The sequence below is a fragment of the Antedon mediterranea genome, chromosome 2 (assembly GCF_964355755.1).
Source record: "Antedon mediterranea chromosome 2, ecAntMedi1.1, whole genome shotgun sequence".
NCBI lineage: Eukaryota > Metazoa > Echinodermata > Crinoidea > Comatulida > Antedonidae > Antedon > Antedon mediterranea.
Window position 1 is genome coordinate 16,351,420 of NC_092671.1, and position 121,896 is coordinate 16,473,315.

The 121,896-nt window shown below is 31.7% G+C and overlaps 7 protein-coding genes across 15 annotated transcripts; 3 read left to right on the plus strand and 4 right to left on the minus strand.

Annotated features, from left to right (window-relative positions):
* Positions 1 to 29,874: 29,874 nt before the first annotated feature.
* Positions 29,875 to 45,376, minus strand: LOC140039724 (uncharacterized). The gene is made up of 4 exons (XM_072085339.1): positions 45,150 to 45,376; positions 40,065 to 40,225; positions 37,765 to 37,915; positions 29,875 to 30,744 (listed from the first exon to the last, which is right to left on the minus strand). Exons 2-4 carry the CDS (start codon positions 40,216 to 40,218, stop codon positions 30,678 to 30,680), a joined length of 372 nt encoding a protein of 123 aa, XP_071941440.1. The 5' UTR covers positions 40,219 to 40,225; positions 45,150 to 45,376; the 3' UTR covers positions 29,875 to 30,677.
* Positions 45,377 to 46,494: 1,118 nt separating this feature from the next.
* LOC140040578 (immunoglobulin-binding protein 1-like) lies at positions 46,495 to 49,887 on the plus strand. Its single transcript, XM_072086620.1, has 8 exons — positions 46,495 to 46,674; positions 47,012 to 47,124; positions 47,227 to 47,365; positions 47,556 to 47,753; positions 48,164 to 48,325; positions 48,716 to 48,855; positions 49,445 to 49,569; positions 49,678 to 49,887. The coding sequence occupies exons 1-8, from the start codon at positions 46,546 to 46,548 to the stop codon at positions 49,716 to 49,718; spliced, it is 1,047 nt and encodes a 348-aa protein (XP_071942721.1). The 5' UTR covers positions 46,495 to 46,545; the 3' UTR covers positions 49,719 to 49,887.
* Positions 49,888 to 49,925: 38 nt separating this feature from the next.
* On the minus strand, positions 49,926 to 92,561 carry LOC140040577 (arf-GAP with GTPase, ANK repeat and PH domain-containing protein 1-like). Of its 5 annotated transcripts, XM_072086616.1 has the most exons (18): positions 92,291 to 92,561; positions 74,533 to 74,591; positions 74,029 to 74,116; positions 71,313 to 71,540; positions 70,991 to 71,125; positions 70,463 to 70,848; positions 61,908 to 61,979; positions 61,449 to 61,553; positions 60,042 to 60,201; positions 59,325 to 59,471; positions 58,895 to 58,927; positions 56,198 to 56,296; positions 55,573 to 55,646; positions 55,314 to 55,482; positions 55,083 to 55,200; positions 54,629 to 54,821; positions 52,974 to 53,141; positions 49,926 to 52,512 (listed from the first exon to the last, which is right to left on the minus strand). In XM_072086616.1, the coding sequence occupies exons 1-18, from the start codon at positions 92,454 to 92,456 to the stop codon at positions 52,303 to 52,305; spliced, it is 2,610 nt and encodes an 869-aa protein (XP_071942717.1). In that variant the 5' UTR covers positions 92,457 to 92,561; the 3' UTR covers positions 49,926 to 52,302. The 5 variants fall into 5 exon arrangements, with proteins under 5 accessions (XP_071942717.1, XP_071942718.1, XP_071942716.1 ...); XM_072086617.1 differs by lacking the exon at positions 58,895 to 58,927; XM_072086615.1 differs by lacking the exon at positions 58,895 to 58,927 and having other exon boundaries at positions 56,198 to 56,332.
* LOC140041155 (uncharacterized) lies at positions 64,686 to 65,801 on the minus strand. The gene has a single exon (XM_072087582.1). It carries the CDS (start codon positions 65,709 to 65,711, stop codon positions 64,686 to 64,688), a length of 1,026 nt encoding a protein of 341 aa, XP_071943683.1. The 5' UTR covers positions 65,712 to 65,801.
* A 79-nt stretch (positions 92,562 to 92,640) lies between the features above and the next one.
* On the plus strand, positions 92,641 to 93,921 carry LOC140040581 (costars family protein ABRACL-like). Its single transcript, XM_072086626.1, has 3 exons — positions 92,641 to 92,714; positions 92,988 to 93,071; positions 93,408 to 93,921. The coding sequence occupies exons 2-3, from the start codon at positions 93,011 to 93,013 to the stop codon at positions 93,593 to 93,595; spliced, it is 249 nt and encodes an 82-aa protein (XP_071942727.1). The 5' UTR covers positions 92,641 to 92,714; positions 92,988 to 93,010; the 3' UTR covers positions 93,596 to 93,921.
* A 362-nt stretch (positions 93,922 to 94,283) lies between these two features.
* On the minus strand, positions 94,284 to 98,726 carry LOC140040579 (NAD(P) transhydrogenase, mitochondrial-like). Of its 5 annotated transcripts, none has more exons than XM_072086623.1 (3): positions 98,579 to 98,726; positions 98,255 to 98,296; positions 94,284 to 98,081 (listed from the first exon to the last, which is right to left on the minus strand). In XM_072086623.1, the coding sequence occupies exon 3, from the start codon at positions 98,068 to 98,070 to the stop codon at positions 94,882 to 94,884; it is 3,189 nt and encodes a 1,062-aa protein (XP_071942724.1). In that variant the 5' UTR covers positions 98,071 to 98,081; positions 98,255 to 98,296; positions 98,579 to 98,726; the 3' UTR covers positions 94,284 to 94,881. The 5 variants fall into 5 exon arrangements, with proteins under 5 accessions (XP_071942724.1, XP_071942722.1, XP_071942725.1 ...); XM_072086621.1 differs by having other exon boundaries at positions 98,220 to 98,296; XM_072086624.1 differs by having other exon boundaries at positions 98,603 to 98,721.
* Positions 98,727 to 111,599: 12,873 nt separating this feature from the next.
* On the plus strand, positions 111,600 to 119,683 carry LOC140040582 (isocitrate dehydrogenase [NADP], mitochondrial-like). Its single transcript, XM_072086628.1, has 9 exons — positions 111,600 to 111,731; positions 112,603 to 112,697; positions 112,816 to 112,981; positions 113,397 to 113,557; positions 113,958 to 114,241; positions 115,488 to 115,639; positions 117,255 to 117,367; positions 117,789 to 117,979; positions 118,427 to 119,683. Exons 1-9 carry the CDS (start codon positions 111,626 to 111,628, stop codon positions 118,503 to 118,505), a joined length of 1,347 nt encoding a protein of 448 aa, XP_071942729.1. The 5' UTR covers positions 111,600 to 111,625; the 3' UTR covers positions 118,506 to 119,683.
* Positions 119,684 to 121,896: the final 2,213 nt, after the last annotated feature.

Here is a 121,896-nt window from a genome sequence, read left to right on the forward strand (position 1 = left end):
AATCGCAGCTTACCTGTCTACACTATCAATCTTATTTGACAAAAAAAGTGTGATGTGCCCACATATGGTAGTGATATGGTAAAATATGGTAGTGATGTGACATCATGTCCATATATGGGCACATCACATATGTGAAAATTACCACGTGCTTATTTAACTTCCCATTAACGATTGTGACACATAGGTAATCTAATTACTTTGACACTGATAATAAGCAATTAATGTGTTTAAAATGTATTTCAAAGTGATAGATATGACTTCTTAAAAGACCAGCATTGGAATATCAGGCAATCTAACCACATTTGAGAGAAGACACAATTGGTATGTTAATTTTAGTTAAGACAGAGAGTCAATGTATGCACATTTCTATGGGACAATCGGTTTCTGATCTGAAAAAAACTTATTCACTATCATTTTATTGTAGTCATGGAAACAGTTTGTAGTATACGTTTTATTCCATTTTGTCGATCGTGACTACGATTTTCTGAGAATTATATGAGTTTTTAAATTTGGTACTTCCGGTTCATTTAATCAAATCATTTCGAATACTTGACGCTTACTAATACTGCGTCACATTCTTTGTGTTCCCACCCACCCAATTTCAATGTTTCCGGTACACATCAAAAAATCGATCGTAACACCAGCAACTAATTGGGCTGCATAGATAATCCCCTGAGGCAAACGTCTCCAGAGTGTACCTACAAATATCTTCCATTAAAAATGACCTAAGCTGATCGATTTGCTTTCGATTCGAAGTAATTACCAGTGATTGATTGACGAAAACGACTATTATGGTATCAAAGTAAAAAAAAAGGAAGAATATTTCTGAAGCTTATAATGAACACTGACTAGGAATCTCTATTAACTGTAGCTTCAAAATAGCTTCAAGGCTCTTAGAGTTTCGATTACTTACTTGCTTTCTTAATAGAATTACATTTTTCTATAAAACGGGATGCATTGAACTGTTTCAATTACTTGTATCTTTTGTGTACGGAAGAAGCCATGATAAGATACGAAATTCTATACCTCAAATACTAAAGAGAAATTGTTACCAATTATAGAATAGTATCTAGAAGTCATAGTGCTTATTATACTTCAAAAATGAAATACGTGCCATAGAATGGTATCAATCACAGGAACACTTTTCCACTGTGACTTTTATAAATCAGCTTGGGGAAGATACACGAAAGCTATATTCAGTGTATGAATCAATCTATCTTTCCCACATACAGTTACCAGGTTGTAAATAAATACACAAGTAAAATCAATTTATACTATTATACGGTCGGACACAGTCAAATCAATTTTGTATGTCCATAGGCTACTAAGAAGACTAGTTTTTGTCTGTATGTCAATGCTGAATAACTCATTTGAATACTTTCTATTCTCAATATATTATTTGCCAAATTATAGTAAAATTAGATTAAATTAAAAATAAAATGCATACCAGTTATAGTTTTCATCACATTAGTTAGAACAAGGTGACAGAATTTAAATTAAAACCATTAAATTTGTTGAAAGAGTATTGAGAATATATAATAAGAGCATTTTGACCAACTAGAAACAAATGGAAGATCTGAAGTAAAGAAAGCATACTACTATTTGGAAAAAACTACACAACAACGAAGTTAAAATTTTAACATTCGTGTTTTTAATCGAAATACAATACATATGACGATAACATAATGATTGTTTATGAGTGGAATGGTACAAATAATGGCATGAGATGGATGACGAAAGGTTATTATTTAAACGAGGGGAAGCCAAGTAGAAATAAAACCTTTCATCATTCACCAAATGCCATTTTGTTTTATATAACATCTAAATAGATTCTTGTCATTTGAATCAGATTTAATAAAATGTAGGCCTAGTTCTACATTTGATTTGGATCTTTTTTTATAGTAGTATTGAACGACCGTTCAATAGTGCGTACTATTGTATTAACTACCGTATTAAATGACAGGAATTAATTTAGGTGTTATATAATAGGTTTTATTTGTACCATTCCACTCATAAACATTCATTATTTATGTAATAGTAAACAACAAAAAAAGAAACTGGATAAAAATCCTCCAGCGTTGCAATAATACTCATGAAACTAAGTGGAAGTGTATGTAAACATTTCGCAAAAAATTCATACTCAGTTTGTTTCCTTATTAAAATGTAGAAAACTATATCGGTAAAACACTTAGTTGGTTCCAGCTTGGTTTGATGTCAATTCTTTTCACCAGTGCAATACAAATTAATATCTTGTCTTAAAGACGTGTGTTACATCTTAAGTGACAAATGTTTCCTGAAATTAGCAACTTATTTCCATCTCTGTATACAATTGCATGACACCCATACATTACAATCGTCATTAAAAACGTCCAATTCTGACGCTTCTAGATAGTTTACAGTTAAAACCCACTTTATAATTAGGCCTAGCGGAGGATACTTTATGTTATGTCAAAAACAAACTTTATAATAAACTAAATAGACTATTCTGAATCAATGGATTCTTTGAAGATAATAGTTTTATGAGACTACGAAGCATATACAACGTATCACTCTTTCTATTTTTACATACTTTAGGAAGAAAGAAGACATGAATGCTGATTTCATTTGAGTAATGTAAGTTTACCTAATTTAAATCAATCCATTTATCTTCAACTTTTGATCTATGCCTATAACAGCGTCTGAATGAAGACCTATTGATACACTAAGGGTTTTAACCGAAATATAGTTTAATTTATTTTGTTTTGATATTCTGATTACATCACGTGAAATTGACGCATTTGATCAACTTTTGATATATATCACAACATTGATCCTTTCCTAATGCGTCTAATATGCACTTAATATCTATTGCAGGCCACATTTTATAAGTGTGATGACATGGAAGTGTTCGGGTTCGGGTAAAAATAGGGTTCTAACGCACCGCATGCGTCTTTTCGAGGTAATCACCTAAAACAATGCTTTTTAATAGACTGGTCTAGTTATAGCGTGAATCTATATTTAAAGCCAGCCCGCAGTACTCCCTAGGCTGACATACTGATACATTTTAGATTAGTTTAATAAAACATCAATTTGGACAGATGTGAATAAAATATTTAGAAATAACGTTGATTAATATTGAATGGACTGTTTATTTCTTGTCGTAATTGATAAAGTCCTTACTATAAAATCAATCATTTGTAATGGGGAATTGCATTATGTCTTTCTTGAGTTAAACGCCTCTAAAGACAATCTACATTTTTTGGGTAAATTAAAAGCCAATATCCTACACAGTCTGTTGTAATACTACTCTTCTTTAAAATATGACTTTTTATGTTCAAGTATTCAATTTTTAAAACATGAAATTTAATATTATTGTTTTCCTTCCTAATAATACATGGTTAAAGCAAGTAATGTATCTTAAATTCCATAAGTTAATAATATGAGTTAGTACAATATTGACGAGATTTTGCCTAATATCAATAAGAATTCATGGTAACACGCAATCAAATATATTTGATGTTATCTAATGTTCATTTCAAAACATATAACATATAAGAATCTTTGTATTTTGACTTAAGTAGATTCACTAATTCACTTACCTCTACTGTCTGCCTTTAGATATAATATATTATTGTTTATGGTTCCCATCTTGTGAATTTAAGCTGAAGATAAAGGCGTACAGATTTTATTTCTGCTGCGATAGGCCTACATTCAAGAACCGTTAACATTGGTGAGTTAAGCTGTTTTCAGTTCTACAAAGCAGAAGACAAACATTTGAGTATAGTTTAAACGATCTCTTCTCAACATTTTTCTAGAATTCAACACATATTTTTACTGAAAGTTTCCATCTGCGGCTTTTTTAATGTATTAGATTACCGAGATTTTATATTATGTGTTTGAAAAACCTAATTACTATTGTCTTTTTAGTCAGTCTCTTTATTTTCCCCATGAAAATTATCATATGCATATTATTTGATTCTTTAATTCACTTATGTTCTCCTTGTAATATATTCTTACTGCAAAGGCCTTGATAGTTAGCCTGTGGCATATACGTATTCTTACTGGCGCAAAAGGTTAGGAATAATTAATCAACAACGTTCTCGCAGTATAAGTAACAATTATTTTGTCCTAAATTAAGTCTTGGGGATAGATAAAATAATAGGACGCTTTCGATTTTCGAATATAGGACTTATATAAATTATGCATCCAAGTCGTCGTTAAAATCGATTTCACCCAAAAGGTTGAAATGCGCATGTTTGTTAGACAGAATCGTCCCCTGGACCTAAAATCTGCGAAATTGGGTCCGGCGACTTTACGAAAATTGCCAAACCAAGTGGTCAACATTAACATGATGTCATACTGTACGTCATATAGGTTGCATGCCGTCGCAAATCGAAAGCTTCCTAATATTGTCATGTGATGTTTAACATTTGGAATGCAAGAAATCAGTGAAATAAATATGTTTGATCGTCAGAACAGGGATCAGAGTGAGCGATATTTTCAAGAATAACGTTTAATGATCACCATAGGCGGCGCTTTAGGGTCAACACTCCAAGAGTAGTCAAAACCCCCACTATGAATATAGTAGCCATCAAATTGCGTCATCAAATTGATTGAGTTTGTAAGTTTATAACGATGATCACTAAACATAACATTGAGTACATAATAAATTAAAGGAAAACGAGTAGAGAGGTTTATGGCACGGGGTAGAAACGAGTGTCAAAACACTTTGGGTGAATGGTATTACACTTTTAAAAAACCATCATATACTTAACGATCACATACGTTATGATTAGTTATGGGTTAGACGGTGTTAATTAACCCTCCAGGGAACATACAGATGTTTACATGTACTTCAGTTTTCCTCCGTGAATGACATTAAACCCACAATACCAGAGCACATTTCTGAGGATGAATTGATTTGATATCTTCCCATTCGTTTGGGAATGGCGTCTCTCAATTTACATGTACTTCGAGTCGATATAGCAAACACACTAAAAGCGTGCTTAAATTACAACTCTATAAAATTGTTCAGAATGCATGAGCGATTACGCTGAGATTATCTCCAAGATATACTCTATGTAGTTTACACTTTATGTGTAAGTCTTGAAAAATATTGAGATTCACCCATGGCACATCGTTATAAAAAATCAGAAAATGTAGAACACATTGTGGGAACAATACAAAAGGACGTTCTTAATGATCTATATTATGCTGTGATATAAAAAGTAACTTTTTTTTTAAATCTTTTATGGGTCTCTCCCATCTTTATTCATTCTTTAATGTATATACAAAAATTCATTATCATATAATATAATAAAATAATATTATAGAACAAGTTGTTAATATAAGACACCACACAAACAATCTTTTTATAGTACTGTATACAAATATTTCACTTACATTAAAATAAAATTTATAATATTACATCTTATCGATAGTGTTTAAAAAAACATACATTTTTTTTTATTTATACAGTTTATCAGGTAAGTAATACGTTTCATTATTGTTCTACATAATTGTTGTTTATAGCATTGATAATATGTATTTTCTTATATTTTTTTCATTTATAAAGAGATGATGAAGTGAGGCATAAAAAGTAACTTTACAACATAAACATGACTAAAAATTGTGATAATATATTTTACGTTTGTTGCTAAATAGCAACTTTAAGAATATCATGTGGCCATTTTAAAACAGAACCAAGAGAAGTCGCTTTGAAATGCTGATATATTATATATGAAATTTTGTGCGTGGCCAATTAATTTTGTAGTTCATTTTTTCAAACTATTTATCTTAAGGGTATAACGGGGGTTTTACCTACTGTCCTTCACGGCGTGATTCAGGTTTTACCTTTAATTATAATATCGACTTAAGCTATCAATGCACTTGCCCGTTGAAATCAAATACCACGCCGGTACATATTATAACATTTTGCCAGTATGGAATGAACCTTAAATTTAAGTTAAAAAGATTATTATTATAAATATTATTACTATACTATACATGCTATACTTTTTCTAATATTATAGATTACACTGGAGGAGTGAACTTAAACTCTTCCATTTTCAATATTACGGAGATTTTGAATTGCGACGATCTAAACCTACGCATTTTATTGATGGTGATGCCTAAATCTACAATCTACAAAAGCCGTGTCGAGGAATCGTGGAAGAAAGCAAGTCATAATGTGCCGCATGCGCTCAATGAATTACCATGACGTATCTTCATGTTGCGAAAGATAATGAATATTAAATTAACAGATTGAGTAACGCGAAAATATACAAAATAACAAAACAAGAAAGGAGTAAAAGAATCAAACGAAGAAGATTAAAATGGACACATAATTAGACTACCAGATGATACACCAATTAAACAAACAATGAATGAAACTAAAAAGAAAGCAAAAAGACCATCAGGAAGCCCAAAAGAAAACTAGACAATCAAATAAAAAAGATTGTAAGGAAAGAATGTAGACAATAATAAACCATCCTGCCAAAAACAGAAAAATGGAAAAAAAAAACCCGTGGAAAGCGTATGAATGACGGGAAAAGAGAAAGAAGTAATAGTTACATAGGTCATCGCATCGCTTTTTTACAATTGCTATCCATATTATTGTTACGATAACAATAATATGAATAACTGATAATAATGATAAAAACCAATAACCAGAGAACAACATGTTATGATGTATCCAGTACAAATTACGTCAGAGTTTGGAAAAACATCTTTCAAAATGAATTATACTCTATGGTACAGTATAGAAAATTACTGAGAAAATGACATGATATAGATCAATGGCTGGATCTCAAAACGGTAAAATGAAACAGCCAAGAAGAGGAAATAATATAGTGCTGATATAATAGTTAATATAATTGAACGTAAAAAACATTAACTTATTTAGATATGAACTATTTCAGTGATACAGACACTTACAAATACAAACTATTAATAAAATAATTAATAATAAAATGTGATTTATATTAGAAAGTAATAATGGTTTTAAGAAACTGAATTAATCATTGAATAAGAGTGCAGTCTGTTCATATTAGCATAGCCGGCCTACAGCTTTCTATAAACATTCTCGTTTAAAGGTCTGGTTTTATTCAAATGATATTGGTTTGAAAGGTTATCTTTATCCTGGTAAACATTAACAGTGATTGAAATCGATCCTACATTAGTAGTTAATTTAATATGAAACATACTTAAACACTTATGTTCAACCTTTGGTAATATAATAACAGATAAACTACTGTGCAATATTTGTATATTGTCATAATGAAATCAAAAGCGTACAAAGATGTATTAGAAAACTTCTATTCAAATACGAGAATTGTGGAAATGAAATATCTGTCTAAATGAAATAATTATCTAAGTATCAGGTATCATATAGAAAGTGGCATTAAACAATTCCGAACAAGAATTCAAGGCCTGTAATTAGCAATCATATACAAATACATCTATTCAGAAAGCATGGCTTAACAACTATATCAGATATATTTTATTATACCAACGTCTAACCATTTCCACGGTTTCCATGGTATAAAAAACAATTATTGACTACAAAATAATTTGAATTTAATTTTAAATTATTTAATTTCCATGATTGTTGGATGCTTGTATACGAGAGAAAAACATAAATAATTATCTATACTTAATTTACAATTATGATTAAATATTTATACTATAGTATTCAGATTCTTAAATGTTGTGCAACAAACATGTGTTTTTAAGAATGTTGATTTTTGTTCCATGTTTATTATTGAACGGCTGGATCTTAATAGAGATACAAAATAAAATAAGCACTGGAAATGACTATGCTGTGGGTATCAGTGGCTGGATCTTAATAGAGATAGAAAATAAAATAAGCACTGAAAAATTGACAATGCTGTGGGTATCAGTGGCTGGATCTTAATAGAGATAGAAAACAAAATAAGCACTGAAAATGACAATGCTGTGGGTATCAGTGGCTGGATCTCAATAGAGATACAAAATAAAAAAAGCAAAAAAGCTAAATCAAAATGATAAAGTAAAACAGCCAGAAAAATTAACAGGGCAACACTAGTATAGCCCTTCATCAGTGCAAGTCATATACTTGATAATTTTTTTTTTCTGGTGGTGTTAAAGCTCTTTGAGCTTATTTAGTCTCCATACACAATGGCGAATATATTTACTGCATTATGTGTACCATACTTATGAATATTGCTTTTTAGGAATAAAAGGAACTTGAACTTGAACATAAAGAAAATAAATAAAAGATTCGGATCATAACAGTGTTAAATAAACAAACTATATTGAATAATAGGTCTATTTGAATTACAGAATTCAAGATAAGTCAAGTCATACAAGATAAAATAAACAGTAACAACTATAATTAAATTGACATTGTATAGGCCTACTTGGAAAACAGTAATATTATTTGAAAAATTGTTTACTTCAATTATATTGAGCTTTATTTATCCACGGACACTTAAATCAACTCAACTCGTATTAATACAATACTAAGTTCATACAATAATACAAAATCAACTTTACTATACCAAAGATTAAACTTACAAACCGATTGCACACACTTTGTATTAATACGCTTTTGAAACTGAAAGATAAGTCATTGCACTATGTATTATTTATTTATCTATAAATGAAAATGTATATCTTGTAAAACTAGGCGCCAGCCAAGCAAGCTGCTCGCGTTAATATCTAATCTCATTAGATTTATGGATTAGATTTGGTGTGTCAGAAGATTTGAACCTATACCTTGGGATTGGAAGGTGAATTTTACTTAGAATTAAGGCTGTTCAACTCTACTTGGCACACTTAATTCATATAATATTCTGTGAATGCTTTGAGTTTAGTTTTATGAATACTTCTATAATTGAAAATGAGGCCTAAGGTGATCTATAATTACCATTGAAATATGCAAGTCTGTCGATCTGTTGGTTTAACATATTATTATTATATTACTAAATACAAATATACATATTTATTAATACATTATTAGGGAACTTTCGCTTTGCGACAACCGACAACCAAACTACGTCATGTTATTTCATTGTGCGCATTATGGGGAGATATTGGGACGTCCTCGTTTCCCACCTCGACACTGGTGTGATGGTGTCTATGTCCAGGCGACAATTGACGACACATCAATTGACCTGACCTACGTTGGTCGTCGATCATTGTAAATCAAAAGCTTCCATATTTATTCTATAACTTTTAACAGTTTATTGGACTTCGTTCTGATTGAAGACTGTATGGGTCTTCATAGACACTGTATTGCTAGTCAGATGTTTGTAACAAGTAATGTTCCATTTCTATGTATATTATAGAAAAACCTGTTATAAATAGAGTTACAAATAGTAACAACTCTCTCGTAATAATGGTTGTTGCACAATCCAATGTTTGGATCAAAGGTTTATGCCACTTTAACAACTAGTGTTTCAGTTGGCTTTTTCGAACTGCCTATTATTTTATATGATATTTATATATATATAGTTTTAATGTTTTGCTTGCTTTTTATATTTGTATGTCCTGTAGAAATCTGAAATAATAGAAATAGAATATACCAGGGAAGAGTTAAATTTAATTTTTATGTAATTTAACTTTTCCCTGGAATATACCAACATTACGTTTTTATCACAATGTTCCGAACCATGTACGATTCCTACCAATTCGATTAAATTACTTTATATGGCGAAACTTCTCAATTTGCCGTTTGTCACATATATAACAAAAATAATAAATACATACAAATGTATAAAAATCATAAAATGGGTAAACATACAGTATACTGGTAATACTGAATCATAAAAGAATATACAAATACAACACATTAACATAAAATCAATTCAATATTATAAGACTGAGACGGTAAACCTTCAATAACAAAGTTATCATTCGGTTATTTCTCAAAATTCATCGAAAGTATCGATCGTGTTTTCAATATTTAATAATTTAGATTTGTATTGTACATGTTACCATAGTCTTCCGTGAGATCAATTCGTATCTTACTTTAAGCTCCGCCTACACTAACAAACTAGTTTGACAAAAAAAAGTGTGATGTGCCGAAATATGTTAGTGATGACAAATTATAGTGATATGACATCATCATATCCATAAATGGGCACATCACATTTTGATGTCAAAAAAAGTTTGATAGTGTAGACAGAGCTTTACAGATATCCCGTGGATGTCCATATTATTGGTCGACATAATTATATTTCGGTGTTATTTTATTCAGTTTATAGGACAAACTTGCCACGAAGTGTTTTTTGTGTAAGGGGGTATAAAGCTCTGTCAACACTATCAAACTTCATGTGACAAGAAATGTGCATATATATGGACACGATGACGTCATATCACAACCACATTTTGGTACATCACACTTTTTTGTCAAACTAGTTTGATAGTGTAGACAGAGCTTAAGACCTACTCTTGCATGCAGTTGCGTAGGCTTATCTTTGTTCTCAAAACAAATAATAATTACTCAAACACTGACTAACGTTACGTTATTGTTTGTTATTGGTATTTGACAATTTCAACACAATACTTAGAACAAACATTTGCAAGATCAATGTATACTTTTATTTACTTTTTATTTAATTAAAATAATAACTAGTGTAAATTAAATGTGACGTATTTCTCAACCATCTCAAGACGTTAATTAAAGAATCTTATGGTCCAAAGTAACCCAATATAATTCACTTGCAAAACTAATAACTATGCTTATATTAGTTAAGCTCTGTCTACACTATCAACATTTTTTTATGGGACACAAAATTGTGATGTGCCCATGGACATGATAATGTTATATCACTACCATATTTGGGCCTATCACTACCATATTCGGACATATCACTACCATATATGGGCACATCACCCCTTTTTGTCAAAATAGTTTGATTTCAAAAGCCCATTTTGTAATAAATGAAAAAAGAAATTCCAATTTCAAATAAAGATTTTCTGATTTAAAAATTACGATGAAACATACTGGTTGGGTTGTTTCCTATTACTTATTCAATTAGGCCTACAAACAAATTTAAGAGTTGTTTTGATATTATTCATCATATTATTATTATATTACTGTTAGGCATATAATTGAATATTTTGAAGAAGTAGTATGTTAACTAACGTTAATTGAGTTTATGAATTATGCACACTATCAGCCTCAAATTTGAATAGTAAAATAGATGAATAGAAAACAATATGTTAATATAATAATAAGTTGATCAAGTTTGATTGAGAATCATGTTTATGCTAAGCCTCTTATAATATTGCGCGTGATAATCTGTAGGCCTGTGTTATAACTGAATTCTAAAAATGAGAAATGTTTTTGATTATTACTGGTCGTTAAGACATTCAAGAATATTAGAACACTGCGCTATAATGTCTTTTCACATGGTACAGATTTAACCGGAACTATCACTCAGCACTTATTGCGCCACATTAAAATTAACATCTTAAAATTATAAATTACATTTTAATTGAAATATAGCTTTATATTGATTTATTATATATTAATAATATTATTTTTTAGGAACACGATGAGATATATATTTCTTCTTTATTTTCTCAATGCAGTTAAATTGCAACCCTGTTTTTTAAATATTACATGTTACCTGTTTAAGCAATCTAATTTATGCACTTTATAATGATTCCTTTTGTTGTATTGTGGAACGGAAAGCGATAATGGTTTTCATTATAGCGCCGAATATGCCTATAATTGCAGAAATAACCATCACCTTTATAGCTGACCCATTATTTCAATATTAAATCCAAATTATTCTTTTACATCGGTGTCTAATCAATGATCGACATACTTCATACCACGTGTATCATAATGACGACATAATAGCAATATGTTCGGGTTCTATTTTAACGTTTGCGGAGTGATAGCAACATTGCTCTTGACAACTGCATTTCGCAATTTCTTTCTCTCTCTTCTTTTCCTACGCGTTGCTATGGGCTATAAGGTATATAGTTCTGTTACTGCGTTCAAAATCATCAGAGTAGAGAATACATTGAGAAGCATCGGAGTGGAGCAGGCGACTTGGACCAACCTCTATATTTATAGTATATAAAGGTAAAATATACGTTCAAATAATATTATCCGTAACTTAAGTTGAGTGTGAATAGTGATTATACGTGTATCGGTAAAAGATACATTAGTATCGAAAGGCAATGTACATCTTTTAAGTTTCTTTCATCAATATTTATCTCAAATGTCAATACTTAATATGTCTAAGTACCGTAATAATATAAGTAATACACTGCATGTCTATAAACTTAGTTATTCTTTGGTTGCGTAAACCATATATCGAATGTTTAGCCTTTGTATTATTCTGGTATGTTATATTATTTACGGCATTTGTATTTACCTTGTTTATATCAACTCAATAGTGTAACGTCTGGGCATCATTACATGTCCAACAAAATATTGTCTGTATTTCGAAACGATATTTGAAAGTTTCTAGAATAATGTGTTTACTTAAGCCATGAACAGGCACACATCATGCGCGCGTCCGATATGTATCAGTATTTAATTAAAAGCGCATGTCAATGATGTCTCCATTTGTGATTCGTTATAAAATCGAAAAAAATATATTTGGAGAATAGAAGGTGAATGTTTTAAACGTTAAAACAAATAATTTTCAATCAATTTCATGCGCTTACTGTTTATAATGAAGTTTCTTTTTACGGAATTTATTTTTTTATGCGTTTACTCATCGTTATCGACAGCAGCGTATACGCACAAGTTAACGCACGTGCAATGCGTTCTATCTTTTGTGTGTCGACCGTACAGTACCTGAAGGTTATTCCACCCTAATTCAAATTCTCTAGCACATATTAATCTTCCTAGCTCGTTGTAATCTCTCCTACTTTGCCACTTATTAAAATCATCATCCTCTACAATGGTTCTTATTCCGACACTTATCAATGTTTATAATCATTCACTTTTCACTATTTTTATGATAACATTTCACAATGTCGGCTTATGTTGTGTACAATATTGTACGTTACATAAATCAATATAGATTGAAAGTACTTGGAGAGGCAACGCCACTAGAAATGTTTTTACTATTTTCAATTATTTTTACTAGGCTTATTTATTATTTTGAAGGGAAAAAATACTTTAGTAATGGAAATTTGTGGAATTATAAACGCGTTTTGATATGTTAAAAACGTTTATTAAAAACGCATTGCAAACGCATTTAGAACTGTTGATAATATCCATTTTATTTCAATTTATGCAAGGTATAAAAATAGAGTAGTCTAATATTGTAAAAATCTGAGGTTGAATCAACATATAAAATCCATAAAAAGTAATTATTAATGCATTATTCATAAACTCACTTTAACTGGAAACTTAATAGATTTTGATTAGTGATGAAAATAATATGTGCAATTTATAAACGCGTTTTAGTATGTTCAAAACGTTATTTACGTTTAACGTTATGTTATTTTAAACGAATTTTAAACGCATTTAAAATTGTTGATTTTATTTTATTCCAATTAAAATCCATAAATGTAGCCTAAATTAATAATACATCATTATTCATAGACTCACTTTAACTGGAATGGAAAGATTAATAAATTTGATAACTTTGATTAGTTTGGCTGTTCCTAAGCTGTAATAATAATGACACAGATGATAATTGCTCTCATGCACTTAACACTGTTTTGAATCTTTTTAAACAACCGAATAATCACATTAACGGCTCAACGTTTTGCGGTACGTCATACCTTACCTAGCCAATCGACTATTATGAATAATTGAATCAATCAAGACATTAAATCTAATTCCGTTCTCTATAAACTAATAGACAATTTGATTTCACTTATACATTCCGTCACACACTCATACATTCCGTCACACACTCATTAAATCAAAACGATCGGTAAGACCATTTTCCTTAATAAAAATGTTTTATAAATACATTTTGCGATTTATGACAACCAAATTGTAAACAATTAAAAGTGAATTGTAAAATTTAATTTGGGCCGTTTAAACATAAACTTAACACTTTTTAAATATATATATATATATATATATTGACCGTATATAACACATAATAATTGTAAAACAATTGGTTGTATCCTTATGTGTGCGCAGCCCAAAGAAAGAAAACTAGTTGAATTAGGTCTCTGTGGTACGGTAAATTTGAATTGTTGAATAAGTTGCATGCTGAATAACTGTAAGCTTGAAGAAGAAAAAAAGAAAGATGGATCTAAGAACAATAACTTGTCTTTCATATATTTAGTGAAGGCAACTTGTTTGTAGTGAATGTCCATTATTTAGATTACAAGTATTTACATATAGGCATCAAGTATTCTAATTTCAACAAATTTGAACTAGAATCAAAGCGATTACAATAAGATTATAATGAGTATTAATAACCGTAATTTTCTACATATTGATGTTGATAAGTTGTTTTTAGAAACACGCAAGTCACTAGATGGGATTTGATTTATGATTTTTTCATTTTGTAAAGTTATTTATTAGTTATTTATGAGCTAGTCATTATTCTTAAATCATATTTCCGATTAGGCAACTAAGTATTATAAATTTCTTTTCAATTACGAATGCTGAAATATAGGTAAACTCCACATTCAGCGGACGCTTTCTAATAATATGGCCAGAGTGAGATTACACTCCCAATAATATGAATAACGTTTATAAAAGGAATGGTTTATATCTAATATTTCTTCAGAATTGGTGAGTTTGAACCTGATTAAAAGAGCAATAGCTGAATAAAAAATGATTATTATGCGCTCAATAAAACATGAGTAATAATGATTATTATATTTTATTATTGCGCATATGCACCCAGAGCCCAAGGCACTCAAAGTATTGGCAATAAAACAAATCAAAGATACGAATGTCACAATTCTCAAGTTAATAGGTATATTCAATTATTTACCAAGAACAAGTTGTTCAATGGAATCAAATCAATTATGTATACTATATACAAAAAAATCTTCTGGCAAACTTTGACATGACAGCAGGAGATGAACACGTAACAAACCCGATATTATTTTGTTTGGTACAAGCGCTGTAATACAAATATTCATGGTACGCCTTTTTGTACTATGTGTAGTATACTACCTATTCAATTCTATGCGTATTTTTTACGAGCGCGTTCACTTCCAATTTTCTAGGTACGCCTTTTGTACTAGCGTGTAATACTACCAATATTGTACGATTGTGTAGTACATCGATATTAAATCAATGTACGCCTTTATGGAACTAGCACGTGCACTACCGATACGCAAGGTACACGTACCTATTCGATACGAGAGCGTATCGCACCAATATTCAAGTATCTGTTTTTTTGTATAAGAGTGCGTCAAATATTTGAATCTAATGATTTAATACCAGTAATAATGTCCATCTTGGTGATTAATTGAATACTATACAACTCAAGAATCTGACAAGCGCATTACGTATTTGATGTAATACCGTATGTATTTAGTATACCTATCAGAAGCGCTATAAATAAAGATCAAATGTTTTATGCGTGCGTTACGTATGTGTTATTTCATTTATAATCAGCGAATTTGATTATTCAAACTTGGCATGAAACCAGAACAAAAAATTGAATTTCATAGTAAGCTGACAAGGCGGTCGAATGAATGGATAGAGGCGACATTATCAAAATAGTATTACTTACTGAAAAAAAATGATTGTTGTAGGAAATGAAAACTTGTTTTGATAGAAGCAGATTTCAACATAACATCAAGTTCCTAAAGTGATGTGCCCATGGACACGATGACGTCATATTACTAACCATATTTGGGCACATCACACCTTTTTTTGGTCAAACGAGTAACTAAAAACCACTAAAAAAACATATCTTAAAATTGTCCGGTTTTATACGTCACATGTAGACCTACTTTTATTTGTTTTTTTTTTTAAATAATTTAATTGATTTGTTTCTTTTGGGTTATTCCCACGTTCACATGATTTAGCTTTTTTTTATTATTTATGTTTTAGTTTTTAGGCTAGTTAGGGACGTAGGGGGACACAATTCATCAAGCTCTTTTGAGTTTTTATGTGTTTCCTTTTCATCTTTATTTTATGTTCTCATATATTGTTGTATATTTTCATGATTGATGATGAATAAAGAATTTTTGAATTGAATTGACTACAGTACATTGTTCTAGCAAATGGCCTTTCGTTCGGCTTAGTATATTCACATGAGTTCAATGTACCCCTAAAAAGAAACAACCAAAAAATACCAGAATGTAAACGATTTATGTTTACATTCATGTACATTTCATTGTACGCGTAAAACGATTTTGAAACAAATAATTAAACTAAAGAGTGAATCATTCACAAGAAGGAGGTATCGTTCACAGCGATAAATTAATGTCCATTGATTGCAATTCAAACAATTAACAATACTTGATATCCATTTGAACTCAACTTGTTGAGTATTAAATATTTCCTTTGTAAATTTCTCGCTATTGTTACATCGTATTTTATAATACACAAGAAATATTTCTTACAAAAATCGCCGCTCATACCGTCTACATGCATCTCAATAATTTATCAGCAAATGCGTTCATAGACTCTCTTTTCCCAGACGTGCTTTGGGGTGTGCGCATGCCCAGTCTGAGTTTTCAAATACCTATTTTTTCAGCCGTAGTAAGTAAACTATAAGCTACCGCATGGTAACTGTTTCCTAGTGCTTCCGTTCTCTTGACCTTAAATTAGATCTAAACAACGTAGTCATCAAAATGACTTATGACCCAGAATCTCAACGGAGGTTTGATCCTTCGAGTAGTTCAAACTTTTAATTTGAACCTGGAATCCAACCATTGCAAAATAAATGTATACCTATTATACCAAACTCATTCAATAGTTGGTAATGGTAGTGCAATTATTTTAAAATCACCAACAAAGTATTAAAACACACACAAAAAAACATTTTTCGAAGAAAGCTATTTTATGTACGAAAATTACTGTTTAGGTGGAGGTATGAATTTCGCTAAAAGTTAACCCAATAAAAATGTTATATCCTTAAACAATTAAATTAGAAGTATAAATATTATTTAGATTAAATGTTCACGTTTAAGTGTGAACTGCATATTTAAGGTTATATGTACATTATTTCTATTCGTTCTCCGTAAACGGGAAAATGGCAACTTTATCGTCCTCAAAAAGTTAAGACGACGGAATTTCACGCTAATCTCCGCCCACTTTGTTAAAGCTCATGCATATAATTATATGAGCACCGTCCTGTGGCTTCCCGTCGTGTTTCGTAAAGTCCCTAGTGACTGAATAATAAACCCCGATGTTGTGTATCCAGTGACGACAGGTAGATGGAAACTTTTTAGACATTTCTGCTACGTACAATTCATTATATATATTAGGCCTACCTGTGAACATTAACGCAGAAATTATCTACGCTTAAAACTGTTTCATTATTTCTATTTGTTAACCGATAAACCATTGCTTATGCATGACTATAAATATAGTGAAATTCGTTATGACGGTGAAATTCGTGTGATGGTAAATCTCATAACTTACGAGAGTTAACCGCACTGAGTACTGTAATGCTTCCTTCATCATTAGTCTGATGACGGCAGATAAATTATAAACTTACATGTTCAATTTTTGTTCCATTTGTAACAAAATTCTGAAACGACTATTAACGTTTAAATTGATTTTGTACTTATGCCTACACCTCATTTGTTTCTATTTAGCGTTTGTATGACAGAAGTCAACGTTTGTGTGCCAGAAGTCACCAGATGCCAGAAGTCATTAAACATTTTTAGCCCTAGAGCACAAGCCCTATAACTAAAACGTAGAAATGTTATGTACTAGTTGCTTTTACCGTCGCTGTATACAATTCCCAGCCCGACATCGACTTTTGTACGCGCACCACAGCCTGTAATGTTACGTTGCAACGCGTGGTGCGTCACTGACAAGTCACCGTGCTTTCACTATCAAAGTGGAGTCAACATGTACCGTACTTCTTTATTCTATTTATTCTATACTTATGAACAAACATTAAACAAACTTCATATCACTTTATGATGCAGACAACACTCTTTACGAGCGTTTACGTAATTGTATTTTCACGCTTACCATCCTATTATGAAAATTGTATTCATTTTACGCGCGTATCAATATATTAATAGTAACCAATTTGGTTAAGTTAAGTCAGTTTTACACAGGCCCTTAAAACAATATATGACATGCATGATGGGAAATGTATATATGCATTACGTTAACTCGTCAAATCTACTTAAAGAACGTCAAAATTAAATCAAAATATCTTTGACGAGAACATCACTGTTACCTACTTACTGTATGTTGTACAGCCTTTTGAAGAATCAGGTTACGGGTTTAGTTACGTTTTCTCGTATGAACGTTACAGTTTATGATATCGCGCTAACATATGGCGCACATAAATCATTTGTTCACTTAAATAGATACCGACTACTTTATTGCTCATTTCAAAAGTCTACTTAACAGAAATCGTTCCATAATTTACTCCCAATGTTTGTTAATGATATTTATCATAATCATAATTGTTATTTTCGATAATCCGTACACTATTTTTCAAAACCATTATATCCGTTATTTAGACTACAAAATTATTAGCTACTAATAATGTTATTGTTGTTATAGTAGGTTTATTAAACATAACTATGGATTTTAACTGTAATCGTGTTTTAAATGTATTATGACTATAAAACAATTTGCAAAATGGAAACACATTGCATGAAAAGTGGTAAACGTTTAAACTGTCGGCAGCATCGGGCATTCACATTCATTTTGCCAATTTTAATGTCCACCTCTCATAAGACAATATTACAAGTAAAAGATTAGAAATGTTACTCCCGGAGCCCACCTTTAATATTAGAATTATTACTACATATAATAATAATAATTATTATTATTATTATGGAAATTTTGCGTTTTTTGTTTGATGTACCGTATTTTATGTATATTTTTTCTCTTTTCCATCATGATAAATATTTTATAACATTGAATTATTATCAGTAGGCCTACATGTTTCCTATAGGCCTAACTGTAATTTGTAGGCCTAAATGTACTGTTAAATAAAAAGCTTATTTTGATACAGAATATTACTATTAGTAATATTATTATTCCTGTAGTGTTTCTAGGGTTATTTATATTTCAATATGCCAAGCTAAATTATTCCTGGACTGTCTGAAAATCAGACGATTCTTAATGATAAATATTTCTAATTTATTATTCAAATCAACAACTACTGAACAGTAACAAATTGTTTACTGTATTTCATATTGAAACAATTATTTGAAAGTTATGAATAAATATAAGTAGGCCTATAATTGCTTTATTGATAAATTTCATGGTAAATAAGTTTTCCGACATATTCAATTTAAATGAGACCTCAGATGGTTCCATAATGAGGCCGGCTATATTCAAGGATTTTAATTATATAGACCAACATTTCATATTAAATGGTAGGCCTACCCGTTGCTACTATTGATATTCCAATGGTTTCATAATGGTTAATTTAAGGGATTCTAATTGTAGACAACAATTTCATATCAGATGATAGGCCTACCAGTCTATACTAGTAAGTGATATTACAATGGTTTTGATAATGGTTAATAAGGGATTCAAATTTTAGACCAAAACTTCATATCAAATGATAGACCTACCCTTCTATACTAGTAAGTGATATTCTCATGATTTTGATAATGGTTAATAAGGGATTCAAATTTTAGACCAAGACTTCATATCAAATGATAGACCTACCCTTCTATACTAGTAAGTGATATTCTCATGATTTTGATAATGGTTAATAAGGGATTCAAATTTTAGACCAAAACTTCTATCAAATGATATACGAATATAATAATTTAGTTATCCTTCTTGCTTGTCTTCGTTCGGTTGATCAAAACTTACTGGTTGTTCCTAGAATAAACACCAAATCCTATGGACAAAGGTCTTTCATGTTCTCTGCTGCTTCTCTTTGGAATTCTCTCCCTTGACATATTACTGAATCAACATCTATTGCTACTTTTCAAAAAAGAACTGAAAACGCATCTTTTTAACATTCAATACAAGCTTTGATTTTTACTTTTAGTTGATACTGGCGCTATACAAATACCTAAATTATTATTAAAAATTATATACCCATACCTACAAGTGATAATTTTAATAATTCTATTTTGTTTTTCAGTTAAAATGGGCATCAGTAAGATATACATTGGTTTGTTAGTTGTGTTAATATTACAAAGTATATTAACATCTAAAGTATCGTCGAATCCTGTTCGCAAACTGAACGAACCACCTTCACTAAGCAGATGGGGTAAACGTGCAATGAAAAGTAAGCCACCATAAGTCATCTTGTTACCTTTATTAATGTAATTACATCCGTATCAGACACTTTAAGGGGCCTATCATGTTAAGTATACCTAGTCGGAAACTGCATGGTATCCATTGGTTCAAAGAACCCACGTACCACAGGCAGTAAGAATGGTAATATAGACCTAGATCATAATAAAATTCTAAATAAAATCATCAAATGACCTCTGACCAGTATAAGATATTTGCCGAATCGTGGAGATATTTGTCTTTAGGTATGATACGTACGTATTAGCGTATTGTATTAAGCGTGGTTCCCACTAGCGACGCAACACAACGCAAGTGAATTAACCAATCACAAGCAATGGCTTATTCGCTTGTGATTGCTAACTGTCTATAACTTCGCTTGTCATTGGTTAAAACGCTTGCGTTGCGTTTACGTCCTTGCGTTACGTTCTAGTGGGAACCAAGCTTTAGCGTAGTGTTACGTACGCAGTAGGCATTAGCTATTCTAATATTGACTTGATATCTTAATATTGATTGACCTATTTTAGTACATTATGTATTTAGAATCAATTGTAAACTCGTCCAAGGTTATTATGATTTTGAATTTTAAAAGGTCCTCAAGCAAACAAGTTTGAGTTTACATAACTCTCCGAATAATTTTATCTATTTTTGTACTTGTTTGAATTGGCTACTGTAAACTATGATTGGGCCTTTAGTGTTGTATTGCTAATTGTATCATTTGTAATTTGAAACAATTAGGCCTAAAGTAGAAGAGGAAAAACTGATCAATTAAAGAATACGGTAGTTCTATTCGATGACAATATAGCTTTTTCTTTAGTTTTTTCCAATTTGTATTTATTTGTTTATTTTCTTACTTAGTTTCAGAAGAAGAACCACAAGAATTAACCATAAAAATGTTCGGAGATGAAAACGCATTTTGTGTACACATAGCAGCTGGTGGAATATATAGATGTGTTACGACGTAAGTTTCATTTAAAAAAAGAATAATTCGTGGGCTTGGGACTGATATGTCGAACGTCACATCATGGAAAAATAAAGGAGCTCATGGTTAAATCCGCTAAATACAGTTCTGATATTTAAGGAACAGGGTGTAGTATTATACAGTATTGGGTTTACGCATGCGCAGATTAATCTTTTGTCGTTCCTCAATTTTATGTAAATTAAAAGTCGGAATGTCGCTTCATCTCAATCTGGAATTGAAATCGACTAATTATTCAATGTAAAAACTTTTTGTGTGTATGCAAATGTGAAGTTGAAAATATATTGGAAAGCTGATATACATTAATGTAATGTCGGTAACATTATGAAAACATTTGTCTTCTTTTGTCAGTGTACTTAACCTGCCATGATTCTACAAATAATGCGTTTGGAGCTTCATAAGAATAAATTGATCATTGATTGTTATGTTGAATTGTTAGAATAATAGATCTGTAAGTAGTAACTGGGGCATTCGTATTATTTGCAATAAACCTGTCATTCAAAGTACTTTAATCTTGCCGAGATTATTCATAAATTTATATTTCAACAAAAAAGAAGTGACCCACAATTATAGTGATAAAAATATCCATTAATCATTATTTTGGATATTTTTAATGACAATAATAACGGTTTTAACATTCAATCAAAGGGTAATGGTATTTCACTGATGAGTACTGGTACTACAGTATAATAACAGTGATTATTGCGTGGGAATAATAATTTAGCCGTGAGCGTGACCTTTTGTCTTTTGAACAAAAATATTAATTTCTTTTACAAATCGGAAAGGAAAACGCACTTAGTTTATTTTAGCAGTACAACTACAAAAAAACACGAGTTATGTACAAATGCTTAGCAAGTACGTGACTAAGAATACAGTAGCCTTTGAATATTATTTAACTAAAAATATATCAATTTCCTGAGAGCGTTAGTTTACGTGTTCATAAAAAAATCAATTGAAATTCACTTGCAACCACTGCAACCAGTTGTGATCAAATTACAAAAGCAATGTATTGCTATTTAACCAGCTGAACATGGGGATCGTTAAATGAAATCGAACAGCTAATTACGACTAATGATGAGTCTGTGTGACATTTAGTGGTGTGATTATGTGAAAATTATGCAAAGTGGACATACAACTTTCTACGAAGCCTTTGGGCAACTTTGCATGTAATTTGTCTCGGGCACCATTGGCTCGTCGACTGTTGCATGGAAATTGTCCTATATGGACCTGTTCAGACCAATAAATTCTATATATAGTAACAGATAATATAGTACTGTTCAATAATAATTTGTGACGTGTACAAACTATTCATGATTGACAATTCATTTTATTCTCGACAGTTTATGTAATTGATATATTGGGCTGATCTATGCTGTCAGTATTACTAACACTAATGTTTCATTTAAGCACTAACGTCATTCAGAATAAATAACTGACAATAACAATTATAGCAGTTATGTGATAACTTGGTATTGGCAGCAATATCAGTGACAGTCACTGCATTTCCAGTACTTAGACCTATCACGCGATTACAATCGATCAACATTTGGGATTTTTTATGCCTAGATAAATAGGCCCGGATAGAAAGTATAAAAAATACTAAATTAAATGCCAATGACACTGAATGTACAACTTCGGGATAGTTTGTAAAATGTATAAAAGCTAATACTTTTACCATTGTAATTATGTACCGATAACCAAATCATTTTTGAATAGGCCTACATGAATTCATTAACGGCCCACTACGGTATTCATTTGTGGTGTGGTACACATACAGTAGGCCTACCGATCTGTAAACATACAAAAAAGTTAAAATAACACAACTTACCACCGTCAGCATGGCTACAGTAGGCCTACATTCTATCGGTACAAAACGGGGTGTCAAGTCGTTAAATACCTCCTTTTTAGTGTACGGAACATCTCCAAAATTGGCCTGTTTTTTTTCAAAAGTCTATATCTGACTTCCCATCGTTATTTTTTTTTCAAACGTAAATACGTCATTTTCTGATGCGCCCTCAAATTAACTAATTTGCATGCGTAACAATCGTTTTCACGTCTTGAGATAATTGCCACATTAATCAAATTTTTTTCTTTTGTTTTTCACAGTAAAGACGAGCGATACAACAACTACAGAAAATAACGTAAATTAAAGTCAAGTAAGAAGAAGACGTCAACGAGGGGTTATAAAATTATACAACATAATATGTTCCAACTTCCAATACCAATTCTTATGAAGAAAGTTTGACGGTGTCGATCATTGATAAGATATAGCATAGTTATTTTAAGTTGTAGCAGATGTAGCATCCTGCTAATAGAATACACCACTTTTATTATGATTTTGTATATTTTAAAATTTGAAATAATGAAAATGAATTTCTTCGAACCGAATATACAAATTGTATTACTAAAGGGTAAAATATGGAACAGGGAATTATTTTATTACACTGTTTCCATAGCTTCCGATAATTTCAGGAACTTGGTTGGTGACTGGATTTTATTCCCGATTATCATATTTGCTTTACTAGAAATTTAATCAGATTTATTTTTAATCATTTTATATGTTGACATACTTACGCTATGATATCCAAGTTGTAATCATTTGTAAAAATATGATATTACATCGTTGTACATAAATTATATGGAAACCTATTATATTGTTACTAATAGACTATTTTATTTCGTTTTCCTCGTAAGTTCCAGAATCTAAAGTTCTGCAACGTCAGATGAGTGGCAAAATGGAAATAGGCAGTATTATAGATATGCGCACTAACTGTACTATACAGTAGCCGTGGAACCAGGGAAGAGTTAAGGGTCTTTCACACCTGTTCCGGCACGGTTCCAGTCCGGCGCGGGAAAATCCAATCGAACGTCAATGTTTCGATTTTACGCTGCTACGCGCATATCGATTGGCGCATAGCCGCGTGAAAACGAAACATTGATGTTCGATTCGCCGGACCGGAACCGTGCCGGAACAGGTGTGAAAGACCCTTTAAATTGTAATTTAACTCTTCCCTGGTGGAACTAAGAATGTCAACTGTTATGTATTGTTTCTAATGCATCCTATCATTATTAGACTATGTTTGCGAGTTCATGTTACTTTACAGAGGTACAAGCGTTGTAATCATTATTTTTAAAAGCCGGAAGCTTATCTTTTTTCTTGTTCGATTACATGTATATATTAATTTGTTTAATATTGTTTGCAGATAATTAGGACTACGTATAGGCCTATAAAACAATTATAGCTAATAAATGAATGATATGTGGATATACTGCATTGGTATTTCATTAGTTAATCTAACGAAAGTGGTCTAAGGAACACAATTTTCAAGCAGGTCTTGTTGTATCAACACAATAATTGTATTTTTTATCAAAATAAAATATAGCAATTTTAAGTTGGTCGTGTATATTTGTCAATAATTTACTTCGTTTCACTTTACCAGCAAACAATAGTCACTCCTACTGAATGTTATATTGATAATAAAACTGTACCTTTATTAAATAATATCAACTTCTTTGCCGTCGTCATCTTGGTAGTCGTCATCTTGGTCGTCGACAACTCTGCCGTCGTCATCTTTGCCGTCGTCATCTTGACCGTCGTCATATTTGTCGTCGTTATCTTTTTCGTAACGTCATGTGCTTTTTTAGGCATAATTGATACCAAATGATGATTGACCTCAAAGGTAAAGACTTCACTCAATGTAGGCTGTGAACACTAGAATATTTAAAGCTTTGTCTACTATCAAACGTTGTGTTACAAAAAATGTGATTTGCCCATATATGAACACGATGATGTCATATCACCACCAAATTTGGACACATCACATTTCTTTTTGTCAAAATATTTTGATAGTGTAGACAGAGCTTTATGTACGATAGAACATGATTACATTACTGCCGGATGAGATTTCTCAATTAGTGATTTTCACGCCGCGTATTTGGCAGTTATATTCAGGAGGACGAAGGCGCGGCATAAGGAAACTGTATCACGCGCGGAAGCTTATAACTAACGGCTGAAAAAATAGGTATTTCAGACTATATTTACGTCACATAAAATGTTTACTACTGATTTTTAAACAAAAATAATTTATAATATATTATTATTTCTTAAATTATTAAATAGAATATCGATGATAAAAAAAAAGCATCATTTAATGAAGAAAGAACGATAATTAAAACTGTTGCGTCTAAAAGGGGAGAGGCGTTTTTTGTAAGAATATTTCTTGTTTAGGCCAAATGTAGACATATTATTCAAAAATATTCTTATAATAATTGTTTACTAAATAGGCATACTATTCAGAGACGTATACCTATTTGTTGGTGTCTGGAGAGCAGATTGGCAACAACAACGTTCGTACGACAGCAGACCTGTGAAATGTGTGTTTCGAAAGTTCTCCAAAGACCCTATCATTCAAAGTGAAATAATTAAGATAGTCGTCAAACAATTAAAAACGATGCCTTGTCAGTAGCCTACGCCTAGATCATGTAGTCCTGTTTCACGTTTTACGGCATTTACATTCAATTCCATAAAATAATGCATGAATAAGGACTTACATTATTTTGGCTTAGATCATTATTGTGCATATAAAGTATTTGTAATGACATGTTTGTTCATTCATTTCTATACTTACTTTGTTTACCTCCCCAAGGAGGTATATGTAATCGGTAGCGTGTGTTTGTTTGTTACTTTGCAAAAAGAATTTTGCCAAGTATAGTGTATTCACTTTGTTTGTATGTATGTATGTATGTATGTATGTATGTATGTATGTATGTATGTATGTGTGTTTGTATGTATGTTTGTATGTATGTTTGTTTGTTAGCACGATAGCGCCTACAGTTTTCAAGTTATCGTTCTGAATTGTGTTATGTACTTTCAGACCATGCCTATTGAAAATCAACAAAATTGGTTTATTAATAACTTCACAAATAACAAAAATGATATTATTTTCAGACCGGCTAGTGTTAAAAGATAGGAGACAATTTTCAAAAGCCGGTGAGCAGTTTTAAAGTAACACGTAAACTGAAATTACATTTTCTCGAGAACTACTTGTCCAAAAAACCTCATTTTTGGACAAGAGGCAAGGGTTATAATTTGTGATTTGTAATTTTAAAACAAAAATTGATTCAATGTACCGGCTTTTTCATACGAGTAGTTTTAAAAAACCTATTTCTTTTCAAATCACCAGTTTGTTTTTGGCGTTGCTGTTCTATTGTTATTCAAATTAAACTATTGTTAGTTGATAATTAGGTTTGTTAGTACCAGTGTGTGTCCTTCCTTATTTCATTCTGTACATAGGTATATACTTACAGAACATGCCTATTGATTTTCAGGTAAATTTTATTTTATTATTTTTTTTTATTTATTCAATTTCTGCCATATACATAACAAAGAAGACAAAACAATTATAAAAGGAGGCACGGAAAGACCAAACAGGTACTAAACACCTATGCTAGTTGGTCAACCCAAAAAACAACGGGGCTCGTCCGGGAAATGAACCCGGGGCCTCTCGCACCCAAAGCGAGAATCATGATAATTGATATATTGTTTGTCAAAAAAGCTTATCTTCCGTACGATATATTAAACAGCACGCATTCTGTCTTCTTTTAACATGGACATATTCTTTGATATGGACCAAGACATTAGTCGACTGGTCAAGTGGTTAAACTTACTACATGGGTTAAGGCAGAGGCGCCGAAAATCGGCACAGCTTCAAGACACTCCTTGATCATTATTCTGGTCAATCTTGATTTTAGAAAGGTCATTATTGCAATGCCGGAATTGTTTGTATCCAAAAATTATTTAAACAAATTATTAACCCCAGCAATATTTTATCTATGTAAAGCTAATACCTAAGGCAAAAAAAATGTATCTTTCAACATGCTCCGAGTCAGTGGATATATTTTGCCAAGTACTTCACTCAGTTTCTGAGTGCTTTCATTTGTTTGTTAGCACAATAGCGCCTATAGTTTTCAAGTTATTCTTCTGAATTTGTGGGTGTAGATAGCTATATACTTTCAGACCATGCCTATTGAAAATCAACAAAGTTCGTTTATTAACTTCACAAATAACAAAAATGATATTATTTTCAGACCGGCTAGTGTTAAAAAGGAGACAATTTTTAAAAGCCGGCGAGCAATCTTAAAGTAACAAGTGTACTGAAATTGCATTTTCTCGAGAACTACTAGTCCAAAAAACATCATTTTTGTACAAGAGGCGAGAGTTATAAATTGTGATTTGTAATTTTTAAAACATAATTTGATTTAATGTACAGGTTTATTGATACGAGTAGTTTTAAAAAACCTATTTCTTTTCAAATTCACCCGTTTGTTTTTCGCGTTGCTGTTCTATTGTTATTCAAATTAAACTATTGTTAGTTGATAATTAGTCTTTTTAGTAGTGTACTAGCGTGTGTCCTTTCTTATTTCATTCTGTACATAGGTATATACTTACAGATCATGCCTATTGATTTTCAGGAAAACTGATATATTGGTCATGTCTCAAAAGCTTATCTTCCGTAAGATATATTAAATAGCACGCATTCGGTCTTTTTTTAACATGGACATATTCTTTGATATGGATCAAAATATTATTCGAATGGTCAAGCGGTTAAGCTTACTACATGGGTTAAGGCATAGGCGCCGCAAATCGACACAGCTTCAAGACACTCCTCGACCATTATTCTGGTCAATCTTGATTTTAGAAAGGTCATTGTTGCAATGCCGGAATTGTTTGTATTAAAAATTATTTAAACAAATTATTAACCTTAGCAGTATTTTAACCATGTAAAGCTAATACCTAAAGAAAAAATTGTATCTTTCAACATGCTCCCAGTCAGTGGATATATTTTGCCAAGTACTTCACTCAGTTTCTGAGTGCTTTCATTTGTTTGTTTTTTTGTTAGCAGGATTACTCAAAAAATAATTACAAGATCTTTACCAAAATGAATAGACAGATAGATATGTGGTCAAGGACCATGGGACCATTTGGGACCACAGTCCCAATTCTGGACCACTTTTTAGTATACTTTTTCAGACCTGCTAGTATTAAAGGATAGCACAGAATTTTTCAAAAGCCGGCGAGCAGTCTTAAAGTAACAAGTAAACTGAAATTGCATTTTCTCGAGAACTACTTCATTTTTTAACAAGAGGCAAGAGTTATAATTTGTGATTTGTAATTTTAAAACATAATTTGATTTAATGTGCACGTTTTTTGATGCGAGTAGTTTCAGAAACCTATTTCACTCGTTTGATTTTCGCGTTGCTGTTCTATTGTTAGTCAACTGAAGCTATTGTTAATTGAAAGGCTTGTTACATAACCATTACACCAAACTCGCATACACATGCTTGTAATGAAATTAGCCACACACACAAATATATATATATATTTTTTTTACCGGAGAAATCTTATGTAGGAGAATTTTACAGTAGGCGGAGGTATGCACTCTCGGAGTGGCTTTCTAGTTTCATAATGTACCGATACACATTAAATTCACATACACATTATGCTTTGAAGACGTACATTTTCGAGGCTGTTTTGCTAAAGTGTCGTAACAGTGTCATATGCATCTTTACATGATCCACATGACACTGTGTCATAAACTTTTGATTATGATACTGCATCAATTATCAAATTATAGTACTGAGAACATCTAATTCCATGACTTCTACTATTCATAATACTATTTCTACTGTACCAAGGCTACAATAACTAGGCCTACTAACTTCGTTAATTAACGGAAATGAAACATGGGTAGTCTTCATGAACATTATTCCATATACCTTGCATCATCGTTAATTTCAAATTGATATTATTGAACCTCTTGTTAAATGAAGAAGAATACGGTAATAAGGTCAGTGGTAACCAATTACACAAGAAAATAATCTGCTTTGAACTAATTTGGTATGAAAATTCATTTTCATCAATGTGTATATTAGCTTGTGTATAGTATTACACACTAAGCAACATATCGAGGAAGTGGATAACCGTACGTCTATACTGCAAGGTTAGATGTAAATGGAAGATAATTATTGTAATTCAATAAGATATCTAATAATGTTTTCGATCAAATACTTCTATTAGTTGGGAGTTTGCGCGCGGTATATACACCTGATTTAATTAGTGTATATTATTTTAATAAAACAACAATATACATAGAAAGATTGTTCTACTCATTCACGACTATTATACTGATTAAGACCAAGCACTGTACCAATGTATTACTGATGAAGAAGAAGCCTTTAAAGTAGATTTTAAAAGCTTTTAAAAAAATAATGTAATGATCTACGTATCCACTATAACAATCCATTCAATTGAACATATCGTATTATAAAAACTTTTAATCAGCCAGCTAATTATTTACTGGTGTTTGTTCCCTGTTGACAGACTACTTCGATTTAAATTGATCAATAGTATTCCAAGACTTAAGGAATATAGGCCCTATATATTATTATCTACAATATAATACATTACATACCGATAAATCCAATTGCATACAGCTTACTAGATGTAACAGAAATGCCATGATAGAAAACAATATTTTGATATTAATAATACGAAAACAAAATAATATTTAGTTTCGAGCAAAAGTTTATTTTCTTTCTTTGTCCAAAAATAACAAATATCTCACGTTAATACATTTTCAAAATTATAAATATACATGGTACCGTATTCTCTATCATAACGTAATAATTATGTTATTACTCCATGATTCTACCAAATTATAATAACAATTAAAAATCGTCAATTTTGTGTTGACGTGTTCGATTCACAATTTTAGATTGTATGATCGGCGTTATATAAACAGAGACTATTTACCGCCAAAATTGCAATGACAAACATCCGACTGGCGTTCTGGTTTAACGTCAGTGCGTCGACGACGTGGTGTACACGGAGTGGCATCTCGAATCTGCCCTCATCTTGGTACATTTGTTTGTAACTGGAGCATCAAGTTATTATTTTATTGTGTTAAAGGTCTTTCACACCTGTTCCGGTACGGCGCCGGAAAATCCAATCGAACGTCGATGTTTCGTTTTCACGCGGCTACGCGCATATCGATTGGCTCATAGCCGCGTGGAGCGTCATGAAAAAGAAACATTGATGTTCGATTCGCCGGACCGGAAGCGTGCCGGAACAGGTGTGAAAGACCCTTTACTTCTGAATTAATTTCCATATAGAAGCTAAAAAAATAAACTTAGGCCTATTTCCAAAAAAGCAGTAAAGGGAAATATAAATGGGCGCGGCGCTGCAACAGTGGTAATAATAAGGGCCTACTTAAGAATACCAAACATTTTAATGACATTATTGTTTGTCTAATTCTGTTATGAAACAATGAATTACGGAATGACGCCGATGATTTTTAAATATCTAGAACAGACCAGTATTCAAACTTCTTGATTTGAGAGGTCAATAAAATGTGTCTGTGACGTAATATCGTGCGTGTGTCGTGATCTGAAATAAAACAAAAATTATTATGGTAATGTCGAATCATTAATCAAACTGAACTTTTGATCCAAATTATCTGTAAAAGAACAAATTAATCATTCATCTGAGTCAATATATAAAAATGTCAAAATTAAATGAATGAGGGAAAAAAAATTAAAATTCATAGCTTGTCAATCATGATAAAAATGAAATAAAAATATTAATTACACAGCGTATTAAATTATTATTTAAAATTGAAAGTAGAATTATTAGAATACAACAATGGAGATTATTATTTTTGTGACGTACGTGAGCACCAAGCTAAAATGCATAAAAGGCAGTCGCTTGTTCAGCCCCCGTCAGGAATGTTAGAGTAGGTCTTTGTTATTATTATTTATTTCTATTATAAATACTTAAAGATTATTTTCTGAAATGCCAAAGGGGGATAAACAATTAAGACCTTTTTGGCGTGTCATATTTTAATTTTGGTAAAATGTATAAATTAATATTAGGCCTATAACAACAGCGGCACAAACAAATCGCAAACATACATACATATCGAAAAAATACAAGAAAAAATTAAATCATTATAGCAAATACTTCATAATTCATGCCTTTTTTATATATCTTTTACTAAACTTATTAAATACATCATAAAGAGGATTAGGCTAAACTTTGGGTCATTAATAAATTAGTCAGAGTTACCAAAAGTTAACATTAATTTTACACCAGAAATCAAAAGATATCAATGATTAAACTACTCGTGTTAGATCATGGCACTTTCAAGATTAAACAACGTTTTGACTCGCTGATAATACATTTAGGCATAGTAGGCCTATATAAAAAAGAAATGGATTATGAGAATGAAAGGTGAAATAATTGGACTTTAGAGTATTTTACAAATGCGATTGATTGGAGTCAGTGTCCTACAATAAATACAATATTACTTTAATTAGTATTACATAATTTCTAAATTTTATCAATTTCGTGAATAAAAAAATGCAATCTAAAATATATATACTTTATATACATATCAATCATATCCTGCTAGTTTGTTAACTTGAAATAATGGTAATGTTGACGTGGTATTAAAACAATTGCGACATAAAGCGTTTTTAATACGTACAATAAACCAGAATCACTGTGTCATAAAAGTGTCACATCCGATATAAACATCTATAAAAATGACTGTATTTAGCTCTCAGCAGTACTACATTCAAATTCAAACGAGTATATAATATGACGACCGAAAAAAGAAAGCTTCTTGAATCCAATCATTTTACATCGATTGTAATTGTTATAGGTTTTGTTCAGTTGTCTTGGATTGTTGTCAAATTATTATCCTATAATCACAACTAATATTATAGACACCTTAATACTAGTAGAACAATTGCCGTCATCAAGTAAAATTACACCCATCACAATCATATTATTGGATCTAAGGCCGTGTTTCCGCAGCCAAAAAAACATTATCGGTTAATTTTTTAACCAATAAAGTGCGCATGGTTAGTCATTACCAAACAACCAGATGCCCAATCACAACGCAACAATTTGTCCTTCAGGTCAAAGGTTAAAAATTATCACATTTTATCCGATAATTATCCGGTTAAACCCCGTTTCCACAGGCAGTTTATCGGTTAATTATCGGTTAAGTTTTAGCTGCGGACATACGGCCTATACATAAACCGTTATCGTACAACCATGACTATTGGACTAGGTTTTGTTGAGTCAAGAAAAGAGAAAGCCATTCTTATCTACCGACAGAATAGGCATTTCATTTCTAAAACTGCATACGGCTTACTCTACAATCCACACCGTCTGTTGTTCGGTGACGAATCATTCTTCATTACGCTACCAAATCTACGCGAATCTACTTTTACTATGGTGTTAATATAATATAACATAAGTCGTTTCATTAATGTATTATTATATAGTATTCTAACAGTCAAAGGGAAGCTCTAAATTACCAGGCGACAATACTGCACGGAAAGATAATACAAGTGCGCATTGTAAAAATTATGATCAGATCTAATTTGTTTGTGGAATAAGAAAACTGAAATATTCAACATTTATTCTAGTAATTAATTGTAAATCACAGATTCTTTACTAGGCAAACTTAATAATACCGTCTAATCACTGCAGCATCTTATTCCAGTTAAGAAGATAAGTACGCATAATAAATTTAATAGTATATTTCAAATTTGCTTTCAACGTGACGACGATATAACAAAACGATGCAATAGCCAATGTCATCATGTAAAAATTATAATATATTTTTTATTTTTTTAGAAAACAGGTCTGATAATTAGTGTTTCCTTAAGATGCTATTATGAATCTGGACCACGATGGTACCATTATCTACTTGCCTGATTGTTATTATTTTCAAACACTTAGTATCCTAGTTATCGTTAGCAATTTCTCTTTAAATCGAAATCCCGGTTCAAAAGCCTCTACTTAATGAAAGTTCTACAGACTAGTACGTCTTTGTTAAATACATCCACCTACCTCACTAAAGAGCAGTTTTGACTGGTTTAATTTTGATTCATAACGTGCGCTATCAGGGCTATAAACAGATTAATCATAATTCTGTGGATGGCTAATGTCTATTGATTCATAATCCTTCTTAATTCGTTCGCAACTTCCATAACTCATTGATAGAATAGGACATTTGATCTACGAATCTAGGCGGTAAGCTTTCATGTTCTATAGAAATATAATCATGAAATACTCATCTGAAGCCTATGATGATGTAATAGCAATTATATGCAGGCCTATATAAGGAGTGTTTTTAAATAGTAAAATACCAAGAAAACGACTAACATTAGTAATGTTTGAATGATGAATAAACGATGATGGTGATGATGATGATAAAAAATGATGATATTGTTGTTGATGCTGATGAAGAAGAGGATGAAAAATGACGATGTTGTTGTTGATGATGATGATGAAGAAGAAAAATAGGACAAAAAATGATGATGTTGTTGATGATGAAAGAAGAAGATGATGATGATGATGAAGAAGAAGATGAGGATAAAAATTGATGACGTTGATTATGATGATGTTAAAGATGATGATGAAAAATGTTGATAATGAAGAAGAGAATGAAAAATGATGATGATGAAGAGGAAGAAAAATGATGATGTTAATGATAAGGATGATGATGAAGAGGACGAAAAATGATGTTGTTGATGATGACGATGGCTATAGGTAAGGAGGATGATAATGAATAGGATAATTACGACAGGGATGATGAAAAAATTGTTTTTTTAAAATATGTTGATGATGATGATAATGATGGTGACAAGAGTTGATATCGATATACTTAAATAAACATATGATGGCGATAACGGTCAATGATGACGTGTTAAACTGTTTTAAAATTATATTATTACACATACATTACGTTCAATTGCTTTTACTCTAAAGAAAATTAAAAAGCATTCAGAAATGTCACCTAAATTGAATACTTGAAGTTGTTTACGTCTGCTTCAAAGGGATGATGATGTTTGATGTAAACACTTTTTAGTTTTTCTATTTAACTGATTTATATTAGATATATACTCGACTTTTTTTTATGGACAATTGTTATGTAAACCGCCACTTACCGGTGATATGTTGTGTGTAAACCGCCACTTACCGGTGATATGTTGTGTGTAAACCGCCACTTACCGGTGATATGTTGTGTGTAAACCGCCACTTACCGGTGATATGTTGTGTGTAAACCGCCACTTACCGGTGATATGTTGTATGTAAACCGCCACTTACCGGTGATATGTTGTGTGTAAACCGCCACTTACCGGTGATATGTTGTGTGTAAACCGCCACTTACCGGTGATATGTTGTGTGTAAACCGCCACTTACCGGTGATATGTTGTGTGTAAACCGCCACTTACCGGTGATATGTTGTGTGTAAACCGCCACTTACCGGTGATATGTTGTGTGTAAACCGCCACTTACCGGTGATATGTTGTGTGTAAACCGCCACTTACCGGTGATATGTTGTGTGTAAACCGCCACTTACCGGTGATATGTTGTGTGTAAACCGCCACTTACCGGTGATATGTTGTGTGTAAACCGCCACTTACCGGCGATATGTTGTGTGTAAACCTAATCTAAAATGTTCTTCTTTTGTTGTCTTTGTGCAACGACATAAATTTACAAAACAGTTCGAAGTAAACAAGATTCATATGACATTATTATTTTTAGTATTTTTATTCATTAGCATTATCAAGAATTGCCAAAAGCGAAATTAATCCGTTGTCTATGTCTGCAGCAATGATCATACTATTTTTCAAAAACCACAATACAGTGCGTTTTCCCTTTTATTTATTTTATACTTTGTAGATTCGGAGAACTGGCAAAATGTAATTATTCATTCATATTTAATAACATTATATTGATTAGATTATGATAAAATGTCAACATTTTTAGTTAAAGGTATTTACAAATCCTGACCATTATGAATAATATATAAACGTATTTATATATTAATCCAAAGGCAAATTACTGAAAATATGACAATGCTGTGGGTATCAGTGGCTGGATCTCAATGGAGATACAAAAAAAAGCTAAAAGCTAAATCAAAACGATAAAGAAAAACAGCCAGAAAAGTTCGCAGAGCTTTCCAGCAACACTAGCCCTTCATCAGTGCAAGTGAAGGAATTTGGATAACGTCATAGTATAAGAACTGGCAAGTGCTGCCTGGGTGGACAGGAATAAAAGAAATACAACAAAGGGTGACAGGGTGGAGTCTGAATAAGAGTAGAAAACAAAGAAGGTAGCTTGGTAGAGATATAAACAATTTGGGAATTTAACTAAAAAACAGCTTAAATTTATGTATTATTATATATTTAATATTTTTGAAGAACAGAAATGTATTAATATAAATTATGTAAATCATTAGAGGTGTTGATCGATTCGTAGTGGGTTAACTATGCTTAAAAACTAACCTACTGATTGTCTCAATCAATACTGTACACAGCTGCTGTATTCAAAATTAAAACTATAGATCTAAAAAAGAACCACGTGCAACTAAACTAAATATATTTATCTGTTCAAGAAAGTTTCATCAGCGTTTCCAAACAACTAACATTGTTAATTTGCATGGTGCATATATGAAGGCCGATCAATAAACTAAGATTGTTTATTTATTGTTGATAAATTAATTTTAAAAACACCTTATTGAATTAAGGGTAATATTATTTGAAGAATATAGGCCATTTTATCATAATTACTGTATGTTACCGTATTGTTCGTAAATGGAATTTGTTTCCTAATTATTTGGCATAACTGCTTTTTTGGGTATATACATTATCTGAACAATTCAGTACAGTATCCAAGTTCTATAGAAAACAATACCGTGGATATACCATTTATCTACATAATAACTGATATTAAGAAGAGTGTGATACTTTGCAATGTACAATATAAGGAATTCTCCAGAAAACTATGCAATGTACAATATAAGGAATTCTCCAGAAAACTATACATTAAATAAACAAATTATCAGTCCTAAAGCCTGTATTCAGATCTAGTAGATCAGATCAAATAGTTATAACTAAATAAGTCGCCAAGATTGCAGCAAACTGAAAATATATAATGGATAATAGGATGTCTCTGAGAAGGCCAGTCATTATAATGAACCATTACATAGTAATATAGGCGTTATTGAAAAATCTATAGACAATTCTGTACATCAGTAATCCAAGGTTTAGTAACAAAACAATCGAAAAATATCGTTTAAGAAAAATGAACCTCATGCGTACAATATCTATCGGTATGAATGAAGAAAGAATAAATACACGCCTACTCTAAAAGAGAAAACAAAATGATTATACAATGTTCGTTGACTTCAAATCTTGTTAAAAAAAAACCTAAAGATACAAAGTATAAATATACACTATAAATAAATGCACGTCAAACAAATATCTGGTCAATTAATCCTTTTCTGACGATTGTTTGTTTGCATCAAAGCGATTATATCGAACTACTTTGACGACATATCACCTGGGTCGTATTGTAGCATAATTGTGTTTGTCCAATATGATAAATGTATGATATTGCCTAAGTTGCTGTTGATAAATCATTCATTTTTTTCTAACTTGCATCTGAGTAAATCATTCAGCAGCCTAAACAAGTTAAATGTACTACCATTTTCTACTATATTATAGGCGCGGAATCCTTTAAAGCTGACTTTGACTTCCATGGTAGCGTCTTCTGAATAAAACGGTTAGCAGCGCACAACAACTATACAATTCTTTTTACAACAAATACTTTTAAAGAGTTTCTACGACAGAATTGCTTCAAAGACGAAAACAAGTATTGGAATATTAATGTAAATGGTTAGCTGTATATTCATAATATAATATCTTCGCCGTTTTTAGTAAGTCAGTCAACATTACTCTTTAAAACGTCATATTCACATTGAAACTAAAGAACTTAAAGATTATGTTTTCGGGTAGCATTTTCCTTCACAGAACTATGAAACTCGAGAAAAGAGAAACATAGCCAACAGCAGTGAGCGATATCTATCAACAGGAAATGTATATGTCTATATAGGACGTCAAATGTCGTAGTACGACATTGTACGCGCGCTTCCTTCATGTTCAAATATTAGCCTCGTCACGTTTGCATTAATTTTTGGCAATAATCATTTAACATTAAAATTGTGTTTAGGGAATCAACACTTAACACTAGGTAATAGCACTTATATAGTGCCTAGATAAGTGAGTGAATAAATACGACCAAAAAAGGTTGGGAATCAACGTCTAAAATAGTTCTTATATTCATAATAATATAAAACCACTACAATGACAAACTCTTGTCCGTTATTAATATGACAGTATACCGATATCCAATCAAATATAACGTTGCTGAACAACCAAACACGGTTAATAATCCCCCTCTAATCAAATTAGAGGGGGATTTTTTTAATTTTAATAATTAGCTCTTTGTCTACTCTATACGTTTACTAGGCTGATTTCTGAATGTACGTAAGCTTCAAATTCAACAGTTTTACTAAAATAATAAAAAGATCGTTAGTAGTACCTTATAATACACTTTAGTCTCTTTAGAAATGGCCCATCACATACACCAGGTGTGTCTATAAAATCAGTGTTATCTTTATTGAAGAGAGTGCTAAGTGTCGTAGATATGTTTAATAAGTCTTCTTTAATATCAGCCATGTCTTTATTGGATTCTGTAAAGAGATGAGTATACATTGTAATAACAGTATATTGACATACGTCATCATGCACATTTTTATACTTTGATTTTCCAACTTTTATTTACGCGATTTCATTGATAAAAATTGTCTTCCCGTACTATGATTAACAATGCTACACACAAACTTACATTTATTGTCAATACTATCCAATCTTTTACATGTTTTAATGTTTTAGCACATTCAACGTTTAAAGTATACGTTAAATGTGTTAAAACATGAAAAATGTAAAAGATTGTTTTTATTTCTGACTGGGTTTATATTCTATTGGACATTGTGTCTCAATTGTAATTGTGTATGTTCTCGGCTCCAGGGAAAAAACAATCATGAGTTTATCTGGATTTTCGTGGATAAATTGAATTTTAAAAAATGAAGTACAGTGGCATCTTTAGCTCAAATGACAACTGAAGTAAATTGCCCTAGGTTCAATTCCCTATAGTTGCAACCATAGTAATGTAAAAACTGGAATCTATGACCTTTCGCGCGCATATCGTGAATGTTATAGAATTTGTAGCAGGTGTATAAAATTGCGTTATATATGACGTCATTAAAAATCAGAACAAGACACAATTATAAGGCAATTAAGCCGAGTCGTACAGCCCATTGGGACTATTCAACCTGGTTCTTTATTGAGTCTTTGATAGATAAAAAGATGTGATCACTACTCATCTTGACAAGGTATTTAGAGTACAACGTTCTGACGCCGTATTCACATAAATTGTCGGTGACAGAGAGAAAACGATGATACATAAATCGACGCGCGCGTACAAATGATGATAATAATACATCACACACTAGCGTAAACGTTTGTGTCACTATTATTTATTTATTACTCAAGTATATATCTTTGTAAAATTAAAGCCAGTAAATTCCACAAAGCTCAAGAAGAAAGTTTAACTGATTTGATTTGTAGAATAATGATTGTTTTTCTCGGATTTGAGTATAAATTAAAACTAAATCATTCACAAACACAGCTTATGAAAATTTGTTTAAATCCTATTAAGTTATACACATCATAATTAACTAATTATCATTATTGGTAAAGTAGCTTGTTCTTCTCAAACACCCGCCTTTGTTGCGTATAACCTTTTACCGTGATTTTCATTTACAGCCCTGTACTAATACGTAAATACATTTGATTATCGGTGGTTAAAATGTCAATAAACTACAGCAAAACGAGAAATAATAAATAGTTAGTAGGGGGATTATTTACGTTTGGTAAGGCCTGTATACGCAAGTTTAGTACCTTACGGTGATGTATGTAAAGCTCTGTCTACACTATCAAATTAGTTTGACAAATAAAGTGTGATGTGCCCAAATACCTCCCACACACAACCATCAGCTCCAGTTCACCCTCCCCAAAGTCAGGACACAACGCACAAAAAACTTCATTAATTTCCAAGGAGTTTTCAATGATTGGTGAATAATCAGGAACTGAGTTATGATTAGCAAATTGTGAACCCATTTTGGTTTGTTGTACACTATGTTTTTTTTTCTTTGATAAATTTTTTTAAATATTTATGTCAACTTCATCACTGTTTACTTGATGCAATAACAGGAAATAAATAAAATAAATAATAAAATAAATAATAAAATATATGGTAGTAATATGGCCAATTATGGTAGTGATATTACATCATCATGTCCATATATGGGCACATCACATTTTTTTGTCACATATAGTTTGATAGTGTAGACTTAAGGCCAATTGTGGTGGAAACTCATCTTTATGTCCAGCTTGGTACATTTGGTCCGCCTTGTGGTTCAAGGAAAGCTCTTGAGTTTGGGATAAACACCGTAAGAAAAACCTACTGACAACACGTCCTGCCAACGCATCAGTATATGGAAAACAGCCTCAAGTATGGTAACGGATGCTTGAGGAGGAGGGCTAAATTCCGTTAAGCTCTGTCTACACTATCAAACTTTATGCGACAAAAAATGTGATGTGCCCATATATGGACATGGTGATGCCATATCACTACTATTTAAGCATATCACACTTTTTTTTCAAACTAGTTTGATAGTGAAGACAGAGCTTTAGTAAGTATTTACATTTGAAGTAAAACAAATTGTATACAAACAAGAAAATATGTTTATTAAAATAATTAGTATTTGATTTACATACCTGATAATGATGTGTACGTTCGTTTTCCCCATCTACTGTGTTTTGGAGGGTGATTGAGGCGGCGTACTGCTTCGATCGGCGTTACAGTGGATAGAATTAAAACATACACAAGAGTCATACATAATATCGACGTCACCGGACTGTTGTTAACCATCTTAAAACTGTAATCGAAACAGAGTGAACTTACTGAGAGATGTGTGTTTACTGAACAAGTTGAACGTTTTGTGAAGCCTTCAAACAATAATTACGGATAACGTCACTAACATGTACAACTGAAACGCAACTCGATATTGGCATAGAAACAAAACATAGACATAAGCTATGATTATTATTTTCTAATTTTTACAATAAATTGTTATATTTATATGCAAATGAGAGCTACCAACAAAATAAGCGGATTAAAGTATTATATTTAGTTAATAATAATGTTTAAAGTATCGTAAGCCAAAACTGCCTTAGATGTTCGACCTATTTGTTGTTAAGTTATAACCAATCAAAAGAAAGAACGAACGCTATTTTTCATTTGTTAAAAATGAACCCAAAGACAAAATGTATACGGTATGCTGTTTGTATCTTTGGTGTAGTTTTCCAAATTTGAGTGTACTGTAAATGGTGAGTATTTAGTGTGGTCGCACTCTCCTACACCTCAATAGAAATGCTTAGCCTCAGTATCAACTTCTATGAAGTAAAACGTCATGCCAAGATATCGCAATATTATTTTTAAAAATGGCAAAAGCAATTAGTATGTTCATTTTGAATGTTATAATATATCGAGCCTAAGTTATCAACGAAACATTCTCGGGGGATTCGAACCCGCAAAGGGCGAGTATCATAATAATCGTTACCACAATATCACCATACATATACAATATAATTTTTCTAATTACTGAAACGTTATAGCTTACTTTCTATACATTGCATCTATTCTATTATGACATTGATATTCAATTAGATATCAGTATGGCCCAGGTTCAAATTTTCTGAATTAATCAAACAATTTTTCTTGGAATTTAACCAAAATATACATTATAGGCCTATACACGATTCCAACGTGAAATAATAAAACAAGAAATAACATTATTTACTGTAATTTAGGTTGATACCTTTAGATTTAAAACAAGAACAAAACGATGCTCATTATACGACTCTAATTTAATATGTCTCACAATGCATGGTAGGCCCTTTAAAATGACGAATTTAAAGTACTTCAAAAAGTATTCAGGAATCTTCACACAGCTAGGTCTTGAGTAAATAGAAAAATAAATATATTCATAAACTCTAGCTAGATTTTCATAATACATTTTGATAGGTGAAAACAATACAACGGTAAATAAATATGTGATTATCTTACATTCCTCATTGTGAAATATCAGAGGTTCTTCCTACACAACACAACATAGCCTATTGAACATCATTGTCCTTCAAACCTTATAATACTGTATAATCACACCTATAATTAGCAACCATCAATTTCATATTAATCATTAATTACGGACAATTTCAATTCGGCACTTTGTCAAAATACGTAAATGACACGGCAAACGAGATTAATGACGTCACAAGATTGTATAAACCGAAGTAAAGCGAGAAAACATTGCATATTCATACAGTAGTATACTCGCGAGCATTCCACTCGCGTGTACTTTATTAAATGAACTTTAAAAACTACATTTTCGCAATTTTAAATTCGAAAATAGGTGTAGAGTTTCAGCATTTTGTCTGATACGTAAATGACGGTATAACCAGGAATGATGTCATCATAGATACGAAAGAAGGACGTTACGTTACATATTTTAACTACACCGGCGTAGTGCACTCGTACTCGCGATTATATATAATATCGCGAGTTTTGTTTATAAACATAGCTAATTACTCCTGATTTTTTAAATATAGATATTTATCATAATCATAGTACTAAGTACAAATAGTTGAACTGTAAAATCAACAATTCAAAAATCGTGAAAAATGGGTGTAGAGAGTTGAATTAAATCTGTCTAGATGAACACTGCTTTATTCCCAGTCTGGCAATACGTTAAATAGACCAGAGAAGTAATATCGCTTCCCTGAACACACTATATCACAATCCTAGACAATCGCAATAAGAGTTCGCACAGGATTAATCACAAATCCACACAGAAAGGCTCGACACGCTACAGAGAGAAATTACTCTTTTAATCTAATTTTGATATGACAAGCATTTTACTTTCAGAACGGCAAAGAAAAACAACATATTATATCACAACATGTACATAACAAATATTCTTATGATTAACTTTCTTGGCAAGGTGAATCAGTAGTAAGATCGTATTGACAGTGAGCATTATGTAGTAGGATAGACGACGTTAATGCCGTTAGTATTAGATATTGACTATGACAAACTAATCATGTGATGAGACTGAGCTGTTAGTTATCTGGGTGAACTGGCATATTCATGAACGTAGTAATTTACCAGTGGCATAACGGCTAAAGCGCACACTGGCTAAGCCCCTGAGGGATTAAAATATGTCGAAAACGGCTAAAAACGCCCGAAGGCGTTGGAGGGTCACGGGCCTCAGGCCTTTGCGTTACGCCACTGTAATTTACCCGCTTGTTACCTACCCACCAAAGTTAGTAAATTCGTCCAAGCATCTAACTTAGTGGGTAAATTAACTAAGCTCGAACGGGCCAAATAATTTGGGATCAATTCTGGGGTTTATTTCTACAAAATTTTAAAGAAATGTAAATATGATATGGGCCTACACTTTTGATTTATAGAAAATCGAATATAGGCCTATAGATATCTTTAAATGGTAGGCCTATAACTTGATATGTTTATTTCAGCCAAAACGGTTAATAAAAGTAGGCCTACAGTAATATAAAAAACAGATTTATGTATGGCTGATAACAAAATGTAAAAAAAATTTAAATGAGCGATATACATGTCACTAAAATTTGAATAAATCAATTTATCATAATCATTCAACAATGACCTTAATTTATACATATTTAAATACTATTCATTAAGTTTAGTAATAGTCATCGGAACAATTTTGACATTTCATAATTATTTCTCTGATGTGAAATTAATTAAACAAAAAGTCAATCGTTCTCAATCCGTTCACGCAAAAATCTGATCGCACAGTCGTAATAAAAACGAACGTAGTAACAACTCAGCATTCGATAAATAGGTAAATGTTGATGGAATACTTTTCATAAATTGAATTTAACAGAACACCCGACAGTCATACACAGTCTACGACTTATTATACTTACTGACGATTATATATAAATTCGAGGTGTCCAATACACATTATACGAATCGTGTTACTTCACTGCGATACCGACAGCATATTCGTTAGATGTGATGTGAATGCGAACAGCACTAAGTGATATATATTTTGAATAATGCAAACTTTCTAACTATCCAGATATAATTCGATAATCAGTGTAACACAACCAGTCATAATGTTGACGCGCGCGTACAAATTAGTTAGTATCAGTATTAACAAGTGCGCGTGATGTTATTGACGATATGTTCAATGACACCAAGGACACGGATAATACAGGAAGAATTCAAAAAGTCATATACGCTTCTATCCATGTTTCATTTTTAACAATTTAAGTTGTTGATGCTTTCGAAATAATATTTGCAATTCATTAAGGGAACATTTATCACTTAGTCTCAATAAGATAAAACGGATTATGTTTCCCGATACGTGATTAAATTTGCTTGTTGTTAAGGGTATCTTTCTACCAATCAACGTTATACTGAATATATTCATCTATAAATATAATACTGCTTGAATTCTACATAGGGAGCGTACAAAGTGCGTTTTAGACGCCTTACTATGATTGAAGATTAAAAGAGCGAAAGATGACAGTGGGATAGCTACTTCACTGTCAACATTTTGAATCACACAACTTCCATAAGTATATTACGAGTTAAAAACCCTGTAACTTTAAATTGAAATCGACAATAATATTAATAATTCAGATAAGTTACAACGATATTAACAATAATGATGACGATATTGATAATAATACTGATAAATATGATGGTATATTTATAGTCATAGGCCTAATCATTTAATTAAACAAGAATTTCACAGCACGACAATTGTTGAACGCGCGCGCACAGGACTTTCGATATTATCAACGTTGCATCATGCACAAGGTACGTTGACATATTATTTTTCTATTCGTGGTAATAATAATAATAGTAATAATAATAATATTTTAACACGAATCACGATAAACATGAGGATTATGAGAGCTAGCTAGGACAGTGGGTTGCAACTCACAGCTCTTTCAACTCCACTCCCTAAGCCTCAAATGAGACTTATTTTATAAGCACGATGAATTATAAAATAGTTTATCCATCTTGTAATTGGCGAGTTGGATGCGTATAAAATAAACACAATTCGATAAAAAAAACTTCAAAATTAGGCGTTATTATAATAACACACAACACACAAGTGATATCTTTTTTAACGATAATCAAACAGATAAACCCTTTTTTATATACACATTTACAAAAAACTAACAAAATTATATTTTAATTTTGTTTCTAAAAATAAACAATAACGTCACTACGTAGTTGTTTGATTGATGACCAATGAAACGGTTAATTCGTTTTACTATTAATTTATAAAAAAGAACAACAAATTATACATCAGAGCTTTTATCTGAAAATGTGGAGCAATTTAACATGGTTATACGTGAGAACCCATTGTCAGTATAGTAATGTTTAATTGAAGACTGACCCGGCCCAGATCATGTTTTAAATAATACACCGTTTACTCATTCGCATTGGATCTAATTAATTTACGTGAGAAAATAAAATAAAAATAATTTACATTTCACATTCATTTGTTTAGCAGGCAAAAATAAAGTTATATGCATCTTAGTTTTTGAATAAAGACAAGTTGAAAATTAAACAAAGGAGAGAGAAAACAGTTACTAGGGAAGAGTTTCCCACTAGCTAATTACAAAATCTATGTTAGAGCAATATCACCTTTTATTTAAATCAGGTTCTTACCAGTAAGCATCCTTTGATATTATAACAGCAATGAAAATACAATTATGTTCAGTCTAGACTATACATACCGTTTGAGATCTCTAAGTAGATTATTGAATGCGTTTGGTTTCAAATAAAACACCGATGAATGAATTCGTTGCTCGCTATTCTTAATAAAACTACAATAAAAAGGCAATTGCACTTAAGACTATAGTGTTATTCTTGTTTAACGAGGTAACCCATCAGTCTCAGATTTAATAAAAGTGTAAACTTGTTTCAGCTCAGCTGGCGGATTTATAACGCAACTGAGCTAGACTTTCAATCGTTTGGGGGCAGTATAGAAAAAAGGAATGCAATGGGAGTCCCCCGGCGATGAATAAAAAAAAACACGCCCACCAGTTAAGAATGACAACTTAAGATACCACGAAATAGCCTACTTTTATAGTTGATACAAGCTTATTTGTTGTCAATCAGTCTACAACTTACAAAATATCGTAATATAATAACGCGTGTACAGTAAGGTACTAAATATATTTCAATTTCCGGTTAAGAAAGTCTGAATGAGGGGTCTGTGGGTACCCAGTACAGCCAGACACACAACCGTTGTGTGTCTGGCTGCACTGTTACAGTGTGTGAAGGCACACGTTCAAAAAGAGTTGAAAATCAACTTGTGTCGTTAGATCACTAAATTTTAAAAAAAATGTGTTTATGTAGGCAGGGCTTAGTGTAGGCAAGAAAGAGTATTGGCATTTTAAATGATACAATACACAATTAGTAAGCCTCAAATCATCTCTATGCTCAAATTAAGTCTTTTTGTTAAATGAAAACATACATTTTTTTTGCAATCATGCAAACAAAGAATACAATGCATTGCTGAACTCACCTGGTACGAGACGTGTAGTACAACACCGTCAATTAGAACTTGTTGTTTGTAGCTGACGTTCAGCCATTAATGCATTAATTAAGCTATATCCATTAGATAATATACACATAGAACAGCCAAAATATTATGACACGGTGTCCTCCCACGTTAAAGTTATTATATTACTATTACTATCGGTCCCCTAACGGGGTTTTATTTATGTTTAGGCCTCTGGCCCTTATATCTTACATACAAATCATACAATAATATTTTCTGGTATATAAAATGTATACTGTACATCTTTATGTGGATCTACAGTATTTCACAATAACAGTGTCCATGATGTAAACAAAGTTTGTGTTTGCACTTTTTATTATCAAATAATTAATCAGTATAAGTATACTCATTCAGCGCGCCAAAGTTGTAAAAAAAAATTACCAACGTTATTACACTTAATTGATAGATTACAACATTTTAAAAGAATTTTAGTCTCCTCTCCTAAATATTGTAGAGGAATGATCTGGTCTGTAAAATGTCCACTTGCAATATCGATTGAGGGCGCTAAACTAAACTTCTGGTTTTATATTGTTTGTTTATTTTCTGTATTTTCGTGTGCCGTCATTATGTCAAATAAATCAACCTCAGAAAATGAACAACAGCAATATACACTTTCAGAAACATTTGATCATGCCTGGAAACATTTTGAGGACATTAAAGTATGTGAGGAAGCCACAAATTCTGTTAATTATCAGGTTCGTATGGCTCTTCACTAGCTAGGCCTGGTTAGTTGGAGACTGTCCATTTATAGTTAGTTACCGCGCCCGCTTGAATAGCATGGAGTCTGTGGGGCATGTAGCGGGTTTACCTACTTAAAAAGCTAGGCCTACAATAGGCTTATTTATTTCGTTTGATATATATATCGTATGAATGGCTCATATCTGACGAATATCCATGGCCACACACAAGGATTTAATTAAATGTTTTTGATAGAAGAGTGCTTGCTTGCCACAACAAAAAGTTTACTGTACATACAGACAAGTATTTAATTTATATTAACTTTTATTTATAAACTATCTATTTTCTTTGCAGCAACAAGTATCCAAGGCAATTGCAATTTTAGAGAAAGCTACACATATGGTCAATGATTTGGCCTTATTCAGTAGTAATGAACAAGTAGATGAAATATCAACTCAAGACCTACGGTAATATTTTTTTTATTCTATTTTCTGTGCTAAAAAAAGAAACATTATAATTAATTAGTATTATTATGATGATTAAATAATATATTGTCTTACAATTTATAGGTACTTACTTTTACCAAGCCTTCTAGGTGAACTTACACTTAAAGTAACAAGTGGCGATAGACTAGAGATGCTTGATTTAGGTGAAGCCTACTTCATTGACTACCTTAAACGATGTAAAGACTACAGTATTACAGAAGAGGTACTAAAGAATTATTATAAATGATAAGTGTTTGGATGTTGTTGGTGTATGATGGATAGAAATGGAGGGACATTAATTATCAAATAAGTGATGGTGATAGGCTAAAGAGTATACAATATACTGATATCAATAAAGATGTTTATGAAATTTGTTAATACAGTATTATCAAAAAATATGTTTTAATTTTCAGAAAATTCCCACAACAGACAATTGTGTAGAGAGAAATGTGCAACCTACAGTTTCTGGACCAGGGAGGTTAAATATGAAATCAATGCAAATGGAAAGAGAAGCAAAATTAAAAAAATATAAAGAACAAAAAGAAAGAGAAAAAAAAATTAAAGAAATGGGCACATGGTTACAAATTCGACAAAAAGATGATGAAATTCAGGTACCAATTGATTACATAGTCAAGTTATATAGGTATTGACAGAGGGAGATGACACTAGGTGTAAACAGTTGCATGCAAACTTAGATGAGGCAACCTTTTTCAGATCCTAATATTAGTCAATGCTAAATAATTTCTGATGTATATCTAGTCTTTTACATTAGTACAGTCAACTCTCTCAATACCGGACTCTCTGAAAAGCAGAAACTCTCCCAATGCCAGACTTTTCTTGGAGGACCAAATTCCTTTCTACCATTTATTAAAAACACATTCCAAATACCAGACTTTCCAGAAAACCAGACATATTAGGCTAGCTTACAGGTGGTATTGAGAAAATTGACTAGTACTAAAGACACGAGAACTGATGAAAAAAATAGTTAATAATTTAATTTTTTTTTTCATATATATTTCAGAGAGATTACTATAAATTAATATTAGAAAGTTGTGTTAATGAAGCAATTGACCAAATAAAAAGCATTTCACAAGAAAAAGAAATATTACAACATATGGCAAAATCAAAATCAGCTGGTTCGATAGCAAAGACCGAGCCAAGTCTACCTGCTAAAGAAAGGAAGGTAAATGATCGGCTCTGTGTATAGTCTATGTCATATTTTTGTGACAATTGTTTATTTTGAGCTCTTGAAAAGTTTGAACCCTGTTTTCAAAATACCATCTAAAGATGTATTTTCCCCAAAAACATGAAAAATGAAGATTAAAAATCAGACTTTAAATAGACCATTTTGTAGTTTTATTCACTTGATAAATTCCCATTGTCTGACAGACAATTTGGCTATTTCTTTCTTTTTTTTCAGGTCAATATTTCATTTTTTGATCCAATTTTTGGTTAAACTTAAATAAAAAAATATTTTTTCAGGGGGACAATATACGTTGAATTTTAGGTATCGGACACGGACACCATTCCTATATCATTCTTTTTGTTATACTGTATATTCATTATTTTTCAGCCAATTAAGCCTTTTATAATTACAAGAGATTCAGTTCAAGCCAAAGTATTCGGAGCTGGTTATCCAAGCATACCAACTGTAACATTAGAAGAATTTTTCCAGAAAGAAGTTCGGGAAAGAAAGATACCACAAGAAGCATTGTAAGTATGAAAATCTATTAAATTTGTTCCTGTAAATAACAGGCAAACATTTACTGAAACCCTGTTCTGCAGAAAAAGTTACTATTTGAGACAATGTGGTCACAAATACAACTATATATCTTGGTTTTCTAAATGTAGAAATCTGAGAGATTTCTAGATCTAGAAAACCAAGATATCCGAGTTTCCTAGATCTAGAAAACCAAGATATCTGAGTTTCCTAGATCTAGAAAACCAAGATATCTGAGTTTCCTAGATCTAGAAAACCAAGATATCCGAGTTTCCTAGATCTAGAAAACCAAAATATCTGAGTTTCGTAGATCTAGAAAACCAAGATGTCCGAGTTTCATAGATCTAGAAAACCAAGATGTCCAAGTTTTCTAGATCTAGAAAACCAAGATATCCAAGTTTCTTAGATCTAGAAAACCAAGATATCCAAGTTTCTTAGATCTAGAAAATCAAGATCCAAGTTTCCTAGATCTAGAAAACCAAGATATCCGAGACACCCTTATATTATTTAATCATAATTTAATTGTAAGTTACAGTAATTGTATTTATATAAGTTAATTGTATTCATTTTATCTTATTGAAGAAACCCATCAGCTGTTGTAGTTGAACACGGCCAACAAGATGATGAGCCAGAGGAGAAACCAGAAGTAGATGAGAATGACCCTGAGGAACTTAAAAGAGCAAGGGAGCTTGATGAATGGAAAGATGGTAATTTTTAACTGTACAGTTCTTTTTAAAAAATGCATAGAATTTTTTTTTTAATTGTGTAAAAACATGCCATGTCACTTAATTATATCAACAATTCTTATCTTTCAGACCATAAACGAGGCTGGGGAAATAGGTATAACCGTTCATAATACCTTTTCATACATTTGCATACCGATAGGCTTGTCACCTTTGATGCATCTTAGTCAATTACAGTATTCTAAGAGGGAACTTTGTGGTAGATCACAAAATATCATATAATGGTCTATTGTAAAATAAAGATGTTACAAAACAAAAATGTATATAGATAGGCCTAATGCATTATAAAGAAAATGTACATATAAATGAATTGAAAAACATCTGCGATTGTATTAAAGTGATACGATTTACATTAAAATGTGTCCGACAATTGTTAATAATGGTTCCTAACCGAGGGGCCTCAGGCCCCTGCATTACGCCACTGCAAAGGGGTTGGGCTCCTCTTATCTCAGGTGTTGCTTGCTTCAATCTCGCCACTGCACCTCATTGCTGCAGCCGGACACAAATAAAGAACAAGAAAGAAGCAATACCTTGTTTAAAATAACGTTTTATCATACTTGACCTCAGCAATACATCACACAATGGGCATCTCTGGCAGAAGAATTAGAAATTGAATATAAGTAAACCGCAGTTGCATTAGATTTTTCAAAGAAATTAAACAGTTAATCATCATGGAAGCAAGGAAACGTATGAACACTTAAACAGTTAAAAAGAGAATATCTTTATGTAAGATTAAGCAAAAAAGTTACGGTTTTATGCAGATCAAAATCATACCCATAGGATACCACACCAAACAGATTAGTTTTCCATTTCAAACACACCTTCGCAATTCACACAGACAATTAAACTTTGACCCAAAAAACTGCTTAATCTTATACAAAATTTATTAACACCTACTTATTGAATGAATGCATGAGCAATAAACAATTTAATTGAAATGATAAATTGTAATAAAAATAACATTTACACCTGAAGTTAATGTTTAGTTAATCATGTGGTGTTTAAATATAATTTACATTGAAATTAGTCGAATCATGTTAGTGTTTCATGCATGTAATATACTTTTTATATTTTTAATAGTGTACCGACTGTATGGTTTTCCAGCGTGCACGAGGAACACTATAGTGGGTTCACCTTAGCTCAACATGGATCAATTTACATGAAATTGTTCCAAATTTGGGCATACAATTATATCCTTATTACTGTAGTAAAAACAATTTAATTACATCACAAAAATTGCCAAAAGAATTGTTTTCACGACTGAAAATATAATACTTATTTAATGTTAGGAATATTTTAAATAAAAAAAAAATACTTTTAATTCAATTTTCTAAATGTATAAAATGCGCCATGTGTAACGGCGACAAGTTTCTTCACTAAATGAATGTGCTTAAAATCTATCATATACAATTGTCTCACAAATAAACCACTATCTTACACTACAGTACATACATAATTGTTGTAATAATATGAATTTATGAAACACTTTCTCAATACCTAATAACGATTTTATATACAACAAACACTTGGGCAACATATAAACACTATATACAAGAGTGTTTGAACTGCGGTGCCAGTTCACAGAAATTACACACTAAACACTTTTAAACAGCAAATCTTTGGCTGTATATCCATCTCATCCACAAATTCCCCTTAGAATTTACAGCACATAAATTTATATATTTATAATATATACATAACGAAACAGTAAAAATTCTAAAATGTACACATTTAACTTACAGACGCTACAGTCAATGTTACAATGATTATTGGAAGATCATTATAGCAGACAATATGGACAAACATGGTTTCAACCCAACTATATAGCACATAAACTAATAATTCAAAAAATACTACATTTTAAATGTTTTTGCCTTGCAACACATAATTGTATAGTTTATTTCAGCCTTTTATATTGTCATGTATATAATAATCAACTGGAATATGATGCTTTTTACTATTATCAAAATGTCCATTGCAAATATTTATTTCCCTGTATTCATTGTTTAAAGTTGGCTTTGAAATGTTGGAAGTAATATATATTTTATTTTAAATTACTACTTAACTAGTGTTTAAATGAGGTAATTTTACCATTATTTTGTATCGTAGGGTGTCCATTAAAAAAAAGAGAAAAAATTGAGCTCCATAGTACAAGTAATGTTATGTAATATTGAGAAATTTTGTAATGGCATCATCAAAATGAACATCATTTAATTTGAATACTATGCAGTACCAAAGACTATGCATGCATACCAATCTATATGCAGTGATATATTCCACAACAACCACAATTCTTAAATTTGGCATAGTCACAAAAGCTATCACAACAAAGGTTGATTTGTGATTGGATGTTTTATAAGCTAAATTTACACTGAGTCTGGGTTGCGGTCTTGTGGCACGATAACAATGTTAAATGGGTGTATGTTTAAGAATACAACCGTTCAACATTCTAGAAAAAATGTAACCTAGCCTGGACTTTCCCTATTGGTACCAGACCTAATCCATGTTCAGTGTGGACATGGCTTTATCTTTAACTAGTCTTTGGTATTACAGTGGAAAATACCTGATTACTCATGGTGCAGATCTTATCTGGTATCTACCACTTTATTTCTCCTGCTTTTTAGTCTTAGTAATAATCAACTATTAACATTTGACATTACATCATTAGTTTGACTCCTAACATTGCCCTTTAACTTTTCAAATAACACTTGCTTGTAATTTGTCAATGACCGATTTATTTGGGGAACGACTTCCATGGTGCAGCGAACCGTTACTTGCTGCTTTTGGGAAAGTGTCTGGGCAACCATTGTTTAATAATACTTTAACGCAATCTTCTGCACCAACACTTCGTGCATAGACGAGTGGAGTTCTGCCATCTGCATCGACTGCTGTCACATCGGCGTTGTACTAAAAAAACAAGACAAGGAAATATAAATGTGTTATGCTATGTTAAATTTTTATATTTATTATTTATCAATCCTTACCTTTTTTTAAAATATCATTCAACCACCCACCCATCCTGGATTAAAAAATGTTTATAATGCCAAACATTTCATAATAAATTCATTGCGGTATAAAAAGTTGTGATCAATGCAATTTTTACTATCAACATTAGTTAGCTTCGGCCAACACAAATACTGTACAACAAAGTCCATCCTAAAGCAGATCACTGATTTACAAGTGTATCTTAAGAAAAGTTGATAATGTTATGAAAGAACGCACCCTTTATTTCTTTAGTGATACAATTACCTGATATTTATTCTTAATAAACAGTATGTATGTAAAATTTAATTACAAATGCTTCTACAGATTATTAAAGCATAAAATATTGAAAGAATTTTGTGACAACCCTGTTACCGATCACTCACCCATATGAGAAGTTGCGTTAGTACAACATTTGCCAAAGCACAGCTGAGATGTAGAGCTGACCGACCATCTCCTTCTCCATACCTGTGGTTTACTTCCAAAGGTTTCGCCTGTGCTAATAATAGAATCACTAATCGTATCTCTTCTATTGTGACTGCCTCTAATATTTGCTGAAATATAGGAAATATGATAATATAAATAACTATTTTTTGTTGAAATCAATGATATTAAGTTACTGGTTCTGTGTAAATAAAGCATAATCTTGCATTTTGTTGATAGATCATGCAAGTAAGGGCGTGTGGCGCAGTGTGTTGGACGTTGGATTACTGATTGCGAGATTGTGGTTCAAATCAAACTCTTGTGCATTGCTTGTATCCTTAGGCAAAACACTTTACTTACATATGCCTCTCTCCACCCAGGTGTAAAAAATGGGTACCGGTTAGATCAAGACACAAATTTGCGCTGATTATTATGGAAGTATGTTTCCATATGTGTATGATCCAAAATGACCAGGGTAATAATGTGCAGTGCATTGAGAGCTGGCTTATGTGCAGCGCATTGAGAGCTTGCTTATGTGCAGCGCATTGAGAGCTTGCTTATGTGCAGTGCATTGAGAGCTTGCTTATGTGCAGCGCATTGAGAGCTTGCTTATGTGCAGCGCATTGAGAGCTGGCTTATGTGCAGTGCATTGAGAGCTGGCTTATGTGCAGTGCATTGAGAGCTGGCTTATGTGCAGCGCATTGAGAGCTTGCTAATGTGCAGTGCATTGAGAGCTGGCTTATGTGCAGCGCATTGAGAGCTTGCTTATGTGCAGCGCATTGAGAGCTGGCTTATGTGCAGCGCATTGAGAGCTGGCTTATGTGCAGTGCATTGAGAGCTGGCTTATGTGCAGCGCATTGAGAGCTGGCTTATGTGCAGTGCATTGAGAGCTGGCTTATGTGCAGTGCATTGAGAGCTTGCTTATGTGCAGTGCATTGAGAGCTGGCTTATGTGCAGTGCATTGAGAGCTGGCTTATGTGCAGTGCATTGAGAGCTGGCTTATGTGCAGTGCATTGAGAGCTGGCTTATGTGCAGTGCATTGAGAGCTTGCTTATGTGCAGCGCATTCAGAGCTTGCTTATGTGCAGCGCATTGAGAGCTGGCTTATGTGCAGTGCATTGAGAGCTTGCTTATGTGCAGTGCATTGAGAGCTGGCTTATGTGCAGTGCATTGAGAGCTGGCTTATGTGCAGCGCATTGAGAGCTTGCTTATGTGCAGTGCATTGAGAGCTGGCTTATGTGCAGCGCATTGAGAGCTGGCTTATGTGCAGTGCATTGAGAGCTGGCTTATGTGCAGCGCATTGAGAGCTTGCTTATGTGCAGCGCATTGAGAGCTGGCTTATGTGCAGCGCATTGAGAGCTGGCTTATGTGCAGTGCATTGAGAGCTGGCTTATGTGCAGTGCATTGAGAGCTTGCTTATGTGCAGTGCATTGAGAGCTGGCTTATGTGCAGTGCATTGAGAGCTGGCTTATGTGCAGTGCATTGAGAGCTGGCTTATGTGCAGTGCATTGAGAGCTGGCTTATGTGCAGTGCATTGAGAGCTTGCTATGCGCTATATAAGAATGAACTATTATTATTATTATTAAAGTATACATACACACTGTGCAAACTATACCAACCTGGCCGAGTGGTTTTTCTGGATTTGGTATGGGTGCTAGGTATTCCTTGCGTTCATATTTAGATCTAATCCAACGTTCTTTTTCTTCCCTACTGGAATTAGACGTTGGTTTTGTTCGGCTGTTCAAAGACACTTCCCAGATGTTGTTGACCATTGTGTTACCAATACACATCATTACATACAGCAGTTCCGCCCTGAATAACAAAATAATTTTAAAATGCTATACTATCAAACTATTTTGACAAAAAAAGTGTGATGTGGCCAAATATGGTAGTGATATGATCAAATATGGTAGTGATATGACATCATTATGTCCATATATGGGCACATCACATTTTTTTGTCACATCAAGTTTGATAGAGCTTAAGTTCAGTTCATTCAAGCAATAATAATAATAATAATAATAATAATAATAAAAAATTAAAATGAATAATAGTATTGTACATAATACTTACGGCCAGTCATCAAGGTCTAGTGACCTGACCTTTGACACATGTGTTCCTAAATTCCTATGAATACCAGAGCATTCGATACATATGAGGGCTCCTAAGTTAATGCTAGCCCAATCAGGATCTGTAGGATAAATTATTAACATTTACTGAGATACAAATTCAGTCAATATTGTTGAGGCATGTTATAAAAATAATATAACTATTCATGATTTATATATAACTGTAATTACGTACTATTATCTTCGCAATCTGCACAGAAGCCATTCCCAGGTATTTTCCTGATCTCCTGGATTACAGCGGCTTTTTCTTGAGTCACAAGTTGATCTTTGCACTTTGACGTCATGTTAGCCTGAAGACTTAACATAATCTGGGCCTCAATTGCTTGTACCCACTCATCACGTTCCTGGAAAAATATTTTTAAGATGCAAATAACATGTTTCTAGAAGGTTTTTTTAACCATGTATTTTTACTGTGACGTTTGATTAAAACTTACCTCTGATGATGATGCTGAAAAATACCACTGTTTGTTTACCAGAGATACTATATGGAATTCATATTCTTCAGATTCTGAAAGTCAATTGTACATTTTTTTTGCTTAACATATAACACAATAATAATACCACTATTTCTTTGAGGAGAAAAGTTTATTTTATTGTAATACAGTTGTTTTTCCGCTGAGTTGACCGTAATGTTATTGCTCAATAATGTATTTCACGGTACAGTAAATACCTAGTTTCATAGTTCTTTAAAAAAATACTGTGTTCCTTTACAATTTTAAGATTCTCTCCTTAAGAAAACATTGCAAACCAACTAATATTAAGCATTAGTACTTCAAATATTATTCCTCAAATCAAACCAAATAAACATTTATTTCTTTCTTTAAAATAAAAAAAATTAATACATTATAAATTCTGATGAGATTTTTTTTTTGAGGAAAAAAAATTACAATAAATCATAATGTATAAAACGGTGATTAAATTATATAAAAAATGAAAGAGGCAAAAAAAAAACCAAGAAGTATGAATCAATTGGAAAAAATTTCAATTGAAAAACTATTTTGGGAAGCCACATTAATAATAAATATATATTATTCTCTATATGTTAAATATAATTTGTACCATCATAGTCATTATTTGCAGAGTTTTTAGATCCACCAACACTACGCATTCGTTTATGCTTCTTCTTGTCCTTCGCACTACTTGAACCGAGACCACTTCCTGCTGATCCGCACGATTCCAAGTCATTTGAAATTCCTGATTTTAGAGAAAGCAATCAAAATAATAATGATTTAAATGTATAGAAGGAAACGAATCCTCCTGTGTAAAACTAAAATGTTAAGTCTCTGTTTTGAATCTATAGAAGTTTGTATTCTAGAAGAATTTATATTATTAGTATAATTTATTAATCAAAAAGCAAGCTACTGAAAACGACAATGCCGTGGTTGAATCTCAATTGAGAGAAAGGAAAGGAAAACGATAAATCAAAACGCTAAAGTAAAAGAGCCAGAAATAAATTGCAGAGCTTTCGATTAACACTACCCATTTTTCAGGGTAAGTGGGAGTATTGATACATTTAGTATTTCACTAATGATCTATCGCTACCATAATATAATATAATTTATTTATATGTTTTTATTTCCTAATGGCTACATTTATTCTGGTATAATCCATAGAGACTTAGGTATAACACCAGCACATCAGCTTCAACACAGAAAGTTTGAAAGTGGGAGAGTTGGTCTAATTTATAAGCTAAAAAAAATAAACAAGGTATAACAAAATAAAACATTTCAAAGTGTAGGTGTGTGCAATAAATAGTGTAGCTTATAATTCTATCATGTAGGAATAGATATTAGCAGGTAAAGGTAATAGCAGTTTAGCATTTCAAAGCTAGGTTAAAAAAATGTCTATGTACAAAATAAAAAAAAAAGGTTCCCCCTCCAATTAAAGACATGCCTGCCTCCAATTAGAGACCACTAACTGAAGATCACCAAAGATAACACAGATTACTAAAATTCATAAAATGGTATTTAATTGAAAGGACAACCATACATCTTAAGTACTAATATATTACAGTACAAGGCTTCAAACTATTCTAAGGAAATCTAAAAGTAAAGTCATTAGTTAGAAACACACCTTAACGGTGATATTGCTTTGTCTCTCCTTGGCATTGTATATTTATATATTTTATATTTTTGTATATGCTGACATACAGAGGGCATAGAATGATTAGTACTATTCCGAAAGTTATGTCATCACATGTCCTAATTGAACCTCTATACATCTAAATTGCAAGAAAGCAATAAAAAAATATGTAAAATAATTTTAATAAAACTGAAATATGGTAATTTCAGGATTTAACTTAAAACATTATAATTGTTAATTAACTGAAAGAATAAAACCATTTTAAATAAAAAATATATTTTATGACTTTAAAAAAATGAAAAATGTGTATATACAATAATAAATATGGATTAAATATTAGTATTATTATAATATTTACTATGATATAAATGATAATATGAGGTGGAACATTACTGTATAACTATGTTTCACAAAAATAAAAAACAAAATACATGAAATCTTACATGCTGTAAGTTGGTTACACAAACAATGCAAAGATTTAGTTAAAAATGAATATTTGTTAACATAATCACTAGTAGCTTACCGAGAGAGAGATAGTTGTCGATGATGATTTTGAGGTTGTCAGCACAATAGCAAAAGAAACAGCATACAGTAATGTGTGAGAAAGTTAATAATGACATAAAATAAATGCATTAATCAACAGAAAATAAAACAAAATCTGCACTGTCTGACACATATTTGAGAAAATCAATTTAGCCTATGGCCATTGGAATTATTAATAGTCTTATCTTTGTCACTTTGAAATGATAACTATTTTTATCACATTACAGTAGTTCCACAAACCAATCCAATTTAACAAATATGTGGATTAAAAATACAATGTATTAATGTACAATGCAAAAAAACATTTGGGTTAAGTTTTAAAACAATGTTTAGGTCTTTGGGGGGCTATTTAAAATGTCTAGATTCTCAACTGAATCCCCAGTAATATAGAGGAATGTTTTCATTCCTTTATGGCTCTACTATATTACCTTTCACATTTTATTGGAGAGAAACATCAGGTTTATATCAACTCAAATTTTAAAATGAACATTTATACACAGGACGGACATTTACACAAAATTGAAATAATTTCAAATGATAGAAAGGAAAAATCCAATGTTGTCAAACAATGCAGACTTTGTTGTAAAATAAAATATTAAAAAGCATGCAGGATATCAATATTGACAAATAAATTTCCTTCACCATTATAATGTTCACCATTTAAAAAAAAAACATTAAGCAGTTTAGCTGTTTATGTATTAAGTAGTGTTCAGTTGCTTTAACATTTTAAATTCATATTCATAAGGTCAATAAAGGTTGCTGGACTTTTTATAAACAGTTGTACTGTAGTAATTTATGCTATATTCAGTGTTGTTGTCTAATCCCCAAAGCTCTGTCTACACTATCAAACTTTATGTGACAACAAAATGTGATGTACCCATATATGGACATGATGATTTCATATCACTACCATATTTGAGAATATCACTACCATATTTTGGCATATCACACTTTCTTTGTCAAACTAGTTTGATAGTGTAGACAGAGCGAAAATTGTTTTGTATGTTTATAAGTACATTCAATACCTCAGTTTTGTATTTTAATTAACTAAAAAAGGAAAATATCCAATTCAAATAAAAGACCAAATGTTTATTTAGAAAAATAACTTGAATCCAAAACATTTTTATTTACCCTTTATCGCTTTTAATTGAAAACATTTTGGTTCTTGCATAGTGAAAATAAAAGGTAGTATTAAAATCTGGATTTGTAAAGTAAAGTTTAGGAGTTCAAACAACTTTAGACACATATTGCAAAAAGCATAAGGCTTAGTAAGACAGTGCATTTGGAATTTCTTTACAATCAATTAATAGTGGTAAAATCACACAAAAAATAATCAAAATTAAAATAATTAAATAGGTACAACAAAATTATATTTACGGAAATTTAAATGAAAGAAAACGACGACGTGCAAATGATAAATATGTGAAGTTTGATAGAGTACAGTGATGTTACAGTACATCAGGTATATTATTAATAGTTATATGCAATTTAATATTTCTTTAACATGGGTGTATATAGTATTCCTTAGAATTTAGTAATATAATTAGATACTGTACTGTACCTGGTGTGACGGATGAGTTGGATATAATGACTGCTTCAAAGCCGCCCATATCTCTTGGCAATGAACTGGACTTTTGGTTTGGTGTTAGATCTGGTCTGTGGGAAGACAAGCCGCCTTCTCTGGCAATCGCACTGTGATTTGGGTGAACTGCAAAAAGAAATCATTGTTTTAAATATGATGTTGATTAAGATACACATATATAAAAAAAAATGTTTCCCCTCATTAATGTTAGCAAACATATTGACCCTTGACCCTCATGGAAAAGTGTCTACTAAAGGGGTTCTACATTAATTATGTCATGGAAAAATAGTAACTTGTTTCTCCATGATTATACACAGGTACAAAGTTTTTTAAATGTTCGTGCTTGACTCTTTTCTTGCATATCAAATTTTTCCTTTTTAAAAATTAAATATTATATAAATAATGAATGTTTATATGTGGAATGGTACAAATAATGGCATAAGGTGAATGATGAAAGGTTATATGTCAATGAGGCGAAGCCGAGTTGAAATTGTATCATCGTGGCGGAAGTACAAAAAAGGTGGCGCTGTTGCGTTTCTAAAGTATTGGTCTTAAAATTACTATTTAACAATTGTTAAATAGTGTGTACTATGGCATGCCATGTGACCCACAATCGTCCAATCAAATGACAGGAATTTATTTAGGTGTTATATATATTGTAACAATATAGCATTATAGTAATAAAAATAAACAAACCAAGTGACATATGCTTCATGTCATTAGTGACATCACTTGATGCTTGTTTATTATTATTCGTTGTTGAGGATCCCCTGGCAAGCTGCGGCCTTCTTCCTGGCACTTTAACCGTTGTTTTCATCAAGCGAATTTCTTTACCATGAGAATCACTCATGTAATCCTTGAAGAACAAAACCCAATATGATTTAATGTTCAATATTTAACAATAAAAAATAAATTGATTGTACTTTATCACTAGCATATAAATCAGATGGTATAGTAAAATTCATTACATTATATAAATTTAATATAGCATGTTCCTATTCTAAGTTTCGGTGGCACTTCAGACGTTACAATGTATATATTATTTAAAGATGCATTGTCGCAAAAAAATAAAGATTAATTAATCAAAAGTTTGAAGTTATTTTGTAGTTTTAATAAAAATTGTAATTAAAACAAAATGACAAATACGTGGTTAAATTCAAACAAAACCCATTGACTTTCAGTCATTTTGACTTAAAATTGCTTTAAATTACAGTGGGTTAACTATTGTATTATGTGACATTAAAATGGCATTAAACAAAAAATGTTTAAAGACCCCTTCCCTGCAATTTTGGACGTTTTTTGGAAAATAATACATATATATCACTTCAAAAACATTAAACCATGTCATTCCTTGTCTTAAATGTACGTTTTATGGTAAATTATGATAAAAAGTGAGAAACAATGCACTACCTAAGTAGCTCGCGGCGATCGACCTCTCGTGGACGGTCTTAGGCCTAGCCTGGCGAGGCTTAGTTTTGTAGGCCTAGCTGGTAAACATCGGTAACGTACGAACATCGTACGCTAGCTATATACCTAGCCTGACGTTGTATAGTTGCTGCATTAATTGTCTTTCTATTTTTGCCAGACTCCGTTGATACAAATTGGGGAAAACCCGGTATTTTCGCTGAAAAGTTAGGAGTCTTCCATTTGTTTTGCCCCACGATCGATCGAAAAGTGGGCGAATTACAGGTGAAAAACAAAAATATCAATCCGCGCGCAATGCATTTTGGGATTTATAGCGGGCCGCTATAATTATTAAAATCGACTTATTTTTCACATTTTTAACCGTTTAAAGACGAAAAAAGTTATCGCAATAGGACCATATAGTATTATTTTTACATTAAATATAGTTTGTGATCTTAAATTAGATCTAAAAAACGTAGGGAATGGGGCTTTAAGAATTGTTTTTTCAGGAAGCATCATCAGTACTACATTTTCAGATATTGTAGTTTGATAGATTTCGATCAATGTGGGCCAATGTAGCTAGATGACTGCGCACAAATTTATACCTATCTCTATATTTATACACCTATATCAATTGAAGACCACATTCATACATATCTTTGTATCAATTATTTATAGGCAGCATGTTATAATACTTACGTTTATAGTGGAATGGTACGTCAATTGGCCATTATTATTTAAGGCTACATACTTCTTTTTCCACTCTTTGTTCAACGCCTTATTGCTCCGCTTGTACAACCAGCCCTAAATCCAAACACAGTTTTAAACATTAGTTTACTTTCTTATTGTATAATCAACAGCAGATTTGTTGAGGTCATGGGTCAATCAAAAATATCTTCTTCTTGATCCAGTTATGGGCTTGCCTAAGACTCTGTCTACATTATCAGACTAGTTTGACAAAAAAAGTGTGATATGATATGCCGAAATATAGTAGTGATTTGCTCAAATATGGTAGTGATATGACATCATCATGACCATATGGGCACATCACATTTTTTTTCACATAAAGTTTGATAGTGTAGAGAGAGCTTAAAACTGTAGCAACATGAATTATTGGGCAGTAACCACCACTAGTACGAAAAATATAAGCCCTGTTACCTGTTTTACTGGAATTGCTCTTCCGCTGCCTAACTTATCAGGCTGAGTATGTTTTACATCCCCCCTCTTTGGCTAAAAGAAGAGATAAAAGATAAGTAGAATTTATAATCTATAGTAAACTTCAGTAATGTAAAAGTAAAGGTAAGATGAGTATTTTGTATTAATTCTGAACATAGAATGAGCTGTTAGGCATCAGTATAATATGTGGTAGTGTTGTAGGGGGTGTCTAGAAAACTCAGATCTCAGATATATCTGAGATCTGAGTTTTCTAGATCTGAGTTTTCTAGACACCCATTAAAGGGTGGCTAGTTTTTTTCCACGCTGCCTTAAGCTTGGTTCCCACTTGAACGTAACGCAAGGACGTAAACGCAACGCAAGCGTTTTAACCAATGACAAGCGAAGTTATAGACAGTTAGCAATCACAAGCGAATAAGCCATCGCTTGTGATTGATCAATTCACTTGCGTTGCGTTACGTCCTTGTGTTGCGTCGCTAGTGGGAACCACGTTTTAACCTAGTATTTACTCATCTACAGCTGAGTGGACTGGAAGTTGTTCTTATCAGGAATTGAACCTGTGCCTTTCTGAAAAATGGTCAACCACTTGGCTACCACAACTCCTTTCAGGCTATTTGGTTTAATTGCCATATATATATATATATCAATTAATAAAAAAAAATTAAGAGTTAATTTTAACTTTTTCCGTAACATGAGTGAAAGATTATGTCATAGGAAAACACTTGAATATATTCCATACCATCAGTTTCATGCCATAATACTTTGATTACAAACTATTGTGTAATGTGAGTTACAATAAAATAGTTTTAACTACTTATTCAAAATGAAACATAAACATCGTGGCAAAATCAAAAGATAATCAGTTAATAATTGCATTTAATGTATTAAAACTAGCCTGCACATTTTTTGCATATCTTATAGAATCATCTCGCTATACATTAATTTATTGTGTGCAATTAACAAAAATGTGTATGTTCTACTAATGATATCAATTCACAATTATTAATAACCAATATTAATCAAACTGTATTTAAATAGAAAATGTACAGTAATTTGTAATCGTCACATATTTTTGTTTTCAAAAGATCAAAGAAATATATTTGAATAATCATTACTTATAACGTATTATGAATTCAGAAAATAATGCACTAATAATATAGTATTATTTCCACACTTAATGTATAAATAGGCAATTTCATTTGGCAGATGAGACACAGTGGCTCCTATAGGCTATGGGGCATGAGCCAAAAAGAGGCCTAGAAAACGAATTTCGTGATCTCCTAACGGGGGGGAGGAAGATATTCACACAGTTTATAGTTAATAATTAGGTTAACACAAATTCAGCCGGTCCCGCTTCCAAAAGTTACGCAATAAGTGTAATTTTAGGTGTAAAAAAATCGAATTTCTCAACATAAAGAAATACATAGAAATAGCGCCCTCTATTTGGTATATTTTCTGTCAGCGTTAGTACTGGATAAAATACAATCGTTCCATTGGAATAACTTATACTGTATCTTTCTTTCACATTTAACATGCAATATTGTTATCATAATTTTGAGATTACTTAAATTATGTTAGTCCTTGTAAGAAATGTATCTGTTAGTAAACCTTAATTAATATTTATTTAAGCACACTGAAAAGAAGATGCATTTTCAATCTTTATAATTCATGACTATGCTGTCACAAAATATTTATTAATATTATCTCTCTATATAATTGCAACTTTTTGTTTTCATTGGATGCATAACATAGAATTATAATCAATTAGTAACAAATAAATGAAATTATTACAGCAAAGTTTCTTATAATACTCCTGTGTCTTAATATTGCTTATGATATAAATTTACATGTACACCAAGCTATAGAAAAAAATGTAAACATTAAAGTAGAAAGTTTCTTATAATACTCCTGTGTCTTAATATTGCTTATCATCTCATGGGTTCTTTATTTATACTTTCTCATGGTTCATCCGTTACGTTACAAAATAGTTAAGTTACAAAATAGTTTAATATAAATTTACATATTATAGGCATATTAATGTAAACATCAAAGTAGAAAGTTTCTTATAATACTCCTGTGTCTTAATATTGCTTATCATCTCATGGGTTCTTTATTTATACTTTCTCATGGTTCATCCGTTACGTTACAAAATAGTTAAGTTACAAAATAGTTTAATATAAATTTACATGTACACCAAGCTATAGAAAAAATGTAAACATTAAAGTAGAAAGTTTCTTATAATACTCCTGTGTCTTAATAGATCGCTTATCATCTCATGGGTTCTTTATTTATACTTTCTCATGGTTCATCCGTTACGTTACAAAATAGTTAAGTTACAAAATAGTTTAATCTAAATTCACATATTATAGGCCTATTAATGTAAACATCAAAGTAGAAAGTTTCTTATAATACTCCTGTGTCTTAATATTGCTTATCATCTCATGGGTTCTTTATTTATACTTTCTCATGGTTCATCCGTTACATTACAAAATAGTTAAGTTACAAAATAGTTTAATCTAAATTCACATATTATAGGCCTATTAATGTAAACATCAAAGTAGAAAGTTTCTTATAATACTCCTGTGTCTTAATATTGCTTATCATCTCATGGGTTCTTTATTTATACTTTCTCATGGTTCATCCGTTACGTTACAAAATAGTTAAGTTACAAAATAGTTTAATCTAAATTCACATATTATAGGCCTATTACATTAAAATCACGTAGACCAAGTAAAATGAACATTTGTAAACCATAAATTACACTTAAACTAGACTAAAAAGTTCTTCCTGCTCAAATTCATCTCCCTCTTCCTCATCATCGCTATCATCTCCATCAATTTCAAAAACATCTGATGTATGAAGAAGATTGTTACAGTTTTTGCACGAGCATAATTCTGTACAAGAGAATCCTAAGGATACACAGCATTTTTCATTTGCAACCCCTTCATTGCATTTTGACTTTTTACATGAGCAGGATGACAATTCGAGAATGCTGTGTAGAGCAGGTTGCTTCTCCATCCAGTCAATTACGAGTTTATTATCGGCCATCTTCCACCCATTTCCAACAGGAGATGGAGCATTTTGTTGTTGAATAAAACTAGCTTTGTGAATTGAAGCTTGATAATTGGCACGCTGAATATGTTTATATAAAGCATCTTTATTGGGTGGCATCATATTTTCAGCTCTTACATTCATTGAGAACATTGCATACCTTACTTCATTGACAGATTTGTTCTTGTGACCATACAGCCTACATACAAATGTTTCTAGATCACAAACTAATTCATCTGAAAGTTCGCTGGTAGAGTTGCCCAATGAACAGAATGCTTTGCATAAATTAGAGTTTTCCATTACGAGTTTCATTGCCTTCACTTTACCCTTCCCAAAAAAAGAGCTGACTGAATCGCATCCTGTGAAGCAATGTAGTCCAATTAATGCATTTGAAACTTCATTTCCAATATGTTCCTGAATAGCCTGCAGATGAATTGTTCGGAGATTAGCATCTTTTCCAGTATTGAAATAAAGGTGAGAGCCATGCAGACTTTTGCAAAATGCCAATCCAATAATAAACACATCAGTGTCAGGGCTGATTATAACAATATCTTTACCACCATGGTGTGCAGCATACTTTGCATGCAGAAACATTCTGGTGTCTGCCTCTTCTTGATTAGAGTGTAATGCCTCAATAGAATTAATTAGAACTTTTCCATTTGATTCTGAAATAGAATGGCATAATGTACCATGAGTTATGAATACATTTACTCCCTTGAGGTGATCTGCTTCACACATGCTCCATATCTGAAAGAAGAACTTGATAAGCTGTTCCTTGTTGTAGCTATCAGATAAAAATTTTTTCCACTGTTTTGGAATTTGCTGTTCGGCTTTTGATATTTTAATTTTTTGTGAGCCAGTGGCTGCTCTTCGACTTCGTTCAGCATTTTTTATGCTGATACTTGGGTAAGTGTCTGTTACAAAATGTACAGATGATGATTTATGGTGATGAGCTCTATTTATCAAGTTCTTTAAGATACTGTTTGCAAGATGACCCATATTATGTGGCATATGCTTTGGGCTTAATTGTTGCAGCATGGCCATTCCGTCTATAATTAATATACTTCCTTGTGGTATGTCAACGTGTGGTGAAATTTCAGGCATAGATTCAATATGATGTAATAATTTGGCTTTGTTTGTTTTAACCAAATAGCCATCATGTGAAGAAATGGACAATGGAAATGGTCCAAGACAGTAGGATAGCATATATTTTACATCAACTGTGCGTACTCTACTAATCACCAAAAGCCTGGCCAATAACTCTCTGTCGCTTCTCATTGTTATTTCCTTTCCTTTGGTTTTAACTTTGTCTTTGGTACTGAATGTATTTAGTTTCATTTTTTTCAAAGTGTCGTTAATGTTTAGATTTCCCCCTTGAAGTCTCTCCTTACAAAACTTTGTAAATGCACTGTCTCCCCTGTCATAGGCTGATAGTAAATCTGTACAAGTCTTTGAAGAAGCTAGTGCTCCAGATGAAAGATGTAGTAGGTCAGTTGAACTAGTTTCAGGATCATTTTCAAATGGGTTAGTCATGGCTGAGATCGTATTGATAATACTTTGAACATCTTTGCTATCTTGTATTATGCGGCTTTTTTTCAAATCATGACGTATTCCAATTTTATGTCCCTTTCCTGCCATCTCTTCACATTGCCTGCTTATAGCTGCCCTTTCATGATGAGACATGATCCATCGATTGCTAGCACCTTTATTTGTAGTGAATTTTCTCATTCCGCCTTTTGTTTTGGAATCTCTGTTTACTGTCTGCTCAATAGTCATGTCACAAGCTACTCTGGCAAATCCATGTACAGCTTGACGCTGAACAGCAAAATTTCCTTTCTGCATTTCATTTAAAACATATGGATTGGTCTTTTCCAATACATTCATTTCTAACCAATAGATAGGGAGATAGCGAGAGTAGTTGGTCCGATCATAAGCGAACATCCATGGTAGAAGTGAACGAATAGCTGCAAGATGAACACACCAATTTCCTTCTCTTGAAGCTCGAGTAAATAGTAACACATCGTCAACCATTTTCAGGTAGGAATTCCAGAATCCAAAGGTTGCTTCATGGTTTCTACTTTCAATGTAGCTCTCGTATGCTGCCATTAACTTATGGAATGGTTCCCCTTCTATTATCTTATCATATGTGTCTTGAGGGAAAGCACACTGCAAAGACGATGATATGCCATTGTATATTTCAACTTCATCAGTTGTGGATTCTAGAAAACTGTTCCAACGTAGTTTATGCAGTGCCAAAGCCATTAGTTTATGACACCGCATGCTTCTGTTGTAACTGTGACCATTTAAAACTCCATTTACAGAACCCTGAGCTATTACATTTGCTTCAATCAAAATATCTTGAAGACCTGCATCACCAAACCTTCGTCCAATACATGCTAAGGCAGTCATAGTAGTATGAAATGCCCCGAGCCTCAGAACTAGTCGATCCATATAGTTTGGTGTTTGCCAACGAATGTTCTGGGCTTTTGCATAAATTGCTTGATCCACAACTACAGCAAGGGATGGAAGGTCTAATTGGTCAGCAATTTCTACACTACGATGTAGTATTGTGTTTACAGTGTTTAAGTCGGTGGGGCTTGCGTCTATCATTGGTAGGTAGGCTACTATTGATTTCGGTGGGATATTTCTAGTTAAAAGTTGGTTGAAGCCAGTCCATGATGGGAGTTGTTGTAATCTTGGAAATTTAGCTAAGTAGTATGATGCATCTTTAATCCTTGAATTGACTAGTGCTTTACTATGATGCTGCAGATCTAAAACAACATCTGCAAAACATTCAGCTGGTGAGGACTTCTTTGTACCACTAAATTGAACTATTACTTTTTGAGGTGCCGGTAATGATCGATGTCTGCTTCTTTTTGTACTCTTCAATGGTGTTGAATAAGATGTTGAAGCTTCTTCTTCACTGGGTGTGTGTTGAATTGCTATACCATTTGTGTTGTGTGTTGTACCAGCACCAGACAAGGTTTCCTCCCCAAAGTCATTGTTGTCCCATACTAGAGTGGTATATATACCTTTATGTAGAGATGACGGTAGAGTACTACCTCCCCTATTTATCTCTCGCTCAGCCAGTGCTGTGTCATGTTCCAACACTGATGTTTGTGAAACACAATAACCAAACCCATTGAGAAGTCCTATCAATTGAGCAGATCCACTTAAATGTCTCAAAGCCATAGCCAAAGAGGTATGTTTTGGCATTAACTTCTTCCCTTTACTGGCAAAATAGATAATATCCTGTGCTATGTTCAGTAAACGTCGACTTTCTGCTTCTGTGACAGTAACAAGTTTTTCATCTTCAGGATCGTCAGACACACCAACAATCCATGCAAGAAAATTAAACAATTTTGGTGGTACAATATTTTTCACAGTATCCATAGTTAAATCTGTCGATGTTGGAGGCCATGGCAGTAATTTGGTGGGTACATTATATATTTCTGATCGCATTTCAAGAGCAGTTTTATATCTATCACTTAACGTATTTGTAACATTCATGTGTCGTGTGGATAATTCTGGCAAATCAGAGTCTTCATTATTTGTGGAACTTGTGCTAGAAGAATCTGACATTAATGATTCATTAAGATGTTGTGCCTCTTTCAAAAATGCTTCAGTGGACAAATCCGCAACATATACAATTTCACTCTCACGTTGGTTGTGAGGTTGTACAAAGCACAACTGAGGATAAATACATTTCAACCTCTGTTTCAAATTGTAAGTCTTGTATGTTGTTGAATCAAGACCTTCAATCTGTTTAACTGTTCTGTCAAATATTTTTTTTAGTTTTGTAAGGCGATAAATCTCTTTTTGTTGTAGTATCTTGGCATCAATAACGTTTTCGCAAAAGTTCTTAAATGATTGACCATACAATTTCTCAGTTATATCTTCTACAAGTGATTTTGACATGAATCTTATGTAACTTTTATAACATGTAGCATGGTAGCAAACTTCTATTGCCACACAATCTTGGTTTTCAATATGTGCCAGTATGTTGTCATCCTTTTTCATTCGGGCAGCTGTTATCAGTTTGCCACCATCTATTAGTTCGCACTTTACCAACCTTTCAATTGATCGCTTTCCACGACAAGAAATGTATTTATTTGCTTTACAAATAATGCAGATTTTAGGAAGGACATGGCTGGATCTTGCAGTTTGTGTAATTGCTACATGTGCTCGCAGAATTCTCCTTCGTTTAGGTTCTGCTGTTGACTCTTCTGTTGACTCTAATCCTTGAAGTTCTTCTGTAAAAAAAAGAATACTAATTAATAATAAATATTATTTATGATTCTAAATGTTTCTGTAATAAATATAATAATATAATATATACTTACTTGCCATGGTTTGCATGCATTACCACATTGAATAAAATGCAAATGTTTTTTTCCAAAGATGGAGGTACCATCAAACTAGATCCACTACACAATAATACTGGGGCCTCCACCCCTAGCTAGGCCTAATTCATATTGTAATTATGGGTTCATTTCATGTTGGCCCAGCTATTTTTTTATTTATTATATACCAGGCCTAGCCTACGTAGGCTTAATACATATTTTAAAAAACTTTGGAGACTACCCACCTCCAACCTGCCAGGCTTTTTTAGTAGGCAGATATGAACTAGGCTTACTAGGCCTAGGCCTAATAATAGAATATCACTAAAAAAAATAGGTCTAAAAAATTATAGAAAACAATTTACTTTCTTCATTGTTGGATGAATTAACATCCTCTATTTCATATTTTCTTGCTCGCCTTTGCTTGCTACGATCAGTAAAATATTTGTAGCATCTTTTGTGACATCCAGCGTCGCCAGGAATTGGTAAGCTTTCAATATCATCACAAGGATTTGCGGCTACAAAACTCCTTGCAATATCACCTTGATTGCCGCTTAGATTGCACCAAATTTTTGTAGATATTAAAAACGTTTTCCATTTGGTGTCTGTGAATTTTAATATTGGCCCAGAAATAGATGTATTGTGACAAAAACAATCAGAGGATAACATCTTCATCGGCTCCATTTTAGGCTTAGCTAACATTAACAACACATGTTTGTTTACGGTCGTCTAGTAGCCGTATCCCGCTGTGTAAGGGAATGTGATTGGACAGTTACTGTTGCACAGCTCCATGAGTTCAAAGACAAATTTTTTGATTGGTCAATTGTGCGACCTATACTGACCTACAAAAATCTTCTATATCGCAATAAAATACATATAAAAACAAACATATTTCGTTGACGCGTAAAATTTACAAGCGGGACCGGCCAGTTTAAGGTTATCTATATTTTTGTTATAATTGTCATAGCAATTTTATTCTCCCCCCCGATAGGGGATCACGAAATGAAACGATAGAAGGCCATGCCCCATAGCCTACTACATGTACACATGAATACATTTGCATAGCTTTTTACATTTATACCTTTGAAAAGAGATAGAAAAGATAATCTATATGAACATTGATAATAATTTATTATATTGTAAACTGACCATAACAGTGAAAATCCCACTTGTTTGTTTTCTTCTTGACCTTCTGGTAAAGTTTGGTGTGCTGCTTGGACTTGGAAGTTGCGGATCTCGAGCCATAAAATCCTTTGCTATATCTCGTCTAGTATGTCCAGTTGGTGTCACAGGGAGCTGTGAAGGCTGTGGTTGCTGCTGCTGCTGTTGTATTGGGTACGAGCCTTGTGGTTGTGTTATAGACTGGGTGCTACTTGAACTACTTCCTGGCCCACCCTGGTGTACATGCATCGATCCTGGAATCACAAAATTGTTACTTCTCGTCGCCTGAGGTGTGCTAGGAACAGAGTTGCTGTTATGCGCTAACGCAGTTGGGATATGTGTACAACTTCTTTTATCTGTTATTTTTTGGGCAACTGTAAAGATAGAAATAAACACATTAAAAATGACTCGCTCAAACATTAGCTCTGGGAAGAAAACAATGTAACATTTGAACATTCATTTTATCTTGAAAAATCTATTATTAGGACCAGATCTTTGAAATACAAGTGTACTTACTTTCATTAAAGACTCTATCTACATTTTGGCCATACATTGCACATGTTTCATAAAATGGACATCGTTTGAGGTCATGTGATAATTTCTTTGCTCGATTGTCATCAATAAGTCTAGGACTCTGGTCATTCACAGCATCTAGCAGAAGATAAACAAAAAAAGCATTTTTATTTTTATTTCTTTATTCTGACATAAAATGTGATGTGCCGATATATGGACACAATGACATCATATCATATCTGCCACTTTTTTTGTCTAACTAGTAATAGTGTAGACAGAGCTTAAAGTAATGGAATAATGATTCCAAAATATAATAATACTGTACCTTGTGTGCCAACGAGAATCATAGGTAACTCTGCTGTATTTCTATGATGGGCAATTTTCGCATAGTAATGATACAGCATATTAAAACTAGTTTCATCCTCAACGCTAAACACGAGGATTACAGCGTCTACCCACGAACAGAACTGTAATTCAGGTGGACCTCCTTCATCTCGTATCAGTAGTAGATAACTTTGACCGTCAACAACAATTTCTTTTTTGAACCGACCACCTGTTAAAACAAAACAAAATAATAATTAAATTATTCCAGTTATTTGACTCTCCAATTATTGGAGCTTGTTCTAGAAGTTTTCAAAGTCTTACCAGAATTTCCGGAAACTTAGATTAGGCTCGCCTAAATGTATCTGGTATAGGAGAGTTGACTTGCTACTACTGTACCTACTGTACACAAATAATTTTCTCTAGTGTTGTTCATGTAAAAGCCAATATTAAATAGGGTTTATTTAAATTCACTTTCGAATTAAACCAGCAACTTTTATAAATATGGTAACTGTAGGTACCCTCAAAATAAAAAAGAAATAATATTAGGTCAAAAAATCATACATTATTAATTCAATACCTAAAGCACTATGCATACATTAATAAATTTAGTTTAAATCTGTTTTTTTTTTTCAAATAGTTCCTGCACAGTTATTATTGGTATATTGTTAACAAATATAAACATCTAAACTTTCTATTTAATTCAAAATTACTATACATACTTTTATACTAATTTAAAAATTAATTCAAAGGGCATTTATTTGTATTACAGTATCTGAACACTTATTATTGGTGTATTAACTAGATGATAGGACTACAAAAGGAGTGACGTTTGGGCACAGGGGAAACAATATATCACTATTTTGTCTTATAATACCAAGTAAAGGTTTAAGAATCTTTAAAGGTTAGGTAAAGACATATAGCATTGAAATAATCAAGGTGTAGATGCAAGAGGGTAGTGTGCAAAGCTCTTAATGCATGCAGAATGGTTGTATTATGCAACATCTAAATTCTATTTCTAAGAAGTGTCTAATTTGACCTGTTCCACTGTTTAAATTTTCTTAATTTTATTGTTTACACATTCATTATTCCAAATGAGGGTATATTAATTGTAAATAATTATTTTTAAAATTATGCTTGAAAGGAGTTGATTTGAGTTGAAACAGCATTATTTTGTTTTAATTACATTCATAATTATTATTATTTAAATACACAAAAAGATACAAAAGAAAGAAATTACAAGTCAGGTAAAGTTGTTATTGATACAGTACATGTACTGTAGATAGCACTTCAGACAAGTAAATACGGAACTATGATACTGATCAAAGTCTAGACTTAGTTCAAATAATTGTTTTACCAAGCTAATGCGTGAACAAAGTAATTAATCATCATTTTGAGTTGTCAATAAATACATACAATAATAATCATCATGATTGTAATAATACTGTACTCATTTATTTAAAGATGTATTGTCCCTTTGACTAATTCCCAAAAAAATTTTTTTTTAATATTTCGAAAAAAAGTGGGTTATTTTGAAGTATCATAATATTTATTAACTTGAATCACTAAAAATTAGTCGAAAAGAAAATCATTTAACTGAAATACAGACATTTTTTTTTTCAAAAAATAACTTTGACTTCCAGTCAAAGTTTTCAATCAAAACATATCTCATAATGCAACGCGCTTGTTTGGCTACTCTGTATGCATAATCATAAAACTTCCTTGCGATCTGTGTGAAAACACCTTCTCAAACCGTGACGAGTTGTAAACAATCCTAATTAGCATCATGAATAATGCATACTCATGGTTTGAAATCTTTGTTTACTTTCGTTCACGACGATTTTCCAGCAAAATATAATCAAATTAATTTACCGGTTAATTACGTAAACTTGTTGTTTTTGTCTCGAATTTTCAACTTAAAGTGAATAACTTTAATATTACTTTGATATGGCCAATTTAAATCTAGAATATTTTGACCTTCATTTTTTGTGACAATACATCTTTAACAGCTTTGCATCCTATTTGTTGGTATTCTGAAGTTCCACTAGTCATGAGCAAATGCTTTGACATTTCATCATACATGTGATACAAGGTAACTCCCAAATTAAATGTCAAGTAAATTAAGGGACTGAAACTGCATTATGGATAGACAGTGGCGGATACAGGATTTTGAAATAGAGGGCCAAGGGCCTAAAAAATGGCAAACTTTTGGTGCCGAACTGAATTTAGTGTCCTATCTGTTACATTTGAAAGATCATATAGTACTATCCATGCAGATCTTCTTTGATTCATTGCTGCAGTGCGTCTATGATATGCATTTATATAAGCATACCCAGATGACAACATACAAAATGTATTTCTATAATACACATTCAGGTACTGTTTTTAAACAATAGGGAACAGGTAATCATCGGATGTGCTGTACATAGGTGCAGTGGTCAGTGATGACCCTGCCCATGATAAGCTTCTTCCCCTGGGCCGAGAAAGTTCCTGATAAGGGCTCCACCTTGGCTTACAGGACTGCTTATTACTTAATATTGATTAATTAAATAATAAATTAAATAATAAATAAACATATATGCACATAAAAGTTGCTGGTCTCTCTCACACAAAGGCAATGCAAATGTCAACCTCAGTCAATAACGGCCTGACGTTCTCAATCGACAATGGCTAACCAAAAAAGAAACAGATTGACATACGAATAGTAACTAATTAATTACCTTCAGGTGACTCTTCTTGCATGTAGGAACCAGTGAGGTAACGATGAACAAGTGCTGATTTGCCACTGCAAGTACTCCCTATCACTCCCTATGTCAGAATGCAATTATATAAATTAATAAATTAGTCATTACTTTAAAAGAAAGGGTTGTAATTATCAGATGTACAGTAGCAATACTTCATATAAAAATATCCAGTAGGCTTACTATCATATATCCATGCATTGTATTCTTGTTGGTAGGCCAGGCCAATGGACATTTTCAGTAAGTAACCGAAAAAATCTATTTTGGTGCGAGTTTTTTGTTAAGTGTGGCAATAGAGGTAATCAGTGAGATAATTTTGAACAACATGAGCCATGTTGTGGATCTACTGTATGCTAAATGTCTCTCATCAGATGAGCTGTTGCAGTACATTATGAGGTTTATGGTTGATCAAATATCACCATCAACTTTGAGAGAAAAGAGGATAATCTCAAAGAATTTTTTTAACTTATAAACTATACATACCACTTTTAATTCTGGTACTGTCCTGCTTAGAGTCCATTCTTGACTGTTTACAAAAGAATCTAGAAATATAAAATTTCTTTCAAATCAATAAAAACCTCAATAATACATTAAAAAAACTACTGTACCACTAATTCCAATAGATATTGAAATATAAATTAATTGATGCATACCACACATCACACCCACTATACAAACACTTTCATCATAATTTACCATATGTTATTATATTCTTAAACCTTATTAAACCTATTACAGTATCATATAGTACTGAAACTAATTGGGACTTGGAAGGCAAGTTAGTACAGGCTGTTTTCTACAAATACGATATCAAGTTGCTTTGAAAAGCATTTGGTAAGCAATGCTTTAACCAACTATAAAATGTATTATAGTGTAACAGTTTAAGCATGTAATTATAATGGTGATAAAGTGTTTATTACAATGTGTACAATATACAGGACTTGATCGTGTCATGTTTACCAGTATACAGTATTGTAATAAGTGTAATAGTATGACACGTTTAGTACCCTGATAATATCAAAATCTACTTGATACACTCTGTAAATTGACTCTCTTGAGTGTGATATATTAAGCAAGAAACCTATATAAATTGACTAATGGCAGGTTGACAGGATGCAAGAAAGAGTAGACACTAATTAATGTGCTAATTACCCTACATCAAGTAAAACTACCAAAATATTATAATGAATTCCATGCTATTATACTAAGGGCGCGTTTATACAACACGCTATTACATGCATATTTAACACGCCTACGAAAAGTGTGTTGTATAACATCGAAGAGATTCCGTGTAATGAGTTTTTAATTTGCAAAAAAAAGGCTATTGAATCCTAAAATTTTGTGGATTTCCGGTTGCTGTTGGCGTGTTGGAAGTGTCCTCAGGGTATTGTTTTGACCTCTCGTTAAATATAAGTATGTGCTGTGAAAATGGTGACCAAATCTAGTAGATAATTGTGCTTTTTTTGCATATTTTAACTGTTTAGAACTTAACATTAACGCTAATCAAATGTTGGCATAATTAGTTTTATCCTAATTCTAAAACATTTTTTTTTTAAATTTCAAAAGCACATTTAAAAAATCAATAATTGAATAAACTAAATTTTAAACGAAATCATCCGTTTTATTAAAATCCTTAATAAACTAATATTAATTCATAATGCATGCGAGTATACAACTTAGGATTATGAACTATGGTATAACACGGTATTACGATTTAATGTATAACTGCAAGGTTTTTGTGGGGTTGACCTCGGCCCATGCAACAAGCTAAAAATTTAGGGTGTTGTATAAACACAGCCTAAAACAGTATCAGTGACGTTCTGTTCTTCAATGATACAGTATGATCACATACATAGAACTTAAATATATTCCAATCTCATTGATTATATTATTATTGTGGATGACATTTTGAAAGTCATTGATCATACAGTACTACCCTTTACTAAATTATTGTGTATTATTTTAATGTATATATTTATATATATTTATATATGTGTGTAACTAAAAATAGTCTATATAGGCTATATATTTATATTATATTTCCTCATCTTTATCGTTTCAAATTAATTAATTAAAATTTCAGTATATCACCGGGCGGTTTAGAACTAATGTTCTTTGCCTGTCGTGTTTATATATTATATTAATGAAATGTATTATTTGTAACTCGTACTTACTTTTTTTTTTTTTAATACCTTATTCATTTGTTTTATTATTGATTGAAAGAAAGAAAATAAATGTTTACGTTGAATTGAATTGAATTGATGTATACAATAACTACTAAATCTATGAATGACTAAATTTGAACTAGAAATTTTAATATGAAGTACAGGTACTGTATACAGTATATTATTAGGCTTTACATGACCTACTGTAATTGTGTACTGTAAATAAATTTATTAAACATAAAATTAACTTTTACACTGACTGTCTATACTGTGTGAGTAGGTGACATTTTTAAAAGTCATCGTTAGTGAAGTACAATCTCTATGGTATAATTAACATCTATTATTAATATCAACGGAGCCAACATTATTATTTATCACTTTATTCCTTTAGTGTATAAAATCAATGTTTTTATGATGGAATTAGCATTTTTTACGAATTTACGTAAAAATTGGTAACGGAAAGTAAACAAAATTAAACAATGTATTAGTTCTTTTTTGCAAAGCATCTAGAGTTTTCTCTAAAAAGAAAAACCAAAGTGTAAATACTGGTTACCTTGCAAACAATTCTAAATAAACTAACCTGACCGCCGTCTACTTTTGTGATACTTGCGTTTACACCTTTCAAAACTACGTGTCCTCACAAATGGACTTCTTCGTATTTCTTTATAACTTTCCATTATTAAATTGAATAAGATTTTACAAAGTGACAAGACCACAACAGCAAGACAACCATATGCAAATGTACTATCTCTTATTCACAAGAAAATTCAAAGTACAATATTAGACAAACATCCACTAATTTATCCATAATATACTAACTGTAACATTTGAAAATCAGTAATGATGAACAGCCCTAAAGATTACACCTCAAAATCCACAATGTCATAACAAGTAGGAAGAGTTTTCTTCCATTTCTATCACCACCTACAGTAATAATAAACTAAAAGTATTATAACTATAAAATCTGCTAAACCTACCTAAAATGAATCATCACAATGAACTTGTTTCAGAGTTCATAAAAAGTCTTTTGTTGATTGCAACAATTATAAAACCACAAAAATAGGCAGAAGAATACAACGTCAGAATAGGAATTATCCGATTTTGTTTAGTGACACAAAAGATTGGATCTATGCACCGAGGAAAAACGTAAACTACATTGAAACCTTGACTTTAATATGGAGGTGATCAATTTATCTAAGTCTACAGGATCTTATTTTACCTTCACAAATTTCTAATTGTTTGTTAATAATATGACATTCAGTTTATGTTTTGTTTATCTGTAGTATGCAATAAACAGTTCTAATTTCAACTACTGTATATTATCATCATAATTTATTTAACTGATTTAACTGATATAGAAACTTAAAAAATAAAGAAAATATATTTATTTATTACCATACTTCTGCAAGATTTACAAATTTGGGATAAAATATATATTGTAATACTGTATTAAAATAAGCTGCCTTAAAATTTAATTCCATGCTTAATAATTCTATTATTAGACATCATTAAATTTTACCTCATTTAAATATTGCAGTAAGTCGATTGAATTTTACTAAAACCATATACAGTACCACCAATACCAAATTAACTGAATGTTTCCCAAAATTAAAACATACAAACCTGGTTTATAGAATGTTAATTCAACGTACCTAAACCACATTCACTTAAACACTTGGTACTTCGTCGTAAACGAAAACTTAAACTCCTTCTTGTACGCCTAAAACTCATACTACGACAACTACTATTGAAACAGTAACCGCAAAATATGTCATTGACTTTTCCCTGTATTCATAATATCCTATTCGTAAATAATTCCAGATCCCTTAGCTGGTAACAAGGAAATGCACTAATTGGTATAGCCACTGTTCAATACATAACTAAAATTATTTGAATCTTCATGAGGTAAAGCCACACACAACCAGCTGTTTATTTTAAACGTGTACATTGTCACTTTGGCTATGATGCGTAGATTTTTAAATAAAATTTGCTCTTAATAGCAAAACCTTTGGATCCATCCATATAATCAACATCAACAGCGTGAAATGTGTGTATTTCTCCATTCTACATAAACAGATGACGTCATATTGAGTGACTAGTTAGTGATGAAGCAATGCGGATCAAAAGAGGATGTACTTCCAATTATAAACAACCATGAATATTAACGTATTGAAATTCGAAGAAGCATTCAAAAAAATTATGCATACTTTCTATGTTTTGAAAATACCCACAATTTGATTGATAACATAGCAAACATTATTGTAGACCTATGTTAAATTAAAAATGAATAATTAATTAAGGAAGTAAATGAACAAAAATATATATCATGGCTGCAAGTCTACACCCAAATTTAGAATAATCTTCATGCAGAGTGATATGGTGTATTTGAGAGAGCATGTGACTGAGATGTGCAGGTTCAAGTCTGTATCAGGCAAGAGACATAGGCCCTTGGTTTAACACTCCTAATGGGCCCTCTACGAATGAACTGGGTGTGAACCTTAGTTAAATTATGGCTCCTCCCACTCTTTTGCTTTCTATTTTTTTATACAAAAATATTTCATAATAGAAATTTTGACTTTCTTTTTTGAAATTTTTGTACGTTACATTTTCTTTTTTTAAACCTTATTATGTTTCATTGTTATTATTATTGATTATGTTTCTATTTTGTCTGTGTTTGAAGGAAATTTTTTTTTTTTTTAAACTGTTCATTCTCTGGGGGCTCTCAAGCTCTGGGGCCTTGGGTTTAGCCAGTAAGTGCTCATAGTAGACGTTATGTTACTGGCCTTCTTTGTCATATTGTCTGCATCTTTATGCAAGATGCTAAAACACTTCATTGCTTCATCCTCCGGATGGGATGTAAAGCTGTACAGTCCATGTTAATTTCCTAAGTAAAGCATGATTATTGCATTTACATTACACTTTTATATATATATTTAACAAATGATCTAAAGAGACCCATTAAATTTTGGTTTGCAGAATAATTCTCCAATTTACACCAATTTCAGACAACAAAAAAACCATTCTGCTTTAAATAAATTTCATCATTCAAAAACAAGCTGTAGAATCCACTAGGATATTATAATACCATTAATGTATAGATCACAGAATATATGTAACACTGTATATATAATTCTAAGGTTTGGTTAAATTTATATGAATTCAATATTTCACTTGAGATCATACTAATTGATCGCAGCAGCTTCCGTAACGTGTAAAATAACTTTAGTGCCTATGGCGAAACACAAATATCACCACAGAGATCTATTAAATTTAGATGTGACCCAGATGAACGGAATAACTATTTGATATTCTGCCATGACAATTCATGCATGTTACTTTATACTTTATTTCCAGTTGAATTGCATTGTTGATTATTGGCTAAATATAAAAAGAGCATGTGACATTTGACATGCTGTGGTTCAAAATAATCCAATAAGAAAATGCAACGACGGAACAGGAACACTTGAATTGAAGCAATCTGAATTCCAGTGCTTAATAGCTTAATAATAATAGACATTTCGTACTGTATTTGTACACCAAAACCATTGACTCCAGGATTTTGAAATAGGGGGAGGGGTTGAGCTCCCCTTGTCTCTACCTCGAATCTGCCTACTGTATGTCATTTTTAAGAGTTATTTATTTAATTACAAAACTAAACCCTATTGATGAGAGTCTATCACCGGTTCAATACAGTAAAACTTGTTATCTTTTATTTTTGCCTTAATTTTTTTTTGGGTATTACTATTACTGCCCATCGTTAATTTAACATTTTGGTTATTGTAATATTAATTATACTAATTATATCAATATACATATTATATAAATATTGAAAAAATTTCATTTAGCTTCGATTTTGTATAGATGACGAATTTCGTTTTTGTAAAAGCTACAAGTTAACTTGTAGCTTTTACAAAAACGAAATTTGTACTTGTAGCTTTTACAAAAACGAAATTTGTCATCTATATAAATATTATTGTAAAGTATCTATCTTTAAACTGTTTATATTGCTTATATGAAAATATCATTGTACAATATGGGTACTAATGAAAACCAGTATAACACAGTATTGCAGTTAGAGCATAGAGGGCGCCATCTATAAAAAAATAACTGAAACACTTGACATTCTATTGTTGTGTTGATAATACTGTACTGTCTGTTGTTGTGTTGATAATACTGTACTGTCTGTCAGTGTTAGTCAATTGTTGTGTTGATAATACTGTACTGTCTGTCAGTGTTAGTCAATTGTTGTGTTGATAATACTGTACTGTCTGTCAGTGTTAGTCAATTTCATTTCTTAAAAAATGTATTATTAATTTAATACAACAGAGATAAATTCTACAATATTGTATTATCATAATGTAGTATAGCTCCATGTGTTTTTAGGTTTAGAATAAATTAATTTTATATTTTTAATTATTAATTTTTAATATTAATGGACATGTTCAAAGGTGCTATAGTATAAAACCTTTAATATTAATCTTTCCTATTTGATTTTATTTATTCAATTTCGGCAAACAAAAAATTACAGAAAAATACAAAACAATACAAAGTAAAAAAAATGCCAAGGATTGTCAGAAGTGAACATTTTAAGCTCTGTCTACAAATTGTATGTGACAAAAAAATGTGATGTGCCCATATATGGACATGATGAGGTCATATCACTAACATAGATGGGCATATCACTACCGTACCATGTTTGGGCATATCACTACCATATTTGAGATATTAAACTAGTTTGATAGTGTAAGCAGAGCTTTAACAGACAATAAATGAACAAAAAACAATACAGTAAAAATAAAAAAATAAAAAAAATAAAAATTAATTATTTTAGATCCTAATTTCTAATACTAAATGAATTATAATACAGAAAACGGCAAGAAACAATAAAAGGGAAAAGCTGATTGGTAGTAGTAGTAGTAGGTAGTAGTATAACAGCCTTCAAAGTTCTTCCTCCGTAGAATTCAACGACTTCCGGAGTTACACATGGTAAAGACGACACTCCTTTATGGTTCTTCAGAATAATACTCGAATTGACCTACAGTACAGTATTCATAAGTTATTATTGAATAATCATATTGTCAGTCAAAAAATATTCAATGAGTATATTACACCTGTACTGTGTAGATCTCTATATGTCAAACATGAAGGATCATCAAATATTGGAATACATACTGGCATAATTATTGCTTTTTAAATGTTAACAGTTGATTTTACAAATCACTAGACCCCTATATCACCATTGGCCATAATTCACCATTCACGCTTAGGCTAAGGTAAACACTTATCCTTAAAATAAGGACAAATCTCCTAAATGAATACAATTTAAGGGAAATATATTTATTGAGTAAAGTGAATAAGTGAAAAATTAATAATATTTAAGGGAAACTTCTCACTTAAGTGTGATTGGTGAAAACAGCCACTGGCCTTCATGAAGAAAAAATGGATGGAATCTAGTTTTAACTGAATTAATAAATATCAAATTCTACAATAAATTGTTTATGGTTTTCTTATTTTAAATACTGGATTTGACAGAACCATTGATTTCAATGATATAACTGATCTATGGGTAGTTAAAATATTGATACGCTACAGGTTTTCCAAAAAAGATCACACAATATTCAATTATTTAAAACAAATTTTAATATATCAAGGTTTGTGTGGTTTGGATTAGAAAAGATTTTACAACAAGCTCAGAGTTTTGAAGGATAAGATTAAGTACAGGTTTTAGTATACAGCAGTACTTGAAATCCATTTCCTGAGTTGAAAGCTGTAAATATTATAGTAATATAAAATCATCTTAGAAGATGATATCAAGCACGGAAATGCCACACAGAAATGACAATTTATTAAACCATTAATTACAAACTTAAATTTCAATACACTCACTGAAACCATAATAGTGGATGCTTACATATATTACATAATACATGCTTATTTTTTGTTCTAAACTGTATTTTATGTTTACGATGCAATAAATATTTTAAAAAATTAATAATTTATTTGTCTAATAGGTCAAGACTGCCTTGAATAAAAATAATGTTTGGAGCAGATCAAGGAGATTGAAAGGTTTGATCGGATTGAGGCATTTGTGGAAAGCAGGGGGTACCAAAATTATTTGAGTCGGGGTTGGGGGAGGGGATGGTGGGAGAGGGAGGTGGTCTTGCAGTTGCTCTTAAGCAAAAACTGGAAAAACTTCTGTCTGATGAAATCTATTATAATACAAAATAGAGTAGAGTCCCTCCTTTGAGACACTCCTATTCAGAGTATTAGTTAGGAGACGAAAGGGAGGGAATTCCTGTTACTGTTCGTGTTGCCGTCTTCTTCTAAAGACATGGCTGTCAATGTCATTGACTTGACTGCTGGTATATATACTAGAGATCTACGTTTATACCATGCTAGTTTTTTAACACTAAAAAGTATACTGTAATATGGCTAACGCTATCTTCAGGAACACCTCTATTGGGGGGACAGTTTGTTGGGTCCCGAAGGTATCTGTTAAATCTGACTGTAAACTACTAATTATTAATTATTGTGAAACTCTTGATCTTGGTGTGGTTTATATAATTTCCTAATCATAGCAGTAATACTGTATTATTACTTAATATCTGTGCTCAATTGAGTATTTTAATACTTTGATATCTATTCACTTGTGAATAGAATCATCAAACTGTTGACATACCTATGGTTGTTTCTTCTCCTATTACAGGTTAAAATATTATGTTGTATGACTCACAATTGAAAAATTCCATATATCATCAAGATTATTGAATGACTACAAATTACTGTTACAGATTTGTAGTAATTGAGTAAAAAAACATTTTTAGTTTATCTGTGATTGTGAATAAATTTGTTTTCATTAATTAGACAGTGCTTTATTTTTATATATTTTGTTATTTTCTCCATAAATGTATCTCTCAGATTACATTAGAGAGCTTTTTTATTGGAGACGGTATATTATTAGGAAACGGTATTTTAACAGAAAATGACGGTTGTGGAATACTGTATTTATTCAGATAAACGCCTTGGTTTATTTGAGGGAAGCATCAATTTTTTGGGGTGAAATTAATAATTAAGGTAAACTCCCTAGATATGAAGAAATGCAATACAACACAAATATCAAAATTCAAAGTATAATGTATATAAAGTATATAAATACAGTCTTTAAAATTGTATCAATCAATTTTAGATCATACGGCAGTCATAATGAATTCTACTACAACAATAATGTGATATAATATTGTGTATATTATTTGGTAGGGAATTTTTTTGGGAAAAAATATAAACAGCCTGGGGCATTTATTCAAAGGTGTGGGAAGGCGGGTGTGGTTCCCAAACATGTTAATTTTAACAAAAGCTCGCTATTTTGGAGTTTTATTCAAACAATTAATCCATTGTTCCTCTTTTGATCTTTATTGCACACGTGTTCTTAATAATTTAAAAACATTATAGTTAAAAATAAAATTTGTTTTTACTAAAGTTTGCTAATTTATATTAGAATAACACCAACGTACAGAGCGCACCTGGTTACAGATTGAAATAGATACTCTTACACCTACCATCACTTTGACATATAATTAAATTTGAAGACCTATACTGTATCCAACTAAACAGAGTAACTACATGATTGTCAGAACTATTTAATATGATCTTTGGTGTTTACTAACCTAATACTACCTTACAAGATATTTGACATCACATAACACAGGTTGTCCAGTTTAGATTCAAATGTTTATTTATTGTCAATTTAATAAAAATTAAAAATTATAGTGTCTGCAAAAATTCCTTTCAACTGTGTACAGTATCGTAATGCAATAATAAATCAAAATAAAAATTGCAAACGCATTTTTTGTTTCCATAAATAGGTTAAAGTTCAGGTATATCAAAACTAAATAAAACAGAAAAAGCATACTTCCTGTGTCTATTTCCAGGATAAGTCTATAATACATTTAAAAATGCAGTACAAGAATAGTTAATTTTAAACCAATCTTTTGTTATATATTATTTGAAGGTTCTGCTGCTTTATCAGGTAAAATACAGCATTTAAAACAAAATCATTTTATGATCTACATATTTGCATGCAATATCGTACACTGTTTAACAGCTGAGAAAGAAGGCTCTCCTCTAGAATGGTAATAATATTTTATAATGCTGACCCAACGGCAATGATTAAAATATAAGCCTTGCAAAGCTTTAACATACATTTATAGCTCAAACACTGACCATAAATTTTGGAATATTGTTAAAATAAAATCAATGAAAAACTATATACTTTTAGACATGATTTGCATATTAGTATTACATTCATAGTACTGATGGAAGAATAATACTGTAATTATTCCATATTCATTCTGTACTGTACTGTACAGTATATGTATACTAGGTATCTTTTTTAATACATTTTCAGATACAGTTACTTGCTGTAACATATTTTGTAGGAAAAAATGACAAGTATCATCTAGTTGACAAACACTAGCAGGCATGCTGTTTTTAATTTAGCAAATTGTAGTTTAGTGTACAGCATGTGCCACCATAGCATACTTCACATCCTCGTTAGAGGAACAAAAAATGCTGGCAGGCCATTTTGTACTGGAATAAGCATGTACATCGCCTGAAGCCTGTATTCATGACCAAGGCTGATTGCAACAGCATGTGATGCTGCTTATAAACAGCTATTATAGTATCCTATGGCTTCAACCTGTGATACTCCCTTCCTAATAAATCTATTAATCCATGAAAATTTAAATTTTTAAATATTTAAATTTACCAAAAATGTTTATGGATATTATTAAAAATATAAAACAAATGTCTTCTTCATTTTGTATGATTGTTTGATTAAAAGAAATCGCAAATTGAAAGTATCATACCACAGTAATCAAAGAATAAATAATGGGTAGAATTGACACTCAAAATATTGATATAGGGTATGAAGAATGGTACCTTATGATTCACAGTGAACTGTTGACATTAATTAGTACTACTTGTTTGCATACACAAACAAGCTTCCCAGTAATGAACAACAGCCATCCATCAGGGTGCTAGACCTTGGCCTTGGCTGTGTATAAATTGTAAACCATTGTTAATTTACTTGATTTTTTGTTACAGGTAGATATAAAATACATTTTTATTTCACTTTCCTGTCTATTTTGCGCTGATGACCAGCGATTGAACTGTATTGATGATTAAAATAGATTTAATTATATTTTATTTTAATTCTTATTTTATATTCCTCCAACCATATGCAGCTTGGAAATGTTAAGCTCTAGACTTTACTAAATCAAGCGTAAAATACTCCAAAACAAAGAGCTTTAAATTTGGTACACCTTTCGAAACAGTCTGTACAGTAAAAATGGTACTAATTCCTACATTGGCTATTGAAACTACAGTACTACTATACTTTATACTATATTTAATGTACAAGACAAATTCTAGGCCTATTCTTGCTATCACATCATTCACAATGCGAGAGGCATGATTGTGTAACTACAGTATGCATTGACATGGTTAGTGTGAATCTGCTGTCTAAAGATACTTTGACCAATTGTCGTAATTGAGGTATCTGTATAAAAACATGGAAAGTTTCATGATAAAATTATTCATTACAGTACATACTGTGAAGTACAGTATAATGAACATTTGCTTATATGCTCAAATTATTGATGGTACAAAATGAATTGAAATGAATATTTACTCAAATGAATTAGAAACTTATGAATGATTGCAAAATGGGCTCAGAGAATTGAAGTATTAATATTTAAAAACAATAAAGATGATTCTGTAAGAAGCATGCATATTGCAGTAACTTTGTACTATCATACAGTAACATTATCACTCCATGAATAAAACATACATACAAAAAAGGTGATAAACAATTGTTCATTTCAGCATAGAATAATTCATCATTTTAGAAATTCCTAATATCTTGCAGCTACTGTGTTATTGATTACCTACATCTTTACATTATGCTTCGATTATCTGTCACAAGTCCTTCAAAACAAACACCTTTGTTTCCAATCTCAAATTTCATACACACTATACTGTAGACAATATGTATAGGGAGCATCAGACGGTATGCCACGACGAATGTAATATTTCTCATTGTGGGAATAACTCAATGGGGGACAATAATTATTATAATGTTTATTATTATTTATTATTTAGAGTACTACAGGTATACCAAAAGGACAACCTCAAAAGTATCCAAATGTTTCGCGCCATTCAGTGACCTTTTCAGGTCTTGTTGAGACAGCGATTGCTTTGCAACTAAAAAGTTTTGCAAGAAAACTGTTTTAAAAACCGGTTTTGATAATCAAGACCAGATTCATTTGGGGTTTTTAAACTGTATTTAAGATTGGTTCTTTTTATGTTTTTTTTTAAGGGACCCGGGCCATTTCTGTTGGCAATAAAATACCGTTCTTTCAGAATAAAATACGGCTTTAAATACTGTATTCTCTGGTCAATAGAAACAGGCCCATTAAGATACTATAGATATAATTTACAAGCCTACTGTAATGTCATAGAGCAGTACAGTAGGCCTACAACAAGCTGTAGTACCAGCTGATTACCTTGATCAAATTTATTGTTTAAATTTGATAATCGCATCAAACAGCTTTACTGTGTCATGAAGGGTTGTGTTTACATATAATTCTATTGATAAATTAGTAACACAACTATGAACAATTTGTATTATTCCACTCACTATTGAACAAAGACAAATGATTCGAGGGAGAAATGTGTTCAATATTGCCCTTTTCACACAAAGTAATCGGTAAAGATTGTATAAATTTCTAAATCAATTAATAATAATGAGCAAAACAATACAATTTAATAATATTTTTCAAAATGTTAATCAAAAGATATAGTAATGGATATTCAATGGGCCTAAATAAAAAAAAAGATTTAAAAAAAAAGGCTGAATTTAAAAAAATAACCACTTCGCATCACCAAGCGGTTGACAGATTGCCAGAGATTATTTTAATAAAAAGAAAAAGATGTGAACTTTGTTTAATGATATTATTATTAATTTACTATGTTTTTATTGACTATTTTATGACAAATGTATCTTGTGTTTTTCGTTTTTTAACAAACATGTACAAGATTCTGAATAAATATGTGTTAATAGCACTATATTCAGCTAAAGGTATTCATTTGCATACTGAATAGTCATGTGACCACATGAATCATAATTAACTAGAGTACTTGTACACAGTTGAATGGCAATTACATGATACATGCTTTAAATTATTTCTTTCAACAGAATTCACTGAATGCCTGACTGATGATTTTTGTTTTTGGCGATTACAGATATCTACAGTAGTCATAGGAGATCTTTCATGTTAATACTTATAGTATGGGGCCACATGAATGTAGCCTCTTATTTTGGACGCTTGCTGCTTTAGTAAATTGTTGCCAAATATTTTTTTTCTTGAAACAATATTTTACAAGGGTGGTCGATCTAGCCGAAGCTGATCATTAGGGATTCTCACAAAGATTACAATATGATAAGACCTAAAAATCCAATAATTAAAAATTAAATTAAAATATAAAGAATCATTTTTATATTGTATTTTTATCACCACATGGCTCTTGGAAGTTGCTTTAATAAATTGTTGGTAAATATTGGTTTAAAATTTAATTTTCTATAGTGAATTTTTATCATGAACACACCTAGCCTCTGTTTAAAAAAAAACAGCCTCACCCGTCCTGAGTAGTATAAAAGTACGGAGAGTAGAATAATGGTTTAGTCTATAACAACTATGTACTACGATACAATATGTACTGTGTACTAACATTACTGTATTTTAAACACAGTAAATAATTTGTCTTTCAACTGATTAGAAATACTTAATTTAATACTAGTACATACAAAGACATTGTTGTTCATGAATTATTTATCATTTCAATGACATCCTCTCATTATATTTAGTGAAATGAAAGGTGACTGAATGACATTAAATGTAAAAGAATCAATTAAACAGCTAATTACATTTTACATACAGCCATTTCTGGACCTCCATGAGCAGATTACAAAACAATGTCCAGTATTAAATATGCACATGTATCTCTGTACATACAGAGTAGAGCCCATCTGTATTCTCTATTGTACACTGACTAGTACATGATCTATCGTAAATTACTGAATATGAGTTACAGTAATGCTATGCTGTACAGTAATTAAAGAGATCCAGCTTCATCTTGTCTTTAACTGAACATTATAAACAGTGAAAAAAGCTTTGTCCCTGAAATATACAGGTTAACCTCTCTGATGATCAGAGATGTTCCTGAAAATCTGAATGGCAATATAAGGTTTATCACAAATAGCTTGATTTTGCGAAGGACGTCATTGCACAATGCATGATGGGAAGGGTTTGGGAGCAAACATCACTAGGCGTACGCACAAACAACAAATCGCGTATGTATGCGTTGTGATGTTTGCGCCCAAATCCTTCCCATCATGCGTCGTGCACACTATTTACAATAAACCTTAACATTTGTATCTTCAAATGATCTACAGTAAATGATCTTCATCAAAAAGAATTACTTACAGTAAATTTATCAAGAAATATTAAATTCTAAGAATATAATTATTTACAAAAACTGTAGTATTGACCAAAATATTTGTACTTTTGTTTTTCAATATTTAATAATGAAATAAAATTAGATCATTCCACTCTCTACATTCTATGTAAAGTACATTACAGTACCGTATGTCAAACAAAACAATTTATTATCTGTAAAGTTATTTATTGTACTGTATAGTAGTAAATATTGTTCAAATTACAGTCAAGAATATTAGAATTTGAAATAGTAAATGAAGTACTGTAATATGTTTGTCAGTAAAAATGACTTACTGTAAATAATACCAACATCATTTCAAACACAACATTGAATATCATCAGTAGCCTATATTTGGTCTGTAAAATATTTAATCAATTTGAATACAGGATTAAATCAAAATGTTAATTACAATACATTGTTCACTACTGGTTATGATTCAACAACCAGACAGAACAAATTAATTCTTGAATGAGTCATGCAGATTGATACCATTTGAATTGAATGAAATGAAGAAAAAACAACACTTTAAGTCGCCAACATGTAATAGCTAAGCTGATAATATAATCAATACAAATTGTGGTGTGATCTCTACACACCCTTAATTAGATACCAATAAATTATGCAAAATTATTCGTTCAATGGGTCATGTTTTTACAGAACTAATTGTTAAATGGTTACACAGTACTACTGTAAACAGTACATTACAATAGTACTGTAAACGGCAAATTTAACATAGGGGACAGTTACTGTATCCAATTATAACAAATTTAATAAGTTACCGTTCCTTAACCAATTATATTTTATATAATTTTAAACAATTTAACCAACGAAATTGCATGAAGTCATGTTGTTTATCTTTTTTCTTAAAGCTCAGGTACAGGCATGAATTTTAAATATAATATCTGGTTAATTGTACATAAATCAAATATTTGTAACAGAAATCAAGACAAAAAACATAAATTTCCATTAATATGGTCATATACAAATTTGGCAAAATTCTGCCATAAAAACCAGGAAGACTTTTTTTCAGTAGTTAGGTAATTTAACCTAATGTAATTAACATGTCTGGTGACTCCCTAGAAGGTGACAAAAGATGGTGGGTACCGTATACGGTGGATAATTTTGGCTATAGCATGAAAATAAAAATCTGAAGTTGAATAAAAATACCAGAAATGTAAAATTCAAGTTATATTACCTATATTTAGTCATCTCATAACATTTTTTACCAAGCCGTTTATAGCTTTTTAAAATGCCTCTCTATTTACAAAATTTGTGTCCAAAAGAATAGAAAAAAAAGATTTTAAACTGTGTAATTTGAACTAAATCCCCCCACTGATAAGAGGGTGCTTATTTTAAACAAGCTTGTGTAACACAAATAAAATCCCAAAAATTATGAAACATAGGGGAAACTATAGATCGATAATAATTAATTATTGGAATGTATAGTATGATCAATAGAAATTTTTTGCCCACACCAGATTGGGCAGGTACTGTACACAATGTGTCATTTGTTCTGGGTCCTACAGTACTGTTTATAAAAAAATTAATAGATGAGGTTAAATGGGACAGGCTACTAGATTGAAGAATCTCAAAATTTACATTTTTTTTCAGTTAAAGATAATTTTCTTTTGTACTGTACAGTATGGACAACAGCACAAACGAAAAATAAATTATAAACTGTTTCAAGAGTACAACATTTCATTTTCATATCTATTTCATTATTTTTAATCGCCACAAGAAATGTCAAGTAACAATTTAAACATGCAATGTGAGATATAAATGGATTAATATAAAAAAAATTGGGTGGGGGGGGGGGGTGTTTGTTGTTGTGGCAATACCCTGAGACAATGTTTATTTATGATATTTGCTTCATAAAATAAAAACAAATACTGAACTAGATAATGATTGTGTTTTATTATTAGTTAGCCCTACAGGTATTTGTGTGTTTGCTAATGCAATAAAACTAAATTCTTGTACTGTAAGGCATGGATGAATTGTTAAATGGCATGTTTAATATATTTAACATCCATTCAACATGGACTATGTGGTGCAGTTTTGGGGATAATATTATAAACAGGTTTGATAACATTTTATCAACAACAATGTTGTAATGTTTTTTTAAACATGTCATCAACTTCAAATGTATTAAATTTATGACTTTAAATTGAGATTAAAAAATAAAATACTTCAAAGAAGACATTCTCGGTCAAGATGTTTCAAATCTAAAAATAGATCAATTATCAGTATTTGAAAAAATGGTTCAAGGACAAGATCAAATGATCTTGCTAAACAGCATCAAGTTGTAATTAAAATAGCATTGTAAATAACATACAGCAGAATTTCTACAAAAAGCTTTATGCAATCAGAATTTCATGATGATATGATGAACAGTAATACAAATATCCTTCATTTATTATAGCCATTTAATGATAGTGATGATGACGGCCGATATGTAATGTAATTGTATAATATGATTACACAATCGTCAGGGACAGGGCCAATCATCTGTCACCCAACTCACAACTGTCTGACATTTTACAACCTGGCTGGTTTGGCACAATCACCACGCTTTGCCATACATTGGCCATCCAATCGTATTGATGAGATAGGCCTGATCGTCCAAGCATGGATGGGCACTTGACAAATGTACATACTGTACTGTACAGGTGTTAAATTATACTTTATTCGCCATGGTTAGGATTTGTTAAAACACCATAGCGTTACAGAATCCGACACACTATTGCGCATGCCCAGAGAGAATTAATCTGATAACTCTAGTGAACAATAGTTTATCGTCATCATCGTTCTACCCATCATCAGGCCTTGTTTTTTCAAAATTATAGGTGTGCTACAAATTGCACTCCTCAATACATTCAGGGGTGCTGTAGTAGGTGTGCTGTTTGTATTTTGGTGTGTAGAAGTTTACCAAATTTAAGCGTGTTGTAAATCCCACTCCTCAAGGGCAGTTTTAGGATTAGGAATGTGTTTAGGTCAGTGATCGCACTTACTCGCCTTAAAAGACAAGGCCTGCATCATCCATTACGACACAGCTCCTCAATGGTGTAATATGGCTAGGCTAGTAAGTATATACTAGACCAGCGGACCTATTTATTTCGTAATAAAAAAGTGGTTGCCTCATATAATTATCAATTATTAATGACTAGCAAAGCTAGGCCTCTTTAGTTAGTATAGAATACTATAGGCCTAGTAAATAGTATATAGTAGGAGAGAGGTCTAAAGTAACTAAGACTAAAAACTAATTTCATTATTTTATAATATTTATTAATAATTAATATTATTATTAATATTAAATTATTATCATTATTAGGCCTATGCTATAGGCCTATATAAATACTGTTATTTATTGAAAATTTATTGAATCATCATCACAGAATCTACATCAGCAACTTACATCTTAAACTAGAAGACCTAGGCAATAAGAAGATATTCTAGGCCTAGCTAGGCCTCCTGTCCCTAGTAAAAGCTAGCCCCTCCCTTCACCGTTTTTGAAATCTTGTTACCTTCGATAGACACAACATGCTCCCGTAACTGGTCTTGAAGTAACGGGTCGTCGATCTGTTCCAAAATATCATAGATGGCATAGATGTGTGGATGGACGCTTTCAAATCTGTGTATCTCGTCGCGAATAGCACAAGCATTTCTTAAATCCCAATTATGAGTATTCATGGTTAATAATAAAATGTTCCATTAGCTATTTTATCAACTGCATTATTTTTTTCCAACAACACAAAATAGCTGACTAAATACAATCAAACCACAAAACGTCTTGGCTGAAAATAAAAACAGAGTAAACAGTTCTCATTATACGCCCTCTCCGATAGAGGATAGTTTGCGCATGCTAACTAGGTCCATTAACCCGGAAGTAAGTTTGTTGTGCACCGGTGGTAAATCTAAATTAAATTTGTTGCTGTTATATTTGACAAAGTAAGTTTGTTTAGATAAACATAAGTGTTTAGTTAATACAATAGATTTTTAAAAGCTGAATGTGATACTTGAATGAGCAAAAAAATTAACGTTACTAGTCAAAACGAAGCTGAACTAGCATAGCAATAAATATCACCACTTTCCTTCATTTTTCATGCTGAGACTAGAGAGAGACTGTGTACAGTGTGGAGAGCTGTGTGTGTGTAATTGTTTTTTAACCAATGTGCGTTTTTAATAATGGTTTGATGTAATATTTACTTTCATAATATCAAGAAATTAATCAAGAGTTTTGCAACATGAATGTTGCACATGAAGTTGAGCTTCTGAAAGAAGAAATGAAAAGACTAGGCAGCAAAAGTAAGCACCCGTACTGTACCTTTAATAGGCCTACACACCTAAATACAGCCAAAATCAATTTTATATTGGAAAAACAATCAATGTAATGACTCCGAGATTTGATTTATAGTCTAAATATAGTGATATATATAAAACGTAAACTAAATAATAAAGTTGAAACTAGTTTAGACGGGTTCTAAAAACCACTAATCTATACATTATGTTCAATAGAGGGCACACTAATAATTTTGTATCAAACTAAAATGTATCAAGGTTGTAAATTTTTAATTTTAATTAATTAATCCTAAACTAAAAAGTATACATAAACCATTAACTTTTTTTTTTGTATTTTGTTAGATGATGATGGTAAAATAGTAGTGAAGTTTGGTGTACTCTTTGCTGATGACCGATGTGCTAATATATTTGAAGCTTTGGTTGGAACACTAAGAGCTGCAAAAAGGAAAAAGATTGTTAAATATGATGGTGAGCTGCTTCTACAAGGTGTTCACGACAATGTTGACATTGTACTATTAGAGGAAGCATAATATATTTAGTCTCAGCAGTAATTAAATTTGAATTGGAGGATTATTAATTATCAAATTTATAACTTCAGTACCATATTTCTCTATCATTTTAATTCAATTGACTGAACATGAACACATTCCAAAGTTCATAACTTAACAAGAGATATGATTTGACCAAGGACAAAACTTAATAATAGATTACTGCAATTCAAAATTGTTGTACAGTACCATATTGCAAATAAGAAAATTTCTGCATCTATTTTTTCAAACACATTGTTTTATATTGCATGTGTAATAATAATTAGTATTGGTAACAAAGATGAAATAAATATTTACTAAAAAGAAAACTATTACCTGTTAATATTATTATGGTCTTTTTTAAGCATTGTAGGAGTGATCGCTCACCTAAAATGCCCCAGAGGTGTGCACACTTAAATTTGTTAAGCTTTTAAACACCATCAAACAGTACAGTACATACATCATCTCTGAATGTGTTTAGAAGTGCAATTTGTAGCACAATTCCTTGCAATATTCAAAAGGCCTGCCTGCCACAGTAGTGATTCAACCATGATTTTATTGCAAATGGCAGATATTAATCAACAGCAAAGCTACACTAGTAGTACAGTGTTTTATAAAACACAAGACTAGGTTGATGCATAAACATCTCAAGCTTAACATTCAGCAAACTTTGATGCGAGAAGATAATCATTAAATTTAAATCCACTGTCAAAACCCTCGACACACAAATGAAAACAATTGTACAAATGAATTACATCATTCATGAGCCTTTATTATCTTACCAAATCTGTTACATTTAATCTATATTCATGATTTCAGACTAGTTTCTCAAAATAGAAAGGTATAAGCAGTGAACTGTTTACAGTAAACATGAAGCTATTTTATACAGCAGTTCCATGTAGTAAGCACACAAAAATGTTAAGCAATATGTCTCATTCTGAATCTAGAACAGTATAGTACAGTATACTGAAACAAAATTGTGGAAAGAATAAACAAATAAAGTAATAATAATACTGCAGTAGGATTGTCACAATAAAGATGATTATAGAAATAGTCAATAAAAGAAACTTTCCCAAAGGCAACTCAATTAAGTCACAGTTATCACCGCAAGCAAATTAACTTTTCATTGTTAATGGAAGACGATACACTTCCATTCTCTAAAATTCCCGGACACATAATTGTCATCCATTCTATTTTTTCTTTCAAATTTAATACATTACTTATTTTAATATAATTCTTTTATAATGTGTTCCGGTTTTCTTTATTAATAAATTGATATATCGATTAAATTAATCGCTTTTGAGTTTACTTAAAAGTGCATCACATGTTTTCTTAGCATCGCCCAACAACATGGAGGTATTTGGTTTGTAAAATATTGGGTTATCCACAGCAGCGTAGCCTACGCCAAGAGACCTCTTCATTACAATAACCTGCTTAGATTTCCATACCTGCAAAACAGGCATACCAGCTATTATAGAGTTAGGATCTTCTTCTGCTGCCGAGTTAACCGTATCATTGGCACCGATAACCAGGACAAGATCGTTATCTGGAAAGTCATCATTAATTTCATCCATTTCTAAAACAACATCATAAGACACACCAGCTTCTGCAAGAAGTACATTGAGTTGTCCAGGCATACGTCCAGCAACTGGATGGATTCCGAATCGAACTTCTTTACCTAAACCTCTAAGGTGGCTTACCATGTCTGCAATAGGATACTGAGCCTTGGCAACACATAGACCATATCCTGGAACAATAATGATGTTCTGGGCATCATTGATGATATCAACTGCTCCACTAACATCTACTTCTGTGTGTGTACCGGTTATTTCCATAGGCTTGCCAGTTCCAGTTGATGATGTACCATATCCACCCAAAATAACATTTGGCAGTGATCTATTCATAGCAACACACATAATGTAGGAAAGAATGGCACCAGAGGAGCCGATCAATGCACCCACAATTGTCATCAAATTGTTGTTCAACATAAAACCTTCTGCACACAATGCCCAACCACTATAGCTATTAAGAACAGTGATTACGACAGGCATATCTGCACCACCGATTGCCATTGTTAAGGTAACACCCATAGCAGATGACAAAACACTAGTGGCCGTCAAACTACTTAAATCAGCAAAGTATCCTGGATTTGTCATGTAATAGCCCAGTAAACCAACATTTGCAGCAAGCAGCCCAGAGTTCAATGCATTTCGCCCAGGTAACAGAAGGGGTTCACTTTTAAGAAGACCTTGCAACTTTCCATATGCTACCAATGACCCGGTAAATGTCACACCACCAATGTATGTTCCAAGGAACAGAAATAGCTTAGTCATAGCAGCATGGGCTGGATCAGCAGCAAAGGTTGAGGCTTCACCCATGTAAGTCGATACACAAGTCAAAACAGCAGCCAAGCCAACAAAACTATGAAAAGCAGCAACTAGCTGAGGGAGGTCTGTGATGGCAACACGTTTTGCAATAACTGATCCAATTAAACCACCAACACCAATCATTCCAGCCATTTGTGTATATAATTCTGGTGAAGCTTTGAGGCTCATAAGGGTGGCAACCATACCAGTAGAAACACCCATAATGCCAAGAGCATTTCCAAGTCTGCTGGTCTTCTGTGATGCAAGGCCTTGGAGAGCACCGACACAACATAATCCTCCTGCAAGGTAGCCCATCTGCTGTACATCATAACCACTAAAATGACCTGCAGCATATGCACCCAAGGCTGCCAATCCAGGAACGGTATAAAGATAGTTGTATTCTGGAGGATCAGTAGGACGACGGAACATATCTAACATCCTTTGTGTTACAAGGAAGCCACCAAAGATGTTAATAGATGAGATAAAAGTAGCAGCTGCCGCTAAAGAACCGCCTGTAGAATTTGGCATGTAACCACCATTCATACATAAGAGTCCTCCAACTGCTGTTATACCCGAGATTGCATTTGTTACCGACATCAAAGGAGAATGAAGAGCAGGAGTAACACCCCAGACAGTATGATAACCAACAATACCAGATAAGCCAAATATGGTTACCATTGTATTAAAAGCTGGTCCTGGAGATACTGCACCAATACCAATAATAGAAGCTAAACCAGTCGAGTAGAGTGCAGCAGTTTTTGCTGTGTCAACAAATGGGTTTGGGGGTGGGGGTTCCACTTTGGCAACAGCTTGAGGAGCTGCTTGCTGGATAGCTTGTTCCTTTGGAGGTGGAGGTGGCCACATCATTTTTCCATCTTGAAGCACTAAAGAACCTCTGGTAACTTCATCTTCGTGGTCAAGGTAAAATTGGCCCTTTGGTCCAAGAGACACTAACAATTTTGAGATGTTGTTAGCATATAATGTACTTGCTTGTGTTGGTAATCTGCTGGGAAGGTCAGTGTACCCAATATGTGTAACACCTTTGTACTTGTACAACTCGTTGGGCTTAGTAGTTTCAATATTACCACCCATTTCTGCAGCAAGATCCACAACAACTGATCCTTCATGCATGCTTTCAACCATTTCACGAGAGATTAGCTTTGGTGCTGGTTTGCCAGGAATAAGAGCAGTTGATATTAAAATATCTACTTCTCGGCATTGTTTGGCAAACAATTCCATCTCTGCTTTTATAAATTCTGGTGACATTTCTTTTGCATAACCTCCAGTACCTTCTCCAGATTCTTCAATTTCAACTTCAAGGAATTCCGCTCCAAGAGACTGAACTTGTTCTTTTACAGCAGCTCGTGTATCAAAGCCTCTGACAACTGCTCCCATGCTCTTTGCAGTTCCGATTGCAGACAATCCTGCTACTCCACCACCAATGACCAAAACTTTTGCAGGTGGGACCTTACCAGCAGCTGTAATTTGACCAGTAAAGAAACGACCAAAGTTATTAGCAGCTTCAACAACTGCTTTGTACCCTGCAATATTTGCCATTGAACTTAAAGCATCAAACACCTGGGCTCTGCTGATTCTGGGTACACAGTCCATTGCTAAAACTGTCAGTTTTTTATCAGACAGTTTCTTGAGAATTTCTTCATTCTGTGCTGGAAAAACAAAGCTTATAAGATTACCATGATCTTTGAAATAATCTGCTTCTTGTATTGTTGGCACTCTAACCTTTAAAACAATATCAGATTTAAAGGCTTCTTGTTTCCCTGTGATTGATGCACCCGCATCTTGATAATCTTTGTTTGTAAAGTTAGCAAGAGCTCCAGCATTTTCTTCTATATTAACATTGTATCCTTCTTTCTTAAGTAATTTTACAGCAGCTGGGGACATGGCAACTCTGGATTCTTTTGCAAAGGATTCCTTAGGAACTCCAATGGTTAAGTTTTCACATGGAATTCCCTTGAGAGGAGGAACAGGATCTCCTGAAGAATTCCTCTTGGTTGTGGTGGTGAACCTTTGTCGTTGACCAATAAGAACATTACGTATATGCGACGTTGGCAAGCCATTAACATGGCAGACATTTGGCAAAAGACGGAACATCTTGAGTTATTCTGCAAAAAATCATGAACAAAATTACCGCATCACTTTTTTGTAATTTTAATTTACAAGTCATCATAATCAAATATTTACTAATTGTGTCAATAGTTACCATGAAATTAAATACAAAACATAACAAAATGTTAATATACCAAATAAATGAAGAGAGTATGGAAATAAACACCACTAGAGACAGGCGTCAGTGCTTGGGTGGCTTTTTTTATTTATCCTACAAAACAAAAAAGAATACAAATATAATTTAATACAACAGTATATAATAAATGATTATGCTCAAATAAATACTTAAATTTATTGTAAAAAAATCTTTCTATCCTTTAATTACCAATTAATTAGGCTACGCATGCAATACATCAGTCTGATAATGACGCCTTTCCCGCGTTTGGTAGGAGGTGGCTTCTCGCACAAAAATTGAGATTGGCCTAGCCTACACTACTGTACAGTCAGTATTTCCACGATGCTTAAAACACTTAATAGAAAGTTAAAAGCTAACCTTTGTTGAATAAAATTCTCCTACCAGCTTTCTTGAAAGAAACTCTGGCTGGAGATCAACCACTTATCTCCATAAGGTATGTTGAAAATCAATAAAACAAGAGCTGATCACAACGTGTACACCGGCGTAATGGCGGCGCCGGTTTCGATATGACAGGAAGGTCTAGCATACCAAATTGGATGTGTTCGATGTGCGACTGTTCCGGAAGTGATAGTCTCGCTTTCGAATACAGTACTATCGTATAGATTGTTATAACCCTGAAGCATAGAAACACATATCCCCAAGAAAGTTTATATAGTATATTATTACAATTATATCATTCATTTTATGATTGAAAACTAAAAAGTACATTATATTACATATTATAAATATAAGACATATTAATATTAATATTCTCCTGCTGAAGATTGAACATGTCTAAAGTCAACTTTGGTACGTTGAATATAACTCAACATTTTAACCAATCAGTGGCGTAGGTTTGAGACTACTCGCCATGTGTCAATCCAAATTTTAATCTGCCATACTTTGTCCTTTCGGTTGTAGCTGTCTGCAGGTATAGTATGTAGTTGTTTTTTGATAACAGAGAACTATCACTTATGCCATCCTCGTATATAATTAATTTTGTACGGAAAATACATTTAATTGATTATATCATTAGGTAGAGTTTTATTCTTATAGTTAATTATCACTAATATATATAATTTTTTAAATGTTAGACATATATTTTAAAATAACTATAAATAGATATATAATTACACAAACTCAAGATGTTCTTTTCTGCCTGAAACCTAGGCCCTATAGCCTAGGCCTCCTCCTCCTCCTCTCTCTGCTCTCACTTCGTTCGTTTCGCTACCTGATCCGTGCAGGCCTAGGCCTAGGCTAGACTGGATATTATGATTGCAAGCCAAAAAGGTAGATTTAGAAGCATATTTTATTGATTACCCATCATCAGTGTCACCCTTAACAGATAGTTAAGCTATATTTGTAGGTCATAGCTTATTTCAGACAATATTTTAGCCTCCAAACAAAAAGGGCAGATTAGGCCTACCTAGCCTAGGCCTAGCTAGATAGAAGTCTAGCTAGCTAGCTAGGGCCTAGGCCTAGTTAGGCTAGCATCTCTCTACTCTAGCTAGTAGTTTAGGCCTATGTAGGCCTAGTACTACTAGGCCTATAGCCTAGCTAGGCCTACTAGGGCTAGCCTAGTCTAGCTAGGCCTAGAAATAGAAAGAAGTACCCTAGTACTAGCAGCCTACTACTAGACTACTATGACGTACTGCTACTAGGCTAGGCCCACCTGGTTAGGCCTTACTAGGGAACTGGTAGGCTAGCTAGCTAGGCCTACTTACTAGCTAATAAGTAGCTAGGCCTAGGCTGCCTAACTAGCTAGCTCTATGTATTCTAGTTAGGGCCTAGACTAGTTTATTAGGCCTTAGTCTTAGTTTAGGCTGATTAGGCCTGCCTAGTCCTAGTTAAATAAATAGGCATATAACCAGGCTCAGTCTAAACACTCTAGGCCTATCTATATGAGACCTGTGCTATTAATTATAGGACTAGGCCTAGGGCCTTGCTAGCTAGCCAGCAGAATGGTCTAGAGAGGCATAGGCCTAGCTAGGGATAGGCTGGGGGGTCATAGACAGCCTATCTATATAAAATATTGGATAGGTAGGTAGGAGTATTAAGATTCATCAGTGTGTAAGTTGATTTCATTGCTAATGCCAAGGTATTAGGCCTGTTTATTTTCAGGTTGAAAGCAATGGATAAACAGAGATTCAATTCTACAACAAAAGAGACAAAAGTCAAACTCAAACTGATAATTAACAATGTTTCCAGTTAATTATTGTTAATTATTTTAATAGATTGTAGTGACCCTAACTACCTTACTGTTTGTGTATGGCTGTAATATTATATTAAATGTCATCACAATTAGTAAGGTTGTGAGGCTTCACAATTTCAAACAACTCTTCTTGTGTCTCTTCTTCATGTGGATGGATTAAAAAATACTGTGAGTATTGTACACTATTTATATGAATATATCATCAATCACAATATCAAATATGATCAGTGTAGTCAAAATTTGATAACTTAGCATGCATCTTTTAATATCTACATCATCAATAATTAATATTAATATAAATCTACATCACAATGTTGGATATGATCTTTGTAGTCAAAATTTGATAACTGAGCACGCATCTTTTAATAACTACCTTATCAATAACTATTAATAATATCCTATATCACAATGTAGGATATGATCAGTGTTAGTCATAATTTGATAACTGAGCACGCATCTTTTAATATCTACCTCATCAATAATTAATATTAATATCATAATATATCACATTGTTCGATATGATCAGTGTAGTCAGAATTTGATAACTGAGCACGCATCTTTTAATATATACCTTATAAATGACTATTAATAATATCCTATATCACAATGTTTGATATGATTAGTGTAGTCATAATTTGATAACTGAGCACGCATCTTTCAATATCTATTTCATCAATAATTATTATTAATAATTTATATCACATTGTTGGATATGATCAGTGTAGTCATAATTTGATAACTGAGCAAAAATCTTTTAATATCTACCTCATCAATAATTATTAATAATAATCTATATCACACTGTTGGATACTGTATGATCTGTTTAGTTTTTTAATATATACCTTATCAATATAACTATTAATAATATCCTATATCACATTGTTGGTCCGGATATGATCAGTGTAGTCATAATTTGATAACTGAGCACGCATCTTTTAATATCTACCTCATCAATAATTATTATTAATATCTTATATCACATTGTTGGATAATGATCAGTGTAGTCAGAATTTGATAACTGGGCATGCATCTTTAAATATCTACCTTTCAATAATTATTATTAATAATCTATATCACATTGTTGGATATGATCAGTGTAGTCATAATTTGATAACTGAGCACGCATCTTTTAATATCTACATCATCAATAATTGTTATTAATATCTTATATCACATTGTTGGATAATGATCAGTGTAGTCAGAATTTGATAACTGAGCACGCATCTTTTAATATCTACCTCATCAATAATTATTATTAATACTCTACATCACACTGTTGGATATGATCAGTGTAGTCATAATTTGATAACTGAGCATGCATCTTTCAATATCTACCTCATCAATAATTAATATTAATAATCTATATCGCATTCTTCAATATGATCAGTGTAGTCATAATATGATAACTGAGCATGCATCTTTTAATATCTACCTTATCAATGACTATTAATAATATCCTATATCACAATGTTGGATATGATTAGTGTAGTCATAATTTGATAACTGAGCACGCATCTTTCAATATCTATTTCATCAATAATTATTATTAATAATTTATATCACATTGTTGGATATGATCAGTGTAGTTAGTCATAATTTGATAACTGAGCATACATCCTTAAATATCTACCTCATTAATAATTAATATTAATAATCTATATCACACTGTTGGATATGATGTGTTTAGTTTTTTAATATCTACCTTATCAATAACTATTAATAATATCCTATATCACAATGTTGGAAATGATTAGTGTAGTCATAGTTTGATAACTGAGCATACATATTTTAATATCTACCTCATCAATAATTATTATTAATAATCTATATCACAATGTTGGGTATGATTAGTGTAGTCATAATTTGATAACTGAGCACGCATCTTTCAATATCTATTTCATCAATAATTATTATTAATAATCTATATCACATAGTTGGATATGATCAGTAGTCATAAATTGATAACTGAGCAAAAATCTTTTAATTTCTGCATCATCATTAATTAATATTAATAATCTATATCAAACTGTTGGATATGATCTGTTTAGGTTTTTAATATCTACCTTTTCCATAACTATTAATAATATTCTATATCACAATTTTGGATATGATCAGTGTAATCATAGTTTGAACTACCTCAACAATAATTAATATTAATTGTCTATATACCAATATCAAATATGATCAGTGTAGGCCTAGTCATTTGATAACTGAGCATGCATCATTTTATATCTGCTTCAAATATTAATATTGTCTTAATATAATAAGTGGTTTGAAGGATGTTTGCAGATGGCCTTTTTTGCATTGTAAAGTTTACACTTTAAAATCTGTCAATTTATCCAAAAAGGTCAAACTGACCTATTTCAATAAAATCATTTTATAAGTTGTCTTCTTTTATAGTTTTAGTGATAATCAATATTAAGTGGTTTTTTACCCCAAAAAAGTCAAACCTAGAGCTATTTTAATAAAATGATTTCATAAATTGTCTTCTTTTACAGTTCTAGTAGTGGTATAATCAATATTAAGTGGTTTGAATGATGTTTGTGGGGTATTTTTTAATTAAGTTTACGCAGTTTACATGGTAAAATCTGTAAATTATCCAAAATTGACATTTTTCACTCCTAAAAAAATCTTAGAGCCATTTCAATAAAATTATTTCATAAATTGTCCTCTTTTATAGTTCTAGTAGTGGTATAATCAGTATTCAATTGTTTGAATGATGTTTGTGGGGTATTTTTTAATTAAGTTTGCACAGTTTACATGGTAAAATGTGTCAATTTATTCCTAGAGCTATTTCAATAAAATTATTTCATAATCACCCCAAAAATGTCAAACCTAGAACTATTTTAATAAAATGATTTCATAAATTGTCTTCTTTTATAGTTCTAGTAGTGGTATAATCAGTATTCAATTGTTTGAATGATGTTTGTGGGGTATTTTTTAAAGTTTGCATTAAGTTTACGCAGTTTACATGGTAAAATCTGTCAATTATCCAAAATTGACATTTTTCACTCCTAAAAAAATCTTAGAGCCATTTCAATAAAATTATTTCATAACTTGTCCTCTTTTATAGTTCTAATAATAATATAATCAATATTAAGTGGTTTGGATGATGTTTGTGGGGTGTTTTTTAAAAGTTTGCACAGTTTACATGGTAAAATGTGTCAATTTATTCCTAGAGCTATTTCAATAAAATTATTTTATAATCACCCCAAAAATGTCAAACCTAGAACTATTTTAATAAAATGATTTCATAAATTGTCTTCTTTTATAGTTCTAGTAGTGGTATAATCAGTATTCAATTGTTTGGATGATGTTTGTGGGTGTTTTTTTAAAGTTTGCATTAAGTTTACGCAGTTTAAATGGTAAAATCTGTAAATTTATCCAAAATTGACATTTTTCACCCTAAAAAATCAAACCTAGAGCTATTTCAATAAAATGATTTCATAAATTGTTCTATTTTACAGTTCTTGTAGTGGTATAATCAATATTAAGTTGTTTGGATGATGTTTGTGGGTGTTTTTTAAAAGTTGGCATTAAGTTTACGCAGTTTAAATGGTAAAATCTGTAAATTTATCCAAAATTGACATTTTTCACCCTAAAAAGTCAAACTTAGAGCTATTTCAATAAATTGATTTCAAAAATTGTCTTCTTTTACAGTTCTAGTAGTGATATAATCAATATTAAGTGGTTTGAATGATGTTTGTGGGGTGTTTTTTTAAGTTTGCATTAAGTTTACGCAGTTTACATGGTAAAATCTGAAAATTTATCGAAAATTGACATTTTTTACCCTAAAAATTCAAACCTAGAGCTATTTCAATAAAAATGATTTCATAAATTGTCCTCTTTTATAGTTGTATAGTAGTGGTATAATCGATATTAAGTGGTTTGGATGATGTTTGTTGGGTGTTTTTTTAAAGTTTGCACAGTTTACATGGTAAAATCTGTCAATTTATCCAAAAATTGACATTTTTTACCCTAAAAATTCAAACCTAGAGCTATTTCAATAAAAATGATTTCATAAATTGTCCTCTTTTATAGTTCTTGTAGTGGTATAATCAGTATTCAATTGTTTGGATGATGTTTGTGGGTGTTTTTTTAAAGTTTGCATTAAGTTTACGGAGTTTAAATGGTAAAATCTGTAAATTTATCCAAAATTGACATTTTTCACCCTAAAAAATCAAACCTAGAGCTATTTCAATAAAATGATTTCTTAAATTGTCCTCTTTTATAGTTCTTGTAGTGGTATAATCAATATTAAGTTGTTTGGATGATGTTTGTGGGTGTTTTTTTAAAGTTTGCATTAAGTTTACACAGTTTAAATGGTAAAATCTGTAAATTTATCCAAAATTGACATTTTTCACCCTAAAAAGTCAAACTTAGAGCTATTTCAATAAATTGATTTCAAAAATTGTCTTCTTTTACAGTTCTAGTAGTGATATAATCAATATTAAGTGGTTTGAATGATGTTTGTGGGGTGTTTTTTTAAGTTTGCATTAAGTTTACGCAGTTTACATGGTAAAATCTGAAAATTTATCAAAAATTGACATTTTTTACCCTAAAAATTCAAACCTAGAGCTATTTCAATAAAAATGATTTCATAAATTGTCCTCTTTTATAGTTCTTGTAGTGGTATAATCAGTATTCAATTGTTTGGATGATGTTTGTGGGTGTTTTTTTAAAGTTTGCATTAAGTTTACGCAGTTTAAATGGTAAAATCTGTAAATTTATCCAAAATTGACATTTTTCACCCTAAAAACTCAAACCTAGAGCTATTTCAATAAAATGATTTCATAAATTGTCCTCTTTTATAGTTCTTGTAGTGGTATAATCAATATTAAGTTGTTTGGATGATGTTTGTGGGTGTTTTTTTAAAGTTTGCATTAAGTTTACGCAGTTTAAATGGTAAAATCTGTAAATTTATCCAAAATTGACATTTTTCACCCTAAAAAGTCAAACTTAGAGCTATTTCAATAAATTGATTTCAAAAATTGTCTTCTTTTACAGTTCTAGTAGTGATATAATCAATATTAAGTGGTTTGAATGATGTTTGTGGGGTGTTTTTTTAAGTTTGCATTAAGTTTACGCAGTTTACATGGTAAAATCTGAAAATTTATCAAAAATTGACATTTTTTACCCTAAAAATTCAAACCTAGAGCTATTTCAATAAAAATTATTTCATAAATTGTCCTCTTTTATAGTTCTAGTAGTGGTATAATCGATATTAAGTGGTTTGGATGATGTTTGTTGGGTGTTTTTTTAAAGTTTGCACAGTTTACATGGTAAAATCTGTCAATTTATCCAAAATTGACATTTTCACCCTAAAATATCAAACCTAGAGCTATTTCAATGAAATGATTTCATAAATTGTCCTCTTTTATAGTTCTTGTAGTGGTATAATCAATATTAAGTTGTTTGGATGATGTTTGTGGGTGTTTTTTTAAAGTTTGCATTAAGTTTACGCAGTTTAAATGGTAAAATCTGTAAATTTATCCAAAATTGACATTTTAAAACACAAACTAGGTTGTAAAAAGTGAAGGAAGTAATTATATTTTAATATTGTTTGGTAATAAAGATGGCTATCATAAATGGCAATAACTGATTAGCCGAGACCAATGACATTTAAAACAACTCCTACTTAAAATTCCCTACTTATACAGTACAGCAGCTTTTTGATTGGCTGCAAGTTTAGTTTTCTGAAATGGTATAAATAATTATTAATCAATAAGATTACTGGATTTCTTTAGTATTTCTGACACATTTCCAATCTTAATTGAATTATTAATGTAATGGAAATTGGTCATAGGCCTATTATAACAACATATCATTTCTGGAAGAGTATTACGGTCTGTATAGATCGATGTTAAAACACACGTCCTCATTTATCAAATTATTTATTCACTGCACATTTATTCTGTTAAGAAGAACTGGGACCCTCAATAGAAGCCAAAGCATGTCTCATGATGGCCCCTACAATACATATCAAACATAAAAAGATATGGAATATTTTTATTTTTACACGTTCATCATAAACGATGCGTTCTTAAAAGTATAAATTTAAACAGAAAACGGATACAAATCAAGAGGGTAATTGGAACAAAAGAATAACACATTTTCAAAACCCATCGACTCGATCTCTTGTATACAGTAAATCTAACAAAATCACACTGATCATATCCAACATTAAGTATTAATAATTATTATTGATTAGGTAGATATTAAAAGATGCGTTATATCAAAGTATGAATACACAGATCATATCCAACAATGTGATATAGATTATTAATAATAATTATTGATGAGGTAGATATTGAAAGATGCGTGCTCAGTTATCAAATTATGAATACACAGATCATATCCAACAATGTGATATAGATTATTAATAATAATTATTGATGAGGTAGATATTGAAAGATGCGTGCTCAGTTATCAAATTATGACTACACTGATCATATCGAACAATGTGATATAAGATATTAATAATAATTATTGATGATGTAGATATTGAAAGATGCGTGCTCAGTTATCAAATTATGACTACACTGAGTATATCCAACAATGTGATATAGATTATTAATAATAATTATTGATGAGGTAGATATTTAAGGATGCGTGCTCAGTTATCAAATTATGAATACACTGATCATATCCAACAATGTGATATAAGATATTAATAACAATTATTGATGAGGTAGATATTGAAAGATGCGTGCTCAGTTATCAAATTATGACTACACTGATCATATCGAACAATGTGATATAAATATTATTAATAATTATTATTGATTAGGTAGATATTAAAAGATGCGTGCTCAGTTATCAAATTCTGACTACACTGATCATATCCAACAATGTGATATAGATTATTAATAATAATTATCGATGAGGTAGATATTGAAAGATGCGTGCTCAGTTATCAAATTATGACTACACTGATCATATCGAACAATGTGATATAAGATATCAATAATAATTATTGATGATGTAGATATTGAAAGATGCGTGCTCAGTTATCAAATTATGACTACACTGATTATATCCAACAATGTGATATAGATTATTAATAATAATTATTGATGAGGTAGATATTTAAAGATGCGTGCTCAGTTATCAAATTATGACTACACTGATCATATCCAACAATGTGATATAAGATATTAATAACAATTATTGATGAGGTAGATATTAAAAGATGCGTGCTCAGTTATCAAATTATGACTACACTGATCATATCCCAAAATGTGATATAGATTATTATTAATAATTATTGATGATGTAGATATTGAAAGATGCGTGCTCAGTTATCAAATTATGACTACACTGATCATATCCTACAATGTGATATAAGATATTAATAATAATTATTGATGAGGTAGATATTAAAAGATGCGTGCTTAGTTATCAAATTATGACTACACTGATCATATCCAACAATGTGACATAGATTATTAACATTAATTATTGATGAGGTAGATATTAAAAGATGCGTGCTCAGTTATCAAATTATGACTACACTGATCATATCCAACAATGTGATATAGATTATTATTAATAATTATTGATGATGTAGATATTGAAAGATGCGTGCTCAGTTATCAAATTATGACTACACTGATCATATCCTACAATGTGATATAGATTATTAATAATAATTATTGATGAGGTAGATATTGAAAGATGCGTGCTCAGTTATCAAATTATGACTACACTGATCCTATCAAACAATGTGCTATAGATTGTTAATATTAATTATTGAAAGGTAGATATTTAAAGATGCATGCTCAGTTATCAAATTATGACTACACTGATCATATCCAACAATGTGATATAAGATATTAATAACAATTATTGATGAGGTAGATATTAAAAGATGCGTGCTCAGTTATCAAATTATGACTACACTGATCATATCCCAAAATGTGATATAGATTATTATTAATAATTATTGATGATGTAGATATTGAAAGATGCGTGCTCAGTTATCAAATTATGACTACACTGATCATATCCTACAATGTGATATAAGATATTAATAATAATTATTGATGAGGTAGATATTAAAAGATGCGTGCTTAGTTATCAAATTATGACTACACTGATTATATCCAACAATGTGATATAGATTATTAACATTAATTATTGATGAGGTAGATATTTAAAGATGCGTGCTCAGTTATCAAATTATGACTACACTGATCATATCCAACAATGTGATATAGATTATTAACATTAATTATTGATGAGGTAGATATTAAAAGATGCGTGCTCAGCTAGTTATCAAATTATGACTACACTGATCATATCCAACAATGTGCTATAGATTATTAATATTAATTATTGAAAGGTAGATAATTAAAGATGCGTGCTCAGTTATCAAATTATGACTACACTGATCATATCGAACAATGTGATATAAGATATTAATAATAATTATTGATGATGTAGATATTGAAAGATGCGTGCTCAGTTATCAAATTATGACTACACTGATTATATCCAACAATGTGATATAGATTATTAATAATAATTATTGATGAGGTAGATATTTAAAGATGCGTGCTCAGTTATCAAATTATGACTACACTGATCATATCCAACAATGTGATATAAGATATTAATAACAATTATTGATGAGGTAGATATTAAAAGATGCGTGCTCAGTTATCAAATTATGACTACACTGATCATATCCCAAAATGTGATATAGATTATTATTAATAATTATTGATGATGTAGATATTGAAAGATGCGTGCTCAGTTATCAAATTATGACTACACTGATCATATCCAACAATGTGATGTAGAGTATTAATAATAATTATTGATGAGGTAGATATTGAAAGATGCGTGCTCAGTTATCAAATTATTACTAACACTGATCATATATCCAACAATGTGATATAGATTATTAATAATAATTATTGATGAGGTAGATATTTAAAGATGCGTGCTCAGTTATCAAATTCTGACTACACTGATCATATCCAACAGTGTGATATAGATTATTAATAATAATTATTGATGAGATAGATATTAAAAGATGCGTGCTCAGTTATCAAATTCTGACTACACTGATCATATCCAACAGTGTGATATAGATTATTAATAATAATTATTGATGAGGTAGATATTAAAAGATGCGTGCTCAGTTATCAAATTATGACTACACTGATTATATCCAACAATGTGATATAGATTATTAATAATAATTATTGATGAGGTAGATATTGAAAGATGCGTGCTCAGTTATCAAATTATGACTACACTGATCCTATCAAACAATGTGCTATAGATTATTAATATTAATTATTAAAAGGTAGATATTTAAAGATGCGTGCTCAGTTATCAAATTATGACTACACTGATCATATCGAACAATGTGATATAAGATATTAATAACAATTATTGATGATGTAGATATTGAAAGATGCGTGCTCCGTTATCAAATTATGACTACACTGATTATATCCAACAATGTGATATAGATTATTAATAATAATTATTGATGAGGTGGATATTTAAAGATGCGTGCTCAGTTATCAAATTATGACTACACTGATCATATCCAACAATGTGATATAAGATATTAATAACAATTATTGATGAGGTAGATATTAAAAGATGCGTGCTCAGTTATCAAATTATGACTACACTGATCATATCCCAAAATGTGATATAGATTATTATTAATAATTATTGATGATGTAGATATTAAAAGATGCGTGCTCAGTTATCAAATTCTGACTACACTGATCATATCCAACAATGTGATATAGATTATTAATAATAATTATTGATGAGGTAGATATTAAAAGATGCGTGCTCAGTTATCAAATTCTGACTACACTGATCATATCGCACAATGTGATATATTATTAGTAATAATTATTGATGAGGTAGATATTAAAAGATGCGTTCTCAGTTGTCAAATGTTGACTACACTGATCATATCCAACAATGTGATTTAGATTATTAACATTAATTATTGATGAGGTAGCTATTAAAAGATGCGTGCTCAGTTATCAAATTCTGACTACACTGATAATATCACACAATGTGATATAGATTATTAATAATAATTTTTGATGAGGTAGATATTAAAAGATGCGTGCTCAGTTATCAAATTCTGACTACACTGATCATATCCAACAATGTGATATATTATTAGTAATAATTATTGATGATGTAGATATTGAAAGATGCGTGCTCAGTTATCAAATTCTGACTACACTGATCATATCCAACAGTGTGATATAGATTATTAATAATAATTATTGATGATGTAGATATTGAAAGATGCGTGCTCAGTTATCAAATTCTGACTACACTGATTATATCGAACAATGTGATATAGATTATTAGTAATAATTATTGATGATGTAGATATTGAAAGATGCATGCTCAGTTATCAAATTCTGACTACACTGATCATATCCAACAGTGTGATATAGATTATTAATAATAATTATTGATGATGTAGATATTGAAAGATGCATGCTCAGTTATCAAATTATGACTACACTGATCATATCGAACAATGTGATATAGATTATTAAAAATAATTATTGATGAGGTAGATATTAAAAGATGCGTGCTCAGTTATCAAATTCTGACTACACTGATCATATCCAACAATGTGATATATGATATCAATGCTAATTATTGATGAGGTAGATATTAAAAGATGCGTGCTCAGTTATCAAATTATGACTACACTGATCATATCCAACAATGTGATATATGATATCAATGCTAATTATTGATGAGGTAGATATTAAAAGATGCGTGCTCAGTTATCAAATTATGACTACACTGATCATATCCAACAATGTGATATATGATATCAATGCTAATTATTGATGAGGTAGATATTAAAAGATGCGTGCTCAGTTATCAAATTGTAACTACACTGATCATAATACTGTACAATGCAATTAGACATTGATTTAGTAGTACTGCATATCATTTGTTATATTAAGAATGTTGTTTTAGTGTTATTAAATTACTTATCGAATTTTTTTGAAAATAAAAATATTAGTATTGATACCTATTAATTTATATATTATAATAACATGCTAGATGTTATAATAATGTGATCTTTATTACAACTAAGAAACAATTATGTACGAGGATGATACACACTGATAGTTCTCAGTTATCAAAAAACGACTACACAATATAGCTCCTGTCTGCAGAGTAATACTTCTAACAAAATGGCAAGCAAATTAGCCAATATTTTCAGGACTGTTGGAGGTCTTCCAAGAATTCTCAATACAAGATGTACTATAGGGGTATGCAATGCATCAAATAATAGAGAATGTAAGTTTAAATACATGCTTCGTTTATGTTATTTATTATGAATGAATTGCTAGGCCTCTAGTTAGGCTAGGCTAGCTATGCATATTTGTGTAGGCCTTTTTTAGTCTGGGCTTACCGGGGACAAAGGCCCCACACGCACGGCGTCCTACGAAATAAAGAGGGCCGCATGATTTTTTTGAGTGAAAAATTGTGATTATTTAACAGATTAGGTTTAACCAATTACATAGGCCTAATCCTCCAAACGTTACATGATTTTATAAGTAACCCTGACTGAAATCAAAGAAAACAAATCCCTGTTTGATGTGTTCTATATTATAAGAGGTGGCCTGGATAGTGGAAGTGAGTAATAAGATCACAGTCACAGAATGCATCATGATATCCTCTACATCCTAAAATAATTACATCAAATTTAAAAGGCTTTCTATAGTCGTATCCTACTTGTTATACATTTTGCAAGGCATAAATATTGATCCCCAAACATTTATTTTATTGGACATTACAAATGTTGCATTCACCCCAGTCCTATTTTACAGTGAATATAGCAAGCATGTGTGTTTGAGAAATTTCTAAAAATACATGTACAGTAGTATCTCAAAATATGAATGACCTTCACTTTTTTACAGATAATTAATGCAATTAATTTTAACACTGCAGACCTTGGTTTGGAGACTCTGGATTTAATTTGCGAACATTAAGCAACTTAATTTAATCAAGAAGAAACTGTGAAATATGAGATATAAGATAACCAACTTGACTCCTAAATAGATTGAACCTAATCCTCTCTATGTATGATTTATGTTTCATAGTAATAATATATTCATTAAATTTAATATTACAAAAGAATTTAATTCAATGATTTTATCTTATTTAGACTCAACGAACAAACGTATTGAAGTAGCAAAGCCTGTTGTAGAACTTGATGGCGATGAAATGACCAGAGTCATTTGGGAAAAAATCAAGGAAACTGTAAGAGCATGCCATGATTTTGTAAACGATTATTTTTCAATTGCATGATACAGTATTTTTGTAATATATTGTAGCATATTGATATTAATATTAATTGAATGTGTTTGTGTACTTTCAGCTTATATTCCCCTATTTGAAAGTAGATTGCTTATATTATGATCTTGGATTACCGTACAGAGACCAAACTGATGATCAAGTAACCATTGATGCTGCTTTGGCTATTAAAGAACACAATGTTGGTATTAAGTGCGCTACAATCACCCCAGACGAGGAGCGTGTTGAAGGTATAGTCTTTAAGCTGTAAATTGTACCCATTGTGCAAGTTGTCTCTTTTTCTGTATGATGTTCCTGGCGTAGTTGACACTTTAGCCCATGTGTGGATGTACTCGGGAACATAGATTGTGATTGAGCTGGCAGTTGACACCTACCATGAAAGTCTAAATCTTTTTTTCCCACCTACCGTTAACTTGTTGAGACCTACCACCTCTTGATAAAGTTTCAACCTGACGACTTTTCTACAGAGGCCTTTGAACAAAGATTGTTCTCCTTTTCTTGCGAAAACCGGAACACTTTATTTTTCGTGGCTACATCACTACCTCTAGATCCATATCATGAATACTGTATGAAGGGAATAAGATTTATTTATTATTACAAACTTATGCTAAATATTAGTTGTCATTTCTGGTTTTTTTTGGTCAGAATTTAAGTTGAAGAAGATGTGGTTGAGTCCAAATGGCACCATACGTAACATCCTTGGCGGTACAGTTTTCCGCGAACCAATCATTTGCAAGGCAGTTCCCCGTCTTGTTCCAGGATGGGAAAAGGCAATTGTTATCGGTCGTCATGCATTTGGAGATCAGGTTTGAAATGAATACCAAACTAAAATACATACATGTGACAAGTTTGAGCTTGCTGATAGCTTGAAATTTCCCATTTATGAAAACGTCCAAAAGTTCATGGCTTGAAACTTCCAAAAAATATTTTTATGTTGTTTTCGGTGATTCTATGCATGATAAACAACAGAATTTTTACTTTTTCAAGTAATTTGAAGTAAAAAATTTAGATTTGAGAAAAAGCTTGAGATTTTAGTTCAGAAAGTGTGAGCCTCACGTCAGATGCATGGGACTTTACATATATGAAAATGATAATTACATTATGGTATAAACCTGGAAACAGACATATGTGTCAGTATTTGAGGTAATATGTTTGTGAGCTGATATAACTTTGTTTTTAATACATAAAAATCTTTTGTTTGTTCAGTACAAAGCGACCGATTTCGTTGCTCCTGGACCTGGAAAGTTTGAAATGACATTTACTCCATCAGACGGTGGTGACAAGCAGACTTGGGAAGTGTACAACTTCACCGGTGCTGGAGGATGTGGCATGGGAATGTACAATACCGATGAGTCAATCGCTGGCTTTGCACACGCATGCTTCCAGTATTCACTCATGAAAAAATGGCCTCTTTACATGAGCACTAAGAACACCATTTTGAAGAGATATGATGGCCGTTTCAAGGACATCTTTCAGGAAATATATGAAAAGTTAGTTTTATAATGTATTCCTGCTTCTCCCAAAATTATGTAAAAAAGAGGTGCACTTATTTTTGTAAAGCTTTGTCTACGCTATCAAACTAGTTTGACAAAAAAAAATCCGATGTGCCCAAATATTATCATGTCCATATATGGGCACATCCCATCAAGTTTGATAGTGTAGACAGAGCTTAACAGTTATTTTCTTTTACCACAATTATACATAGAAAACTTAAAGAATATATTATACAGATATTGACTGCTTAGAGGTTAAATATAAGATTTGACATCCCCGAGGGAATAATATTAAGTTTGAGGGAATATATATTTCCTGAGAACTTAATATCATTCCCGAGGGGATGTCAAATCTTATATTTTACCGATATAAAAGGCGATATCTGTTATATTATATAGCCAAGAACAAGTCTGCTGGGTTGGGTGAAGCTAGGCTAGGCCTCCTATACTAGTATTTGTATTGTATGTAAACAAGCCTGCCTAGACACCTTACCTTGCGAAGAATAATATACAGATAATTACTAATTAATGATTCCTTGGCAATAAAATATTCACTTAGGTCTAGGTCGTTTAAATTAACAGAAGAATTTCCATCAATAAGCCTATTAATAATAATATTATAATTAGGTAGGCCGAATAAACAATTCGTCTTCTTCTCTTCGAGGAGCCAAATCGCCGGATGTTCAGCGCGTACTAGTTACTAGGTTACTACCGTGAGTATTGACCAATCACAAACGGTGTTTCATCACATTTAGGGAGGACTAATAACAAATGAGGGCGCTATGTATGCATAGCTTAAATAGTTTAAAAGATTAATTTCTTCAAGCGAGTTCCGTGGCGCAGCGGTTGAAGCGTTGTCTTGTGATGGAGTGACAATTCCATCCCGAGTTCAAGATCCAGTAGATGACTTTTGTTTATTTATCGGCAAACGCGAGTGTTGCAAACGAAAATTACACAGTCAATATCATCGAACTCGAGAATTTATATGATTAATGACAGGGGACACGATAATTACGCGAAAATTACACAGTCAATATCATCGTTCTCGAGGATATATACGATTTACGATCCTCGCAGCGGTAGTCATGTGATGCAGTTTCAACCAATCACGTTCGCGTATTTACATAGGCTATGTTATATAATGAATTATGAGACAGTCTAAAATAGTAAATTGAATAATTCAATACATATGTACTCTACAAACTTTTTATTAATAATTGTTATTATTTCATTAATGTTTCAGAGACTATGTAAAGCAATTTGAAGCTGCCAACATTTGGTATGAGCATCGATTGATAGATGATATGGTTGCCCAGGCTGTAAAGTCATCCGGAGCATTTGTGTGGGCATGCAAGAATTATGATGGAGATGTACAGTCGGATATTGTTGCTCAAGGTAAAACAAAAAACAAATTCAGACATGTTGTGCTTTTGATTTATATACTGTTAGACTATTTTTTTAAATAAATTCAAATTTAACAGGAGAGTATGAAACGGTATACATTAATAACTAATTTTTTAGGGACCTGTTTCTGCACATTCTATAGTAGTCAAAATCTCAGCCCAAAAAAAAAAGCTCTGTCTACACTATCTAACTACAGTCAACTCTCCCAATACCGGACACCCTTGGGCGGGCATATATTTTCCGGTTTTTCAAAAGTCCGGTTTCCTGAAAACATATTTTTAAAGTCATCACGTTGTCACTGAAAATGCTTTGAATCACCGGTCTGAATGCTGCCCGGTACGGCCTACTTTATTAATATTAAGCTAATTCAATTTACCTTTTTTAAAAGTTACATTATTTACTGTACCAATAAAACATGTTACAGTAGTAAATCATTGTTTCTCAATGTGTTTTTAGCGGCAAAAAGGCCTAGGCTAGGCCTACGTACGTACGGTGAACATAATTTTGGTCGTTTATTGTTTATCGCGAGACTAGCAGCAGCATGGGTGATAAAAATAGCAGAGCGGGGCTTTGATTGATGCGCATGTGCAGAGGTGTCATAATCAAATAAAAACACCCACACTTAGACCACATGTTTTTTAAGCTCCTTTATTTTGACGTAATTTGATAGCAATAAACGAGCCAAGCAATAATGACAATAATTAATTGGTAACATTCCAAAGTTTATTAACACTAGTTAAGTCAAGTTCATTCCGTTTACGTTTTGCCATAATGATTTCCAAATTTATAATGATGCACATTTTTAGTGAAACATTCCTTTTTAAAGTCCTATTGCAATTGTGAATTTAACAATAATTTAAACAAAACAAAGACACAAAGTGGAATGTAAATTGAACTTTATTAAAAAACAATTCATATGCTAAAAAACAGGGAGTTGTTAACAACTCCCTGCTAAAAACAATAGACATTAAGACATAGCGCTCCACCGCAGTTCGATACGCAACAAAGCAATTGCCGCGCTTCGTGGGTTAACAATGAACTGACCTGTCAATCAGTGTAGCGCTCCATGGCAACATTATTTGATCGTACCGCGAAACGTCGCGCACTTCATGCATGGTCTGGTCAGGGTATGGTTAAAAGCTTTTGTACATTGTGAATGTATTGAATCCGAGTCAGCGACGACGATGTTACGTTGTTTTCGTAAATATTTGGAGTTTTTTAACTGTCAGTCCGGTTTTCAGACGCTAATTTTCATGTTTTGTACTTCATAATTTGTCCGGAATTGGGTATTCCGGTTTTCATAATAAATTACAGTACATTTAGAATAGGGACAAATTGGGCCTTCCAAAAAAGTCCGGTTTTCCATGAATTCCGGTTTTGGGAGAGTTGACTGTACTTGGACAAAAAAGTATGATTTGCCCAAATATGATAGTAATATGACATCATCATCCATAATTATGTGGGCACATCACATTTTTTTGTCACATGAAGTTTGATAGTGTAGACCGAGATTTAAACAGTGAATGTCATTTAAACTTGTAAAGCATGGTACACAATACTTGGAAAATAGGTACCGCATACTAACATCAAAATTGCATTGTTTCAGGTTATGGATCTCTTGGTCTAATGACTAGTGTACTAGTGTGTCCAGATGGTAAGACAATTGAATCAGAGGCAGCTCATGGTACAGTCACCAGGCATTACAGGGAACATCAAAAGGTTTGTATAAACTAATAGTGGTATAATGGAGAGTTTGGGAAAACTCGCGTATACATATCTTGGTCTAGCCAAGGCCAAGCCAACATGTTATACTTCTTTGTCGTTTTCTTGAAACATTGTTATACTAATACTCTGTCTGAATTTTCTTGAATAATTTTGCTGGTAAAATTTCATGTGTGCCAACTTCATTTTCAATATTCTTGAATGTGTGAAATGCAATCTGCACGTTCAAACGAATCGAAATCAGTATCAAATATGGTATTGATGTCAAGCTACACAGAATGTGTGACGTACTACCCAAATTTCACCCATACGTATACGGATGTTGCACAAACTGCCTATTAAATACTGCCCATATTTGGCATTATGAACCTCTATACATGCAAATTTAATATTGTATATTCTTTGTATGTATATGCAGGGTAACTCAACTAGTACTAATCCAGTAGCCAGTATTTTTGCCTGGACTAGAGGATTGGAACACCGTGCTAAACTAGATGGCAATGATGACCTGAAACACTTCTGCCAAACATTGGAGAAGGTGTGTGTAGATACAATAGATTCTGGCAAGATGACCAAAGATTTAGCTGGGTGCATCCATGGAATTAAGAAGTAAGTGCCATATTTTAGTTTAACAAGTTTAAGCCTTTGTTAATATAATTCAGAACTGGTTCAAGTTGTTAAAATTCAGTGAAACCTGACTGAATTGGGTGAATTGGCAGATCTGATAATTTACCTGGTTTAGTGTGTGTTATGTTTATCTGTGTTTTGGATTCGGTCTATTCTCACATTTTATTGTGAAACCTAACTTTGGTAAACAAAATAGAACACATTCAATGGAAATCATCAAATCATTAATTGAATCACTTTTAATTAATTAATATTCACATCAGATGAATTCTGTATCATCCAACTTAAAAATGAGAATACCAGAAAAAAGCATGTGACTGTTTTGTGTTTGGGCGTCCCATTTAATATAATAAATAATGTAATAATAATATGGAGTAATGTAAATTTAAGTTATGTTTACATTTGTTTTATTGTTCAATTATTTTGCAGTGTCAAACCTGAGCATTTTCTTCAAACAATGGACTTTTTAGCTGCTATTGCAGAGAACCTTAATAAACAACTGAAATAAATGACCAGATTGCCAGTGGTTGCAAGCAGTTTAAAAAGTAAAATGCAACTGAATTTGTAAATTAAATGTGTATATTTTTAATAAATATGTAAAACGTGGGTACAATTAATTAATTAAAACTAAAAATAATTTCTATTTTACTGAGTAATAATTCTCTCAGCTAATTGAGGCTATTTAAAAAATTAAACTTGATCTAAGTATGTGTAACCCTAACTCAGGACTATTCTAAGCCCAGAATAGTAAAAACATGCCATACCCTAATTTCTGCCAATTTTGGCCATTTGGGTAATTTGATAATTTAAAATGTTCACATTTATTTACAAACTTTCCTTTGTATTTTACAAACAGACTTTTGCAGCTTATGTTATGAACAAGTTTGATTAATTGTTGTGTCTAGAATTTAAACTAAAGCTATCGATCTAGTTTGCTGTAATTTAATCACATTGGTACAGTACTATTTTCTATAAATATTGGATAATATTTGTCGTACCATATGCAGTAATCTTTTCCGCTTCATCATAAGTTTGTGCCAATTTTAGATATTTTATTTCTTCTAATGTCATTTTGTATGACTTAAGTTAATATGATTTAAGATGCTTTGTCATTTTATATGACTTAAGTTGCTTTGTCATTTTATATGACTTAAGTTGCTTTGTCATTTTATATGACTTAAGTTGCTTTGTCATTTTATATGACTTAAGTTACTTTGTCATTTTATAAGACTGTCATTTCCTATTTATTACATATGCATTTATGCGCAAATAAATATGAAATTTTTACTTTATTTTCATATAATTTGACAATTGTGCAAGTTCTTTATAAATAATTTCACATAAAAGCACTTAAAGTATTAAATAGTTACGTAAATGTTTGTATAAATAAGAGCCAACTTAAGTTAGACAACTAATTTCAATAATTGAGTAACAAAGATACTCATATTGTCATTTAGTTTGCGTGAAATATAAAACTCGCATAAATCATGTAATTTACAATTTACTTAAATAGTATTATTGTCCATGTCCATTCAATACATTTATAGAGGACAAAATGCTTAATATGCCAATGACTGATATAATTAGTCCTAATCCAGTATTATTAATAATTATGATGGTCACACAGTGTGCTTAAGAAGATAATGTAATAAATTGCTGTGGAAAATGTCCAGTTTGGTGTGTTATATTTTTTTGCTAATTTAGAATATGTCTATTAAATAAACAATTTACTTTTCTTTATAATACAATTTGATTTCTAAGACATTCCCGTACAGACTGCACCTAGTCTTTCTGAATCTACCATTCAGAATGCATCCTAACAATCCCTCCAATTAGTTGAAAGTCTTGGTGCATATGTATCCAAGATTTGAAACTTTAAAGATGTATTGTCTGCCAAAAACATGAAAAAATAAAGATAAAATCAGACTTTCAATAGGCAAAACAATATTATTTCACTTATAAAAAGACAAACGAAAACATTTTAACCAAAAACCATTGTCTGATAGTATTGCTTTAAATTACATTTCTTTCCCCGATCCAGTTTTTGGTCAAAGTGAATAACTATTACGTGACATGTAAATGGCATATTCAACAAAAAAAATGTATTTAGTGGGAAAATATATCTTTAAATGTATTCTGGTTACCATGACTACATAACATGAAGATTATACTTATATAATTGATAGTACTTCGTCGGCAAAAGTTCTGTCGACCATTTGGAATCTTGGATACGAACGGGCTCTGTAGAAAACGCTATACAAACTAATGGAGACCGCAATTTTAATTGTAAAAATATATTAATGTCAGTTTCACATTTTTTAAATACTGAAATGCAATATATCAACTTTAATCTACCTTTTCCGTTATTATATCCAAAACCAATTTATGGCAAATATGTTTATCATCATTAATACTGTATATCTGCATTACCTTAATTAGTTCAGACATGCTACTTACTATTAAATTGATTAATTGCATTCAGTTGATGTATATTTATATAACTAAGCCAATAAAATTCTAATTTACTAAAGATTAATACTTCTTTTATAGATAGATTGCCGATGGAGTAAATGTGCACAAATACATAACTAGGCCCAAGTACAATAAAAGAACACTTACACAAATGACTGTTTTTTTTTTGGTGTTGTTAAAACTACAATAATGAAATGCATATTAGAAGTAATAATACATATTATATTATAACTTTTACCATTAAACCGTATAATAAAGTATACTATTTATGATTCTCATTAATTATCGGCAAATGACATTTATGCATCTTAGTTATATATTTAATTGTATTTTTTTTTAAACATGACTAAAATATCGGAAAATAAGAGTCAACATTTGCAAATTGTTTGACTAAATATATATACTACTGTACATCAATTTTCTGTAAACATCCATATGAATGATGATAATTAATTAATTAATCAGTTCGGTTCCTCCTGCATCATCATAAAGATGATACCGTAATACATGCGCATCTTGCAATACTGTCGCCAAAATGTTAATGATTTTAAATGATATTTTGCTCTTTTATTGTTAGTGTTCATGAAATGTTTCTTTTATATTCCAGGTACATCATAATAGGCCTGTATATTAGCTAATAGATATTAGCAAGACAAAAGTAATCTTGTTCTACCATTTCTTGACTACATCATATGTGATCTGAAAAAGTTTTCACAGGTAACCAGTTACGACTTCATAATACGATGATAACGCAAATATGCCAATACATAACAATCTTTGACTTTTGAAAATAACCAATTTTGCCAAAATTTCGACCCTTTAATTGTTTTGACATAACTGAAGATGATAACGCAAAATATGGTCATTACCTGCATAACAATTGCATTTTGAAAAGGTTCATATTTTGCCAATTTTTTCAAATGTCTCTGTACTATAATAATTCAAGGATTTTTAGTCACGTGCAACGCGACTCTACAGCTGACTATGCCGGTCTGTTGGTCGATAGGTAAACACTAACTCAAATTTGATTGCAGCCATGTATATGGCCTTGTTTAAAAAAAAATAACGCGATTTTGACCCTTTATTTTTTTACATAATTGCTTGCTATGAATCTATAGGACATAATAACACAATACCGTGCTCCTATATGCCAATATTATTGTATAACAATACTTTTAAACTATCAAGGTATATATCAAATATAAGGGTCGAAATTACTATAGTACAAGAATTACAAAAACAATTTCGACCTTTTTATTTTTCGTCATAACTGGTTACTACGGTATATTATAATTAACATGCGCAGAAGACATTGTATGATTCTGCGCATATCAATTATGATATGGTAACCAGTTATATAAAAAAATTAAATTGTCGAAATTTGGAAATTTTTGAAAATTTTTCTGTACTATAGTACAAGGATTTTT

What these genes read in the sequence shown, in the direction of transcription:
- LOC140039724 (XM_072085339.1), bottom strand. Translation starts at nt 40,218, where the DNA reads ATGGTTAACAACAGTCCGGTGACGTCGATATTATGTATGACTCTTGTG. An exon ending in AACGTACACATCATTATCAG is followed by an intron (nt 37,916 to 40,064) that starts GTATGTAAATCA and finishes ATCTCTTTACAG; the next exon opens with AATCCAATAAAGACATGGCT. An exon ending in AGACTAAAGTGTATTATAAG is followed by an intron (nt 30,745 to 37,764) that starts GTACTACTAACG and finishes GTTTTATTTCAG; the next exon opens with ATCACGACACACGCACGATA.
- LOC140040578 (XM_072086620.1), top strand. Translation starts at nt 46,546, where the DNA reads ATGTCAAATAAATCAACCTCAGAAAATGAACAACAGCAATATACACTT. An exon ending in CAAATTCTGTTAATTATCAG is followed by an intron (nt 46,675 to 47,011) that starts GTTCGTATGGCT and finishes TTTTCTTTGCAG; the next exon opens with CAACAAGTATCCAAGGCAAT. An exon ending in AAAAAGATGATGAAATTCAG is followed by an intron (nt 47,754 to 48,163) that starts GTACCAATTGAT and finishes TATATATTTCAG; the next exon opens with AGAGATTACTATAAATTAAT.
- LOC140041155 (XM_072087582.1), bottom strand. Translation starts at nt 65,711, where the DNA reads ATGTGTGAAGCAGATCACCTCAAGGGAGTAAATGTATTCATAACTCAT.
- LOC140040577 (XM_072086615.1), bottom strand. Translation starts at nt 92,456, where the DNA reads ATGAATACTCATAATTGGGATTTAAGAAATGCTTGTGCTATTCGCGAC. An exon ending in GCATGTTGTGTCTATCGAAG is followed by an intron (nt 74,592 to 92,290) that starts GTAACAAGATTT and finishes TTATATTTCTAG; the next exon opens with ATTCTTTTGTAAACAGTCAA. An exon ending in TTTCAGCATCATCATCAGAG is followed by an intron (nt 55,483 to 55,572) that starts GTAAGTTTTAAT and finishes ATATTTTTCCAG; the next exon opens with GAACGTGATGAGTGGGTACA.
- LOC140040581 (XM_072086626.1), top strand. Translation starts at nt 93,011, where the DNA reads ATGAATGTTGCACATGAAGTTGAGCTTCTGAAAGAAGAAATGAAAAGA. An exon ending in GAAAAGACTAGGCAGCAAAA is followed by an intron (nt 93,072 to 93,407) that starts GTAAGCACCCGT and finishes GTATTTTGTTAG; the next exon opens with ATGATGATGGTAAAATAGTA.
- LOC140040579 (XM_072086623.1), bottom strand. Translation starts at nt 98,070, where the DNA reads ATGTTCCGTCTTTTGCCAAATGTCTGCCATGTTAATGGCTTGCCAACG.
- LOC140040582 (XM_072086628.1), top strand. Translation starts at nt 111,626, where the DNA reads ATGGCAAGCAAATTAGCCAATATTTTCAGGACTGTTGGAGGTCTTCCA. An exon ending in GGGAAAAAATCAAGGAAACT is followed by an intron (nt 112,698 to 112,815) that starts GTAAGAGCATGC and finishes GTGTACTTTCAG; the next exon opens with CTTATATTCCCCTATTTGAA. An exon ending in AGACGAGGAGCGTGTTGAAG is followed by an intron (nt 112,982 to 113,396) that starts GTATAGTCTTTA and finishes TTTTTTGGTCAG; the next exon opens with AATTTAAGTTGAAGAAGATG.